At 38.3% G+C, this 136,798-nt stretch overlaps 1 protein-coding gene across 2 annotated transcripts; it reads left to right on the top strand.

Moving 5' to 3' along the window:
• The first annotated feature begins 7,496 nt into the window (after window positions 1-7,496).
• Window positions 7,497-108,190, top strand: EPAS1 (endothelial PAS domain protein 1). Of its 2 annotated transcripts, none has more exons than XM_034427653.3 (16): window positions 7,497-8,177; window positions 57,934-58,124; window positions 72,516-72,667; window positions 74,013-74,097; window positions 76,071-76,189; window positions 76,290-76,492; window positions 87,755-87,861; window positions 93,854-94,001; window positions 94,537-94,745; window positions 95,260-95,447; window positions 96,213-96,323; window positions 97,138-97,625; window positions 99,522-99,645; window positions 99,753-99,876; window positions 101,370-101,552; window positions 103,542-108,190. In XM_034427653.3, exons 1-16 carry the CDS (start codon window positions 8,152-8,154, stop codon window positions 103,691-103,693), a joined length of 2,610 nt encoding a protein of 869 aa, XP_034283544.2. In that variant the 5' UTR covers window positions 7,497-8,151; the 3' UTR covers window positions 103,694-108,190. The 2 variants fall into 2 exon arrangements, with proteins under 2 accessions (XP_034283544.2, XP_034283543.2); XM_034427652.3 differs by lacking the exon at window positions 7,497-8,177 and adding an exon at window positions 28,872-29,036.
• Window positions 108,191-136,798: the final 28,608 nt, after the last annotated feature.

Raw genomic sequence — 136,798 nt, forward strand, 5'->3', positions numbered from 1 at the left:
GGGCATTCTAGTCCAACCCTGGGCTCAAGCAGGAAATTTCAGACAAATTCTTCTTAAGAATCCAATCTCTTCTTAAAAACCTCCAGTGTTGAAGCACCCACAACTTCTGGAGGCAAGTTGTTTCACTGATTAATTGTTCTAACTGTGATGAAATTTCTCCTTAGTTCTAAATTGCTTCTCTCCTTGATTAGTTTCTATCCATTGCCTTCAGGTGCTTTGGAGAATAGCTTGACTCACTCTTCTTTGTAGCAACCCGAGATATTGGAACACTGCTATCATGTCATCCATAGTCCTTCTTTTCATTAATCTAGACATACCCAATTCCTGCAACCATTCTTCATATGTTTTAGCTTCTAGTTCCTTAATCATCTTTGTTGCTCTTCTCTGCACTCTTCCTAGAGTCTCAACATCTTTTTTATATTGTGACAACCAAAACTGGATGCAATATTCCAAGTGTGGTTTATCAAGACATTATAAAGTGGTATAAAAATAAATAAAAAATATTTCTAAAAGCATATTTATTTTTTCCAGCAAAATAGTAGGGGGGGGGAAAGGTCAAACAATGGAAGCAAAAATGGGTTTAAAATTATAATTGTGTTCATAATTATATACATTCTAGATGCAGTTACTTTAGCCTTAAAGGCTTGTAATTGAGAAAGAGGGCTTTTTTAGTAAGCACCAACTTAGAGAAAATTCTACTACAGAATCACTGAGTTATAAGATATTTTGGAGGCAAACTACTCCAATTCCTTGCAAGTTCTGCAGTGCTAGGAGTAGGATGTTAGAAATATCCCAAGAGCAGGCCACTTGGCTTCTGTTTCAATATTTCCAGTGGAAGGGAGTCCTCCATCTGTCCAGAGGTAAGCAGCTTTTATCATTAGGAAGCTTCTTCCAATATACTCTTAAATGCATTTCAGATATTTTTCTACATTTTCTGCCATCTGAGCAGTGATATATGAACTTCAAATCCTAGAATTCCCCCTTCCACCAGCCCACAGCCTGATAGTTGGCAAATTCTGGGAGTTGAAGTCCAAACATCTTAAAGTGCTAAGGTTGAGAAAAAGTTTCTCTGGAGTTCACAAAAATCAAAGTTATTTGTCAACATATGTAGAAAAATGATATATTATATCAGATATAACATTAAAATCTCATCAAACAATTGTGAAAACTGGAAGGGCAGTGAATGCATCAATTTTAATGTTTAATATACTAAATATTGATAAATATAATTCATACAAACAAAAGCTCTTTTAAGGTCCTCCATAATTTTTAAAGATGGGAAGGATCCCAAAAGGAAAATGTTTATGAAACACTGCTGTAGAAGAACAGGGGGTGGGGAAGCCTATTCTTTCTTCTTTGTGACAGTCTTTTGGAGATTTGTAGATTTGGGCTCACCAAGTCTGCCTGCTTCCCTTAGATGGGAAGATGATTGGGGCCTTTTTATTTTAGTACTTTGGGAAAACTGTTTATTTTGGATAGTGTTATTTTGTTTTACTGTTGATAATATTACATCTGTTCTTTAGCCTTTGAATATTTAAAGTATATTTTTAACTGTTGTATTTAGGGTTTTTTTTAATACTACCTTATGGGCCTATTTAAGGTAAAGAAATTTCAGCATACAGTATGAGTCGAACTCATAATGATTTTATGTTGCTAAGAGGAATATTGTTTACAAAAAGGACGTTATGTTTAGGCATCCTGGACCCCCATATTTAGGATCAAACATTCTCTTAGCCAGAAGGAAGATGGGAATGGGGTGAAGGGATTTAGCCAGCTTTGCATGAAAATAAATTAAGACAAACCTCAAGTGTTCCAGTGGGGGAGAAGAGGGGAAGTAGTTAAGCACACAAACAGGACTGATAGAAAAGGGAGATATAAGCCAATGTTTAGGGTAACTGTAATATTATTTATTTCCAACCAAACAGCATCAACAGGTGTTTGGTGCCTCTTTCAACTGTAAGGGATGCAATGCCTTGACAGAGCTGGAGCTCTAGCTAAAATGTGGAAAATCTAAGATATGGAAGAATAATGGGAAGACAAGACTGACTTAAACAAGGAGACACAATCTCATTAGCAAAGCATGGCTGATTAATAAATTCAACCAGCCAGGAAACTGTCAAGCCAGTAAAGGATAGTGGGAACAGGGAGCCATTATTTAGTGGCTGAGTGAGGGAAATTCCCCTCCCATCTCACCCTCTCATCAATAAATCACTGTCCTGCATTAATGCAGGCTCGCCTATGGGCTGGTATATTCTGACAAGAAGAAACTAAATGTAAAAAAGATGCAGAGGATGCAAAGGATGATACGGGCATAGGAAAATTGGTCAAAAACATATGCATAAAATATATGTAGTTATGTACAATAAGAGTTGACAAGATTTTACTTGCTAAGTAAATACATGGAAGATGCATTTGATTATTGAATCTGTACATTACCTTTCTGTCAAAGATTGGTATCCAAAGCAACTAATAAACACAAACTCAAGAAGACATTGTTAAAACAACACATAAACCAATTTACATACCAAGTTATATCTGAAGAAAGATTTAATGATTCATAATAGCTATTTCTTTATGAATATGTAAACTGTTAATAGAGGGACAAACAAGGAAAGAGCAATAGATGCATGGATGAAATAGTTTCATTCCCTGAATATATTGAGAAAACATTCTATCAAGTGAAAATATTTATGTTTATTGATAAAAATTGATGGGCAACTTTCCTGCTATCCAAGCAATCTAAAATGTCCTCTAAGTTATCTGTTTCAACTATCCTAAAATGTAAACTTTAATTTAATGAGCAATAGCTGTTTTAAGGGATAATCTGATAATCCTTATTGATCTGCCTACATATCTCAATCAGAAGCCCATCTTCCCCTGGGTAAAATATTATTTGAAATGCATGGAAATCATAATGTGTGAATCATAATCATAATCACAGTGCTTTTTTCTATGCTTTTAATAGGTTCTGCCATGCTGCTTCTGAACATTCTTCTCTTAACAATTGGATGGAATATATAAGAAATAGTATTATTACTTTTATTTATTGATTTATCAGATTTGTATTCTGTCTTTCCTTTAGGAGTTCTGCATCATATGCAGTACCTTCTCTTCCATGTTTCTCCATAACAAAAACCCTGTGTGAGAGGTTGGGCTGAAAGAACATAACTGAAGGTTATGCAATTAGCTCCACAAGGGTTTCCAGTTCCAACATGTTAACCATGACCCAAACCATAAAATACATGCTGCAAAAATAATATATGTTATTATGAGAATATTATTAACAGTGTAATTGTAAAGGAACCTCTGATGAGTTTAGCTGAGGTGCCATTCAATACTTTGGCCCTTATAGTAGCACAGGTTGCACAGTTATTTGGTGACTAGACACTCTTTATTTAAAAAAAAACAAACACCACTCCTTTATTTCAGAAAGCTCTCCTTAAAATTTATTTATTTTCCAAAACCTTACTTTTGTCCTTTATTTTGGTCATTTAACTTTTACCATCCAGGTGATATCACTTAATACAGTCTTTTACATTCACATGAAAAATACAATTTTTAAAAAGTAAATTGAATATACTTCTGATCTTAGATATTTTTATTCAAATATGCATTTTTGTCAAGTTTTTCTTAGTTTTGCTCTTGAATTTTCCTTTGCATAACAAAGTTAGAAACATAAACAATTGCCTATTTTTTATCCTTATGAACTTATTTCGGATTTCCCCTTTTTCTGGTTGTCTGAAAATATGGTAACTATATACACAGTTGGCACTTAGTTACCTTTTATACTCTGAGAACAGTACTTCTGAAAAGACAGCGTAAGGAAGTGGTGGGACAGACAGTATTTCACCATTAATCCCCAACCCCTGTCCTCAGAAAGTTCTAGACCAGTGGTTCTCAACCTTCCTAATGCCGCGACCCTTTAATACAGTTCCTCATGTTGTGGTGACCCCCAACCATGAAATTATTCCTAAAACCATTGAAAATATGTGTTTTCCGATGGTCTTAGGTGACCTCTGTGAAAGGGTCATTCGACCCCCAAAGGGGTTGCGACCCACAGGTTGAGAACCACTGTTCTAGACTACCCATCATTTTAACCCCCAAGAAGACACCCCCAGGATAAATTTGATTCCAGTTGGCTGCCTCCATGCAGTTTTCCTGGAAAAGTTATGAAGATATTTTCCTACTGCCACCTTTTTTTCCCCCTTCCCCATTCATTCAGTTCCCTTAGATTTCCCAAGGGTCTCTCAAACCAGAGCTGATCTTGCTTAGCTTGTAAAATCAGCCAAGGGTGACTAGGTGCTATCACCAGCTGAGGAGACAAGGCCTAGCTGCTCCATTATAGGGTATATAAAGTATACAAAGTAGCCAGAACTAATGTTGCATACTTAGGTAGGTTCAGGAACACAGGTAGTCCTCCACTTACAACAGTTTGCTCAGTGACCGTTCAAAGTTACGGCACTGAAAAAAGTGACTTTTGACCATTTTTCACAGTTATGACATTTCCAGAATCCCCATGATCATGTGATCAAAATTAAGATGCTTGGCCACTGATTCATATTTATGACTGTTGCTGTATCCCAAGATCATGTGATCCCCTTTTGCGATCTTCTGACAAGTAAAGCCAATGAGGAAACTAGATTCACTTAACAACCGGTTACTAACTTATCAACTGCCATGATTCACTTAACAACTGTGGGAAGAAAGGTCGTAAAATGGGGCAAAACAACAAATGTCTCACTTAACAACAGACATTTGGTGCTCAATTGCAGTCATAATTCAAGGACTACCTATATAGAGATTTTGAAATGATGTAAGTGTGTTTTACTGTCTCCCTTCCATGGAAGACTTCAGTACAGTTTTTGGCTTTCTGTTGATCAAAACATTAGGATACTGATCTGAAACGTTTTAGGCAACTACAGTATATTGTTGAAATTTGGCTGTATGGGGGTAACAAAAAGTGTTTTGCATGATCCAATCTGGGTCGGTCACTGGGACCAGAGGTTCTGTCTTCTGAGCTTTCGGTCTGGAGCAACATTATCTTGGGACATGCCTATTTGCCTTCATTTGTGAAAAACAGTTTTACTGATCTTGATCTTAACCTTCATTTAGCCAGGCCTATAGCAGATGGCAAGGAGAAGGAAAGGGGCAAGACATCCCCTCTACAGTCTGATTAAAGTGAGGCAACATGGCTTTGGATTTTCAGGTAGACACATTAATGCAGGGATCCTCAAAACTATGGCCTGCTGGCCAGATACTGCCCACCAAAGCAATTAATCTGGCCTGTGCCGCATCACAAGGCTTCCCCGTCCACATCGCCCCGCCTACCCACTGAACCCCTCCCTTTGGCCGACCACAGGCCTTACTTTCACAGACAGCCACAGTGAACAGAGCAGTGTGAGCCCCGCGGACTGGAACTGGAAGTTAAGGCCAACAGCGGGGGAGAGAAATCCATCCCCCGCACTAGGACCTGTTATGCTAGGCTGAAGGGCTGTGGACGGCGAGTCTTAGCTGCCTTTTGCACCTCTGTCTCGGCTTCTGTGGGGCCTCTGGGTGCCTGCTACATGCTCACCCTCCCCTCTGCCTTGGGCCCTGCATCCAGCCCATGACTGGGGGATGCGTCATCCAATGCAGCGCTCTTCCCTGAGGGCCGCCTGCTGGACTGGCGTGGAAACGGTGTCTCACCTTGCTCCCGTCCTTGGCCTCCTCCTACCTTGTGACCTGCTGTCAGAAGCTGCTGACTTCTTGATGCAAGCAAAGACTGCTGGTTGGAGCGAATGCTGGGCTCCTGCAGCTGTGAGTGCCAAGGCATAGCTAGAATTGGAAGAAAAGGATGTGCAGCTGTGGTGGAAAGAACTGGAGCAACACCCGGCAGCTTGGATGAGAAAGCGCAAGCAAGGTGACAGCTGCTCTCACTGGTAACTGAGCCCACCGCACCAATTGGGGTAAGGCGTCCCCAGGTGGAGCTCCAGGCAGAAGGGTTTGCTTTGGCCCTAAGCTGGAGTGGCAAGGAGGCAACAGTGACTGCATGAAGGGAAGCCGCGTGACCGGAGACGTGGCTGCCACAGCCTGCAAGAAAATCACCATCTTCGGCGCCACCAGCATGATGGGCCTGGCCACCCTGGTGCAAGCCCTGGAGGCGGATGAGGCAGGGGAGGGGGCATCGGCCTGGAGGGCAGAACAAGTGGAGAACACGTGAAGAGGCTGCAAATGGATGTGCTTGGGACACAGCTGTTTCTCTGGAGAAAGCGGCGCAGCTGCTGACAATTGGGGGGGGGAGGCGAGTACCAAAGGAGCAGCTCCTCGCATTGTGGCTGCTGCAATGAATATGAGAGCCAATGTTTTGAGCACGGTTAACATCTCCAGCCCAATGAGTTCTCCATTAACACTCAGCACACCTGTCAATTTACCAGTTACTGCACCAGTGAACATCACACATCCAGTCACTATCACCTCACCAATGAATCGCCCAACACCAATGACATTAAATGGCCCTTTAAATATAGCCATGAGACCCGTGGAAAGCATGCCTTTTCTTCCCCAGGCATTGCCAACCTCTCTCCCCTAGTAAAAACAAAAAAACAAAAAACCTAGAGCAAAAACTTCATGCACTATTAAAAAGAAGACTAGAAAAGGGGGCTGCTGTGTATTGTTTAATGGACTGCTAAATTGGCCACGCCTACCCAGTCACATGATGGCCTGGCCACACCCACCCAGCCAGTCTGGCCCCCCAACAGTCTGAGGGACCATGAATTGGCCCCCTGTTTAAAAAGTTTGAGGACCCCTGCAGGCCGCCCTGAGTCTTCGGAGAGGGGCGGCATACAAATTGAATTAATAAATAAATTATTGTGTAACAACCAAAGGAAAATATCCGAGTATATAGGACTCGTGCTGATGCCCATCTTCAGGGAACTTCTCTCTAGCCAAGCTCTATGGCTATGGATTTTCAGGAAGACACATTAATGTGTTAACAATAAAAGGAAAACACCCGAGCTTTCCTGATGCCCACCTTCAAGGAACTTGTCTCTGGCTAGCCTGGCTTGAGAGAAGTTCCCTGAAGGTGGGCTCCAGCACGAGTCCGAAAGGTCGGAAGACAAAACCTCTGGTCCCGGTGACCGACCCACATCGGATCCTGCCACATTATCCTGGGACACTTATATTCGCCTTCACTGGGAAAATATCCTTCCACCGTTAAAGTGGGGGCGGGGGGGGGCGGTCAGATACTGTCACATACAAGCAAAAACCCCTCGAGAGAAAACGGGATAAGAAGAGTAATCCTTGTATCCGGAATACATGAGAGTCAATCGGTGCCTTGGGGCTTTCATAAACGGAGGGCCACCTGTGGCCCTTCGCCTCATCGCCAAGCGCGGGTTCGCTTGTCCGCGGCCGCCGCCGCCTCAGAGTCACTCCGTTGACCTCCTCTCAACAAGTCCTGGAAAGTTGCAGGACAGGCGGGGGAGGAGGGGAAAAGAGGCGGGCCTAGAGCCGAGCGCCTCGTTTGCCCATTGGAGGACACTCGGGTCGGCCGCTCCAGCTGGAGCCGAAGTCCGGGGCTCAGGAGTCTGAGACAGCCTCCCCCCCCCCTCCGCCCGGAGCACCCAGCCAAGGCTTGACGTTTTAAAGGGAGCCCTGAACGCGTCGCTGCTTCCTCAGATTTTACGGAGCCCGAGAAAGGGAGAAGCGGCCAAGAGTCGCGGCGGGCTCTCGCTGCCCCCTTTTTCTTCCCTGAGCGGGCTGTACAATCCTCGGCAGTGTCCTGAGACTGTATGGTCAGCTCAGGGACGGCTCGGTTCGGAGAGCAGCCTGCTTCGGCCACCTTCGTCTTTCTCCTCCGCGTCTGAATTGCGCGGAGAGACGCCTATCCCCGGGGGCCCTTGGGCGGCAAGGAATCTTAAGCGCGGGGAAGACAGAAGCGGCGAAAGGGGCGAGCGAAAAACCACCCAAAGCCCGGCGCCTATCAAAGGCCTTCAGGGACTTTCCCACCCACTGAAGCCAGCCTCCCACCCCGCCGCCTGAATCTCGGTGAGCCCGGGCTGCCCTTAGCCCAGTGGGACGCCCACGGGAGCCCTGCGTCTTCCTCTCCTGGCGGTTTGGGTTAGAGCCGGGAAAAGCGCGAAGGGGGCAGCAGCGGGAGCGGCAGAGGCGTCCAGGATGACAGCTGAGAAGGAAAAAAAGAGGTAAGAGGAGGGGACGAGGAGGAGGAGGACGGCAAGGATGGAGGCACCGGCACAGAAGGGTAGCTTCTCTCGCCCGCCCAGTAAAGTGCCCTACTAGATTAAAAACAGCAGTTGTAGCACGGTAACAACAGCAACAATAAAGCCGCTCTCTGGAGTGCAGTCGATTGGAAGGGCAAGGTCCCAGGGACGATCATCTTACGCAGTAACGGGCATCTGCCTTCGGGAAGGCGGCCCCTTTAAAATATTTTTGGCTAGGAGTTGCCTTGCGCGCCGGAGGTTTCGAAATTGAAAATACTACCCTGATTGGAAAGATACGCGCTTCGCTGGTTAACTTTTAAACGTTTCGGTCGGTCCTCTAAGCAGGCGACAAGCTCCGGAAGTTTTAGGAGCCTTTGCTTGAAGGCGAGGAAGGTTAAGCGGGTGTTGAATGTACAGAACTGAGCGGACCGAAAGCTGGATCTTAACATGCTCGCTTCGTGGTTTGATTTAGGGAGGCGGTTTCGGAAATCCCATCGATGTCAAAGAATGGAAGCGAGGGGCCTGCTTGGTTAAGTCTTCCATTGAGATCGATGGGGTTTCTAGGAGCTCCGCGCTGGCTGTGCCTGAACACCGCTTCAAATTTCGTTTAATCGCCGAGTCCGAAGCATAAATGGCGTCGAATTCAATTCAAATCTTTATTGTTGGTGTACAACATATGTACAATGAGAAGAGGGGGGGGAGAAGGGGGTTTGCCCCCTGCGAGGTGCGGGATCTCGTCCTCCAGTGACTGGGCTAAGATTGGCAGAGGCGTAGAAGATGCTTCCAGCCTTACCTGCCCGCCTGCCTGCCTGCCGCGAAAGTTCAGGGACGGCTCCGATCCACAATTGCGGACCGCGCGCGGAAAGTATTTGCATTTTCGAAGCGGAAGGAGATTGCCAGGATGCGCGCCTTTGGAAACAAAACCGCTTTTAAGGAGGGAGCCACGATTATCTAACAGTCCCTCCGGAGATGAGGGGGAGAGAACAGCAAGCCCCCAGTGTTCTCAATCGGTGCTTTATTCTGAGATGTTAATTCGAGTCTCGCAGGGTCTGGGAAAGGTCTCTAAAAGAGCATCTGGTCCACCCCTTCCCTTGAGTCGTGAGTGATTTAATTTGTTCGGTACTTGAAAAAGCAGAGATGATTTTATTGGGAGGAGAGGTACATTCCTGGTGATGGCAGGAGAATGCAAAATTATTTTATTCTCCTTACAAGGAGCCACTGCTGCTCTGGAAATTACCATCAATTTTTAAATGGTGCCCAATCTGAGAGAAGCTAGATAGACATCAAAAGGTACTGAAGTTAGGATCTATTCCTTCATAAATCCATTACTCAGTGCACCACCCCCAATTTCCTAGTTTCGTGCTACACTACCTGACAGGAGGAAAAACATGATGTCTTTATATTACCTTGCTTGTCTATTCATCCATACTGGGCCTGCCATCAATGGTTATGACTTGCCCTAGACTAGAGTAAAAAGGTTGTTTCAAAATTTTCACGGTTGATATTGTATAGATTACTTGGCTAAAAAAGGTTTCTGGACTGGTTTCATTGGAAGAGTATTGGCCTTTCAAAGGTCTTGCTTTGAGCAAAAATCTTTCTTAATATCTCCAAACTGCACCGAGATAGTTCAGCAGGACAAGGAGAGTTCAAGGAAAGTTGGGTTGGGTAAAGGTCCAACATGTCACCCGTTGCTTTGTGTTTTATGTGGATTGGTGTTTGGATCAGCTGACAGCCATTTAGGGTCTGCATGGCAGGCAATAGGATATTTCATGCCCATCAAAGTCTGACAGCCCCGCATTGAAGGCACCTTTCTCCAACTTGGTGTCTTCTACTCTATTGGATTACAACTCTCAGAACTCTGAGCTAGTATGATCAACACAACCTGGAGGTTCTAGCTTGCATAAGGCAACCTCAAAATGCTACAGTTTGTTTCTTGGTGCAACAAATTAAGCCAGTTCTGAAAATCAGATGGGTTTGGGGTAAAGGCACATAGCTTCCTGAAAGGGTTACAATTAAAGGGTTTGCAATTAGGATTATGCAACATTCCTCCTTCCCAAATTCCATGTACATCGGATTATCTCCCATTCTCCCAGATTCCATTTATGTCCTTCATCTTCATTGCAAGATATTGACTATGCAAAGGAGGGATTTCAACAGTTTGTCTTCTTTAAAAAGCACTGTCTGTGAATATACTCTTCTACACTACCATGGATTTTATTTCCAAACTCTCCAAAGCAGTTTTGAGTTGGTTTAAAGTTGCCTTTCCCTTGCTAATCTCAAAACACAGAGAATGCATGAAGCAAGCCATTAATTGATTAATAGGAAGAACCACCCTTCAATCAGTGTTCCTCCCGATTGGTGGCCTGGTTTGTCCTGTATAACATGTAAACATTCAAAATCAGAAGCTGTGAAACCACCAAGGTACAAGCTACTATTCTTCTGATTGTTTTAGTAACAATGCAGAAAAATGACAGCATGAAGCCACAGTGGCTTAATTTGTGTGAGGAGGAAGAATAGCTGAGGAACCAGGTGGCAGAGTAAGGACCTTTCCTCATAGCTGTTTTGTGCCATCCATACTTGTTGAGTTGGCTGAAAACTCAGACAGTTACCAGACAGTTCTGCCACTGTGAAATCTGCTACCCCATTTCTGATCTTTTTCCTGCCTCTGTTCTGACTAACTATGGAATAAGGCTGTCCTGATTTTTTGCATGCACCAGATAGGATTGGCTTCTGCATACAACCTAGGTGGTGGGGGAAAGTCACTCCAGGGAAAACAGGCAGGGTCTGAGCTGAATAAAGTGTAATTGTTTGAAGTTAGAAAAGGAACTGAATCACAAGCAATATGATAAATAAAGATTTAAATAAAATCTTTGGTGTTTTTTTTACGCTTTGCTCAAAAAGTAAGGGAGGACTATCCTATCATTTCAGTGTTATGCTGTGTTAGCCTGTTATGTTATTTCTGTGCAGTGTTACACCATTTTGCTATTTCACTGCTGCTCTGTTTCAAAACCCAACAAGTAGTTTTGTTTACACTTCATGGCCACTATATCTGACTCGTTTTAGAGATGGAGCAATAGAGGTCCAGCAGATAACCCTAATCAGGAACCAAAAGGTGAAGGGCTGGCCTGCATGTTTCTGTATCTGCCTGCCCTTCTGATCCCATTTGTAACTGCCTATGACTTCATGTATGACATAATGGATGTTGAAGTGGAGCAGATTCTGTACACATTGTAGCTGTGACTGAATGTTGCTGGTTTATGGAACAAAACACTGAACATTGGGTCACCTAAGTAAGATTTAAATCTGCCTATTTTGTGAACTGGGGAAGAGGTGAAAGCATTAGCACAGAATCATTACAGAAAAACAACAACAAATTATGTTGTTTGGCAGTTTTCTGCTTGGGTAGATATAAGTGGAGAGGGGGGGGCAGCCCTGAGAGGTGATTCTTAACCAGCTAGAAAAATTAACTCACTCCAGTATTTCTGGAAAACTGGACTCAGCTTGTTTCATGTGGAATTATAGTTGATTTAGAAGTAAGTTAGCTAAGCTGAAAACTACACAAAATATCAGTGAATCGTCTGTTTAATAGAGCCAATCCTGGAGCATAGCTAATGTGCCATGCATGGGGATCAATTGTCCAAACACAGTCCAAGTATTGGCTTCTTTTAAACATATTCTATTTTCTGCCACTTTGAAATATTGAATTAAAGAGGAGTATATTTTTCTTCCCACTTCATTTCCAAAGTCTGCATTGAAATATCTTTATATTAAATTTTCAGATTTTAGGTTTTTGTTTTTTTATACAGGTACTTATTTTTGGTGGCCCTTTCTATATTTCTGACTTGTTTGGGATATTGTTGTCCAGATTTTACAGATGAGAACGCATAGTACATTAGTGGCAGAGGTAGATATGAACCATGGTTCACTGTTTAACCTAGATCATCCACACTGAATGGAGATAGATTTAATATATTTTAACCGAAGACATGCTTAACTCCACATCAACCACTGCGTCAAGGATTTTTTATTTTATCATAGTGTATTTTCATTTTTCTTTTTCATTTTATTTCAGGGTATGATCTCTTGAAAGATAAGCACTTTGTAAATCTGCTGACAGATTGTACTCTAATGACAAAGTTAAGTTTGTGCAGGGCAGTCATAATTATCATTTAAGTGCAAATAAATATTGCTGCTTTTAGTGGTACTTATTCCCATCTAAATGTGAAGAGGGTAATAACATTATCTCCTCAGTCCTGAAAAACAGATTCCCCCCCCCCACACCTTTAGCTTTAGTAAAAGCTTGTTCTTTTTGAATTTTACTCAGTTTGATACTATTATATTATCTTACACCAATATACCAAGATATATATTTTTCCATTCATTCATGTCCCAATACTCAGAGACTGCATGGACTAGTCCCGGCTGTTTTCTTGGCAAGATTTTTTAGAAGTGGTTTGCCATTGCCTCCTTCCTAGGGCTGAGAGAAAGTGACTGGCCTAAGATCACCCAGCTGCTATGGCTTGGATTTGGATTACATTACAGTTGATGTAAATTGATTGAAAGTAGTCATATATTTCAGTGTGCCTCTACTCTATCATTATTTTTATTTTTAAACATTTCACTGAAACAAAATTTACTTAATTTTAATATATTATTTTGAATAGAACTCTATTTTAAATAGTCTGTAGTATCTTATATTGCAACAATTTTAAGACAATAACATGCAAAAGAAAACATTGAAAGTAAAAGCAATACAATGTATAAAGTAAAAAGTGTTTTAATTTATGTCAATGGGTTGCCTGTCAATGTTGATATCCTGAGAGAATGGACTCTGAGATTCTCTGGCTCACATTCACTTCTAGTCATTCTGATTGTTATTCTTACAAGATCTGGGAGGTGGTGGGTTGGAATGAACCAGCTTCAATGTATTTACCAGCACATTACATCAAATAAAGAAAAAGAAACATGTGGCTCCTTCTTTAGAAAGGAAGTTGGCTAAATGAATATATCATCATTGCCTAATAAATATATAATTAATACTTTTGAGAAGAGGGAAATTTCCCCCAGATAATTGCTAATGGATACGATAAGTCAAGACAAAGCACTTTTATGTTACACTAACTCCAAAAAGAGGCTTAAAATGGATACATATTCTTTCTTTTTGAAATTAAGATAGATATGCTTGTGCTGGACTAGGAACAATTGTTTTAACAATAATTTCACATTATAAGCAAAATTGAAATTGCAAATGATCTCTGTTTTGATCTCCCTCCCTCCCTCCCTCCCTCTCACTCATATGTCACTCATCAGTATATGTCTATTGAAGTATATAGGATACAATTTTTATATATATATATATATATATATATATATATATATATATATATATATATATATATATATATATATATATATATATATAAATATATTATAGAAAGGAATGAAAAAAGAAAAAGGTTCATCTACATATAGAGATAGAGAATGAGGGAAACCCATGTCTCATATATTAAATCAAGTATCAAACAGATTTCTAAATCTACATTAGGGTTAAGATAATTAATGATTGGCAGGGTACTTATATGAATAAGTTAAAAAGATAAATCAAACATAAGCATCAGTGGCCCAAGACTGCTGCACTCCTTAATCTACACATGAAAACTTGCCTCTTGCAGGTTGGGATTGTTGGGGTGCCTGATTAAAAAAATTAAAAAGTGAAGGGATTGTAGTTGTGTCGCTCTATGGAAACCGTTCCTTCGCAATCTTCAGGGGTTTCTGAAATAATGGCTTTTGTTTCTGATTAAATTGTACCAGGGTAGAATAAAGAGTTTGCTATTCTACAACCATCTAGAAATGGAAAGCAAATTAAAACCATTAAAGCTTCAAACTCTATACAGGCTTACTCAGGAGTAAATCCCATCCAGCACAATGGGAGTTAATTCCACTTACGCATGAGATTTGTAATATTTAGTGCTGTCTCTGTTGCTGTGCCTCAGATTAGAATGACCAGATGTCCACTTCTTGTTGGGGCAGATTTCCTGTTTTCTTTTTTAAACGCAATGTTCCAGTGTTCTGAGAACATTTCAAGCTGAATTCTTGAAAGGTCTTGGTTGTTGGTTTTTTTTTTCTTTTAATCAGAGTCCCTGCATTCTCCTGAAAATGTAATTAAACATTTATTGTTGCTGTTGCCGAAAGGATTTACAAGGCCAAGTAGATCTTGTTGTTTTGTCTACAAGAAGCAAGTGTTAATTTGGATTACCAAATGCAAAATGTAGCAAATGGTGGCTGGAGTGAAAAGTTCAGTGACCTTCCATATTATCACCGCTACTCATTTTTGTATTTTGTTGTTTTTTTCCTATATTCATGGAGGTTGACAATGCTTCATCAGTAAGACAAATATCAGAGCCTAATTGTAGCACCAAATCACAATGATATTACTTTCCTCTGAGATCCTAAATCTAGTTAGACAATCCAATAAATACTCAGATGTAAAAACAAAATCAGATAATTTGAATAAGAACTATGAATTAAACTGACTATATACAGTTTGGATAAAAGAGTTTATATGAAGGTCTTGAACTTTTGTGAGTGATATGGGAATGGGAAAAAACTAAAAACAATCCACATTTGTAGATCACTAATCAAATACGTTGCTCTTCCCTCCAATTTCTTTATTATAATAGCAAAAGAAAATAATCAGCTTCCATAAATAGCAAATACTGCAAAATAACCTGATGAATACAAGCACTACAATATTTACCATTTGGTGGAATGACTTAAACAAAAGCCTTGGGTCTTTTTCTCAAGACATTGTCTCAATACTGGAAATGTAAGGGAAATGTCAGGGTGAAGTTATGACACATTCCCAAAATTTGGGAAGAAAGTTATGCGTAACCAACTCCAAAGATACTCCTGAGGACAGGAGGCTTGAAAATGAGGTACCTTGGTGATAGAACATGCCTTTTTCATGCAGATGATTCCAGATTTAGTTGCTGATATCTCCAGTCAAAAAGATATTTGGAAGAATGTGTGAAAAACATCATTGCAAGATCTTGAACCATTATCACTAGTAGAGTAGACATTTTAGATTAGATCAATTAATAGTCTGAAATGGTATAAAATAAACTTCTTTAACACTGAACCGCTGAACTTAATTCCCATTATCCCCAACTAATATGTGATCTGGATGGGGATTCCAGGAGTTGTACTGTAGTCCCAATATACTTGGAAATCAATGTAACATAACCATTTTAATATGTGAGAGTTGAAGTATGCAAATCATTATCCTAGGAAAATAAATCCTTATACCTTGGCAAAGTATAGGTTTACCAAAGCTTTATTATTATACTTGTAGTATTGTACTGTGCAGTTCAATTTGTTTAAAGTTTGCAGAAATTAGGGTAGAATAAAAATAGTTTCTGTTCTCTATCGCATTTCCTTAGCTGAAGCAACAAATTCATTATTGTATTCCATTTAGGACATGATTTTTCTCAAATTCTTCCAGCTTTAACAATCTGGTTTTTTTAATGGACATTTCTTAAAGAGAAGAGATTATGTTAATTATTTTACTACTTTTTCAGACCATGAATTTCTTTGATTGGCATCTAATAATCTGGCATCTAATAATGTTTAGGGTCAGTTCATGTTATATCTTTTTCTGAGTAGGCCCAACATGGCTGCATACACACCAATATGTTTCTCAACTGTTGTTTCTTGTTACCCAAATGGGTAACCCTATACTACCAGATTATGTTAGTGAAACCATCTTCCTATATCTTATTAGAGGCTATAGTATAATAAGAACCTTCTGGTAAAGGCTTTCATTAGAGCAGGGGTCCTCAATCCCCAGTCCATGGGCTGGCACCAGGCCATGGCATGCCTGAAACTGGGCCAGGCAAACAAGTGAAGCGCCATTTGCGGGATGCAGGCAGCATGTGAAACCTCCCTCCCCCCTCTGGTCCATGGAAAAACCTCTCTCCATGGAACCGGTCCCTGGTGCCCAAAAGGTTGGGGGCCACTGCATTAGAGGTTATGCTTACTTCAGTTCCACTCTGTGACATTGCTGTGAGCCTTCTGCAAGATCCAGGTCACTTGGAACCAAGGAAGCCTTATTCACTTCTCCACAGGGCATTAAGTTGGGGAAGACTGCAGCAGGAAACATGTTTCTGTTAATCCATCTGCATTACTTACAAGTGTTCTCATGTCACTATAAGCTGCAATATGGTTCATTTGGTTGGTTACATGCCATAATTTTTAAATATACAATACTATAACCCCCTAAACAGATGAATTAGTGTGAAATCCCTCCACTTCATTTAGTATAACAAATAAAACAATAAACCACTTTGAACTCTTGAATTTTAATCTATTTATCACAGGGTCCCTGAAACTGGTACCACAAGTGGTCATAGTGGTCTTGCATAGGCACAATGGGAAACAAAGCTCCAAGAGTTTTGACACACTTTCACTATGCTCGCAAAGCATGGACTTTTTTTTTTTTTTAAGTTGACATTCTCTAACTTGCCCGCAATTCCTTGAGGGATCACTGTTCATGATTTGACAACCCTTGGTTTAATGAGTTTTGTGAATTAAACCTGGTGGTTTTTGTGAACTCAGTTACCTTTGGCTTGTTCAGCAAACCATGACTTAGGCCGGTGATGGTGAACCTATGGCATGTGTGCCTAAAGTGGCATGCGAAGCCATGTTGCCTGGCACGCGCGGCCTTGCCTGTTTGTCTTCCAGGTTTCTGGCACGCATGCACGTGTGATGATCAGCTGTCCTTCGCATGCACAGCAGTGCCGAAAACTGGCATGCACATGTGTGCCGGCCATCTGATTGTCGGGCGTGCATGTGTGCTAGAACCTGGGATTTCAGCTTTTCCAGAGCACATCCCTGATGAGCACACGCATGGCGTTTCCCTGCGGCCTTTTCGGCACTCGGTGCCGAAAAGGTTCGTCATCACTGACTTAGGCCAAATAAATTCTCAGGGCTATGCCAATATTCTCCCTCTCCCTATTTTGACTGGGATTGTTTTAACATGTTATTGTTTATCTGAGGGCCATAGTAGATTATGCAAGCATATGAACTGCATTCTTTTAAGTGAATTAAGTCAGACAATGATTCTTTTTACCTGCTTATAATATTTACTATGGCTCTCCATTGTACAGTAATTGGATTTATATTGCTAATCTCTTCTTGGATTTTAAGGAATTAATGTGTATTGTTTGAATAAGAAGTTTGGATTCCAGAAGGTTTTTGTTTGTTGTATATCATGAAATTTAGCCAGTGCATGACTCACCTGGGTGTGGCTTAAGGTATTCCAGACCTGGCATGCTGAAATGTGTGGTAATACTGCTAAACAAAAGTCTTTTGGAAATTCCTGTAGCCAGTAAACTCCGAGCATTAACTGGAACACAGCATAACCCTATGCATAACAAGCTATTTCTAAGCTGAGAAAAGGACAGCCATGTGATATGGTCTGCTCCAAAACCATTTGCAGGACAGGTAACCCAGAAATTTTAGGGCAATGGTTTTCATCCACATTGTGCAATAGGGTAACAATAGAGAAATAGGGAAAGAAACCATGTTCAAGGTGGCCATAGCTTACTAGTAAAGGGGACAAAACTGATGCTAATAGCTTTGAAAACTGCAGTCAGTGAAGTACAAAATGTTGCTAAAAGCTATTCCCAGCCACTTTGTGGGAAAAGACTGTAATAGGAGTGGACAGAATGTTTGTCTTGACTGAGCCACTTGGTCACTATTAATTCAAAAGATCTTTGCTCTGCTCATTCCATCTTTTAGCTTGACCTAATTCACAGCATTTTTGGAGTGGATAAAAAAAGAAAATTCTGAATATGATGGCCAGAGTTGGTTGGCAAGGACACAGATTTTTAAAATAGAAAGGAAAGGAGACACAATTTTAGTTTGCTGAGGGTTGGGGGGAAAGCATTTGGCTCAGATCATGTTTGAATGTCTTTCATTGCTACTCTGTTCCATTTTCTGATTTCCTGCAAGGCAATTTAGACAGCTAGTGCTGGCCACTGGGCAAATGGAGGGAAAGACTAAGTGCCTTAAAACGGAGTGGCTTAAAACAGTGCCTTAGAAACGTTCATAGGTAGGACATCCAAGGCAAGAATATGGGCTTCATCTGTAAAACATGATTTAAAATTCTGAGTTGTTTTGGAGCCAATTTTCATAATCTCCAAATTGGACAATTACTTCCCTGCTTTATTTAGACATGATTAAAAGAAGGCAGTTTGTTACAAATTAAGTAATGGTTATTCAAAACCATACAAACCATACTTTGACCAAACCATATTTTAAGAAACTACATGAAACCTTATTCAGACATCATATTAAACCATGTATTTTCTTTGTGCATTGAGTAGAGTTTGACATTGTTTGTGTGAACTCAACCAAACTGTGGATTACTTAATAAATAATCAAGGATACAGTAGGTGAATCCCACATTGCTGTTACTTTCTCTTTTTTCTTCTCCTTGTAATTGTAAATGCATTCTTTTCTCTATAATATATAAAGTTTCTCAGGACCTTAGCTTCAAATAGTCCTCTGCTTACAACAGTTCATTTAGTGACTTCAAAGTTATAATGGCACTGAAACAAGTGACTTATAACAATTTTTTATACTTATGACCATTGCAATACCCCCATATTAACTTAACAACTGCAGTGAATCACTTAACAACTGTGGCAAGCAAGGTCGTAAATAGGTCAAAATTCACTTAACAACTATCTCGCTTAGCAACAGAAATTTTGGGCTTAATCGTGGTCATAAGTCAAGGTCTACCTGAAGTTGGATCCAAACCAGATGACCAATTACAGTTATACAGATTGCTGCTTGAAAACCAACTTTAAAGCTATGGTTTCAGCCTCTGAAGTGTGAACCCCGATCTACAGAAATCATGGTTTGTGTGTATTTTGATACATAAGCTCCTCATCACTTTTTGTGAACGTAGACATAAAAGACCACTTTTATGTCTAAAAAAGAATACTTTTTTAGATTTAACAACACTTCATCCATTTTAAATGTTTCAGAATGTTTAGTTTGGGCACTTGGAAGATTCAGCAAATACTTGTTACTGGGGTCAATAGGAAGTCTGAAGGCTATATTTTGAAGCAGCTTCTAAAAGTGTAATTTTGTGACCAGTTGAACAAGAAATTGATTGTATTTGATTTTGCCACTGATTATGTTAGCCATACATAATGACAACAACAAGTGGTGTGCAATCATTATACTTTTAATTTTAGAATAACAAACTGGTTATTCTCATTTTGGTCTTTTCATGGAAAGTTACAGCCTGATGCTTGAAAAATCCCAGACGTTCACAATTAAATTACCCTCCATATAAATAAACACCTGATGCCACTAATTAGTTTTTGCAGTGTTCTGAAGATATTGGGGATAGGGTATACATAAATAAAACTATTATTTGTTTATACTCTCTTTAAAATAGTAAAAAGCTGTTTTTAGTGAGAAAAATCCCGTATTTCTGTTTTTGCTGCCATGAAAAATGCCAGAATATAGGTATTGTACATAAGGCCTGAATGGGAACAAAAAAAGAAGGAAGTTTTCCTGTTATAGTATATACTCACAAAGAGGAATGGAAAACTAAGGAATACATTATGGAAATAGTAATCCATGCCATAAAAGTTAAGACTTATATTTGTACAATCTGATTGATCAATGATATAATAATAGAAAACTCAAATAAAAACCTATTAAATCCATGTAACTAATTAAATAGTTAAATACAAATGCATGTTTAAAGATATGCGCAAATGTATCTAGTTAAAAACATTATGTTTAGGAAATAAAATCTAAATATTAGCAATACTGTATAGTGCCTAGATATCAAGAGTCAAAGACTGAGTTTGGTACACTGTATAGCCACAATGTAATATCCTTGGCTCTAGGTTGATCCTGTCCCCTAAGTAGAAAACCAAGATCTAAATTCCAGAAGTGTAAAAGATTTGGTCCCTTTTGCAATATTCATATACAGGTAGCCTTCAATTTATGACCACAATTGGCACTGGAACTTCCATCTCTAAGCAATACAGTCTTTAAGTGAGTCAAGCCTGATTTTATTTTACGCCAACCTGGCTTCCCCCATTGGCTTTTCCAGGAAGCCCCCTGGGAAGTTTGTAAATGGTGAACCCGTGACCCCAGAATGCTGCAACTGTCATAAATACATATCAGTTGCCAAGTGTCCAAAGTTAGATCATGTGATCACAGGGATCCTGTGACGATCATAAATTCAAGGCATGGTCATAAGTCACTTTTTTCAGCACCATTGTGACTTCGAATAGTTATAAAATGGTCATAAGTCAAGGACCACCTGTACTAATTCATTTATTGTAGTTTTATTAGTTGATCCAAGAAGTGATCAGACTGAGTAAGAAAAGCAGAGAAATAAAAGTAGTGGGGAAGCTGTTTTGGAAGGATTGAGGAAATCATAAAAAAAAAAATGTGGGGATGGTACAATAATAGAGAAATCCAGAGTCATACAGGGGTGACTGTTGGGCACTTTATGTTTGCTTGCAATATGACCTTTATAATTGCATAATACCTCCTTGTAGATTAAATGCCATTGGGAGGATTTGGCTCAAGGCTAACTCAGCCTTCCAACCTTCTGAGGTGGTAAAATGAGGACCCAGATTGTTGGGGGCAAAATGCTGACTCTGTCAACCGCTTAGAGAGGGCTGTTAAGCACTGTGAAATGGCATATAAGTCTTAAGTGTTATTGCTTTTGCTATTTGGCTTGGTAAATAATAAGTATGACCTTGGACAGAAAAGGTGTATTTTAGTGACTGTAGACATTTGTAGACTGATATGTTGAATGTATAAAATCTATTAAGTATGGTGTACAGAATAGATAAAATTATATTGTATCTTACTTCACCTGAGCATTTTGCACTTACAGGACAGTAACTTTTTTCTGATTTGTTTTAACAGATACTGAATGCACTTGGACTCTTGAAAGTCACCTAGTCATGAAGGAAAATAGTACAAAAAAGGCTAAAAATAAAGCTTCATAATTTCTAAAAAATAGAGTAGTCTAAGATTTAACAGATTAACAGAGTTGGAAGATGACTTTGTAGGTCATCTAGTCCAACCCCCCGCCCAAGCAGGAGACCCTACACCGTTTCTGACAAATGGCAATCCAATCTCTTCTTGAAAGCTTCCAATGATGAAGCTCCCACAACTTCTGAAGGCAAGCTGTTCCACTGATTGATTGCTCTCACTGTCTCCTTATTTCCTCTCCTAGTCTCCTTATTTCCAGATTGAATCTCTCCTTGATCAGTTTCCATCCATTATTCTTTGTCTGGCCTTCAAGTGCTTTGGAAAATAGCTTGACCCCTCCTCTCTGTGACAACCCTCAAATATTGGAACACTGCTATCATGTCCCCCTTGGTCCTTCTCTTCACTAGACTAGCCATGCCCAGAGATGCACCCTGCTTAAGTGCAGCTGTGTTACAGAATTGAATATCTTTATTTTTGTGCAATTTGCCTACTTTCTGTTGATGAAATCACTTAACAAATGTTGTTTAGATAGATTTTTATTGAATCTTAGAGAAGACAAAGTAATTATTCCATTTCTTGTTTTGAAAATGGAAAGTGTGAAAGCCAGTAACATAATAATATCGAAACAGTTGTTTGAACCTCACGTACTACATCCTGTTCTTTAAAGGTATTTAGGAAATTGGGGAAATTGGGGAAAAAATATTGTCTCCTTTAATCAATCACAAGTTAAATGTTTTTATGAATTCATGTCTGGGGTGAAATGCTACCGGTTTGCACGGTTCAGGCGAACCGGTAGGGATAAAAGCTACAGGATTGTGCGAACCGGAAGTAAAAAAAAAAGCTACCGATTCATCCAAACCGGTATTTCTGACTATCAGCTGTGCCGCACAATTTATCCTGCTTTCTAGAAAATCTAAATCGCATGGCACAGCTGTTCCCCTCCTCGCTGTTCTACTTACCTTGTTAAGCCTCCTTTTTCCACATGACGCGCGCGTTTGGCACACACTGCGCACCCGTGCTTGCACAGCGTGTGTTTGGTGTGCACTGTGCATGCACAGGCAGTGAACTGGTGACAATCCGCAGAAGATTTCACTACTGATTTATGTGCTTTCTTCAACTTAAAGTAAAATATAACATGTTCTGTGAACTATGCTTCTTTTTATAAGCAGCACCTGGAAGCCATCTTATAACTTATATGCAACCTGCCAAATTCTTCTAGATTTTTCCTCCCTGGCAAACATTTTATTCTCACTAGAATCCTATGAAGAATGTTTGGCCAAGATTTAGGTTGCATTCACATATGTATCATGTTAAGCCAGTGGTGGGATTCAGCCAGTTCACACCACTTCGGGAGAACCAGTTGTTAACTTTCTGAGCTGTTTGGTGAACTGGCTTTTGGAAGAAACCATTAGGGCAGAGAACCTGTTGTTAAATTACTTGAATCCCACCACTGTGTTAAGCCATATTTTGTTTTATCTTTTTAGAATAGAAACTTTACTATCTTGCTTCATACTGCATGCCAAAAAGAAACAGCCCAGACTGTATCTTACAATGCAATGTACAGTATAATCCCGTTTCCACATAATGCCAAACTAGGAATCTTTTTTCCTGTGCTTGTTTAAATAAGCTATAGGAGCCTAGATCATTACATAGCTTTGAAGTGTGATAAATGGGCTTAAATGTGTAATAAATCAACATCTAGAAAATCATGTTATTGCCCAGATTCATGATTCTTAAGAGTTTATTTTAAACTATATCTAATGTTTACATTAGTTTAATAAATGCCTGTTAGCAATGCTTCTGCTCAGTAACATGAGAATTGTACCCATATTAAACACAATAAATACAGAACAATGCATAATTCTATACATGCCTACTGTTAGAAGACCTGAAGGACCAGGATACACTATCCTAGAGAAAATCTATCTATGTTCAATCATCCACATGAAAAGGAATAAACCATAGTGAAAACCAAATAATGATGTGAGAACAAAATCAAAGCAAATTTATTCACACTCTTAGTTAGAGGAATCTTGATTCTGAAAAGAGGATTCAGGTCCACACTGCAACTTCTCATTGTCAGGCATCAGAGGCATTGCATTTCTGTAATCATCATAGTTCTTCTTATCTACTGCTTTACTTGTTTCCCCCCACAAGATGGGGTACCATTAGAAATTAGAAAGCATAGATGGAGATGCATTAGAAATGAATATCATAGTTCTTTCCCCCACAAGCAATGATGCTAAGAAATCAGACATTTGAAACTTGCATGTACCAAAGCCTGCAACAATATGTGATGTATCTCCTATTAAGCTGGCAAAAAATAGAGTACTCTGTTTCCCCAAAAATAGAACCCAACCGGAAAATAAGTCCTAGCATTTTTCAGGATGCTCATAATATAAGCCCTACCTCCAAAATAAGCCCCAGTTAAGATTGTCAGTCAGATGGATGCATTTAGTACCGTATTTCCCCCAAAATAAGACCTAACCATAAAACAAGCCTTAATGAATCTTTTGGAGCAAAAATTAATATAAGACCCGGTCTTATTTTTGGGGAAACACGGTATTATCTTTTGCATGAATCCAGAACCAAAGCTTCTGTGTCAAGGTTAGATTGTTTTTCTCTCTTCTTCCTCTTAAAGTATATTTTATGTAGCATGTGTATCTTTCCCTAACAATGAAAGATATAGTAGAACCAATAGGACTCCATAAATGTTTTTAATATAAGGTTATATAGGAAATTTGCTCACATAATCAAGAACAGAAACTGAGTCAAATTCAGGTTTCTTTTGAAGAGCAAATGCTAACTTCAGAGGCTGGTTCTCTTCATTTATAGAATCCAAAAATGTGTTTAGTTTGGCTTTGGCTTAGCCTGAAGCTGACATCAGCCATTGTGGGTTATAAACACTAATCGATAATAAAGTGTTGTATATAAATGCTGTAACTGTGACTTACTCAACAAGTCATGTTATTGTAAATGATGGTGTAGCACAATGCTGTAAATCTAACTAATTACTACAAAGGAGAATGTGTCTCTGTGCAACTAGGTTTTGGCAGCAGTCTTCTCGGTGTGGTTCTCTAAAGAAACCAGGTATTGACTTGTGGGTCTCTAGAGAACAATACATGTGTGCAAGCAATCCTGGCCTAGAAATATCCCAAATATTCCTGCAATTGCCAAGAAATAAAAAAGCACCATGTTTATAGAATGGGTTTGCTTTAGCAGAAAATTTGGTAGAACAGTGGAACAAAGGTTCATTGAAAGAAAGGATAAACTGCCAAAAATGGCTTATTTATTTTCTGTTTTGTAAAATTATTAACCACCATTAAAGAGGGAAGTCTTAATTAGAAATACATTATTAGTGCAATGAATTTGTAAAGACCCATGGGTGAGTCTTTACTTCTATAACTGCATAGATACATCTCTGCAGGGGTTTTTTTGGCAACAGGAAGAAGTGCTTTGCTATTTCCTTTTCTAGCTTGTAGATCTGGGGTTTCCTGTTGGTCTCCCATCCAACCTCTAATGAGGCCTAATGAATCTTAATTTTGTTGAGGTTGACCTAATCTAGCTAAGTGCTGCTACCTAGTGGGATGACAAATAAATTTGTCCATTCTTACAAAAACTAAATGAATTACTTGCACTTTCTTCCTCTCCTTCCTTCCCAGCTGGGAGTGAGAGAAATTGAAAAGAGACCTGAGCATATCTGATTTTTGTCAGGTACACAGCGTTTTGGAGCACAGCCCACTGGCAAAAAACATGTGGTGTTTTATCCACAGCAGCATTAGAAATGTTCTCTGCTCAGTTTGGCGCCAATGATCGAAGTCTGTTGTTAGCTGGAGTTCACACAGACGTCTTGCCAGGTCTGCCCAGAATACTGTCTCCTGTGACTTCCTGTGGTCTTGCATAATATTTCCTTGCTGTTTGTTATAACTTTGTGCATTTGCTGGAGCTGCCTGTGATGCTAACAGAGCACATTAAGGGCTCAGGCTCTCAACCAAAAGGTCTGATCCCTTGTGGAGCTGCCATGGGTCACTTCAGGTAACATAATTAAGTTGCACTGCTCACGTAGGTGACTGCTGTTCAAACTTCTGAGGCTGATGAAGTCTTCCCCACCCTGGTACCCTTCTGATATATCCGACTTTGGTCCCATAAATAACAGTGAGCCTGTTACCTTTTGAATTGGTAGATGGAGACCATAACCTAAAGGTACCAGTTTAAAGAAAGTCGATCTGGGTCATAGAAGTAGCTGTAGAACCACGCTTTTCAAGCAGAGTTGAATTCATCAGCTTTCAGATGCTAACCAGAAAAGACGTCAGATGTACATAATCTATGACAGAGCTAACCTCTCACGTAGACACTCTCAGTATCTAAGATGAGAAACTGACAGCTATTTCTAGGAAATACTACAGCACTATCAAACCAGAATTGATCCATATATCACACCAGCACCCTTTTTGTGTCTCTTAGTATGGGGCCAATTGCTTTGGCCTTTTTCTATTGGGAATATGTGGGATGGATTGAAGGAGCAAAATGGGTGCCATAAGAACTCCAAATGGGTTGCAAATATTTAAAACATTGATTTTACCACTTAACACTCCTGACACTCCCTTAAAATGAGTTCAACTAGGGAGGATAGCCACAACATGCCATGCAAAGCAAAAAAGAGTCTACAGCAGTGGTTCCCAATGTGGGGCCTACGCCCCACAGGGGGGGCAACTTAATTTTTAATGGGGGCAATTTGAAACCTTGTTTAAATCAAGTTAATGGCCTTTTAGGCTTCTTCTGCGTGAGTAGGAGTTCAATTTTTGAATAGTAAGAATTATATGTCACGGGGGGGGGGGGCATGGCAAAAAAAGGTTGGGAACCACTGGTCTACAGTAAGTTCTCTACTTACAACCACAATTGGGATCAGAATTTCTATTGTAATTTTGTGTGGCTATAATGTGAATCACCATGTGACTGGACACAATTTTAGGACTATTTTTACTGTGGTCATTAAATCGATCACCATGGTCATTACTCAAGTTGCATGTTTGTTAAGTGAATCACATGGTCATTAAGCAAATCCAGCTTAAGTGAAGCCAGCTGTGGAGGTCACAAATTACCTCCTGTGACTGCAACATGCTGCAACCATCATAAATACAAGCCAGTTACCTTGGGTCTGAATTGCAATCCAGTGACTACAGGGGTGGTGATCTTGAGGACGGGTTGTAAGTCTGAGGATGCTGTAATTTTGAACCATTGTTAAACACGCTATTGTAATTGTAAATCAAGGACCATAACTGTAGGTACTGTGATGGGATTCATAGTTAATTGAATGATTTTTAAATTAAATAAACTAGAGCAAATTGGGTTCACACCAAAAAAGAAGAAGAAAAAAAGAATCACGATTTACAAATATTAAAGGTTCAGTTCACATAATACAAGAAGCAAAAGCTACATAATGAATGGTCTACCAAAATGAATCAATAAACATCCCGTTGAAAAATAAATACAGGATGAATCAAACCAATGCATTTTATTTGGGGGTGGGGGTGGGGTGGATGTTTTTTTGTGAGAAATAGATGCATTTGTATGACATATAGTCTGGAGAGAAGACTTTGCCAAAAGTTATGGCACTTCTTGAACTATTTCTACTTTAGTCCAATCTGAGACAATTGCAGAATATTATAAATATAATAAGGAGAAGAGGAAATAACATGATAAAATAACAATTTAAATATATATTCTGTGAACTTAAACTTGGGGACCACACAGCAATGGCAAAACTAACAGTATGTGTATACTTGTGTATGTGAGACACAAAAAGTCTCACTAATTTTAAGCAAGAATGATTCCCATATATACAATATATCATGCAACACAGTAAAGCATTTAGTCCCCCTTTAGTAAATTTAGTAAATTTAATCATATATTGTTTGATTTTAAGGGGGCCTAAATGCTTATAAATATTGCAAATTAGCAGATGTATAAAAAAAGGGAAGTCAAGAACTTAATAGCTTTCTAAAAAGCTATTTTTTATTCCTTGCTTTTTTATTGTTTTAATTTGTTGACCTTGTTTTGTTCATCTACATTTTCTTCTACTAACATGTGCACATACACACAGGCATATATTTATACACAAACACACAGAAGAAAATATACCAAGCAACAATACATAGAAAATTAAGAATTAAGTGTGTTATATAAATATCATGGTAGCAAAATAACAATGTTTAGAGATTTGTACTATCATAATAAAAAGGAAACAGGAAAAAATAGATATATTCTATGTACAAAATTCTGTTGAACTCAGCTGTATGGCCATGACAGATACCAAGCAACTCAATACAGTAATGCATCTCCGTACTTTGGTTTTCTGTTAGGTGATAGGAAGGCAGTCCCATCTCTTAGAAATTGCTACATGTTACAATAATTTGCTAGTTATATTCCTCTGAAGGTTCCATGAAGCATCTTGTACATCAAGTCCTTTTTTTATTGATTGATTGATTCATTGCATTTTTGAACCGCCCATCTCCCTCAAAGAGTTACATTTCATATATTTATATATTGAGTGTTCTTGGATAGTTACTTCTACAAGCTACCATATTTGCATCGCAAAATTCAGATAACCACTGGATGGCAGCAAGTATGCCTTCTTTGTTGCCATCCAGTTATCATCTGAATTTTTGAAATCTCAGTTCTGGTGGCATTTATTAATTTATAAATTTTTACATGGGCACCCAACTCAGACATTGATTCTAGGAGATGTACAATGAATCAAAAGCAGAGGATAAAACAATTCAGTTAAAATTCAATCAAACGTTAATAGATGACCAGGAACTGACATCCATGCCATACTCTGGATAGGGATTCCAATATTCACAGCCCCCTACCCCCAAACCCCATCCCCCCAGATTTTAACAGCTATTGGCAGGCAGTTCCCAGTTCCAGAATTTGGTATGCTATTTCATTTTCAATACATTTGTTTGTAATTTTGAGGTGCCAGCTTTCCTAGACTGAGAGCTTCCATGATCTTGAACGGCCTTCTGCAAAGAACTAACTGGTTCTTTGGCCTGGTGGCTCAGCAGAGTAATAGCATTGTGATTAACACCAGCTTTCTGCAATTACTGTAAGTTCGAATCTCACCAGGCTCAAGGTTGACTCAGCCTTCCATCCTTTCTAAGGTAGGTAAAATGAGGACCCAGTTTGTGGGGGCAATAAGCTGACTTGGTATAAATGTACAAAAGTATGAAGGCTATTGCTTAACACATTGTAAGCTGCCCTGAGTCTCCGGAGAAGGGCAGCATATAAATCAAATTAAAAAAAAAAAAACTGTAGCAGCTGCTGTTCTGCAGGATTGTGCTGGCAAAGTAGAGGAGAAGGTGATGTCACATTGATATTACAGAAATCACTAGGGTTGTTTCCACGTGTTTAATTAGTTTCATGTTTCTGTGGATGATACATAGTCTAAACATGCAATGGAGGGGTGGGGGTAAGATCCATCTATTTATTTAGGTTGAGGGCTGGGGCTGCTTTTACTTCTCATCACTTTTGCCACTCATCTGCTTTTTGGAGCCAACGGCAGAGATGAGAGGCTGCTGCTGGCCCATATCGCCCTCTGAGTACCCATGGCCTGGAGCCAAGCTTTAGTCTGATCCCAGATAAAGTCAAGAAGGAGAGGGGAGTGAGTTAGCAAGCAGCCATGGCTTCTGCCAGTCTTCCTTAACATTGTTGAAGTTTCCTCATCAAGTCTGGCCAGAGGGAGAAGATGGCTGAGCAACTGGGTAGGAAGAAGAAAGAAAAACAATTGAGACTGGGGCACAGGTGAGATCCTCAAGCCTATTCTTTTCAAAATCCACCTCTTCCACAAGGCCTTTAATCTCCCCTTGTAATTCTCTTGTAAAGTAAATATTTATATAGCTGGAGTTGTGCATGTTCTTCCCATGTTTCCTCCCTTCCTCCCTTTACACCATGGTTTTCCCTGCTTGAAAAATTCATACTGCAGCGTAAAGTATTTTGCAGCTACTTGCAAAGTAGCGAAGTTCACAATGCTGAACAAACACTAATAGTGGTGATAGTGGTCCTTTTTTTTAAGAAAAGAAAAAAGAAAGACAAATTTTAAGAAAAGACAGGTGTATAAAACAGAAATCCCAATAAAATATATCTAGGTTTGATTTTTTTACTAAAAGCTTATGTGAAATTTGATATTCCATTAGGTATATGTGCTGGCAAATTCAGCTTTTTTCTTTACTTTCCCAAATTCTAAAGTCATAATTGAATCTATTGCTTTAAGCTAGTAGTTGAGTCAATTATATATCAAATAGATAATTGAATATAGTACTTTAATCCTTTAATGTTTGGGGAGGAATTCTGCTGTGAATACAGGAGGCATTTTAAATTCTATGGAATTATTACCGTGTACTGTATTGTATTAGATTGTATTACTGTACTGTAACCAATGGTTAACTGGTTTAATAGGAAGAACGAGTGACTATTTTTAAACTTCTGACAAAATGCTCAGGTTTGTACTATGAGAAAGGCTGGGGGTTTTTTTGTTTTTGTTTTTTTAGTTACATGTGATCTGTCTTTAGATTAATGCATAGCTATTCAAAGTAATCAGCTCTCAGGGGTGGAGAAACACCCATTCTTCTTATGTAACAGTAGTATTGCACTTTATGCCACTTCCAGTTAGTGCAAGTGTCAGGTCTCAGAAGCAAGAGGCATTGGGAGGGATATCTTGCTTGGAGCTTCATATCTCCATCCTTCTGCTGCAGCCAGGTCACAAAGATACCCCCTTCCACCAAAGGCAGGCTGATAAGTCTGTCAGAACCTGTCTGAGTTGAAAGATAAAAGGGGTTGGGCTGTTAAATGCTGGATGTTTCCTACTTTGTGGGCTGCTGTCTTCTCAGTGTTTAAATTCTTTATATCTCCAGTGTGGCTTTCAGAAACAAAGCTTAAAACAACTAACAGGTTTTTGTTGGTATAACAGAGCTAAACTTTGATTGAAATCACCCTGGGGTTTAGCCACATTCTCCTCTATTTGGAGTCTAGGCATTGAACAACTGACATTATATTAATGGCAAGTAGACTTCTGAAGTTGAGTATAATACTGGCTAACTTTGATTACATATAAAGGTCACAAGAAGGGTTTTCAGGCAAAAGGATATAGTATGACAGGCAGAACAGCTCTTGGTTTATGTATTTATTAGAATCACCTGTACTTTCTATATAATTCTTAGAGTTGTTGCTTAGGCCACTATGATATGATGCTCCTTTTATCTATGGTACACAAAGCTATTTTTGTTGGGAAATTGTTTTTGCATTGTTCAAAAGAAAAACAGCTGCCTTCTCACAAGTAAACATGTTTTCTGTTGGTAGGATAAAAGATTTTTCCAACTGCAGTAAGACAATTGCCACCATAATTTTTATAGCAGTTCTCTTTCATATAAAAGGTTAGAGAGGTTAAGATATCACCTAGAAAAAAGATCACTCCATGATAAATAATGAGTGATTTATGGATTGAAGGATGGGGCTTCACACATACAGGCATATGCCCATCATGCAATTCTCTGTTGGGGAAGGCCATGTCATTAAATAAATTAAAGACATGAGATTAAAAATATACCAGGAGTTTTCATAAAGAGCTTCCAGCAGTGGCAGCTATTCTATGAAATACCCTTATCAGACAAATGTGCGAGATGTCTTCACTGCATTCATTAGACTCTAGATAAAACTCTGGGTTTTGTGGTAGCTTTTAGTTGTCTTGTCACTTTCTTCTTAAGTAGGACCTCTTAAGCAGTACCATTTGTACTGTATTTTTAAAATTATAATGAGGACTCAATAAGGGTCCTCATTATAAATAGATAAAAATGCCAAATCCAAACTAAACATCTGGCTGACTATGCTGCCAATCATAATAGTAATAATTTCCTCCCGATGGAGCACTACCTTGATGTGTTTGTGGGGTGTTCAAGCTCTGACAAAGATGAGAGTTATACCAGAGAACCAACAAAACTGGACAGGTCCCATCAGAGGAACTGGACAGAGTGTCTCTCCCATAAACAATATAGTGAAACATAACTTACAAAAACCTATATCAGAGCAGTTGTCACCCAGGTTAACAAAGGCTGCATCAGAGGTTGGAATTTTTGGATATCTAGTGGCAAGTGGGCTATAGGACTCTGGCTGAATAACCAGGGCCAACTGCTGTGGAATTAAAGTACTGGAAGAAAAGTTAATTACTAATCACAAATGTACAAAGATTGAAAACAAAGGAATAATGATTTGCTATTATAAATCAAGTCCAATGTGAAGAGGATGTCTGAAAAGAATGCAACAGTTCTGGAAAGAACAACATCCAGAATCAGAAATAACAAAATCTAGCCAGGGGTGAGCTGCTGGGGGTTCGCAGGGGTTTGGGAAAACCTCTAGCTAAGATTCTGTGCAGTTCAGAGAACCCCCAAATCCCACTCCTGGATGGCCCCACCCCACCTACCCACCCCTCCCAGGAGTCCCCACGCAGCCGATTTTGGATGCAGGTAAGTGCAGGATACGCACAGCGGCTCAGGGAGGGTGAAAACTGGCCTATTGGAAGTTCAGGAAGGCCAGAAACGGACCCATTTCCGGCCTCCAGAGGGCCTCTGGAGCCTGGGGAGGCCATTTTTTCCCTGCTGGAGGCTCAAGGAAAGCCTCCGGCACACGGGGAGGGCAAAAATACCCTCCCCCCACTATGGTGCAGGTGCCGACTAGGCCACACCTACCATGGCCATGCCCGCCCAGCAACTGGGCATAGAACCCCTTCCTAAAATTTTTGAAGCCCACCCCTGAAACTAGCAGATCAGTATTGATTTATAATACAAAATATTTACAACTGGTTACATACCTTTTATTTGAACAGCTTGTGAAAGTGTCGTGACATTTTTTTCAAAAGTCCAAGTATAACACATTTGCTCAGAAACATTGGGGATTCCTGGGCTAGGAAGCCTTTTATGTTTCATACCAGTTCTGTTTCTCAGTATTGGGCAGGAGCCCATGTGCATGGCTTTTGTGTCTCTATTTAAAAGGACCCATATTATTTTTTCTTACAGCTTTATATTGAGCTAGGGCTATTTCCCAAACTACTAGCAAGTACAGTAAATTAGCAAGTACTGTTGCTCTTAATTTTGTACATTGTGAGGTATATCTTTAATATATACCGTTTATTTTAGGAAATTTCAATTCTTTTCCAGAATTTTTTAAAAAAATTGTGAGGTGTTTTTTTTTTTTAATTTTCATAACACCTTGTTTGTTTGTTTGTTTGTTTTTTTAAGACCAGTTTTCTAGATCTGGGAGTTTCTGACCCTGAATGTCTTTGCATGGTACAAATGTATGTCAGGGTGACTTTATTACTAGAGGTGATATGAAGTCATCATCATTAGTCACCATAAGGTATTTTCTATTAATTAACCAATTAACCACATGGTCTTCTGGAAGAATTCATCCTTCTCAAATCCCACTCTAAACCCTAATGTTCAAGTAAGTATGTTATATAAAGGTAAAAGTAATGGCCTCCCCTGTCCAGTCATTTTCTGACTGTAGCGGGCAGAGCTCATGTCTATTTCTTAGCTGAGGGGATGTCCAAGGATGTTTCTGTGGATATGTGGCTGGCATGACTATACTTTCAGACACAGAGAATGCTGTTACTTTCTCACCAAAGTGGTACCTATTTATCTACACACATTTGCATGCTTTTGAACTGCTAGGTTAGCAGGACCTGGGGGAAGAATGGGAGCTCACCCATCACATGGTGCTTGGATCTCAAATTGCCAATCTTCCAGTTGACAAGCCCAGCTTAACCGCTAGGCCACCATGCCCCCTAAATATATTATATAACTCACCTTCAACAGAACTGTCCTCATCTTCTCTTTCCGGTGTTTTATTTTTTATTACACTATGTAGTTTTTTATTACCTGCCACTCCTTTTTCTAATCTGTATATAGATCATAACAGAAACATTTCCCTTTGCCTTATAGCACAGGGAAGAAGTAGAAGTCTTCCAAAGTTATGGTCTTTTTACTGGTCTTGCAGTTCAACAGGATTCATTAAAAAGAAATGTTAAAGACAAATGTTGCAGTCACTTTATCTAAGTTCTTCTGTCAGATTCAAAGAACACTGTTTTACCTAGCATGTGCTTAAATGCTAAATGAATAATACCAGAGGTGGGTTTCAGCAGGTTCTGACCAGTTCTGGAGAACCGGTAGCGGAAATTTTGAGTAGTTTGGAGAACCGGCAAATACTACCTCTGACTGGCCCCGCCCCCATCTATTCTCTGCCTCTCGAGTCCCAGCTGATCAGGATGGGGATTTTGCAGTAACCTTCCCTTGGATTGGGGAGGGAATGGAGATTTTACAGTATCCTTCCCCTGGAGTGGGGTGGTAATGGAGACTTTACAGTATCCTTCCCTGCCACATCCACCAAGCCATGCCATGCCCACCAAGCCACACCCACAGAGCCGGTAGTGAAAAATTTTGAAACCCACCACTGAATAATACATGTGATATTCAATAGCAGAATTTAGGGGCATACACAGGATAATGTTGAAATACTTCTGCCTAGTAGTTTGAGTCTCAGTTATGGCATATGGATTACATCCGTTTTATTGAGAGGGCTTTGGTCTACCACTTTTCCCTTCTTTTTCTTGACGTATTTGTCTCTCCTCTAGATTTGTTCTACAGCAGTTGTTCTTTAAACCAGGAGTAATTTGGGCGTAGCCTGAGTATAATGGAACAATTTGTAATATTGCTTGTTTGTGAGTCAAGGATCAAGTTTGGGAGTGTTGTTGCTGAGACGCTTGTGTAAAACAATAGACTTAGTTATTTTGTTGGGGTAATGACATTATTTCAGACTGGTAAAAGGGATAGCTGGTCCCTTTAGTTTAAAAATGACTTCTAGAGGGCCTCTCCTCTCTGGATCAATTTATGTGGGGTGCTCAGAGGGTTGCAAAAGGGATGAAGAATTTTTTTCCTGGTAGAACCTTCTGTTGGTAGAATGTCACATTTAGACTTTATCTTGTGCATTTTATCACAATAGCACAATTTCCTCATATATGCTTTTCTATTGACACCAAAATAGTAACATAGTAAAGCCCCATATGTTTACAGAAAAATACTTTCAATTTTTGTAATTTTATTTGTAATTTTATTATTCTTAATAATTGGCTTGAAACTACCTAGGCAGTTCAGTGACAATAGTTCTCATAATCCCTATTCCTGACTGGAAACTCTAGAAGTTATAATCCCAACACTTTGGAGGGTCTAAATGATACTGCATGGTTTAAACAATAATATCATTGTTTGAAATTGGGTAGTTGATCATCACTTTTTCAAAACCTGGCAACTTATGCAACTGAGAAAACCAGTTTTAGAGAAGAATTTGCTGATCCCCCCCCCCGCTTTTAAGAATCTAAGACCTAGAACTAGGGGATTAAAGTAAAACTAGAGGTTTTATTTTCCTCACTCACTCCCCCAGTTATATTTATGAGCCTCACATATTTTTATAGCTCCTGACATGGTTTAATTGTCTATTACTATTAGACAATAGACAATACTATTAGCATTGTATCTTGACAAACCAGAAAATAGACTAGGCAGGGCTTTTCATGCTGCTAATAACACAGCACCATTGGATCTTGTTTTCTACCAACTGAATGCTAAGGAAACTCTGACTAATTTTTCTACCCATCATGCAGCCATCAGTATATGGATTATTAATTTGACAATTCCATGCAGCAAAATGAGAGAAAAGCCGAGAACAGGCATGCCTGGAATGTCTATCTGGCATGAACTGTGTGCTTATCTTCCTCTTATAGACATTGGTAATGCCTGTACTTCAGATGGATTATGCTGTACATATCCACAGCTAAATTGAAATAATGTTTTTTGGATTTTTGAGATTTGTTTAGTTCTCATATCCTACACCCAGAAAAGAGGACCATATTGCTGAATTTTATAAAATATTATCTACCATTTTTTGTGGGAGATGTATGTCACCTCCCATGATACTGTAGAATAGGGATGTCAAACTCAAGTCCCATGGGCCACAGCCAGCCCAGGATATGGTTGGATCCAGCCCATGCGGCCGTCCTGGAAACTGTAAGGGGCCGCCCTGCATCGCTTCAACCAAGCCCGTGCGATCCTGCAGGATGAGCCTCCCGCCCCCTGCCCCTCCCATTGGAGACCCTGGATTCCCTCCCCAACCCTGCCCGCCCCGCCCCCACAGGCACCACCCACGCGAGCGATGTAAAGCTGGCTACGCCCCCAGGCCAAGCCCAGTCAGCCGCAACCATTTTGGCCATGCGCCACCTCCCCACTCAGCCCCTGGAGGATAATCACAATGATGATCCAGTCCTCAATGAAATCGAGTTTGACACCCCTGCTGTAAAACAAAGTTTCTAACCATGGCAACTTTAATATCTGGGATTTCAACTCCCAGAATATTCCTCAGTTGCCAAGGTTGAGAAATTCTCTTGTGGAGGATGCAAAAGTACTAAGATATTGCTTCTGCTAAAAAATAGTTCTGGGTTGTCAAGCAATCTAATAAAGAAAAGTGAGTTACTGCCATTCTGAGGCATACTTGAACGATGAGCCTAAAACAGCTGGACAACTGTGACAATTTTCTACACCAAAAAAACTGTTGAAAAATTTCTTTCACTGAGAAATTTCATGAAAACTTCCAAATTCATTGTTCTTGTATATAATACACTAATACTTTGCAAGTACGGTTGTGCCTAGATCTACCCTTTGGGAAATGTAGTCCCAAGAGATCATGAAAACATCATATCTGAACAGGAATGTTTTATCTTTATTATCTAATCTGAAGAATTCTGAAGAACGTAGTGCTTATATGTTGCTTTGCAACTATTAAATTAGCCTAAATTAAAGTATTTTACTGAAATGAATTTTACATATTTTCTTATGGCTAGCTCAGTAGAAAACAACTTATTTTCTGAAAAGTTTTATTCCTATTTAACAAGTCAGGCAAAAATTAATATATTAAAGTCTTTGTTAAGAGAAATTCTAATTTTGAATGTGGTTTGAATCAATATTATAGTTGATGAATGGCTTCCAAATTGAAATAGAATTCTGTACCAGACTTATAGTACTTTTTAAATACAATTGAAATCAGTGACATAGATGCATATTTCCACAGTTCAATTTGCTATTCTTTTAAAGAAGAAATTATGTGATTTGCAATAAAAGCATAAGGTATTCTGACTGCTATTATCATACACAGAGACAATGCCTACAATTCTTGTAGGAATTGTAATATTCATTAATGATGAACAGAAAAACAGCTGGTAGAAAAGAGAATTTAGAAGATGATTTTATCTACCTAAATACCAATACAGTTGGGATTAAATTTTCTGAATGGTTTTTTCCCTAAGAGTTGCTACATTTTGATAGCTAAGATTTGTATATTCTTTCTAAAGACTTTATGAAGAACTCAGTTTTGGCTCCTATTTATAAAAATATATTTGTTCATCTAACAAAATGGTCCATTTATTTCTATCAAGAATCTTGTGCGGCTTACCTGAAGATGGAACTTCTGAGTAACATCTAGATCAGGGGTGTCAAACTCAATTTCATTGAGGGCTGCATCAGGGTTGTGTTTGATCTCGGGGCTGGGTGGGCGTGGCCAGGGTGAGTGTGGCCAGCATGACATCACTTGTGTTGGGGGGCGTCTGTGGTGGCCTGACCTCTCTGACAGAGAAAATGAGCTCCCGAGTTCTGTTTTCGGCTGCAACGGCCTCCTGCAAACTTCTGCCAGTGAAAATGGAGCTCAAGAGGGCCGCTTGATGTCACTCATGTCGGGGATTCCTGTGGTGGCCCGAGCACTCTGCCAGCAAAAACGGAGTTGAGGAGGGCTGTGTGTGGCCCTCCTGAGCTCTGTTTTTGCTGACACAGGATTGCAGGAGGCCATCGCAGTCGAAAGTGGAGTTTGGGAGGGCCCTGCACGGCCCTACCAAGTTCCGTTTTTGCTGGCAGAGGCACTATGGGTGGGTCCTTCGCTATTTCCAGGGCAGCCCCATGGACTAGATCTAAGCACCCTGAGGGCTGGCCTTGAGTTTAATACTCCGATCTAGATTTTATGCATTTAAATGCAAAGAATGAACCATTTTTTTGTTTCATCCCAACAATTCTTGAATTGTTGCCCTGTAACTGTCACCTGAAAGCAGATCATAAAATGGTGTAGGACTTTGTTTGAAAATCTATAGTCTCCTTTGAAAATCCATAGTCTCCTTCCACATTTCATCAGATTGCAACTAGAAGTAGAGTCCATTATTTCAGCTCCAGCACTCGTTTTTCTTCTCTGTTTCTTCTTTATTTACTTCCTTTCTTGATGAAGTGTCGAGAACATGAAACTTTATCTGGTATTATGATTTTTTTAAAGTGAGACAAATCTTAAAAATATATGCCTTAAATAGGAGCTTTGGGTATAAAATAATTAAATCACAAGGGCAAAATATTTCAACATTTCAATGTGTTATTGGCTTTTTGTGGTGTTGTATTGAATCACAGTTTAACCGTAGGAAATTTAGGGAACAACTTCATAGATTCATAACTATAATACTATAATTAATAGTACTATGTTAAGTAGTCACTGTTTACTTTCCCTTTACATTGTGACATGCATAGGGGTATGTGTGTGATATTGGCCCACTTGTTTTCATGATCAGCAAAGTAATATCTCTGTTCCTTGGCAGGGCGAAAAATTGAAAAAAAAATGCTCTCAGTGAGGTTGTGTTATTTGATGTAATGGGAGAACATAACAGACTTTCCCCTTTTCTGGATTTTACATCAGTTCTTATATTGTGTCTTAATCTGAAATAAGAGCACTCTGCATTCTTTAAAACCAGTGAGACTTTTGTGATAGTGGGAGGTCATATAACAGATTGGTTTTCTAGGCCCTCTACAGTGACAGTGAACTCACAAGGGCTTGATCTCATGGGATTGTCAGAAAGGAAGAGAGTTTGTTCTGTTCTATACGGCTACATGATGGGATCTCCGAAGGGACAACATGTACGCCAGGCATCCTGACTCTTTGGGAAAGCTTTGACTTTTGATCTCAATGGATAATGAAAAGGATGGGGAGAAGAGGAACTTAATTTAGATCCAACTACAACTTGCAATGCCAGCTATAAGCAGTGCAGTTTCTCTTTCTTCTTCATCCAAGCTTTTTGAGTTACGGTAATCATATTTTTAGTTACTTTTGCTGGTTTTTTATTGTTTATAATTTATTTATTTTATTGTCAGCTACTATCTGCGCCCCATTGGTAAAATGGGTAAAATGGAGAGATATCCACTGAAACTACTCTTTCTTAAACAGAGCTTTTTAATATTTTATTGATTTTCCACCTTTATTATTTTTTATAAACAATTCAAGGTGACAAACATGCATAATACTCCTTCCATCTCCTATTTTTCCCAACAACAACAACACTATGAAGTGGATTGGTCTGAGAGAAGAGCGACTGGCCTAAGATCACCTAGCGTACTATAACTCAGTCTGTTGCTTTCTGGACTGGAATCTTAAGTACTAGACCAAACTAGCTTTCTTAAAAGAACAAGGAGTAAGTCTGGATGCAAAGTGCGAAAGATGATTCAGAGAGTATGGATGCATATGGAATGCTGGTCAGGAACACCTTAAAGTGATTTCATATTGACAATGGGTAAGGAAGGAAAAACCAATATAATTATCTGTCCTCTTTCAACTGCAAGTGTGTGTGTGTGTTTTCATTTTAATAGCTCTTCGTTTATCAGACTGGGAGCAGAGTAGAACTGGATTAACAATGAGGATTAATATAGCTCTTTTAAAACTGCATAATATTGAATATGGGCTCTTTGAAAGAATTGATTTGGAATTGAAGTGAGCAATGGGGTTAGTGAGGAATGGGGTTAAAGTGAAAGTAGGGCTGTATGAAATTCAGGTCCTTTTCCCCAGAAGTGAGTAATATACATTGTCATTTGTATCATTAAATGTAATAATAGGAAAGTGGTGCAATGTGCGTCACAATGTAAGGTCTATACTTGTTTTCATCCCAATGTCTCATGAAAGAATGTACCAGTAACAAGTAGGGTTTGCATCACAATGTCATAGAGCATGTTTGCATGCCTCCTTGAATACTATATTGTTAAAAATATGTGTATCTTACATCACCCTAGTAACTATGAAATAAATCTATTTAGAATAGAATGGCATGCATATATGTGTCCAGAAGTAAAAATCACATCAATCAATATAACTTCTACTTATTAAAAACATTTCCATATTAGGCTTCTGCCCCATTTTTAAAGCAGCTACAGTCCTCAGGGTTCACGATAACATCACCATGTTCAAGACCTGGGCGCATTGATTCCTATCTTACCATTGGTGCATTTGAAACTATAGTAAAGCTAGTCATATTAAATTTATAGGATATTTCCTCATTTTCAAGGTCTCTTGTTTTACTCCAGCTTGTTGTTGTTGTTGTTATTATTGTTGTTGCTGTTTATCTAAACAGATTCACTGAACAAAACATAGAGACTAAGGGGTACATATTCTTTTTAAAGTAAAATCTTTTGTGCACAATGAGGCAAGGGAAATTTAAACTGATATGCTTGCTCTTTGTTCCTGATAATGTGATGTCAACAAAAGTTAAGATGATTGTGAATCATCTTCAGATTGCTTTTGAGGGAATGTAGAAGTAGAAATGTTGATGGCATCAAGATATGTAGGACCGTAGGCAAAGTTTTTTGACACATCTTGTTATTTCTACCAGTATCAAAGACACATTTTCCTTTCAAAATCAGCCTGGAAATATTGCCTGCTTCGTGCTATGAAGTCTAGCAGATGGAAGACATATATTGCATATATGTCATATCTACAATATATATCAGCCCACAGCAGCCTGCTAGCACCAGACCTCATCGTGGCCTTTTTAAGACTCTAAAGCGGGGGTATCAAACTCGATTTCATTGAGGGCCACACAGTGGTGTAATGTAAAATTTGTTACTACTGGTTCTGTGGGCGTGGCTTGGTGGTGGGGTAATATGACTGAGTGGGCGTGGCCAACTTTTTTTTTTTTTTACTTTTAAAACCATTTTTTCGGCCGAAGACGTTGTAGAAAAAATGCTTTTGAAAATAAAATAAAAAGCCGCTGATGATCGTGTGGCTCAGCAGGGCATGGGGGTGGGGAAGGATTTTTGCTACCGGTTCTCCGAACCACCCACCGCCATTGCTACTGGATCGGGTGATCCGGTCCGAACCGGGAGCATTTCACCCCTGGGGCCACATCAGGGTTATGTTTGACCTCGGGGGGCTGGGTGTGTGTGGCCAGGGTGGGTGTGGCCAGCATGACATCATTCAGGCCTGTGGTGGCCCAAGCTCTCTGACAGCGAAAATTGGCTCCCGAGCTCCGTTTCAGTTGCAACGGCCTCCTACAACCTTCTGCCAGTGAAAACAGAGCCCTCACAAGTTCCATTTTTGCTGGCAGAGGCACCACAGGCCAGTCCTTCGCTGTTTCCATGACGGCCCCGCAGGCCAGATCTAAGCAACCTGTGGGCCAGATTCAGCCCCCGGGCCTTGAGTTTGACACGCCTGCTCTAAAGTCAAAGATTTTTCTCTAGAATTTCTGAGATTTTCTTCTTGTAAGAGAAATAAAAACTGCTGCATTAGACTTGAACTGCATATATCTCACTGGTTTTATGTTTAATGTAACCTTTCTGTTCAAGAGCCACATTTTCTGCCTTCATTCTCATATGCGAGTCTTTCATATTCCTTTAATGTATGTGGTGTATTATAGATGCAAATTTTGTGTACAACCTAGGGACACAACACCTATACTAATAGTTTATGCAAAACATTAAGGCTGAAGGACTTCTTACAACAAGTTGAAAAGGCATTTTAGTTAGTAAAAAAAATAGAGTGAAGCTCTTCCTAGTTGGCAAGTTATGTGTACATGTACAGAGTATGATGTTTTGGCAATACATTTGCACACTAGCAGTCAGTAATATTCTACTGTACAATATTTATTGTACTGCCAAGTTTGAAAAACCACAGAAAGTTTATTTTGCCCAGCATCCCCACTCACCAAGTAGTCAATTATATATATCTCAGGGAAACCTATAAGCAAACTCAATTACCTTTAAGTTTGGATTTAAAAACTAAATCTATAGATCCATTCTTAAGTAACATTTATTGATGGATATTTATTGTAAGAATAAACAAAGAAACAAACTGACTTTTCTAGGAAAAACTTGGACTGATGCAGCATTCTGATTTTTTTTTCTTTTTTAACTTTGCATTTTAAGATGCTATGTAACAGATAATATGCTAATAAGTTCTAGTAAACTACCTAGAGTTGAATGACACTTGAATATTTACGAAGATGCATTTTTATAATATAGAAATATGAATATGCATAAATCCCATATATTAAATCCCACTGCTTTCAAACCTAATTAGGGCCAATATAATACAGCTGGTGATATTACTCAAAAAATTTTAGTTGGAAGTATACCACATATATTAAACATAATTGCAAATAAAACAAATGGTACATTTCTCTCTGTGCATGGGGGATGGGGTGTTACTTACAATATATTCTAGGTTTTTTCAATGTCAGCAAGTTGCATGTATGGGATTGTGGCTATGTTACTGGCTATGTTCATATAACACTGCAAGCTGAATCTCACCTAAATGTGCTTTGTTGTTTGGGATGAATCCACTAAATTTGCTTAGTTTCCTCAAAGTTGCTATATCTAAGTTTTTCGCCTTGGACAATTTCCAATGAAGTTGAGGAAATTATTAAAAATCCAAAGGTAGTCTTCCCCATTTATATAATAAGGCATCCTAAGTCCAATCAAATAGGTCCTTTGCAGAGAAGACATCTAGACTTTGGAATATTTTCCACAAAGAGGCTGCCCAAACTGTTTTGAACTTCTCATAAACTGAGAAATTATGTTCTGCTATTTTTAATCAGGTGTATTAACTCTGACATTTTGCATGCTTTTTCTTATATGCCATTCCAAAATTTTATGATTTTTGGATTCATTATTTGTATGAACAAGTTGTTTTGATCAACGATCATCTTTAAATACAAGATTAAATCAATTCATGAACTAATTATTCATCTTCCCTTGAGCAAAATTGGTTAGAATTTGTAGTCTTCTAACTGGGGCCTATAATTTACAATCCAGAGTTACTCCCAATATTTATTTTAGCCACTAACGAAAAGGCAATTTTTGTTGTCTTGATACTGGCATCATAGGGTTTGTATTTTACTACTCATCAAAAATAAAGCCTATCTCACAGAGAGTTTTGTTTTCTCATAAATTCCATGGAAACCTAAATACCTTTGAATTTGCATCTGCAGGACCACAGCAGATGTATAAATTCCACTTTCTTATGAGTAGCCATAAAAGGTTTGTCTTGTAGTGGGCTCTTAAAACTATGGCATAACATTCATTCCAAGGGCTTTTCCCAGAGAATTTGTTAGACTGTGGTGTATGTAGCCCAACCTCCTTGCCTGCCTACAAGAAGTTCCTATAAATCAGTTGTGTGGTTTAAAACTCCGTTGCCTAAGGAGATGATTCATACTTAAGGTATATTGGATGAAAACAGAGGACATGGGCACTGTAAGCAGTGGTAGCAAATCTTAATTTGTCTTCATAAAAAATAACTACAGCTATTTTAGACAATGGGGAAAGAATTTAGAAAAAACATGAATGTATTTTAAAAGTTATAATAAAATTTTTATCTAGAATACCTACATTTTTTCCTTTTTTGTCACCAGTTTATTGTACAGCAAAAGTTAATAAGCATTATGAAAGATGGACATATATCTGGAGAATACCAATCAGGAAAATTCAAAGGCCCTCTCCCTCTCTCCCTCTCACACAAACACACACAGAGAGAGAGAGAGAGGGAGGGAGGGAGGGAGAGAGAGAGAGAGAGAGAGAATGGATCTCTAACACCTAAGTTAAGATTTTGTTGCTATAGTTTTTATAGCAACCTTAATGCACCATTATGGGCTCAATGGTGGTGTTGAGAAGTCTTCAAAGCCATTCTTTCATATATCTGTGTTATAATTATCACCCTCAAAATTTCCTGGGTATGGTGCACAATGAACACCATTCTGTCCAGAAGATTATTTATGCTTGCAGTTACTTTAAAGCGACATGCTTTATATAGTCAATCTGAATATTTTCCACATATAAAACTTTGTAATTTTAGTGTTACTGCCTAAAATTTGTGTTCATACCGGACTGAGCAAACACAAGGGCGACTTATTGCTCTAGGGACAAATATGGTACTTAAGTGTGTTGTGCCAGCCTGCATTTCTCAGAGTACGAATATAAAAGGCACATAAAACATAATTCCATTAATTACAAAATTGCAAAAACACATAAGAGCCATAATTTGTCTGGTACCTTAACATAATGTTTTTTTTAAAAAAGACCTTCTGAAAACCAACAAGCAGAAGGAAAAAGCTCCCACTAACTCACCTACTTAGTGACCTTCCCACTATGGTCACTAAGCTCTCCCAAAATAGTGAAGAGGAGAAACCTGCAGCCGCAAGAAAACTCTCCACTCAAGCTGGGTAGTGCTGCAAAAATACATAAACTTTCCCAAACTTGAGAAGATGCACAAGACTTTAGCAACTTTGAACATACTGTGTGCTGCTCAGAAAACACTTTGAAACACTATATTTTGAAAATGTGACAAAAGCTTTAATTGGCTTTGATTTGTCTGTGTTAATGGACAGCACAAGTGCTGGAGCCCATGTAAAACAAATTTGTTGTCCCTTTTGTCTGCTGTGCTAGATAATGAAATAAAAAACTAAATTATTTCCAATTAAATATAATTGGCAGATGAGCAATGGTAAAATATAACAGAGCCTACCATTAGCAACTAAAATTGATCATCCCTTCTGTGTCTGTAGTTAACTCTTATCCACTGCCTCTTTTTTCTTTGTCTTACTCTTTTTTTTTTTATCAAGACCATTTTTTCCAGCACAAGTTTGATGCAGTAAAGCATTTTTGTCTTCTCTTTTTTTTAAGCCCTGAACAAACTTCCTGTGTTTCTAGTCTATTCTTAGCCTTTTGTTATCTTATCTTTTCCATCGGTTTATATTGAGTTTGCCTTATCAAGTGATCAATTTAAGGTAATGAAATATGTTCATAATTAGTCTTAAGATATCATTATGCCTAATACGTAATACGTAATATGTATGTATTAATGATGCAAATATTACTTATTGGGGAGGGGAGGGGAGGGTTTACGAGTAAAAGAATTATTTATTTTTTCTAGCGTTTTGATGCTGCTTCTCTCATTTTTGATAACAGATAATGCTTTCATTAACAAAAGTTTTTAAAAATTAACAGCTTCATTGAAATATAAACATTGTGTATTTTAATTCACAGCTATAAAAGTTAAGCATGAAGATTTCTTTTGTACTCTCTGGTTTGCTTTGAGCTGGGATAGCCTGCCAACTAACATCCTGTGCTTGCCAGTTTCCAAATGTCAAGGGCAGTTTGTGTTGCATTTTATTGAGGTCTGCAGAGGAAGAATCATTGTGCTTTGCTACTTTCCCAGCTCCTGTTTGCCTCCCCCACCCCCAGTACAATTCCATAATATACTTGTATGCAGATATCAGGGTATCCAATCACAATCACTGCTGACCAATCTAATGGTGTTAATACTTAGCACCTTTCCTGGTAGTGCCTCTGTAAATCCAGTTACTTTCTTTTATTGGAGTAAATGGCTGCCATTCACTTTGGTAGGTAACATGAATGAATAAGGTACCACTACTCTGTTGCAAATTGCCAAGAGAATTAAAGATCACACTAGCTTCCTGGGGGACTGAGGTACAACGTTCGACCTCTGATGCCTGAATGTATTCATTTTTTAAAAAGATCCTTTAAAGTTTTTAAAATGTCAGAAGATAAAAGGCTGTAGTATAAATAATCTATATTTCTACTTATTCCATCACATCCCTGCACTGCTTTGTCTGGAACTTTAACTATTTTCCTAGAAAAAAAAAATAGAGTAGTATTCTTAGGTGCTGGCTGGGAATGAATCCAGTAAATAACTAGGGTGCAGTAAGATTAAGTTTTAAACCTGGACCACCATCTCAGCCATGAAAACTCAGGTGACTTGAAGCAGTAACTGTATCTCAGCCCAACATTCCCCAAAGCATTATTGTTTTTAGAAAAAAGTATGGAAAGGAGGAGGTGCAGTTTATTCTGCAAGATTTAAATCCAACAAATAATAAATCATTTTACCAGTGTAAATGTGTGATAACTAGCCAAAGGTAGACAAACAAAAATAAAAAACTGTAAATCTTTTAGTAGAGATTTTAAAAAAATGTGTGTGGCATCTTTTGACTTAAGAAGACACAAGTTATACAAGTCTAGCCTGAACCATCTATTCAGCTGGACTGATTTAGGAACTCGTGTCATAATAGAGATATAAATTACTACAAAGTTTAGAAAGTGACATACATTTTTATTCCCGCCCCCCCAAATATGTCCCTGCCACCTCTAGTTTCTCTACTAAAGTTAAAACAGTAATTAGTTATAGTTGGCTTTTGGGGAAAAAACCCTCCATTATAGTGTTCTCCATTCAATTGTCCTCTAGTTTCCTCAGTCCACATGTCTTTGAATATCTGAAGTTCAGCATAGCTGGAGGACACCAAAGTGGAGAAGGCTGTCACAATGTACTGTACCCCTAGAGATAAAGAAAGCCTGTCAAACAGCCTACAAAGAGGGTGTGAGAAATCTAGTTGTCAACATACAGTACTCCAGCTTCTAATAATAAACAGACTGAAGTTGTTTGTAAGCTGATTATTAAAGGACAAATACAAGCATGCCCTTATACACAACAGCAAATTGTTTTGGTTCCCAACTTGAAGAACTGAGCTAAGGACTTTTCTTTTTAAATTAAATTTTTGTCATAATGTAAAAAAATGTGTGTTGGGAGAAGGGGAAACTATAACAGTAAACTTTAAAAAAATATGAAAAAATATGCATACCTATTTATATGTCTAAATATTGTATATGTCTTAAATATTAAAATAGGATAGGGAGCAATACATTAAGCAGAAAATCTGAATAGATATCTTAAAGCAGAAAAACAGCCAAGAACAAAATTGTGTTGTTAAATAACAAAAAAAGTCAGAAGTGACTCAATAAATAAGACTCAAAATTACTGTAAGGGAATGAAGCAAGATTTTAAAAAAAACAAAAATCAGAGAATGAGATGCTTTCAGCAGGTGTGAAAGATCACCTGAGTGGTGCAATGGGTGTGCTGCCTTCTTGGAATTGTTGAAGGGATTGTGTTGTAGACTGGAGATAGGTGTTGTGAAGAGTCGAGAAGAAGAGCTGAGGTGGCGCAGTGGTTAGAGTGCAGTACTGCAGCTACTTCAGCTGACTGCTAGTTCAGCAGATCAGCGGATCAAATCTCACCGGCTCAAGGTTGACTCAGCCTTCCATCCTTCTGAGGTGCGTAAAATGAGGACCCAGATAGTTGGGGGCAATATGCTATTTAGTATACTGTCTTTGGTGTAAGCCGCCCAGAGTCCTCAGAGAGTGGGCGGCATAGAAATATGACTAATAAAATAATAAATAAAAATGTTATATCCCTCCCCCTCTGTTGAGAGAGGGCTGTTCAAAATTGAACACTTAGGTGACCCTGATAAAACTCCAAATGGCCTTAATGACTGCTAAAAGAATGCAAATGACCAGCTGTCTGGAAGGAATATAAATCCTTCCATTCCCCACCATCCAGTCAGAGCTGAAGAAGCTAAACGTCTTCAAAGAAAAAGCAGAAAGTCCAGTTGCCTCTTGAAAAAACACCTTTGGGACAACCATGACCTGGATGGCTGAGAATCTTCATAGAGCAATGTTACGATGTTTTGTTATTTTGTGTCCCAGTATTAACTGACAACAAGAACACACTGATATTTTCTTTCCCTTCTTCTTAGAATCTTTAGTCCCCTCATGGGTCCAGTTTCTAAAATCAAAAAGTCACTTATTTTTATGAAATTAAGATAGCCAAAAATAAATCTAGTTCCCAGAGGAGCTATTTTTATAGTTAATTCCAAAATATTACAGCAAAAGATGGTGCAGTGGCTCAGCAGTTAAGACGCTGGATTTGTTGGCTAGAAAGCCAGCAGCCCAGGTTCAAGACCCAAGCTCCATGCAGCAGGGTGAGCTCCTGTCCTCGCCCCAGCTCCTACCAGACTAGAAGTTCAGAAGCATACAAATGCAAGTAGATAAATAGGTACCACTTCAATGGGAAGGTAACAGTGCTCTGTGACATCATGCTGGCCACATGATCATGGATTTGTCTTTGGACAGTGCTGGCTCAATGGCTCCTGTCCCTATAGTAGACAACGACTAGCAGAGTAAAATCCACAGGGACTCCTTTATCTTTTTACCGTTTTTTATTACAGTAAAACTCAATATTCCAAATTTGACCAGTTAACCATTTATAACTTTCTTAGATCAAACCTTGTTTAGCTTTTTTCTGTTTAGTTCAAATCCTTTAAGTTCTTAAGTTTATAATTAATTTTTATTTTGTTCAGTGTGAAGCTAAACTCACCGGAAACTTTTCAAACCTGCTGTTCTGAAGGTCTCTAATAATTGCCTAAACTAATAGGCAATTTTTAAAAGTGATAAGAAAGTGAGTCTTACAAATTTAGTGTACTTTGAAAGTTTCTGCTGGGATTGCAAGCAAAATGGATAATCCCTTTGTCTCCTGATGCTCAAACCCATGGATGATTGCTATCCTGGAGTCTTTTTGTGAGGAGTAGCTGTCCAAAGCACATGTGGGCAATCTCCTATCCTGTCCTTATCTGGAGTAGTTCCAAATAACTGGTCTGCTCACTAGTTCTTTGGTCTTTGCCATTGCCATTGGCTCTGCTTTCATGGAGGAAATGTCTTCAGTTCACCATGCCTCCCCTGAAGTTAAGGTAATACATTTCAAAAACTCTGGATAGTTCTGAGGACAATTGTAGTTTCTATATTAATAATCCTAGCTTTTGACATTACAACTTATAGAGCTAGGAAAAACTGCTATTTGATTGATAGAATTGAAAGAAAAGGAGTGAGAATTTCCATGATAAAACAAGGTGTTTATATTCTCTCTCTCAGTCTAGAAACAAATGTAAAATATCTGAGTGTCTCAGAGAAATTAATCAGTTATTACCACTGTGACCATTCTGCCAAAATTAAGTTTTCAGTTTGTGTTAATTTGAATTGGAGTTCAGTAACAAGGGTCTAATAGGGTTAAACAGATTGCTGCCTGTTTTTCAAAGCTCAGTACAGTTCAGCTAATGATTGCAATTATCTCATGGCTGATTTTATTTTTGGAAGCAATCCTGATAAACTACTCTGGGCAATATTTTTTCATCTACTGTGTAAAAAAAGCATTCTTGCAGGATGCACTTCTGTTCACATACTCCAAATATATCACTTTTACTATAAATTGCTTGTTTGTAGCAAATTGAAGCAGATTTGGATATAGTATGGAACTCTTACATTAATAGAACACTTTTTTTCACCTTGCTGAATATTTAATGCTTACTCTGGAAATTGAGGACTTAACAAAATAATTACATCTCTAAAATTTCTTATCCGTTGCCATTTATAATAAATTTAATGTGAATGAGGTCATAGATAGACATGTCTGGACAGCCAGTTAGGTGTAGTAGTTAAAAGCATCAGGCTAAAAGACACCATGACTTCTAGTCTTCCTTTAGGCATAAAGCCAGCTGGGTGACTTTAGGCTAGGCACTTTCTCTCAGCCTTGGGAAGAAGGCAATAGCAAAGATTGGCTCAAAGGCATAAAAGAAAGTATGAGTGAAAAAAGAAGGGGCTAATATAATGATCTGCAAAAACCTGGAGCTGGATTTACAAGACGTATTCTTGAGAAAATTCAGAATTTTAGATTGATAGGCCCTGGACATCCTCATCTGTCATCTGGTTCATAGACTAGAGTTTCCTCATCCTTAGTTGAGCTTCCCAAAAATTAAAACCACACAAAGGATAACCTTCATTCATTTTTGAGTCAGCTGTGTTGAAACCATAGTACAATCTTCCCAACCACACTTTCTGGGAATTCTGAGAGATTGTTAGCTTGGGAAAGGCTGTCATAAGTATGTGTGCTAATTTATACTGATGAGATACAAGGTTTATTATTCCAAGCAAAGTTTTCCAATTTTGGGCATTACCTAGCTACTTCTGCTTGAAAAGTAAAGAGATTTGCCAAAGACTTGTGAAGGAAAATGTTGCACTATAGAAAAATAGATATGACAGTATTTTGAAGATCTTGAAAATACTTTGAAATTATTTATCAGAAAATGAATGAACAGTTTTCTTGTCATTTCTTAATTGGAAAGTAAAGAGATTCATCAACAACTTAAGAAGGAAAATGTTTATTTATTTATTTAGTTTGTCAAGCATGTATGATAAAACAAGTCTTTGAAGACTTACCAGAAAATGAATGAAATTGTGAACAGGTCCTAAATGGAGTCTTAGCTTCCTGAAAGCCAACATTGTTGGGTTATAATACCTGTACAAATGTCTTCCACCATTTTATCTATCTCAACATTGCAAGATTCAGTAACTCTGACACTGCTATAATAGATTCCATAATAGGATGCAGTTAAGGTTATCTGAATAGACAAAGGAAGATACAGACAATTGGGAAAAAAAGGACAAATTGACTGTGGGGCATATATTGTTTAACTTTCTTATTAGAAATTGCAGTGAAAAAGTGAAAAATAGCTTAGGCAAACATGTATATGAAATTAGGTTTTCCAAACGGATGTGATAGGGTTAGGAGGCAAAAGCCTTTTGTGTGTAACTGATTACGGTCTTCTCAATTTCAGGCAGCAGCAAAAACCCTGGGAGGGTCTTGTAAGCCCCCCCCCCCCCGAGTTAAATTTTATAAATAAATAAATAGAGATCACAGACCTGAGCTTTTAACTTGTCATTAGCACACCGCCCAGAAAAACTGTTCAGGAAGGGATATTCAAAAAGCCTGACAATATTTGATTTTAAGGCTATGCCTGGCAGAAGTAGGAATTGAGGACAAAAAAGATGACATTTTACTGAGGGTCTGATAACCCTAGATGGAATAGATTGGGGGGAAGAATGTTGTTGTGATGTATGAGAAGAGGAAGGGTAAACCTAGCAATGAGAATAAGGGGAAGTTCATTGGTGATGTAGGCTCTGATTAAGACTTTAATACTTTGATCTTTTTATGAGTCCCAGAGTAGATGACCTACAGTATTTGATATTTCCTGTTTCTTATAAGTACTTCATACTCAAACAGCTATTTTAGTTTCTAGAAACCATCTGTACCATACACTTGCATATTATAGTCTAATAACACCCTAAGCCTAATCCAGCCTCAGAAAAAATTAATTACAACCTGTATTTACACTTATGGCCATTGCAAATTGCACAAACATGGTTGTGTGATTGCAATTCAAGTGTTTGGCAAGAAGCTCACATTTACAACCGGTTTGCAGTCATGTGATCACAATGTGCAATTTTTTTTTGCTAGTTTTCCCATTGGAAAGCTGGATTTGCTTAATGGTTTGCTGTAGTGACTTGCTTTGTGACCATTGTAAAAATAGTTATAAAATCAGGTCAGGTCATGTAGCAACTCACTTAAGCACCACCTTAACTTACTACCAAAATTCTAATTTCAATTGTGTGAGGACTAGCTTGTATAGGGAGTCTTTCACTCTTAGCGTGTGATGTTCCTTTTCATATCAGTCTTCTTGCAATGATGTTTAAGATGATACCAATCTATGCTAAATAGCTGTTTGAAAGCATAGATTCCTGATTCATAATGTGTACAGCAATCATAAGAGTTCATTGAAATGGCAGTTTCAAGAGGTACGTTAATGGAAAATGAGCCTGATCTATAGTTACAGTATATTTTCTTATTTCAGAGTGAAGCATGATCAGTTACAAATGGGAAAGCTCAAGCTGTGAGTAAGGAGTACTTTTTTTGAATAAATGTACAGAGGTTCATATTAATATCTTTCTGATAGTGATTGAGGGAGATGCACATTAAAACTTCAGCTAAGAGACCTTTGTACTACACTTTGGCCACCATAACATTATTTTTTGCAGAAAAGATAAAACTTAGCTTTTGGTATGCAGTTTTTAGATTATGTAAATAGTTGAGTTATCTACAGGCAGATCTCAGCAATGCAGGTTTAGCTTCTGGGTAATCATGTTTTTGCAAACCTGTAGATAACCTGTCAAAAATAAACGACTGATGAATACAGTGAAAGACTGGTCTAAGATTAGAATCTTGAAGTTTTCCATACGCAAATGTATGATAAAGACCCTCTGTACACTATATTATTTGTACTTCTTTGGCATCATTGTGACTCACATTTTAATTCTATACATACATTAATGCAGAAAAATGCAAGGAAACATGGAAGGAAATGTGCAAGTGTGCATTCTGACAATTGAATTGACAACATGGCTGAGGAGGGATTCATTCCTTCAATGGTAACATGACAAAAGTCATTAATAGACATTACAACCTACTTCAGAATAGATAGTTATAAGAAAGAAATGGTATTTGTTTATTCATTTGTAGATTGCCATTCAGGATTTTCTTTTTCTTTAAAACTTGTGTGCATGTCTGCGTGCACGCGTGATTGATTGTTTATGTGGCATCAAGTTGGTGTCAACTCTTAGCAATCACAGGAGATGTGCTGTAGATATAATCTATTGTTGAGCTGTATCCTGTCTGATGGACAAATTAGCATATATTTTCTTGAATGTGCACTTGGTGTCAAATTTGAAATAACCTGAGTTAAATTTTTGAAATAGCCTGGTACAAAACTAATTACAAAATGAAGTGTATCCTAGAAGAAGAAATGTGTTACACAAAAAGAGAATAGATTTGGAGTCTGCTTTCCATAAAATTTGCATATATCAATGTAACAATGTTGGTTGTCATTTAGCAATATTGACTATTTAAATTAAAAAATAAACAACACTCTTCCTTGGTAGATGAAATTGTGACCAGATAACTTAAGTGCCACCTCAGTGTTAAATATTGATGAGTCATTAGAAGTTTTCAGAAATTCAGAGTTCTCTCTAGCTCTCTTAAATATGAGTAAATTTTGCAATTGACAAAAGAAAATGGATTTCATCATAATGTTGAAAATATATTTAAGTGTTCACTTTCTCAACTTGTCCACTCAGTTCGGTCAGCAGTTTCCGTGTGTACAGTACATAAAGCCAAACAAACATACTTACCTTTATCTTTTGGTAGCATTAAAACATGCTATTCTTGTTCTGCAAGTTAACATTGGAAGCTGTACCAGCAAGCCTTTTGACAGCAGCACTTATTTTTGACAGCTTAATTAACTGTGGATTCTTGACCTTTGAGATGTGGGAATCCAGTAGTGAATTTATACATAAAGGGTGAAGATATGCATTAATATATAGGAAGCTATAAAAGCTGAGAAACATTGCCTTGAAATAATACAAAGGGGTCTCTACATTAAATGATGGAAGACACTGTATAGGGAAAAGGAGATGTTTCTTCTCGTAGAACATTGGTAAATACTGTACAGTAATCAAATACCACATTGCCAAAATATGGCAATGGTCATCATTAGGCTTTAAAATGGTGCTCAACAAATCCACATGTTTACCATATTCAACTGAAGTTAACTTTCTTGTAACTTTAACCCATCTGATCTAATCTTGCTCTCTAGGGAAGAGATTTTTAACTGGCTCTTTAGGTATTTGAGGAGTGCTTTCATGTCTCTGCTCAATCTTTTCTTCTCCAGGCTAAATATGTACCATAATTCACCGGGGATTTGCATATACAAACAATTCCCAGGAGCAACAGCAACAATGGTGATCAAAGGTGCTTTCTCAGACATTGAAGCAGTTCCAGCGCATGTATCACTAGTACAGCTATCAAATATTGGCTTTAAAAATATAGATGACCACTAAATAACAGTAAAGCATTATTATTATTATTTTGTGAATCTCGTTGCTACTATGTAATGATTAACCAAGCCACTACACATTGAGGCCGACAGTCACATCCGATTGCCACTCCATATCTATCCATCATGCTTCCCTAAACAAATGCCTAGTTTTTGTGGGCACTTGCCAGCCCTGCAGAAGATTACAACCTGGTTTCTGAAGGTCCAGCCAGTCATCTCAATGCATGTAGGGCCTCTAAGGTGATTGCTGCTGCAACGTTTACAATATTCATGCCACAGGCTGGAAATTGTAGTTTAACAATATCCCAAAGGCTGCAGATTCTTCCCCACTTATTTACTGATTAACAGCTAACTAAAGCCGAACTATAGAACTTGAGGCTTCCAGATGTCTGTGCCTAAAATCCCCCTTACCTATAGTTAACACAATGTGTGCTCACAGATTTTGAGAATTAACTATTCCATAAAGATTTGGAAGTTCTAAACTAAGATGATAGCATAAATCATGTCCTTTACATTTCATTTTCTTACTTCAAGATACTTCTCTTGCTTTTATTCTGCTTTCAAAATGGCTCAGACATATTGGACGTCCAAACAATTGCTTTTATAGTAACCCCATTTTGCTTTTTCAGACCCCTCCCTCATGGTCATCTGAGTGGTGTTTCTATTAATAGTGTTTATCTTCAGCATCTGTCTGATTTCAGAACAAGTTTTTGAAACAAGCAATTTCATTTCATTAAATAACTTAGTAATTAAGGTGTTTTACATAGAGTTAGAGTTTACACATCCTGTACATGTGATGTATGGCTGAATTAAGGTTAAACTTTTGTGGTGTGTGTCAGGGGTGGGTTCTAAATTTTTTTACTACTGGTGATACAATTTTCCATGGTTTTTTGATTGTTATCTATAAAAACCTGGAAAAGGCCAAATGTTGGCCCTGTCCCTTCTGCCAAAATGTCAAAATATAATGGAATAAAATCCCCACATCTGCACAAAATTTTGGGAGACTTTCAAAGGTTGCTCATCTCCATTTTAGGTCATGTGTTTTTGTACATTAGAGATTTCTGTATCACAACAAGGATTAGTAGATCAAAGGTAAGGAATACATATAGTCCTCAACTTACAACAGTTCATTTAGTGACCGTTCAAAGTTACAACAGCCCTAACAAGTTAACTAACAGCCCTAAAAAAGTGACTTATGACCATTTTTCACACTTACGACCATTGCAGCATCCCCATTGTCACATGATCAAAATTTAGATGCTTGACAACTGTTTCATATTTATGATGGCTTCAATGCCCTAGGGTCATGTGATCAGTTTCTGCGACCTTCTAACAAGCAAAATCAATGGGAAATCCAGATTCACTTAACAACCATGTTACTAACTTAACAAATGCAATGATTTGCTTAACAACTGCAGCAAGAAAAGTTATAAAATGGCACAAACTCATTTAACAAATGTTTCACTTAGCAATATAAATTTTGGGCTCAGACTACCTGTACTCTGATTTTTATGTTGTCCAACACAAGCTATAATATGAATGAGCCTTCTAAAGGTTCAAGGAGCCATATCACTTTCCCTTTGTGAAGGGATCAGGTAAATATAAAGTTGAAAATATTTTCCTATTTCATCCTCATGGGAAGCTTTATTTACAAGTTTCCAATAAGACAGAATATTAAACAGTTTCAAATCATGATTATATAATCTAATTTGAATGGGAAATTATAGTTAAGAAGGTTTCTAATGAAATTTTCCACCTTGAAAGAGGAAGGAAAAGTACTACATGCAAATAGATTATTCATATGAAGCTAAGATACAATAGTTTAAATACAATCTGTTTATATGAAAGTCATTATTTCTATTATTTAGAAATAGAAAGTGTTTATCCATCCTAGAAATTTCTTATATTATATTTCTTATGTCTTATGCAACACATAAGAATACATTTGGGCTTTTCCAGTAGTTTAACAGTTGTAAACAAATATATATGCTATGTGAGTTTGTGTAATTCAAGAAACTTGCTGGCTTCCAATTATATACCAGTAGGGGTATGTTTTACATATAAAAATTGTATTCATCTCAAGCATAATTAATTTAACTTGGAAAAGTGGGACTTTCAGAATATACCTTTGCACTGGGAAACATTTGTATTGTCTGAGATGACGAAAGTTGCATTTCTGGTTCTTCAGCTTTTTTTGGAATGTTCAAATTTAAAGACAGTTTTAGGCGTGTCTCCACTGAGCCATATGCTTTCCTTCCTGGGTCAGCATGGCAGGCTCCAGCCTAGTACTGTACTCCAGTGGTGGGTTACTACCAGTTCACCCCGGTTCAGGCGAACTGGTGGTAGTGGTGGGGGAGGCTCCGTCCACCTGCCCAGATGTCATCACAGAAGTTCTGCACATGTGCAGAAGGTTCTGCGCATGCGCAGAAGTGTGGTGCACACGTGCGCGTGAGTGCTCTCGATTCTGAACCGGTAGCGAAGGTAAGTGGAACCCACTACTGCTGTACTTACAAATTTATAATACTCAGCACAGACACCTACAGTAGGTGCATCTCATGGACCATTAGCCACATGTCCATGGTGGTGCATGGTGGTTAGAATACAGTATTGCAGGCTAATTCTGCTGACTGCCAGCAATTCGATACTCAAGGTTGAGTCAGCCTTCCATCCTTCCAAGGTTTATAAAATGAGGAGCCAGAGTGTTGGGGACAATATGCTGACTTTGTAAACCACTTAAGAGATGGCTGTAATGCACTGTGAAGCAGTATGTAAGTCTAAGTGCTATTGCTAGAGCTATTGCTATTTGAAATTTTTTAAAAAAACTATTGATACATATATTGGAGGTCTTATCAATTTCTGTTGCAGGAGTGCATGGAACTACAGGCAAATGTTCACTAACTATTGCAGCAAAATTTGTGAATACTAGTACACAATACTGCTATTTCTGGTTCCCGTGGCCAATTAAATCATTTCACTGTTTGCAAAGTTTTAATTCCCTAGAAGCATCTTAACTGTAATATAGTTATGAGATTCTTTTTGAGCAAAGAAAAATGTGAATGACTTTGCTGTAAAATGGCCTGGATTTGTGGTCTAAACACAAATAATAATAATAAACAGAGTGATTTGCAGTGATGATATGTGGCCTTTCTAATTAAGCAAAAAAATTAGTTGAGATAACTGCAAAACATTATTGCTTAAAATATCTCCTTAGCAGCCAATGTTTTCTTTGTGTTGTTATCTATCATGTTTGTAAGTTCAAGCACACATTCATACCTTAAGCCTTCTTTGAATCATTGAAAAGAAGAAATTTTTTTAAAAAAAAATATTTGTGAGTAAAGACAGAATATTAATGTACCAATGCCTCACTTACTTGGTTGCATTGAGAGTTGTATAACTTGATGACACAGAACATAGAATGTTTTGTTCAGAAGACTTCCCATAAGGTTCCCAGTATTATCAGTTGTCAAGGGTAGATATTCAGCTGTTTATTTCAACCCCCATCCAACTGAGTGATGCTGCCAAAGTGTTGTTCCTGCACTTGGAAGCCATTTGGGTTTGGATGGTCAAGAACAAACTTAAGCTCAGCCCTAGCAAGACCAAGTGGTTATAAGTATGAGGACTTTTCATATTAAGGAACATTCATTTCTAGTTCTACGCAGGATGGCAGTTCCCCAGCTAGAACTAGTGTACAAGATTTAGACTGTCAACCTATGTTTCAAGAGGGGGTGGGAGCTGGGACGAGAAAGGGATTTGCACAGATTCACCAATTACATCCAGTCAGTGGTGGGATTCAGCCAGTTCGCACCACTTTGGGAGAACAGGTTGTTAACTTTCTGAGCAGTTTGCCAAACTGGTGTTGAAAGAAATCATTAGGGCAGAGAATCGGTTGTTAAATTACTTGAATCCCATCATTGCATCCAGTCCTTGAAAGGAAGACCCTTCTCACAGTGACTTATGCTATTGTCACATCATATGTGGATCACTGCTTTATTCTCTATTTGTTTAATAACCATGTGTCTCACTTAATAATTTACATAATAATATGTAAAAATAAGTGTAAAATTGAATCCAGTCACAGGTTGTCTTGACTTTCAACTGCAATGACTTAATCACCAAAATTCTGGGTTCAATTGTGGTTGTACTTCATTTCATTCATTTCATTTTCATTTTATTAAATTTGTATACCGCCCTACTCCCAAGTCATTAACTCAGGGCGGTGAACAGCCATAAAATAAAACATATAAATACAAAATTTAAAATAGAGATAAAACAGATTAAATAAATTTGGCTGAACCATATTTAAAACCCCAATAATTTAAAACCAAATTTAAAATTCCCATTTAAAAGAGGAAAAGTTTAGGTCAGGCCGGCTTGCTGGAATAGGAACGTCTTAAGCGTGCGACGGAAGGTACGCAGATCCGGAATCCTCCGTATCTCGGGGGGGGAGCTCATTCCAGATAGTAGGTGCCCCCACAGAGAAGGCTCTCCCCCTGGGGGCCGCCAGTCGACATTGTTTGGCCGACGGCACCCGGAGGAGCCCCTCTCTATGGGAGCGTACTGGTCGGTGGGAAGCTATTGGTGGTAGCAGGCGGTCCCGTAAATAACCAGGTCCTAAGCCACTTCAAAGAATACCTGTATGTAAATATGAATATAACGTGCTTCTTGGGTTGAAATTTCTTTTTTCCTTCATTGTCACAGGAGCAGTTCTGAAAGAAGGAAAGAGAAATCAAGGGATGCAGCAAGATGTAGAAGAAGCAAAGAAACTGAAGTATTCTATGAGTTGGCCCATGAGCTACCATTGCCTCACAACATTAGCTCACATCTGGACAAAGCATCTATTATGAGGCTTGCAATCAGTTTCTTACGGACACACAAGCTGTTGTCTTCAGGTAAGGACAAAATGTTTCAACCGTGGTCAATTCCATTGTATTAACTGATGACCCAGCAGCTCAACTTGTTTTCCCATTTAAGAGGATAGCCTAATCCTATGAAATTCCAATTTATTAAACTTAATTCATTTTCTCCTACATGAGCTGAAGATCATCAAAGACTTGTGATCCTTTTGACAGAAGCTTCTGATAGGTGGCTTTACTTTTTAGTCTGCTAAGAAATATAAAATGCTCCCTTCTATTGTGAACAACAGAAGATGTCCAATAGCATGATTGCCGAGATACATTTTGTGGTGGAAACATTTTGCCCAACCTAGTTTTCCTCCTAAAAGCCCTCTGTCTGTGCCTCTACTTAGTAGAACATTGTAGGAAGAGAGATGTGTTGGTTTATAGTAGCCAAAAATAAGGGGTCTGATGACATCTTTTCAGACTAATGTATTTTATTAAAAGGCTTAATAAAAAAAAGTAGTCTGAAAAGCTGCCACCAGGTTTCTGCTGATTTTTGTCATGCACCAGTGAAGTTAGATTTCCTTGATCCAGTTTTCCAGATGTTTTACACCAAAATATTAATTGAGTCATATTGGCTTGGAATTTGGGTGTTGTAACCCAATGCATCTAAAATCAACTAAGCTGTAAAATAAATAAAGCGAGTTGCTCACCAATGTAGTGCCAGTGCTATTATAGGAATTGCCCCTATTGCAAATTAGCTGCTGAGTATATTAATACCGGTATTAAAAAATACTGTTTTCCCCCAGACAGTAAGAGATATATTGTGGAAAAATACAAATTATAGTCAAGTTCAGAACTTTATGTTATGGTGATTCATGGGGCTCATACAACAAATTGTGGAGACGAGCTTTATGTTGCAACACCCATCATCCCTTGGTGTTGGACATGTTCAATAGTACCAGGGAGGGGGGAGGGGCACAATTACCTTTTGTCTTTAAAGAAAAGACAAGCAGGAGTGATATAAGATAAATTTGATGTATGTATAGCATGTGAATTTGCCTTGAATTCAAATTTTCATTTAGTCATTAATTTGGTTGGATAGATTTTGACAAATATTCCTATTCAGATCAATTTAGATCTCATTTTAAATATATTTTTGAATCCATACTTTTCTCCCTTTCATCAAACAAGCTGGCAGAAAAACCTTGGTTACGTAGGAAAAACCTGGCTAGAGGAAAAAAAAAACACACACACACACACACACACACACACATATATATATATATATTCATAGAAAATTTTATTTTAACAATTGAGTTTTGAAATTTAATGCCCACATTCTGTTTAAATAATGGTTTTATACGTACCGGTATTTGTCATAGTTATATATTTATCATTTATTTATTTGCTTGTCTCAAACTATATCATTCAATATGGCCTCAGTGCTCTGTGCCATAATATCTAGCCTAACTGCCTTAAATATAATGGATTTAAGATGAAAAAATAATTAAACAGGGGGACCAATTACAAGGAGAGATGAATATATTTAGCAAAGCTAGTTACAATCTGTTCAGGATAATTTAATTTGAATTCTTGCTCTGAATAGACATTGTACTTCACAATGTGGATAACTCCTTCCAACACTGAAAATGCTTGAAACAGCAAAGTAGACCTTAATAAGTCAGATTCTTTGCAAATAACGGTATTGTTATAAGTAGCATCCTTTCACTGGAACAATTTTCTGTATCTCACAACTACCCATGTGTAATAGAAATCTAGTTGTGTGCTTGCTTTTCCCAGGAGTCATTCCTTAAAGGTAAGAGTCCTTACTTTTGCGTAGAAGATCCTAGGAAATTCATCAGGCACTGAAATCTTTAATAGGAAAAGGCCCTTGTTTAAAGACTTGGTGAGCTACTCCAAGTTAGTGAATATAACATTTTAAGCTACAGTATATGAGCCAAAGGGACACGGTGGCTCAGTGGCTAAGACGCTGAGCTTGTCGATTGAAAGGACAGCAGTTCAGCTGTTCGAATCCCTAGTGCCGCATAATGGGGTGAGCTCCCATTACTTGTCCCAGCTTCTGCCAACCTAGCAGTTCGAAAGCATGTAAAAAATGCAAGTAGAAAAATAGGGACCACCTTTGGTGGGAAGGTAACAGTGCTCTGTGCATCTTTGGCATTTAGTCATGTTGGCCACATGACCACAGAGATGTCTTTGGACAGCGCTGGCTCTTCAGCTTTGAAACGGAGATGAGCACCGCCCCCTAGAGTCAGGAATGACTAGCACATATGGGCAAAGGGAACGTTACCATATATGAGTGAAATTATAAAACAAATGTCTATTTCTTCCTGGCTATCTAGGAAGGAAATAGAGCCCAGGGTAATTATTTTGTTTTTGAACTGTTGCTTTGATAATGCTGGTCAGAGGAGGAAATCACACTGGAACTAGGCTAATCTTCCTCAGCCTGGATCACTCTAGCTCTTTTGGGTTTCAGCTCCCAAAATTCCTAGCTATAACTATTGCCCATACTGGCTGAGAATTCTAGGGGCTGAAGGCTTGGAGAATGTAGCTTTAGACTGCAAATGTAAAAGACTCCATGTTGGAGTTGCCCCAGATATAATTCAAAAATCAAAATCCATGAGCTACCCATTATACATAAGACACTTTGTGGAACAGAGTGCGAAAAATAGGCTTGTAATTAAATCTTCTTGAATTCATCCTTGCTGTTGATGTGCTCTGCAGAGATACCTGTGTTGCATATTTGGAGTTAGAATTCTGTGATTTCTATTGAATGCCAGAATATAGCAAACATGGTTGACTTCTATATTTTCCATTTCCTCCTTTCTTGAAAGAATCTGTTATGCCAGGTACTTAAAAGGAAAACTCCAATTGTTGGAAGTAGTGTTCTTTGCCTTGAATTTAAATGGGATAACATTTTGAATCAAAGGATTGCATCATTCTTTTGGCTAAGTGCTCTCATATATCAAGTGGGGAGGAGGAGTTAAACAGTTTGGATTACAACTGTAACAAAATGAGTGCTGCATACTTTCCTTTTCTTCTGGGGCATGTTCTTTTTCAAAGTTTATCCTTTGCTCATTCTCAGTTAAGTGTCTCAGTTATTTTTTCCAGCACAAACTGTGTTTACAACTTGGATAATACCACTCCAGAATTTGTAATCTTATTTTTAAAGAAAAAATAGGTACAAAAGATAGTTCCCCTATCAATGGAACATAATGTTCCTATCAGTGGAACATAATATTTTATTCATTAAAGAGGTGAAGGCCATTACTATGTCTAGAGTATAATTTCTCTTTAAGAATCACATATTATGACCACTTATCTAAATCAGAGATTGGTAATCCAGGATCCTCTATATGCTTAACATTCAAAGAAATATAGACCTAAACACGTATCACTTGATGTGATGTTTTATGGACATAAAGATTTATTCATTAACTAATGAAGAATATCAACTGTTAATGGGAAAAACAGCTGCCTAAAACAGCTGGCTTAAAATTTTAATGGGCTATTTTATGAGTAAGGGGTTTTAAAATTTGGGGAAGCCAAACTAATTTAATTCTGTTTTAATTTATTTTAATTTTTATATTGTATGTATTTTAATTTTGGCTGTTCACCGCCCTGAGTCCTTCGGGAGAAGGGCGGTATACAAATTTAATAAACCTAAACCTAAACCTAAACCTATATGCTATTGTGAAAGAGTATTGTTAAACGCTAATTGAAGGTACTGAAATTTACTGAACCTATTAAAATAAATGAGATGCATCAGTCTTGTCTTAGATTTCATTGTTTTCATTAGTAAGTAAATCTTTGATTTTAAAAAAAATCCCAAATTTTAAGAAATAAAAAAGGTCTTCCAGCTAAAGAAGTGAATAAAATTATCTTAAATGGTTGAATAATACCAGGACATTATTTTAGTGTTTAGAGAAGATACGGTTAGAATACTTGTGTTTGGGTGTGTGGAGAGTTAGCAACATAGAGCAATGAAGGTGATTTGGCATTTATAATTGTTTAAGGGATTATGAGCCCCCATGCTAGCAATTTGCTACAAATTAATTTAAAGAAATTATGCTTTTTTTCAAAATGAAGGAATTGAAAGCAATAATGTTTTCTTTCAAAATGAAAAAATTGAAATGAAAGAATTGAAAAATTATAAACTCTGGCTTGCCTTCTCCTCAAGAAGATTAGTATACAGTAGCATACTAAATTGCTCTTAAATTGATCAGGACGATTCTTTGATTGTAATTAAAAATACTGTGAAATCCAGAAATGTTGTAGTTGGTATGGAGCTGGATTGCTATTATTCTGCTCATCCCATTATCTGGCATTTTTGATGCCAGATAGCTTGTTGATTTTGATTTCCTGTTGAAATGCTCTTTCTGCTTCGTTTTTTTCTCCCGATAACTTTCAGCACTATTTATTTAATAACACCATGAACACCATGAGTTTGTCATTTGAAGAATATGAAGCATGTATAGATCAAAATGAATGGTTAAGGTTTCCTCCCTCCCTCCCTCCCTCAAGACAAAAAATACAAAACTACAGAAGTTGCAGAAACTGGAAAAAATTAGAAATAGATCAAATTCATTTCTGTAATGGATCAAATCAAGGGAAATTTGTTTCTCAGACTTTTTTAATGTGAATCCCAGCATGTGAAATGTGAATATGATAGTAGCAATCTCTGACTCCACTTTACTGTGGGTAAACTTAACAAAAACGTGGATGTCAAATTATGAAAAGAAGCTGATTGCAAAGCTGTAAACCCTAACCTTCAAAATTATGGAAACAGTGATTCACATACATATTGGCCTTTTGCACAAAGGCCTCTATCCTAGTTGTAATAAAAAAAACCTCATTTACTAAGTAATTAAAATGGCATAATCCCTGTTCAGTAGCAGACAGGAGAGAAGAGGAAATTTAAATGCATCATCTTGTAAAAGATCTTTGCTCACTGGAATGTGGGACATAATGTTCCTTCATAATGGGATATTTTGTAGTAGGTTCTTCTTTTTCAAATGAGCAAGCTTTCTTGATTTGTTTTGTTTTGTTTTGTTTTTGCCTTTCTTTTGAAGATGTTTCGCTTCTCATCCAAGAAGCTTCTTCAGCTCTGACAGGACAGCGGAAGATGGAAGGGGAATGGAAGGATTTATATTCCTTGCAGACAGCTGGTAATCTGCATCCTTTTAGAGGGTCATTGAAGCACTTGGAGGTTTATCTGTGTCTTCAGGGTCTCCTGGTTTCTGTAGACCCGCTAAAAGGATGCAGATTACCAGCTGTCTGCAAGGAATATAAATTTTTCCATTCCCCTTCCATCTTCCGCTGTCCTGAAGAAGCTTCTTGGATGAGAAGCGAAACGTCTTCAAAAGAAAAAACAAGAAAGTCCAGTTGCCTCCTGAAAAAGCACCTTTGGGACAACCATGACCTGGATGACTGAGAATCTCTATAGACTTTGAGCTAACTAATGGGTAGATGTAAAACAAGACAGAGGAGGAAGACAAAAAACAAATGGAGTAAAGCAAAGCATCTGTTGTAAATACAATCCTCTATAAAAGGTAAAAAAATCAGGAATATCTGCTTAGGTGACATTTAAAAAAATTGAGAAAACATTAAGACAGGCTTCTTAACCTGGTGCCTTCATTCTCTTGCCTGGAGTATAATGGGAGTTATCAAAATAAAATAATCAAAATATTTCCATTATTTGGTCTATATTTTATGCCAATAATGGACTTTTTAATGCTTTGTCACATTTTTGTAGCATTCCCTTATTATTTAAGTTAAATCTTTTACTTGAAACAAGGAGGAGTTTTCAAGCTTAAACCTTAGCTGGTAATAAAGATGTGTAGGTTTAGAAGTATAACTATATTATTCATAGAACTTTATTTCAGGAAAAGAAAAAAGGTAAGATTATAGAAAATATTTTGGAAAATCTGCTCTATCAGATCTTAGTTCCTTATAACAAAATTATATTACAGAAGACGGTTTGCTTCTTATCTGATCAAAATGAGCAGCGAGAAGTCATTTCATATATATTGATGATGATGATGATGATGATGATGATGATGATGATGATGATAACAACAATTACAATTCAGCAATCCTCCTGTTTTTTAGAATATTATACAGGCTAAAATGTAAGCTTCGCTAAAGCCACCTAAAGATCTGGATATGATGTTTTGTATCATTTCATAATAGGAAATGTTATTCCCATGTCTTGGAGTTCAAAAGAGTGCAGTATACCAAACCTTGCTTTATTCTGGTTCCTTCTTTACTTAGTAACCCATTTCCCTTTGATTTTTCACAGTAGGCGGCTGAACAAGAATGCTGGGAAGGAAACCTTCAGCGTGGGGGTCTGGTGCCCTGGCTGAGATTACTATTGCAGGAAGCTAACTGAACAATAGCTGTAGAATATTGTTCCTATTTTCTTCTTGGTGTTCTTGGCTTGACTGGTATTCCTCCCTGAAATATATTACAGAGGTATAGCTCATTTAATAATAGAGTAACTGCCAATGGGACACTTAAGCAGAGAAGGAATATTATAGTCTGATGTACCATATTTTTGTTTATATTGTAATTATGTCTTCTTTTAAACAGCCATGCCTTTTAGTCTGTTGCTTTAATTATCAATTTGCTCTATTATGGATGGTTGGTTAGTAGCCATCTAAAGTAGCATGAACGTCTGGAGTTACGGGCAAGGGTTTGTTCTTTGATGTATGAAGACAGAAAATCCCAGTTGTAGAAAGACTAACTAGCAACTTTGATGTGTTGAAATCTGAATAGTTTTGTTCAGATATTCTTTTGGGAAGAAATGCATGTGTCCCTGAAGACCTTCTCCTTAGTACCCAATTTCCCTGCAAGTCTAATGAAAGGTTAAACTTCTAAAATTTGTTCAACCAAGCAAATATATAGGACAAAATGAAATTCAAGTGATTTCTGACATTTTAGCCTTGGGCAATGCATATCAACATAGATAAGGCCCATGTTCATATGGCTTTGAGTTTAAAAACCCTGTTCTGTAAGAGGCAATAGTAAACCTGAAAAGTCATATGGAGACTTCTTCAAGTTGGGCTGAACTCCTGTTGACTTAATGGAAACATTCATGAAGCTTTATTGGTATGATATAGAAGTGGTTTACTTGTGTTCTCTTTCAGGATGATTTTCCAGTTTGCCTATCTAAAACCATAGCATGGATTTTCTGAAGTGTTCTTCCATTTAAAAAAATAATCCTACTCTGCATTTTAGATTGCCCCAAATAAACCAGATGATTAACTTGAGATAGTCTAGGACAGAAGAAAATGGTCTTTTTGGTTACTGACTAGAGTTTTGAGAATATAGTATAGAACAACAATATAAAAGCAAGGAAACTTTGCTGTTGATAAAATAGCTGCCACTATGGGTCACGAAACATCTTTTAATTAGAAAGCAAACTAGTGAGATTGCTGCCTGCTATATTCCATAGCAACTCCCCAGGATGGTGTCTACATTTTTTTCTGGGCAGGTGTGTGTATTTCTTGTGGCTGACTCTCCCATTTTTATTTTCTAAGAATGTATATTGTCCCATGTGAAGCCTTGAGACATTCTTAAATAAATATGGTATTTTGTTTTGCAGCATATTTCCTTCCTTTTATATTTTTAACTTAAAAGCATCAAAGGAAATAAGTGAAGTCATGTTGCGTGGGGAACTTCCTAGGCCTCAAGGGAGGTATGCACTGGCTCATTAGGGGCAGTGGGTACCACATTGCCTGTCCCTAATAGGGATAGTCCCAGAGAATGTTCTTCTTTTCAGTTTAGGCTAAGTAGGCAAAAGGTTATATTGATCATTTTTTATTTATCAAACTTCTATGCTGCCCATTTTGCCAAATTTGTTTCTTTTTCTTTCCCGTTTGTGCGCTCTCTCGTTCTCTCTCTCACTCTCACTCTCTCTCTTCCCCCTCCCTCCCTCCGTCTCAGCAGCTGGAGGAAACTCCCTCTGCCCTGTGGCTATTTGTGGTAAAAGTAATGGGGGGGGGGGGGCGAAATAGGAAACAGATAGAAAGCCATTCCAGAAAAGTGAGTTAGGAGGGAAGATGTCTGAATTGTAGTTAGCAGAGCCAAAAAGTTAGCATGGGCTACAGCTGATCATGTTTATCATTAATACAAATTCCTGTCAGATATTGCATCAACTGGCATACAGTATTTCTAAGATAATGCACAAGATTTTCTAAATTATATAAATGAACAAATTTACCTGACCACTGCAGGTAAATGTGGATTTACTGTGGCAGTAAATCCACAAATGAACTGTGGGTTAATTCTGAATAAAGATAATTGAGGTTATATGACAATTGAGGTTGTATGTCGATGAATGAGAATGTGGATCAAAAGACTGAGAGGCCAGGTTTGTATATTCTCTTGTCCTCTTTCTGCTTTTCTCATTCTTTTTCTTCTCAATATTTCATGCATCTAATACCAGGGTATAAAAACTCCACAAACTATTACTTGCAAACTTAATATCAGATGCTGTATAAGGTAAGTACTATTCTATATTGTCTAATTTCCCAGCAAATTATAAAAAGGAAAAACACCTTGGAAAATCTGTCTTTTTCATCATACAGATTTTATTTTTATTTATTTATTAGATTTATTTGCCATCCATCTTGCCTCGAGGCAACTCTGGGGCAGTTTACACCATTAAAAGCTATAAAACTGTAAAACATAAATACTTCTAAAACAATAAAATGGAATTACTATCAAAAGTAAAATTGCAGTTAAAAGATGGGGGGGAGGGAGCAGGATGCACAAGGGTGAGGTAGGTTTTTCTCTTGTCTGAAGTGGTATAGCATCTCCTGCTTGAGCAGAGGACCGGGCTAGATGACATCCAAGCTCCCTTCCAGCTCTATTCTGATTCTGATTCTTAATCCATCAACCACTTCCAGCATGATATTTCCCTATTGGGGCTCCAAGCCAACTGGCAAAGCGAGGTCTTTGGGTTCTTATGGAGGTCAGAAGGGTGGGAGCAGATGTCACCGGAGGGAGGGAAGGGGGTACGACATACCAAAGGGCAGAAGCCAGAGAAGAGAAGGCTTTTCTCCTGGACCCTGCCAGGAGTCCCTTGACACATGGGATCCCGCCCATAGGAATGGAACTACTTTTGGTGCCATGCAAAAATTGTTTGTGGAAATACCTTAGATCTTAACACACATTTTTCCTTGTAACATTCTGATGATTTTTACATTACTTCCCCATATTTCCAGCATTTTTATGAACTTTTCAGTCAAGAAGGATAGATTGATATCATCCATGATACAGCTTTATATTTAGCATGGTGCCATTTAAATTAAAAAAAAATGCACACAAATAAATGTAGACAACTTTTCTAAATCTGTGTTTCAGATTTGGATCTCATTTGAATCATTTACTTTTGGACAGAAAATCTGATTATTAACTCTTAGCTACATTCTAAAAAGTTGGAGTACAGGAAATGAACAAGCATCTGTGGAAACATGTTCTTCTCCTTTAGAACCCTGTACATCCTGACAGTAAGAATCAATCAAAACTTGTTTACAAAGGTTATTTTTAGCATGAAAGAATATCTTCTTTGAATATTACAGTAGACTAAGAAGACAAGGCATTGTTATATATTGATTATTAACATTTTACTAATTTGCCATAACTGATAATTTTCCTTGTCAACAAAGCTTTCATTTTCAAATATAGCACAACCTTCCAGTATTAAGTCAAGTGATTTGTGTATTCCTACCCAAATATTATCTTCAACACTGCAGAAATGCTATGCCTCACAGACATATACTGCAAATTTTTTGTTCTCTGTATGATGGAAATAAAAATTTCTGTCCATTCCAATAGATCCATGGACTTATTTATTCCTACTTTATCATATGCTTTAATGTACTGTAAAAAATAAAATGAACAGTTAACACAGTGCAATAAAAGCTTATTATATTTAATTTAGAATATGAATGTCACTCAGCCCAGGTTTTGGCTGGCAGTGTTGCAGGAGGCCTTCCAGGCAAAAAAATGAGGCGCGGGGGGCTGCACGTGGCACCCCCATGCCCTGTTTTGTCTGGCAGGGTATTGCTGGAGACCATCCAGGCCAAAAACCCCATTTTGGCCGGCAGGGTGCTGCCCCCCCCCCCAGGGCTGGTCCATGGACAACTACAATGCCAATCCAGCCCCGAAGAAATCTAGTTTAACATCTCTGCCTTAATGACTACCCCAAAGTGGATCTCTCTGTGGATAGTACACTGCCCAGTGTCCCAAAGGCCCTTATGGCTCTGAATGTGTTGTCCTTCAGGGAAAAGTTTAAGATAAGGCTGTTCTAGCAGACTCTGAGTTACCTTTCTGAATGGTCCCACAGAGTAACAAGTGTGATATAATATATCTGATTTGTTCTTCCCAACATGTTTGTTTTATTTTTTATTGTTTCAGTCACTAATGAAGGTAAAGGTTCCCATTGCACATATGTGCTAATTGTTCCCGATTCTAGGGGGCAGTGCTTATCTCCGTTTCAAAGCTGAAGAGCCAGTACTGTCCAAAGATGTCTTGGTGGTCATGTGGCTGGCATGACTAAATGCCAAAGGCGCACGGAACGCTGTTACCTTCCCATCAAAGGTGGTCCCTATTTTTCTACTTGCATTTTTTATGTGCTTTAGAACTGCTAGGTTAGCAGAAGCTGGGACAAATAATGGGAGCTTACCCTGTTATGCAACACTAGGAATTCGAACTGCTGAACTGCTGACTTATCGATTGACAAACTCAGCATCTTAGTCATTGAGCCACCGCATCCCTTCAGTAATGAATGGGCAGTCTTAAAAGTGGATTGACTGGCAATTCTGAAAAGGACATCTGCCTGATTCAATCGCCTGACTTACTTTAAAGTAAATTCCTGTGGTTCCCATTCACAGCTCTGTTTTATAAGAACTTCTATATGCAAAGCTTGGAGTTTTCCTGCAACTTCCATTTTCGATTGTTTGGAACACATATATTCTTACATCTCTAATACCTGACTGCAAACAGCAGACAAAAACTCTTAATTTAGAAAATACTTTCCTCAGAAAAAGAGCCTATATTTGGCACCTGTTACAAAATGTCATTAGAAAATTATTTAAATACAGCATAAGACAATATTCATTTCACAGCCACAGCCAAGCAAGATGGGCGGGTGAGCTAAACTGTTTCCTTCTCTGCTGAAGTGTATTGAGGTTCAAGACAATGGTTCCAATAGCTGCTTCAAATTCTCAGTCTATTTCGTCATTTTTCCTGCTTCCCAAGTCTTCACATTTCTTTCCTTTTTGTTCTCATAGGGCTGGCCGTAATAGTAGGCAGAGGGAAGTAGCTGCCATATATGGCAGGTACAGAGGAGAATCAGATTCACTTTTTTGACTCCTGCTTTGTGGAGCTAGATTCCAAAAGATCCTTCCAGGATATGAGCAGGTTGTTTTGCATCCCTAATTACCTTCAGAACCATACTTTAGAACTTCGTTGGTGACCTATCCTTCTTTGTATTTCCTAAAAATGTTCATTTTTTTGTTCAGATTTTGTTTTCAGATTTCAGATTTTCACTAGCATAACTACACAGATTTTTTTATTTTTTTATTTTTTTAATTTGATTTTTATGCCGCCCTTCTCCGGAGACTCAGGGCGGCTTACAATGTGTTAAGCAATAGCCTTCATACTTTTGTAAATTTATACAAAGTCAGCTTATTGCCCCCACAAACTGGGTCCTCAATTTACCTACCTTAGAAAGGATGGAAGGCTGAGTCAACCTTAAGAATTGTTTGGTATTCCATTTTTTCCTCATTGAAACTGTTTGCAGTTGCACTTTTAGCATCGCTTTAGACTAAGCCCACCTTCCGTGAGCTAATTTTCCCATGAATATCTCTTGCCATATTATCTTATTATGCCTTTGATGATTAAAATATCTTTTTTAAAGTCCAAGATACATATTTGACTACATTCATCTGCAATATTATTTTTTAAAATCTCAAATTTTATTTTTCTTACATTTTAAATTGTATCCCTTTGAAAGGAGAAAAATTGCACATGTTATTTTTAAACTAAATTGAAAAAATGTATCCCAGTGTTTTGTTGGGTAATATTTCTATACTACCAAAAGCGGTTGCTTCCATAAAGGGCATTTTAAAGGTCATGAATCGGTTAGAATATATATTATGCATAAACTTATTTCCTGCCCATTCTGAGATAATTGCTGAAATCATAACCATTTGTAGTTTTTTAACTCTGCACTTTTTTAAAAAGTACATATATCTATATCTGTTAACAGTCCTTTCTGTTAAATATCCATCTATCTTTCACCAACATCTAATGAAAGTAATTTCCTAGAGATGGAAATTTATGTCCTATACTAGATAATGTCATTAATCAACCAAGACTGTAGTCAAGAGAATACATAAACCTATAAAAGTGTCTAGCACTTTTTCCCAATTTGATTGACCCTTCCCAAACCTCCCTAACAAACATGAATATTGGCTTTGGTGGAACCAAGATGAGGGATGGTATCCTAACAAACTTTAGCTTTACCTTCTATGAATAGACCCTCTACATGATATGCATGTTTGATCCTGAAATTTAGTTATGTTTCAAATGTTATTTGGGATGGAGAGGAGGAGATGATGATTCTTAATTTTGAAGCAATTAAAGGAGTTTTCTGTGGCCAGTGATGCTAGCAAGCTTTTCTGATTTTACCAAAATGTAGGAAATATTTACTTGTAAAACATTATATAAGTTAGTAATTGTGTGAAAATATAATTCTCAATAACTCTTACACGTACCCTGCTGTTACCCTGCCCACGTTGGTATCTCCATGTTGCAAAATAAGAGGATAGGGCTAAAGATCAAAAAACAGTGGTGACCTTTAAGACCCCTATTAAATTTGTCACTAGTTATTATTTGTAACACAGTCTTCCTAGCTCATAATACTTGTTCTTCTGCATTTCTAGAGTGTACTAAAACAGAATCAGTTTGTTTGCTGCTATAGCTAGTAGGTATGTGTCAACAAGAAAAGGCAAAGTTAAGAAAAATAAAAGACAAATATAAAAGAAAAGAAAGAAATAATAGCTGGCAAAATGAAAAAGGAATGAAAATAATAATTAAAACTTTTCTCTTGGGTTTAATGGAAAAAGACTGCGGGGGGGATGGAATTTTGATGTTATATTTGTTGATGGGAGCAAGATTGCTTTATGCACAAAAATGGAAGGACACTTTAATCCCCACAATGGATGAATGGTTGCAAAAGCTGACGGAGTTAGCAGAGAAGGCTAAATTCATTGCTTTGATAAAAGAAAAAAACACAAGTACTTTCGTTTCTACTTGGAAACCGTTTCTGAACTTTGAGCTTGAGGTGGAAAAAAATGAAACTTTGATTTTGGGTTTTACATAGATTTGCTGTTACAGAAATGGCTAGTTTATACTATTATGTAAAAGTAAAAAATTGAGGTTCGATGTTACTTCTTATTCTACTGTAGCAAAGTGAGTCAGAAGTCAATGTCTTTTCTTTCTTTTTCGCTTCTTCTCTGCACTTTTCTCTTCCCGTTTTCCTCCCCTACTTTTCCTATTATTTACTTTTGTATTTTATATTATAAACTAATAAAAAGGTAAAGATGGTAAGCTAAAAATGGGGAGTCATGGATGGCTAGGTCCAGAACCTCTATTTTTCTTTTCTGTAATGATTCTGTGTTGGGGTTACTATGGCTTAACATCTGGTTTACATATATAGTATTGAAACATGCTACAATTGTGTTTATTTAGTCCTGGCAAAATAGTAAATAATTGCATCAACATTGGGGAGGATTACATGGGGAAACTATCCCATTTTCCCCCTCAATGGATAATGTTACTGATAATGTTCCTACTATGGATGTATTTTCCCAACAACTATAACAGGCAAGATGTTTGCTTGAAGAAGGAGATCAAAAGAGTTACTGTTCCCTGACATTAACAGTTAGCATCTGAACAGTCAATCTGTTAAAAATCTGAGATTTACAATATATTGAAATTTATTTATCAATGAATTTATAGGAATTACTTCCAAATTTATATCCTACTATAGTATATTAATTATCACATGTAATTTCTATAGAAATACCTTTGAATGCTATTTTGGTGATGTTCCTTCCTATGCAATAGGTAGACAATATCCTATTTTTAGTGCTATTTTATATGTATATTTAATCGAATATACATTACATTCCACTGTCCTCTGTATGACTTAATACTAACTGGGCATAAGATTCAACATCCCACTGTCTAATTTACCATTACTTTAAAATGACTGTATTATTTAACTTTCTAGTTAAATTATATATTTATTACATATAGGGATTTTCAGTAGGATTTCGTTGTTAATTGCTTACTATCTTTCCCGTTTCACTTCCTTTCACCTCTGTTTCCCACAACCCATGCTTGCAGTCTGCACCCACAATGAGAGAGAAACTGAGAAAGATCAACAGCTGGATAACTTGTACCTGAAAGCTTTAGAGGGTTTTATCACTGTCATCACACAGGATGGAGACATGATCTTTTTGTCTGAAAACATCAGCAAATATATGGGCTTAACACAGGTAAGCATATTATCTACTCATTTCTCATACAAGCTGGATATGACTCTCTGCTCCTTCTCTCATTCTGCTCTTGGTAAATAATTTTTTTAAAAAATAAGATTGAATAAAATATTTTCTATATATCTCAGAGAGGCAAAAGATACCTGTTCTGGTGTCTCTGCAGCATTGTTCCATGAAGAGACCAATGCATTTGTGTAGGATTAGAGACACAAGAAGATGCTCTGAAGCCATAAAAGTTCTATGTATATAGCTGTGTAGTGTAGAAGAATAGAGATTTGTATGCATATATCTGCCCAATAAAACATACCATCAGTTTGGACAGAGGATGTGAGATATTTTGTACAGGTAGGACTCAGCCATGCATCCTCCTTTTGGCTTCCTGTCTTTTTCATTTCACATTGAAGGTTTGTTTTGATTTTCATTATTGTCTAGAGTTCAACTCAGGGGTGGGTTTCAAAACCCGTCGCTACTGGTTTGCTCCTGTGTGTGTGCGCGCACTCGCACATGCGCAGAAGCATCCGGATCGGTGGGCAGAGCCTCCCGCTGCTGCCGCTACTGGTTCGCCCGACTTGGGGCGAACCGGTAGCAACCCACCACTGGTTCAACTAAAGATATGGATGAGTTTGAAAGTATTATTAATAAGGACAAGTCTGTACAACATAGTTCACAAGATGGTCTACAGATGGTGCTGTTAAAAAGCCAGGCTGATGCATCCTCAAACTGGGAATTCTGCAAGGATTTGATCCCTTATCGTCTATTTCCTCCCACATCTGCTCCTGCTGAGTCAGCCTCAAGTGGTTGATTATTTAACTTGGTGGATCAGAATCCTTAGCACTGATTTCTCCAAGTCAGATGAAACAGTAATAGTTACCTGCAAAGTTTTTGATCCTGTGACTCCTAAGGAAATCGATAGTATCCTCATAACTGTCAGTCTGTTTACCTGCTTATTAGAACCATCTCCCTCCTGGTTTATTAAAGCCTGCCAAGAAATGATATGAGGTTGGCTCTATGCAGTGGTAAATGTTTCCTATCCTAGGAATCCCTTCTCTTGGTCATCTATACTTTTATCATTGCACATGTGGATTACTGCAATATGTTCTACATCGGGCTGTCCATCTTTATCATGTTGCTTTTGTCACATTCTCTCATGTGGTTTTTATATGTTTGAGGATAGATGAAATTTTCATCCATCTGTCTGTCTGTCTATCTATTTCACTCATTGTACAGGTAAATTCATTTTGTAATTTGTTTATCTCTTCGCTTCTTCTCAATTGATTTTATTGTCTTTTCTGCCAATAAGATAGAAATGCCATTCTTGGTTTGTTCCCACCTTTTTTTTTTCTAGGTGGAATTGACTGGGCACAGCATTTTTGATTTCACTCACCCATGTGATCATGAAGAAATTCGGGAAAATCTAAGCTTGAAAAATGGTAAATATTTTTTTAAAATGTACTTGATCCCCTGGAAGATTTATTATAACCTGAGAATGAGTGTTCAAAGTTGCATTATATGTACATATTATTTATGGGCAAACAATCCCTGGTGGATGGTTCAGTCAGGGACTCCTAATTGTTACTTTGTATTAGTGTGGGCATATCCTCATCCTTGTATCCTCCTAGTTCTTTCCTCTAGGTTGATACAGGAGTATCAGGAGAATCCAGCCTTTTTAAACTGGGATGTCTCCCCTTTACCTACCAGGTTTCTGGACTGATCTCTGGCTTGGGGAACCTGGCTTGGAAAGATGGACCAACTCAAACAGCAGTTGACTATATTGAGAAGAACCCTGAATTATAGCACCTAAATTGTGTAGAGTTGTGTCTGTCTGTGTTGTGAAGCAACAGAGATATCTTGGTGATGGTACACCAGCCCCATTACCAGTCAGGATTCTTCTGAAAGCATTTTGAAAGCCATGTTCCTGGCAAAAATGAATAGGATAGCCAGTAACAGCTATACTGAAAAGGAGATATGGGTTATCCAGTGCCCCTTCCTAACAATTGTTGCTCAGACCCAAGATGTATGGACAGAGGTGGAGAAGGACTATACAGTCCTCCCCACCACCACTGCTCTTCTTCATTGCTACCAACCATTGCCTGTTATTCGGTCTCCTAGTGAGCATAGATTTAGCACCATCAGAATACTCCTTCCTTCCCTGTTTCCCATACCTCCTTAGCTGTTAGTCACTTCTTTTAGATTCACCCATGGAAAACACTTGTGCAAAGTCTTGAGTATATTTTGATGGACATACTCACAGACATGCTAGATTAAACCCACCAGACTAGCCGTCTATCAAACTTGTCTTTTATCCTATATTAAGGATAATAGATGAAAGATGTTTTCATGCCAGTTGTGATGTTTGATGGAAGGATAGGGAGCCAAAGTCAGCGCAATCTACCCATCCCTTTCTTTAATTCTGTCTGTACATAGATTGGTCAGAAAGGACTGATACTCTTGATCTGAAGGAAACTTCTCTTCCCTATGTTACCTAGTGCCTATTCAAATGTTACCTGACTCTATCTCTAGGAGAAATTGAGGGAGGGGGGAAGCTAGATTGACCTTTTCATTCCCCACTTCTCCTTAGTATATGAGGACAAAAGCAGCATCTATGTTACATTATGAAGCTGGGAAGTCGGAAATTGGATGGAAAGGGAGATATTTTGCTAAAATCTGTCAGAACAAACCTAGTTAAATAATTAAATCAGTTTATAGGCAATAATACATTTGTGGATTTTTTTTTTGTTTTAACCATATCTATTGAAACATTGCATGTACAATTATACACCATATTAAATTTGTTAGTTTTTAAGATGTCACATGGTGTTTTTTTTTTCCTGATTAAAGTTGTTAGTTCCTTCTGCAGAAAATAGTATTGGGTGAGGGAGCTTATTATAACATCCACTACCCAGCCCAAAGGGAATCTAGAGCAGTGTTTCTCAATCTAGACTAGAATTCCCCAACTAGCTATAGTGGCTGGGGAATTTTGGGAGTCAATGTTCACACATCTTAAAGTTATCCAGGTTGAGAAACTATGATCTAGAGAGTCAGGAAACTATTGATCTTTGTGAGTAATAAAAGCTTTAGAATGTAACCAACAGAACATAAAACTGTTCTGAGAAAATGGTAACCTTATTTAGTTAATAATCACTCAGAAATGTAGCAGGTTTACAGTAACAAAATAGTGAAGCTAACATTTTTTTATATAACAAAAGTGACGATTTCCTCAAACCTGAGCTGTTTGCTCATTGAAATCTGATTATTAGTAAAGCAATAACTAGTTTATCTTGCAACATTTCAATCCCCTTGTAAGGTGACATCCAAAGTAAAGATTTAAACCTTGGAAATTCTGACAGAAAGTGAGTTTATATATATTTCCAGGGCTAATATGATTAGGTTTTTTTTTCCTTAGGTCCAGGTTGTGGGAAAAAAGGTAAAGAGATGTTCCTGGAACGTGACTTCTTCATGAGAATGAAATGCACTGTTACCAACAGGGGCAGAACTGTAAATCTCAAATCTGCCACATGGAAGGTAACTTTAGTGACAATGGTTGAAAAAATTCAGTCTGATTTTCTTCCCTATTGTTCTATATTATAATAATATAATTATACAAACAACTTTTACATTTCAGGTTTTGCACTGCACAGGACAAATTAAGGTCTATAATACCTGTCCTCCTCATGCTCTGTGTGGCTTTAAAGAGCCACTCTTATCCTGCCTTGTTCTGATGTGTGAGCCCATTCAGCATCCTTCCAATACTGATATTCCACTGGACAGCAAGACTTTCCTGAGCCGTCATAGCATGGACATGAAATTTACTTACTGTGATGACAGGTGAAATGATAATCTCTTTTTTGTTGGGAAACATAAGCAGCCTTGTCTATTTCTAATATGACTGTAGAATTGTTAAAATTCTTAAAATACACATAGACACAGCACAAAGAGAACATGGCAGAGTTCTAGTACATTATACTAGCTCATCCAGAGCTTTTTGGTGGGAGAATTATATCCTTGCAAATTGAAAATACTACTGTGGAGGTTGATCTGTACTAAAACTTTTCTTCTCGTCATGTTATTATTTTTTTTTACTTTGAATATATCCAAAGGGAAAACTTTCAAAATTGTTATCTTCCTCCTGTAAGCTGAACTGGTACAGCCAACTATATTTTCATTCTATTTCTGAAGGCCTGAAGTTTGGTTTATCCATATAGGGGCAAAGGATCACACCTCTTCATTTTACAGAGAAGGATGTTGTTCATTAAATATCTAAAATGCTAAAATCAAAAACAAGAACTTGTTCTCTAATAAAGAAGATTATTTTTTTTAGTGGAAGGATATCATCAACAGTATCTTCTCATCAGCGGTGGGTTCTACTTACATTTACCACCGGTTCGAAATGGGATCGCGCATGCGCAGATCGCTGATGATGACATCCGGGGTGGTGGGCGGGGCCTCCAACCGGTTTTAATACCGGTTCTTGCGAACTGATCCAAACCGGGGGCAACCCACCATTGCTTCTCATATAGAATCATAAATAGAAAAATGCATTTTATTATACCTCATTTGGCCTAATATTCAGATTAGGATCATATATATTTTTTATTTATTTTATTTATTTATAAATTTTATTTGCCGCCCATCGAGTGACCACCTGTCATCCAACGAGATATAGGAGTTGTATCCCATCAGTATTTTGACTATCTCGGAACATCAGTGGCGGGCTGGCTATCCTCAGCTACTTTTCCTCAAAAATCTGAGCAATGGCTTTATAATGGTTCTTCAAGTAAGTATAGCTTCCACATATAGCATAGTGCCAAATGTCACAAAGCCTTAGTACAAAATTTTGCAGGGTCTCCTTTTGCAGTGTGAATCATTTTGGAGAATTAAATACTACTGATACATGCAGGTAAAATTAAGCCAGGCAGTTTTATAGGCATCTTAAAACTGCCTGCTTGCCTATAATATCCATTTGTAAAATAGATTGGTGATGGGGAAACTTGCCAAGGAGAAGAAGGGAGAGTGGGATGTCCACTTTCTCTAAGGGATTAGAAGGAAAGGATTGATTACCTTTGATCAAATACTAAGTCACAAACAAACAAAAAAGATGAACCAAACTTATACATATTGAAAGCCAGATAGCTGGACTAACCTCTCATGGCACCCAAAATATAATGGAAGTCTGTAGGTTCTGTGCCTGTTGTAATTATTAATTGCCAAAACCTGACGTCCTTTAGTTATCTAGTGCATTTGTGTTATACAGGGTTTTTTAATATTCCTATTGAACAGAAATTGTATTTTGGAAACAACTGCCAGGATATTACTCATTCAGGAAAGAGAATTCATTGTATGTCCCAGCTACATTAGTATTAGAGGGCATTTGACGATAGCTATATATTTTCTGTTTTCAAAACATTAAATATTGTTCTTTTTATACCATCAACACCTTGTTCCCACAGACAATTCTCACATAGGGGCTACATAAGAAATTGAAGGGCATGACAAAGAGAACAAACGGCTCTGAAAAGAAAAACATTTACCACCAAAACTGGGATTAAAATAACCAACTGAGGCTGTTCAGAAAATGGTACTCATATATAAGAAGTTAAATATCCTGTTTACCTGAAAATAAGACCTATCCTGAAAATAAGCCTTAGTTTTTTACGCGTGTGCCTACCGTGTTTCCCCGAAAATAAGGCCCTGTCTTATATTTTTTTGAATCCCGAAATAAGCGCTTGGCCTTATTTTTGGGGAGATCTTATTATTTTGGGTGTGTTGAGCAAGATGGGGCTCCTCTTGCCGTCTTACCTGATTTCCAGCTCTGTCTTCCTAACCATAACCAGAGGAAATGGTGGGGACCAGCTGCGCATGCACTTAAATATTTTTGGGGAGGGCTTATTTTCAGGGAGGGTTTACTTTGGGGGGGGTTATTTTAGCACATGCGCTCAAAAGCCCAATTGGGCTTATTATCAGGAGATGTCTTATTTTCAGGGAAACAGGGTAATATAAGCCCTACTCCCAAAATAAGCTCTACTTAAGAGCCTGCGCAGCTGGCCGGCTACTCATTCCGTCTGGTTGCTCACAGTGCCGCAGCCACGAGGTGAGCGGGGTGGAGCTGCCCCACGCACCACACACTGCCCTACCTCAGGACCCCCGCAGCCAGGCCATCCACGCCCCAACACCTGCCTCACGACGGCAGCATCAGCAGCCATGTGCAACAGGAGCCCACATGGCTACTGGGCTGGCCCACTTCTTGTCCTTGCTCGCAGCCACAACGGAACAGAAGGCCAAGTAGTGTGTTGGTGCTGCAGCCGCAAGGTGAGGCTGATGTCGGGGCGTGACTGGCCTGGCTGCAGGGATCTTAAGGTAAGCCAGTGTGGGCCATGTGATGCAACTTCACCCCCCTGCCTCACGGCAGCGGCACTGGTATACCACACAGCCTCCTGCCCCACTGCAAGGAAGCAGAAAAGTGGGCCTCCCATGTACTCTTAAAGTATATGGGGAAAAAATAAGACATTCCCCAAAAATAGTACTTATTTTCACTAGTGCCATAGTGCTTATTTTGTGGCTCAAAAGAAAATAAGACCCGGTCTTATTTTCGGGGAAACACAGAGATATCCTGTGTATAAAATTATGATAATTTTAAGCATAGTAAATTAGCTGTTGGGAATTAGGCATACTTTCCCACCTGTGGACTCTACAGTACAAATATGGTACCATTTCCCCACTTTGAGATTTCAGTCTATCTACATAGATAACTTTTTAGGACATTTCAAGTTGGTTGATATCCATTCATTCATTTTGCACCTTTCTTATTTTTACAAATAAGGTAGTGAATGTATCCAACACACCTTCCTCCTCCTATTTCCCTACAACAACAACCCTGTGGCGGGAGTTAGGCTGAGAGAGAAAAGAATAGGCCATTAATTGCTTCATAGGTGAGCCGCCTAAATAAGACTCTAAAAAGCAGATTTTACGATATGTGAGAATTATAATAATGAAATTCAAGTAAAGTGATGAAAATTGTGGCCCAATGATAGAAAAAAAGATTTGAAACACAATATCACAATTTTCAATAATCTTGTTTGGTTCTTGCAGATTACATAGCCATTATGTTACAGTCAGCTTGATAGACCTGAAGTCTATCTGAATCAAAGGCATAAAAATAAGCAATGTTCTAAGATCTTTTAATAAGGAAACAACCATTTAGCTTACAAAAGCAATTAGGTTGAGTTGACATTGCTTATGCCCCAACAAAATAAAACAGAGGAGAATCCATGTCTCAGTGCTAAAGCATCTGCTTTGCATGAAGAAGGTCCCAAATTCAGCCCTTGGTTTTAAAAGAATCAGGTGATAGATGATGAGGAGTTTCCCCCGTGACTGACAGTATGACTGTCAACCAACATAGACCTGCCTTCCTAATAATTTAGGAAGCCCATTTTTAATAATTTAATAATTGACCTAATAATTTAATAAATTGTTGAATAAATTTATGTATTTAAATAAACTATTAAATATATTTAATAATTAACAATAATTTAGAGAAGTCTATTTTTCCAGACTTCCTCTAAGGACTGTTTCAGCACCTGGATTGGAGAATTTCCTCCACCTTCTTGTTTTTCATGCTAACTGAGATATATGGGTGGGAAGTTAATTTAGCCTGAAACAGTTTTTGGGTTATTTGGGACTAAAGTTAAAGTTTTAAGACTCTACTTAAAATATCTACTGTCTACAACCCACAGCAGTGACCGGTTTTGAATGACACATTAATTCCATCTACTTTGACCCAATTAAGCATCTCACATAAACATGATTACTTAGTTGTTGATCTTTCTCTCAAGACTGTAACTTCCAATATGTCAGGAAATATTTTCATAAAATGTGTACGTTTTGTGTAATTAAAGCCAAATGGAGAAAGAATATCATGTCATCATGGTTAAGATTAGTAATGGCTAAGAAGATGGTTTCTTCATCCTTGAAACTAAATTGGGTAACTGCATGCTATCACCTCTCTAGCTCATTTACTCTGCCGCCAGCTCTACTAAATCTGTATTGGTTGCAACCAGTAAGAATTAAATAACAGCAAACCTACAAAAAAGAAGGCAGTGATCTAAAATATCTTTTACTATACAGTGTCAACAAGATTTGTCAATCTAGGGCTTCAGACAGGACTTTCTGAGTCCTAAAGCTCTTTACACACAGTCACTTGAGGTCAGGCAGGATATATAAATTTATATTATTATTACTATTACTATTACTACTACTACTATTATTATTATTATTATTATTATTATTATTATTATTATTATTATTATTATGGTTGGTTGCCTAGTCAGCCAGATGTTTAGACTGGATTGGCTATTTTTGTTCACTAAATGAATCTTTCCCAAGGTCCCAGAATAAGCGGATGTTGATTTTTAATAATATATCTGGCTGCTTCCATGCTGTCATTCCTTCTTCCTGTTGGTTCTCTTCTATTAAGAATCCCAGGTCTTGTTTGCCACAATGGAAGGAAAATGGCTTAGAAGAAGGTAATTTCAGCAGAACCCTTGGTTTTTAGTTACTGACTTTAACCCATGGGCTGGAGTCCTTCCAGAACAGTCTTTCTCAACCTCAGTAACATTCATGCTGACTGGGAAATTCTGTGAGTTGAAGTCCACACATCTTAAAAAGTCTGAGCAAGTCAGATACCCTCCTACTGATCTGTATTTTGTTTTCCCATACAGAGATATGGACATCATCCTCTCTTTGGTCCCAGGCCTGGGATTAATGTATTGGAGAGTTGCAACCATCATGCTAGGTTTTAATAGAGATAGTCCTTGACTTATGACTAGTCATTCAATGACCGTTTAAGGTATAACAGACCACCCAGAGCTATTTACGATCCAGTTTTGAAGCTCCACTGGCCACCACCTTCCCACAATCACGTGATCACATTTTGGATACAGCAATCAGGCTGCATTTACAGCTGTTTGCAGAATCACATAGTAATGTGAGTGCAATCTTTGGCATTTTTTGCTGGAAACTGGCATTTATTTCTAGTTTTTGGAGAAAAATGCCCATTGGGTATTATGGGTTTACCTGATGATTGCCACATTCACTTAATGTCAGTCACAAAAAAGCTCATAAAATTGGATAGAGTCATGTGATGATCCATTTAAGGACCTCCATGACTTACAACTGCGATTCTGGGCTCAATTACCATTGTAAATTGAGGACTGCCTGTAGTTGTTTTAGTCGGGACTGTATTGTTTCATTTTGTTTGTTTTTAAGTGTTTTAATTAATATTATATTTTTTAAGCTGCCCAGAATCCACTAAAGTAGATGGCTATATTAAATCATCATCATCATCATCATCATCATCATCATCATCATCATCATTTGTTGGTTTTTGAAAGAAGTGCTGGTTTCCTTTCAATTCTGACATTACTGTCTATAAATAATGGTTTATATCCCTTTTTGACATTTAAACACAAACCATGAGTGCATTTTTTCTGTTTCATGAAAAATGTTTACAGTCCAGTCAACCATGAATATAGATACTGATTTTTTTTCTAATCAAGAAAGTTGGTTTAGCCATCTCTGCAAGCTCCATCATTTTCACCAGTCATTTCTCCAATGTGGGTGGTTTGAGCCTTTCCATTTTTGAGCATGTAATATTCTGGCTGAAGTTATCATATATAAAAACAAAGTTCCATGATTATTTTTCTAGTTGTCTGTCCATTAGTTTCAGCAAAAAAAAAAAAAAGTTTCTGATTCTAATTGTACTTTAATTTGGGGGATGGTTTTTGAAATCTTTTTATTCGGCAACAACTTTGAACAGTCATTGAACACGTGGTTGTAGGTTGAGGACTACCTAATGCCTTGCCATTTTTTATAGTTTCTGCTAGCAGTATAGTTAAACTCTGACAACTTCTTACCCATTACCAAAAAAGGCAAGGATAAAGACTTCCACATAAACTAGGCAAGGATAAAGACTTCCACATGAAGCTAGGATAAATGAAAAGTAGGGGTTTCATTTCTTTTTATTAATCGGGCCTGTCACAGAAACCAACAACTCTTTTACAATATTTTCCTTTCTGTTTCTACTGATATCACACACTGTTGCAACTCCAAACTCTTAATGGCAGTGAATGATGTTTGGGGGGTGGGGGTTAAAAAATATAATACCCCCCCAAAAAAAACATACAAAATGTAGATGAGAGGTCAGTGTCAATTTGACTATATCTTCTGGAGATAGAGGAGATAAATTTGGGGCAGAACTGTCATTTTGCGCAGTACAGATAGAGACTCCTAGACACGGAGCCACACATGCAGTAGCTTAGGAGTCTGAATACTTTCTTTCAGGTCTGTTGCTGCATCTCTTATCTGTTCGTGAACCATGTGCCACTTGAAAGGGATGAAGTAAATGATATGAGATTGACAGGCCATTTATCATCACATCTGGTGCTTTGTGCCACATGGACCAAGCTAATGTGATTTCCATGCCTGCAGTCTGTATGCATTAAGTCTTTAAAAAGCATTGATTCTGAATGTTCTGTAGGTTTCAGAAATAAGCAAAGCTCTACTAGTACCTCTTTGTTAGGCTACTTCAGTAGAGTAGCCTAACAGCCTAGAGTAGCCCAGGTGGCTCAAAGGGCTGAAGAAGAAACACTTGTAGTGCATCATGTTTTATGGGGAGTAGAATAAAATTAACCAATTACAATATTTATTTCTAAAAATTAGACAAGGCCAGGTTTGTAATTAAAGGGGTAGTGCCTCAAGGTTAATGCTGCTTAAAGATGAGCTGAATATTAACAAGAGCATATGGATAGTTTATCCAATTATCAGAAGTCATAATCCTTGGATAATATTTCAGTATAATATAAGTCAGGGGTAGAATTTTCCTATTTTCCGCTTTGCCTGTTCTTTGAGAACATACCCATTGTCCTCTGACATTTAGGATCTAAACAGCTATTTGCCATCTTGCAGACATGGTCTTAGTGAGAATGGGTGAAAAGGCAATGAAATAACACCTCCTTTGTCCAAAAGATCTTCTATTCCAATAATACATATGATCCCGTTGACGTGACATTTCCACAGGATATATGTACTATAAGAAGTGCTTTAAAGGTGTATGTATTTCAGAGGCTAATGCCACGTGAAGGAGGTTTGATGCAGGTTGAAAAGATAAGATTAAAATAAAGTGGTATATGAAATGACTAAAATGTGTAATGTTGTCTTTCAGCACTAGAAAAAGTTCCTGAATGGTACTTATTCTAACATTTTAAAAGACAGTCACATTAAATGGTAATACCCCAGCTACCCTGAAATAGGCTGATTTGGAAAATATACACCCTGTTGAATGTATGTCATAGCCCTGAGAGTTGCTCATATAAAAGTGCACATATTTGGGAAATCGGTAATTGCCTTAATTCTGCATTGATGTGACTTGGCATTTCCCAAAAAGGAAGTTAGGATGACCAATGTCAAAGTTAGGCAAAGAGACAAGATACTAACAGCGCCATATAAAAATGAAATTGGCTTACAGCAGTAAAACTGCACCTTAAGCAATATTACTGGATCTTACTCCTGCATTAACTGAATTGAAATGAGAAACTTACATGTTTCATAACCATTGTTGTTATTATTATGGTTTGTTGTGTGGTCACCAAGATGTTCAGACTGAATTGGCATTTTTAACTGTCTATCAAGTCCTTCCCGATGACCTGGGATAGGGAGATGTTGCTGTTTGATGGTATTAAAGGTATCATCACAGTGTGTAAGCTGTTCCGAATAAAGCTGTCTTTTGCAATTGCCTGATGGTGACTTTGTCAAGGCCAAAGATGTTCAAATGGTGCTCTGTTTATTTTGGGATTGCACCCAAGGCACCTATTACTTTTTTTTTTTTTAATATAAACTTTATTGTTTAAAAGAAAGAACATTAAAAAAAAAAACACGTACAAGTTTCTCACAATTGAGAGACAAATTTACATATACAGTACATAAACGTCACCTATTAACTAATTTCCATTATTCTATATAAATATATATATTATATGTACATATATATAAACGTACAATAAAGTATTCCATATTCTATACCTCTGACAGTGCTGTTTTTTGTTATATTGATTTCTTCTAAATTTCATCTCTAGCCATTTCCTTTCCTCTGGTTTATCCATTGGTACCATCTATTCCATGTTTCATAATATTTAGAGTCTTCCTTATCCTGTAACTCTAAGGTTAGTCTATCCATCTCTGCGCATGTATATATTTTTTGTATTAATTCCTGATCTGTTGGCAATCGATCGCTTTTCCAGAATTGTGCTAATACTAATCTTGCCGCTGTGATTATATGAAGTATTAGGTATTTTATGCCATTTCGGATGTTCTTTTTGATCATGATCCAAGGCACCTATTACTATTGCTTTCTTCTGCTACATTCATTCTATTTCTATTTGCAGGTATTTGTATTTTGTTATCTTCCCCAGTTCTTTCTATTCTATTCTGCTGTCTCCAGATACTGCCACATCCACTGTTTATTATATATATTAGTATTGTTGCAGTTCAAGTCATTTCACACATTATACCATGGCAATTTATGCATTATTACATGGCAAAAGCAGGCTACTCTACTGTAACCACCAAATGAACAAATAACAATAAATTGTAACCCATCTTTGTTCTTTAACATGTTCTTGCAATCTTCTGTTTGTCATTGACCAAAAACCAGTATCTTTCTGTTTCATTGACTCTTTGTTGGAGATAATTGCCATGAGAGCATTGCATTGCAACCAGCAACCCATACCTTATGAAGCAAGACAACTAAACAATATGCTTATACTGAATTCTTAATGCTGACGTTGCAGAGTTTCCTATGGAGTTGCAGGGTTTATAGTTGTCTATTGGTTCCTGGCTTCTGAACCAGAGGTGGGTTTCAGCAAGTTCTGACCAGTTCTGGAGAACCGGTAGCGGAAATTTTGAGTAGTAGTAAAAAAATCTGACTGGCCCCGCCCCCATCTATTCTCTGCCTCCCAAGTCCCAGCTAATTGGGAGGAAATGGGGATTTTGCCTTCCCCTGGATTGGGGAGGAAATAGAGATTTTACAGTATCGTTCCCCTGCCATGCCCACCAATCCATGCCACGCCCACAGAACTGGTAGTAAAATTTTTTGAAACCCACCACTGTTCTGAACCCCAGCTCTGAATCTTCCCTGCTCTCTGTTTGAAGCAAGCATTATAGCACCTACCACCATTCCCCATGCTTTAATTACAGTAGGGAAGTCTTCTTTGCACAGTCCCCGGCATATTTTTCTAATTCTGAAAAGCAAATGTAGTGAGCAAACACTTGGGCAAAATGATGACTCTTCTTCTGTGGGTCGGCTGGATGGACTTTCTATTTTCTTCCTTCCTCAGTTACCAACCACAATTCACAAGATCAGCAGTAAAAACACTCTTACAGGTTGAAAACTGCTGTGGGGGGTAGGAGGGCAAAACTAGTGGCTGAATGAAAGCGCCCTTTAATTGCATGAAAAGAGGGAAAAGAGGAAGAAAAATAAAAGCCAGACTCCTTCAGGGCAGCACAAAAATCACAATCCTTATGAGAATAATGACAGTGTTACCGTCATTAGGGATAATGGCAACTACGTGCTTTCAGGCAGAGGAGACGCCGTATTTGTTCTAAGGTTTTATTTCCTGGCTTTGTAAGTTTAACGTCAACTAGGAGTGATGCAGTTCAAAGGGGAGGGAGTAACCTTATTGTAGTCTTTTCATTTCACAGTTTTTTAAAGAGTTTATCCAATTATACTATACAGATAATAGGATTCATGTGCCTGACTTAGATATGATCAAAACTATACACAATGTTAACAAGGTTATCCTGATATGTTGAGGAGGAGGAGAAAAAGGCCTTGTTTTTAATGACGGCAATTATTTTAATATAGGATACGTGTTATATTTAATAAAAGATAATCCTATGTATGTGATTTTTGAACAAATCTTCACAGCACCACTGATTTAGTCTAGTACTGATTTCTACATTGATGATGCAAGGATCAGAGTCACTGTGTGAAAATCTTTGTGGAATTTATGTTAGGAAGCATTATTGCATAAAATACAGCAGATGATTCTCGTGGAGATCTGGGACAATCTCAGTGTTAGTAGCTTGCCTAGTATTTGTTTGTTTAATTTTTGCTTTAGTAAAGGAAATACCAAAAACAATGAGCTAATTCCTAGCTATAAATTCCAACTGAAAACGTCAACACTGTGTAAATTATGACCTCAAACAGGAATAAAAGTCAAACGTTCAATTTTTAATTCAGTATTTATTAAATTCCACCTCACCCCATGGCTTTCTTCCAGTCAGTTGTTTCAAGAGTAATCAGAGCTGTAGTTATTATCCCGAGACATGAATGTTGCTTCATTTCTTACCTAGGACTAAGAGATAATCAAAATATGAATCAAATATGATCCTCCTTAATTTGCAAATTTCATTATTCTATATCTCTTTGAAGTCCTCCATAGAGTCCCATTATGTAGGTTTTATTGATAATGTAATATAATTGACTTGCAATAGTTTGGAAACTTTGGTTAAAGCTTATCATAGGTAACTGTAATGTAGGTGCAATGTTTGCACCATGTTCAAGTAAAAAATGATATTATGTGAGAGGGAAAGAGAAGTATAACCATGGCCAAAAGTTATGAGCAATGTGTCTGATGATAGCTTGGAGTCTGGATTTGAATTCCTAATCATAAATACTCTGGAGACTTACACCTTTTGTCACCTAGAAGTCCTTAGACTAGAAGATAGGAGATGCAGTGCAAATCTATAAAACATTATCTAACCCAGTCACAGGAATTATCCTGCTCATTCAGGAACCCTTATTAATGCTAGGCTAAGACTACAGATCTGACCAATATGTAAGATAGTGCATTAAACAGCTCTTGTTTTAAATGAAATGTGTGTTACATGCAGTTACCTGGATTATTCAGCACTTGATTACCACTTCTGTAGATTTGACAAGAACAGACTACGGGTATAATGTATTCAATAATTTCTTCTTGTAGGGTTTTTTCTTTTAAAGTCAGTATGTAATTAATATATGTATATTTTGTAAAGGATAACGGAATTAATTGGATATCATCCTGAGGAGCTGCTGGGCCGTTCTGCATATGAATTCTATCATGCACTGGATTCTGAGAGTATGACCAAAAGTCATCAAAACTGTAAGTCACCCTCAAAAACTATAATTATTAGGTGAAGCATGAGTTGAACATGACTCTAGTCAGCCAGGATAATCATCATCATCATCATCATCATCGTCATCATCTAGATTATGAGCCTTATGTCTCTTTCACAGAAGCTTGCATGTCAGGGACCCCGGCTGGAGTTGTATTTCTACAGACATCTGTATAGAAGGCTACATGTATGTCTCCAATTTCCTGTAAATGGTGTGATTTGGAAAATAATTAATGTTGAGAACCAATCCTTTCAAAAAGTGACCATATTATTTAAGAAAACAAAAAGCTGGAAAGGCCAATTTTTTTTTATAATAACTTGTGCATTACTGTTGTCACTAGGTCAGGAGAGAATGCAGATAGACTTCCTGCACATGGGCGAGATTAAACAAATATCTCTTTCCTTCTTATTTGAGGGGGAGGAGTTTTAGGTGTTAAGCACCTATTTATCAATAAGCAAAAATTGGTAGTGCAATCAGAAGGAACCTCTGGTGTGGGATATCCTTAAATTGATAGGGGAGTTCCATGTGACTCTGAAGCCACATTATCCATTGCTGAATTCAACTGTTTCCTCATTGCGGATAAAGGTGAATACATGCGTCCCAGGATAATGTTGTAAGATTCAGTCTGAGTGGTCACCAGGTCTTCCAGTTTTCCAAACTTTCTTACCAATGACTCAAACTCAGTGATAGCCTCACATTGCAATGAACAAGGACATTGCATTCAATTTTGCAACTGCTATGATTGTTGGCTGAGCAGGGACAAAAACAGCCAGAAAAATGATTGAAGCCTGGGAAACAGGCCCCTTGTCAGTCAATAGGAGTGCTGCCTAACAAGTACTTGGAAGTCGAGGATGCAGTGGCAGAAGGCAACAATTAATGACTTAATAGCCAGCCATCAATACTCTAATTAACAACTAAAAGCTGCACAGAACAGGAACCATATAAATATAACATGTAGAACAGTCCAGTGCACATTCCTGAAAAAAAGAAGTTCCCTGATGATGAACTAAAAGCTTGGAAGAATAAATCTTTGGTCCTGGTGACCGACCAGACTGGATACTTTTTCATCATTCATCACTGATCATTACCTATACAGATGCAAATATGCCACCATCCATGGCATAGGGTCAGGTTATTTCTGTCCACCCAATTAAATTGGGCAGTAGTGCATTTCAGATCTCCTGGGTCAAACAATATCATCTATCAGGGCCAAGAAGCATTCCTTTTCAGTAATTGTGCTGCCCTTTGGAATGAGATACTGTATCCCCAGACATCCATTGGCTACCACTCTAATATTGTTCAGGGAGTCTTTAAAAATTTGACTGTTGTTCCAGGCCCTCCAGTAGGATGCTTGTGGAGACCCTATTGGTTATGTTTTAAGTAACAGGGAATATGTTTATCTGGATATGTAGGATTTTCTCCTTTAAGCCTCTAAGGGTTATTCTGTACTCAGATTTCCTTCAAATATCATAAACAAACAAACAAATAAATAAATACCCTTGCTAACTGTGCAATATATCTGTGAGTTTTTAAAGCACCATAAAAGTTATTACTGCTTTTAGCTTGTAATTGGAAAGTCAGTTTTTCTCAAGCAGAAAATAAATAAACAAAAAACTACCTTGATGTCATTAAAGTAAGAATGGTATTCGATAAATGTTATAAATACTAACAGGAAATGGGTAAAAGGATTTACCCATGTTAGGGATTTGGCAGTTTGGGGGGTGGGGTGGGAGGAGAAAATTAATAATGAAGGGCAAAGGAAAAAGTGGAGGGTTTTATGAAACTATAAATAAACAAATAATTGTGTGAAACATGTTACAGGAAAAACAACCTGAAGAATTCATATATGGGTACCAGTCTGCTGAGTAATACAGTGAGTTGTCAGAAAAAGAAATAAAGGGCTATTTAGGTTACTGAATCCAATCCTCTGCTCAGTGTTTTGGTAGAGGCAGCTCAGTGGCTTAATAGAGATGGCGTCTGCTCCAGAGGTTTGAGTCCTAGCACTGTGTGGTAGGGTGAGCTCCCATCAATCACCTCATCTTCAATCCACCTAATAGTTCGAAAGCATGTTCTGTGTAAGTAGATAAATAGGTACCACTTCAGTGGGGAGACAAATTGGTGCTCCATGCAGGCAGGTAGATTCCTGCCGGCTCTGAACCTTCCCACTTGCAGCGCCTATTTGCAAGACAAGTCCAGAGAAGGGAGGGGACCTTCGATAATGCTGCAGGAAAGCTGCTCGTCTTCCTCTCTGATGCAAAGCCAGCTTGCCTCCTGTGGCGCACCTTGGGAAGCACGTGACATGTCCTACAATGGAGCTGGTAAATGATCAGCCAAACTACTACTTTGTAATAGCATTGTGGTTTCCTGGCTAATGCAATAACACCATATGCTACTAATAATAATAAAAATAGTGCTTTGGTGGAGAAATATTAGAGACCCTTTAAAAGATGTCTATTTGCCAAGGTTCAGAGAGCTGCACAAGGCACCAGAAGGCCAATCTATGGATGGCCATGTTTTAGAAGTCTATAGAGACTCATGCAGCCACGCTGTATAAACTCTTCCTTTCTTAATGCTTGTATATTTAGAACAAAAAAGATTAACAGCACAATCCTATGTATGTCTCAGAAATCAGTATGACTCAGAAGTCATTCTCATCAAGATTTATTAACCCTCAGATAAATGAAAGCAGGATTGCAGCTTGTTCTATTTTTATTGCTGCCCGTTCTCATCTCTCTTAGTCCCTTTCATATTGTTTCTCACTGTAGCTTGTAATATAATATCTAAAAATAAATGCTAATTATAGTTGCCTATACATTGTCATTGCAGAATGGTGTCTCAATTTTCCTATGGCTTTCCCCCCCCCCCTAAGAACAAGCATTAAGTTAAGTAGAGGAAAAGATTATGTACTGAAAACGAGGTATTAACATACATTCATGGGGGAGGGGGCTTTGTGGTCTTACTGGTTTGCTTAAATGGGTGCTTTGTGACTGATCACAAACTTCATGGCAGCCCTTTTAGGAGAATACCCATGATATTTCATAAATTTTAAATATAACGGTATAGAAATTTAATAAAATAAATAAATAAAATAACTCCTGTTACAGGCAAGCATAAACAATTAAGTGCCAATTCTAGATTCTAGGAGATCATGCTGTAATTTGAGCTGTAAAGTTGCAGTTTAATGTCCCTTAACTGCATGTTCACCTGCATAGCTGTATAAAATGTAAACATTCAAATTTATGCAGAAGAAAAATATCTGCTTTTTTAAAAACTATAAAATCACATTCCTTAATCTGAAGTAAAAGAAGAAGTAAAAAGAAGAAGGTGGGGGAGGAAATGTTCCAAAACAATTGCTACAGAGTAGAAAACTATCATGAGTCTTGGAAAAATTGGAATATTGAAGGATATGGCTTAATCTAATGCATGTTCCTGCTTCCTGGTTTATGGTAACCACTTCTGAATTTAACAATAGCATCACAGACTAGACTCCTTCCAGAAATTCAGCTATTTATGACTACAGTTCATTGTGAAAACTTGAATCAGAGGAGGGGCGGAAAACAGCATTCTAAATTCAGTATGTTAGGGCAGTATCTTTAATAAGCCAACTCACAATGTGCAAGATTTCCAGTTATCAAAACTCTAAGACAAGACTGTACACTAATCAAAAGGCATAGGGGAAGGGGAAAGAGCTTGTATTAAAAACATGAAGTCTGCATTTAACAATAGTTTAAAATGAATTAATGAAGAGAATTGCAAACTTTTCAGCCTTTTTAACAACATCAGGTAGTTGAAAAGGTGTTCCCAGACGCCTGTTTTACAAGAGTCTCCTCACCCCGTTTCAGAGTTCACTACTAATTGCAAATTAATAGCAGTATTTTTTTAGCTTGTTTATAATTTACTAGAAATTGTAAGTGAGCAATGGAAGGCCAAATTTGTTGCTAACACCCAATATATTAAAGGTGGCTATTGCAGATTGTATGGAAAACTGTTCAGTGATGTGTTTCCTTTTTTGTAGGGATCAGCTAGCAGTCACCCTTCAGTTGGCCCAAAATGAAAGAATTATTTATCCACCATTAGATATCATTCTCCACTAACACATCTGTAACAGCAACTTGTTGTATCAGAACATGGTGTGACTTGTTTTCTTTTAAAGATGAAAGCACTAAAACTCCTCTGAGTAATGTTAACAGGCACATCACCTGATGATGCCTTAATGAGTTCTCTATTAAGAATCCCGTGTAATAATGTTTCACAGATACAGAAGCCATTTGCTTAAATGGTTTTCAGACAAAATCTTTGATTTTTTTTTTTTTGGTTTATGCACCTCACTAATCTAATAATCAAAATATAATCTCTTTAAGAGCAAGATTATTCTGAATGCAGAACTTCACCAATAAAGGGATGCAATAAAAACATTAGAGGAGCGCTTTGTAGATTATACATAAACAAAGGATTTAGTATGGCTATTTGTTCACCTTAAAAAGGTTCTATGGCTATCTCAGAAAAGTCCCAGGCTATTGTTTCTATAATAGTCCTGTTTATTAAGCCGTTCCTTAGTAACATCTATTTACACTAAATGGGAGCTCAAGATGGGTTACATACCACTCTATACTTGCATTTTTGCCACAACAAAAACACTGTAAGTAGGCTGAGCTGAGAGAGAGATTGGCCCATAAATATCCAGTCAGTCTCCCTAGCTAAGGGCAGACTCAAACCTGGATTTTGCCAGTTCTAGTCCTAGAATCTCCATCATAACACCACATTGGTATGAATTATAATAATAAAATTTGATGAATATCTACTCAGAAGCAAGTCCCAGATTTAGAGCCTCTCAGACTTTCCATTTGCAAAATTGTGCAAAGTATTTTGAAAGCTAGGATTTAAATCCTGCAAGAATTTTGCAGTCTTTATAATGTCAAGATGGGAGGGAGATATTTCTAATTACTGATGTGGGGCAGGACTTTTGTCCCTCCTCAAAGCAAAATTTGTTTGCTTGGTTATTTTATATATCAGGTTTCTGTTATAATAGTTCCCAATATGATTTAGAATGAACACAAAACTATTTATAATAGCAATAGCAATAACACTTAGACTTATATACTGCTTCTAAGTGCTTTATAGCCCTCTCTAAGCGGTTTACAGTCAGCATAATGCCTCTAACAATCTGGGTCCTCATTTTTACTGACCTCGGAAGGATGGAAGGCTGAGTCAACCTTGAGCCTAGTGAGATTCGACCTGCCAAATTGCAGTTGCAGTTGGCAATCAGCAGCAGTAGCCTGCAGTACTGCACTCTAACCACTGCACCACCGCAGCTCTTTATAATCAAAATAATAAATCAAATCATTATTTACAATATTTACAAACCCATCAAGCAATAATCATTGTACTTCTTGCCTTTGTTGTTGTTCTTTTGAGGTTTACATAGCCTATCATTGGTTGTAACTATGGTAAATACATTATACTTCTACTGGTCCAATAACTGCCTAAATTCTCATCTAAATCAGAATTAAGCCAGCTTCAAAGCTGGGGAAAATGACAACCCAGGGAATCCAATGCTGGAAACTGCCTCTAATCTCAAGAAGGGAATCAAATGAATTCTGTGATCCCTGGGAAACTGCCACAGAGGTCATACAGAATTACCGAAATCCATCAAAGATTTGACTTCTGCCAGAGAGAAATGCCAATGGGAATAATGGAGATGGCTGATTTCTCCCATCAGCCTGGTGCATCTTCTCCTCTTTGAGAAGATGCACCATTAGAAAAGGAAGATCAATTGGAAGCTTGCAAGAGTTGAGAACTGAAGTGGGCCCTTACATTGTCTTGCTGCTCCTTACTTTGTTACAAGTGAATTAATACTTTAATAGATCTGTGGTGCCACAAATTTCTGATGATTTTAGCAAGGTGCCATAATACTGGAAAATGATATTGAAATGCAATTTCTCTTCTTTACACGGTTCCCTTTCCTTCTCTTTCTCCAGTATGTGGAAAAGGTCAAGTGATTACAGGGCAGTATCGCATGCTTGCCAAGCATGGTGGCTATGTGTGGCTTGAGACCCAAGGAACAGTCATCTACAATACTCGGAACTTGCAGCCTCAGTGCATAATTTGTGTTAACTATGTTCTAAGGTAAGGCAGCTAAAATCCCGAAAAATGCTAGCTAAATGAGAATTGTTAAAGAAGTAATATAATCTGAGCAGTTTTGCATGTTTCTGTAGGAGGTCTCAAAGATGCTTTTTCCTCAAGGAAGATGTTTCACTTCTCATCCAAGAAGCTTCTTCAGTTCTGACCGAATGGTGGGAACTGAACTGACCTGAAAGAAGTTTCTTGGATGAGAAGTGTAATGTCTTCCTCAAGAAAAAAAACAAAATCCTGTTGCTTTTTGAGAAAGCATATTTGAGACAGCCATTACCTGGATGACTGGGAATCTCCCTAGACACTTTTTTATGAAGCTATATGCAAATCCCTCAAATAACAGGGCAAGTATGGGGTAGGGAAACTGTGGCCCTGCATATTCTGTTGGAGAATCCCAGAACCAGAGATGGTTGTAAGCCAACAATATCTAGTTGTCCACAGATCTTTGGTTAACTCTTATTGTTATCCTTTGTATTTATATGAGTACTGTCTTCCATAATACAAAATGTCTAACACTTTATCTTGTTAGTGAAATAGAGAACAACGACATTGTATTCTCCTTGGATCAGACAGAATCACTTTTTAAGCCTCATATGATGGCCATGAACTCTTTATATGACCATGGAATTCCAGTGGCTGATAAGAGTGACTTCTTATTCACCAAGCTGAAGGAAGAACCAGAAGAACTTGCTCAGTTGGCACCAACACCAGGCGATGCAATTATTTCTCTTGACTTTGGTTAGTAATATTTTGGGAAGAATAAGTGGTGAAAATCATCTTGTGTTTGTATAGTAGTTAACCACAAGAGAGCTAGTAGATTGTAGCATCTCCCACAAAGTATCAGATAAACACAGTGATAGATGATAAATGATGGATGGATGGATGGATGGATAATTATTATGTTTCATACTGATTATTACTCTAACTGTGGATATTTTAATCAGTACAAACAGCCAAGAGTTATTTTGATTGTGGCAGAGTGGAAGTATGGTTAATTGCCTGATTGGTATTGATTGATTAAAGAAAGTCATTTATTGGCATATCAGTAACTTCAAATTTATAAAAGAAGCATTAGTGACCACTGAATGAGGCTTAATATCTCCCACTAAATTAAAATTTAGCTATCCGCTATTTGGGGAGTAAAGTAAGCTTCCCCATCTGAATATATTTCTCAATTTGTTTTCTTTTTCTTAAAAAAGTACTAGGATTGCTAGTACCAAGGATGAGCTGACCTTGCTTGCCTCAATTTCAGGAACGCAAAAGTTTGAGGAAATTCCTGCCTACAACAAAGCTGTGATGACTCCAAACACTCAGTGGGCTCCAGAAGGGAAGAACCAGGCATCCCAGACTGAAAAGCTGACCGTGCCATCATTTACCTTGCCTCAAGCGGCACCTGGCAGCAGTACACCCAGTGCAAGCAGCAACAGCAGCTGTTCCACCGTAAGAAAGAACTTTGCATTGAAATCTGGCAACATTGCCAGCTTTGAAGTGTGGGGTATTTTTTTTCACCAGCACTAACTGGAATTATAGTAGAAATTGTTTTTTTAAAAAGGAATTACTTCCAGTTGCCTTTATCCACTGAACCCAAAACCAATATCAAAGGCTGATGGTGGATGAGATTAGTTTGGTGTAATTCTACTTCATTCAGAACATAAAAATGAGAGAAAAGGAATGATATTTTCAGAGAATGTATTAGTAACACACACACACACACACACACACACACACACACACACACACACCGGTAGCTTCAAAGGGGAGCAGTCATTCCCAGACCTTAAGAGGTTAATATGGAAAGTCATCAGTAAATACAAAAGCAAGATCGGGAAAGAAGTGCTCCCATACAGAAATGCAAATATTTCCTATTATCTCATCTGATTATATATCAACCTTTAAGGCCAGAAAGCAGTGGGACCCAGTTTACAATTCTCTCACTCACTGGAGTTTTGGCTAAATCAGCTCTGATCCCTGAATCAGCAGAAGGAGAAAAAGAAGCACAATCCAGTGTTCTCTGTTTCTGTCATCATTTTTGCATCATATTTTGAATGTGAAGCAAGACACAGCTTTGCATCTCCAAGCTAAAAAATGGGAGCATCAGGAGAGTTGGCCATGTCTTTTCGTTCTGACGTTTCATTCTATGCAGCTAACTGCATTACGGCCATTTGTGTACTTGCTGATAGTCTGTTTTCTCATTTCATCCTAAAGCCAAGTAGCCCAGGAGATTATTACACTTCTTTAGATGAAGACCTGAAGATAGAGATGATTGAGAAGCTTTTTGCCATGGACACAGATGCCAAGAATCAATGCAGCTCACAGGTATGAGAAACCATGAATAAATTAGCATCAAACCAAAACTCAAAAGAATATGTTGTTTCAGTTCCTTCCATGCAGAGTTAAGAGTCAGTGGCTACTGCTCTTATTCATTAAAATGGGGAGCAGTTATAGTGCAGGGGTTCAGCATTAATGGGAGAGATATAATGGAAAAATTATCTCCATTTACCTAGACTGGGATTTTCAACCTGGCAATGTTAGGCTAGGGGCTCTTTATATAACATATATATATATATATAACTTATCTGACAGATCAGAGGTGGTATTCAGCAAGTTCTGACCAGTTCTGGAGAACTGGTAGTAGAAATTTTGAGTAGTTTGGAGAACCAGTAAATACCACCTCCGACTGGCCCCGCCCCCATCTATTCTTTGTCTCCCGAGTCCCAGCTGATCGGGGGGAAATGGGGATTTTGCAGTAACCTTCCCCTGGAGTGGGGAGGGAATGGAGATTTTACAGTATCCTTCCCCTGGCACGCCCAGTAAGCCACGCCCAGTAAGCCACGCCCACAGAACCGGTAATAAAAAATTTGAATTCCACCAGTGACAGATGCTGCAACTTCCATCATTCTTGGTCATTGTGCTATAGTACTGTAGTCTAAAACATCTAGATGGCTGGAGAATTTGGTTTAAATTTGGGAAATTGGGAAATTGCAAAGCCATATCCTACATGGAGTAAGGCATATTGTGCCATAGACATTGTTCTGGGACATGAGAGAAGAGAGGGATTCTAGTTTTCTACTTTTAAATTGTAAATTTGTTTTTCTTTACTGCCCCATCCCTTTTAATTTTCATTGGACAGACTGACTTCAATGAACTGGATCTTGAAACTTTGGCTCCTTATATTCCCATGGATGGAGAAGATTTCCAGCTGAGCCCTATCTGTCAAGAGGAGCGTCCTCTGTGTGAAAGTGTCCCTCTTCCCCAGCACAGCTTAAGTAACATGAATAGTCTCTTCCAACCACTTGCTCCCTCTTCCCAAAGCGACTTCCTGCCAGAGAAATATTGCCAGTCAGGATCTGACAAAAGCATGCCACCAGGCCAAGGGACTATGCCGCTGGCATTCTTCAACCATGGGAGTCAGTCATCTTCATTCTTGCTGCCCTACTATGCACAAGCCAACACTCCACTATCTTCAATGGGTGGGAGACCAAATACACAGTGGCCACCTGACCCACCATTACAGTATGTGCCAACAAAATGGAGAGGAATCAGCCATAAATCTTTAACAAGCTCTGCATCAGACTCTCCATCACTGCATTTGCCCAACATAAGCACAGATAGGAAAAGGTAATTCAACACAGAAAAGGATTTTGAAGATAATAAACAAAAGCAGTTTAAATACAGCAAAATGATAGCTAGATTTTTCATTTTCCACATTCTGTACATTCATGCTTGTGGAGGCAAGTGGTTGAATCAAAAAGAAGAAATGAAAAACACAATATGTGTTAACGATAAAACAGAAACATCAGAGCAAAGCTTGTTATCATATAAAAATAGAAAGTTCCCAGCAAAACCATTTGTCAAAGGGTCAGAGAAAGGTCATGGTTTTGTATGCCTATTTTTAAAGAAGTTATCAGAGCTACAATTAAAGAGATTATGTGCTAGGAGTTGAAAATGACTTCATGGCACATAATCATATCTCTTCATTAAAAAAAACTTCAAAATATGCTCACATACTGTGAGAATATTTGCACAGTGCATGTGTACAACAACTCTTTTTCTAATCACTGCAGCTGAGCAAGGATTCCACTTATTTCATTAGAGTCATCCTTTCATCCAAAATAGAAAAGGGGAAAACTTGAGGAAACAATGAGTGTTGCTTGACTCGCTGGGTGGAGTTCTGAGTGATCCACAATTTTTAATCAATTTTATTCTATTTTGAAATTTCCCTGAAAGTCACGAGCTGCACCAAGCATTTAACTATCTTTTAACAAACCCACATACTTTTAAAGGAGGATGAGGACTGTACATTCCCTGGAAATTATGCCAGGTGATAATCTAGTGTGAGTATCAAGGGCATTGTAGGGAGGGAGAAAATGAGGCTGTATCCCAAAGTGTTTATCCACCCATCCATCTGAAGCCTCTCTTGGGTTGAGAGGAGCTTAGCATACATTCCTATCTTTAAACCATCTGAAATGTTAAGTTCTTTCCCCTCAGCATACCATAATGAAGGGGAGGAGTACAAAAAATATAATTCTTGTTCCCAGCATCCCTCTGTGCCTCCCAGGAACCTTGCAGACTATACACTTTATAGGGAATCTGCTCCAGTTGCACCTGAGAAAATTAAAGGGCAAGAATTCCAAATCCACTTGTGTTTTATAATCTTGGAACAAGGCACTCAAGACACAAGGAAACTCAGTATCCTCGATAGTGGTTAAGGAGTTGGAGAAAGACTGAGGAGACTTAGATTACCAATAGTACTGGGTTACTTTGGGCTGGTCATTTTTTCTTAGTTTAACCAGCTCCACAATATTGTAGAAAAAAAATGGTAAGAAATTTTATGTATGTTGCCTTGAGTTTCTGACCAAGAACAATATATAAATCTGACAAATAAAATTATAATTAAAATAATAAATGGTTGGTACAGCCAATAGGGAAGGGATCCATATGATTGGCTTTATCCATGAGGGGGTGGTTTTCAAGCAACTCCCAGACCACCATTTATCTTTGCATAATTTATTAACTTTAGAGATAAACAAACTGCTAATGTTGACTTCGGGTATCAACGAGTGAATGTCTATGGCGCAAGCTAGTGATTTGCCCACACCAGAGAGTCAACAGTACTTAGGCAATAGAAACTAACTGCAGAAAACAGTTGTTGAGCAATGGTTAAATAAAGTGCTATTATCAATTTGCACAGCTCATTCTGTTCTTTCCATTTCAGCTTTCTGATAGGACATTTTACAGAAATAATGTTTCAATTTTTATTAACATTGACACACCTTATTAATGTTTATCATTTGTTAATGTTTATCATTGTGCCAGTTATGAATCTCATACTACTGTTCTAAACTACTAGCCACTTTTGTCTTAGTAAAAATATTTTTGCAAGCTTCTGTTTTAACCATTGATATAGGAGCATATCTGAAAAAGAAAAGATTTCTCAGACCAACATGTCACATTTCTCTAAATTAAAATAAAGCTTGTTTCAACTTAATTTTAAAAAATTGTTTGTTTTGATAGATCACTGGAAAGTTTTGGGCAGCGTGGCATAGATATAAATCCAGCCCAAATAGCTCTTGCCAACAGTCTGAAGTTGAAGCGGCAGTTAGATTATGAGGACCAAATGTTTCAACATCTGAATGGGGTAAATTTATTATGACTGTTCACTATATTTTACCTTTCATGGTTTTAAATATAAGGCTGTACAAGTTTCATTCTTTGAGTCTTTGTGTTTTACCTTGCCTACCATAGACACAAGATGACATATCCGGCCTTAATCCAACCCACTTAATGTTGAAAAGAATGAAAATTCTCAGAAGTGAAAACTGTGCATTGCTTTCAGAAAAGAAGTCACTCAGCACAAGTGTCCTTAATGGTAAGAATTTTTATAAATTGATAATATAGCAATAGCATTTAAACTTAAATGCATTTAAACTTATATACCACCCCATAGTACTTTACAGTTTACAAATGTCGGCATATTGCCCCCAACTATCTGGGTCCTCATTTTACTGACCTCAGAAAGATGGAAGCTGAATCAACTGTGGACTGGTCAGAATCGAACTCCTGGCAGTAGAATGCAGTGTCAGCCTGCAATACTGCATTCTAACCACTGTGCCACCAGGGTTCATATATGACCAAAAGAAAACACACATAGTGGGATAGGTCACTGTTTGGTGGCTGTGAACAGAATACCAAAAATTATGTAACAGAGGTATGTACATGCTTTGTCTTTCATATTTACCAAATTCTATGTTACCTTATCTACACTCTGCTTCATCATTCTTAAAAGTAAAAGTTCTGCTGAATTACAGCAGTGGACCATCTTATCTAGTGTTATTTCACACAGTGAAAATTCAGATACTTCTGAGAACTCTACAGGCAGGTCAAATGATAATATCCAGCAGTGGTTTCTGTAATTCAGAACCAGGAGTCATCCAGCAAATCTAACTGGCATAAAATTCTGGATGGATAGTAGAAAAATACTTTTCACAAAACACATGATTAGAAATACATTGTCAATTACCATGAGATATGATGTTGATTCATAATTTAAATGTCTTAAAAAGAAGCTTAGACAAATGCGTAATGGCCACTAGCCATATGTTGGCTATTTATCTCCTCTAGGATTAGAAGAAATATGTCATCATAAAAAACAACAACATAATAATAACAATAATAATAATAATTGCTGGAAGCAACCCGTAAATGCTGGCAGCAACCCATATCAACCATCAGTGCCAGTCAATAATATTTGTGATACATTTTTAAATGTTCAGTTAACTAGGTTTCATGTTTAATGAATAACAGTATATAACAACAACAACAACAACAATAATCCAAAACTGTCCTACCTACTTTTCAGTATCATATATTCACAAGGTCGATACCCAACTGTCAAAATACCTTTAGGTTTTTCAGCTATCTTTCAATGACTTTTGCCAAGAGTAAGAATATCTCTGTATTATATATTAATGAAAACTGGGTGCATGAATTCATTGTTAATATCTAATCTAGTCATGCTTATACATAGCTCCATCTTCCATTACTGCCTATTATATGTATACATAAACTAGTTCTAACCTTGAAAAATCTTTGTAACTTAAGATATTATGAACTGATGCTCACCATTAAATTGATTCTATTGGCTGCTTAATTTCCTTCTGCAGATGTTTGCAATCTGAAAAGTATCCATAGAGAATAATTCATCATTCCTGAAATTGCTTTACAAAAACATGGGACTTCTATCTGCCCCACCACCATCACCACACACAAATACTTTCCCAGGCAAAATATAAATTTGACTATGTGAAGCATTCTGTTTCTAATAGTATTTTTAAAGCCAATTTTTTAATGTTGTAATTGTAGATAAGTTTCTTTATAACCTACAAAGAGGCCCAGGCCAGCCAGCACATGTGATGCAGCAACAACAGCAAGATATACCCCTGTCCTCTGGCAACTCTGCAAATAATTCCAAAGCTGTGTACTCTCCACCTTTTTACAAAACCCCTTATCAGGACTTCAGTGTATTGCAAGCTCATAGGATGTCAGGTAAGTGTCATGTCAAATTTAGAAAAATTACATACAGTAATTAAAATTTCGCTTTTTAAGAAAGATACGCGTGCTTTAAATCATTTCCTATAGTAGGTGGGGTGGGCTCTTACTCTGAGATGTTGAAAGTAATCTAACCTCTAACTGAGGAGGTACCATGATCAATCTGCTCAACAAATAAATTGAAGTTTTTTCCATAGTCTCATAAATAAAGCTCAGTTGCTAGGGTTCCCTTGGATCTTGTGCTGTTTTGGGCTGAAATATGGAAGTGGTTTGCCATTACTACCTTCTGGAATATTTTTTTTTCTTCCCAGTTCCCATTAATTGAGATAGCTATTCTTCATTTCTCTTCTCTTCTCTTCTCTTCTCTTCTCTTCTCTTCTCTTCTCTTCTCTTCTCTTCTCTTCTCTTCTCTCCTCTCCTCTCCTCTCCTCTCCTCTTCCCTTCTCTTCCTCTTCCCTTCTTTTCCCTCCTCTTCCTCTTCCTCTTCCTATCCCCCCTTTATTATTTTTACAAATAACTCAAGACGACAAGCTCATCTAATCCTCCTCCCTCCTCCTATTATTCCTCATAACAATCCTGTGAGGTGAGGTGAGTTGGGCTGAGAGAGAATGATTGGCTCAAGTTCACTCAGCTGGCTTTCAAAGCTAAGATGAGACTTGAGCTCACAGCCTTTGGCTTTCTAGCTAAATCCACTAGACCAGACTGTCTCTTTTAATTTGATTAATCTCTCTTAGTTAATAAACTGGCTATAGAAATCTATATGATGGTTGATATAAGTCAAAAGCAGCATTGTTTTGTAAATAACCAGAGGTGCTAGAAAACTGGAGAAGAACAAATAAATATTTCAGAAATGGGAACAGGGATAATTATTGATCAGTGGGCCTAATATCTCAAAGGTGCTTTTTCAAAAAACAACTGGACTTACTTTGGAGATTTTTTTCCTTGAAGATGTTTCACTTCTCATCCAAGAAACTTGTTCAGTTCTGATTGAATGATAGAAATGGAAGGATTTATATTCCTTGCATAGATCATTTATATACCTGAATTCCCATCATTCCGTTAAATCCTTCCGTTCCCACCATTCAGTCAGAATTGAAGAAGCTTCTTGGATGAGAAGCAAAACATCTTCAAGGGGAAAAAAAGTGCCTTTTGAAAAAAACAACTTTGGGAAAACATGACCTGGATGACTGAGAATCTCCATAGACAGTGAGCCTAATATTAACTGGAGAAATGTTAGCATAGGTCAGTGATGGCTAACCTTTTTGCCATCGCGTGCCAAAAGCAACACCCATAATTCCATGTGCTCCGCCCACCCCCGCGCATGCGTGCGTGACCCTACACTCCCCCCGCTTTTGGCACGCGATGGCACGGTGGGCCCAGTAGGCCTGTTTTTTTGCTCTCCCCAGACTCCAGAGGCTTTCTAGGAGCCTGGGGAGGGTGAAAACAGCCTTCCACACCCCCGCAGGCCCTCCGGAGGCAGGAAACAGCCTGTTTCCCTACTTCCGGTGGGCCCAGAAAGCCCAAAATATCAGCTGGCCAGTGCGCGCATGTGTGCCAGTGCTGAGCTCGCGTGCCCACCAATATGGCTCCATGTGCCACCTGTGGCACGCGTGCCATAGGTTCACCATCACAGGCATAGGTAGTAAACCATTCACCTAGCATTTGAGTCTAAAAACAGTTTCCAGATCCTTAATAGTTGTAACTTTTACAATACTTTTAACTTTGTGCCTCTGACTTCTTTGCTCACTTATTATGTCCTTTAATCCTTGTTTAATTAACTATAAGGATATAACTTCACATTTAGAGGTAGAAATGTGTTTTTGGGTTTTTTAAAATAGTTTTGATAGCTTTTTTTTTTTTTACTTCTATTGTACTAATGTGACATTTTTTTAAATTCAATCCTGCTGCTAAGACCCCTTGGGTATGAAATATATTGCAAAGCTTTTGCATTATTATTTTTGTTGTTGTTGTTTTTTCCCCCCTCAGGAGTTGCAAGTCGTCTGCTCGGGCCTTCTTTTGAACCTTATTTGTTGCCAGAATTAACCCGATATGACTGTGAGGTTAACGTCCCGGTGATGGGCAGTTCGACGCTTCTGCAGGGAGGTGACTTGCTTCAAGCTCTTGACCAAGCCACTTGAGCAAATCTGGGTGCCCCCCCCCCCGGGCTGATATTGTTCCAAGCAGCTGCAGTTTTAAAATATATTTTTGCAAGTAGACAATTTCTAATACCAATTTACATTTTTACAAGATTTTACTTACTTGTTGAACTTGTCCACTTTACCAAATAGTGGCCTTTCTGAAACGTTAACTCACTTTCTTATTTGCTTTAAAAGAAGTATGCATCTACTGTATTTTTCCTTTTATTCCAATAAAGTGTTCCTTAGAAAATTTATATTATATTATTCCCCTTTGCTGTGTGTAATTTATATGTTCTGAAATTTCCTCAATATTCATGCTAATTAAAAAAAAAAGGCTTTGCGTGTGCTAATGCCTGTATGTAATACTTTGGCTCAATTTATTGTAACTGTGTCATTATTATTATTTTTTGCCAAAGATTAAGTGAAATAAATCTTTTCCCTGATGGTAGTCAGCACTGCCTTATTCAAACAGAGGATCTATATGGCCATTCCCCAAACTGTTTCTTAAATTTTCTACTGTGCAAAAGAATTCAAGCTTCAATCTTTTCACGAATCCAAAACTAAGAGAAAAAACTGTGTTAATTCTAAGAGTTAACTGCTGTGTTGCCTAATCCCTGTGAAAATAACAAATTGTATTCTAATTTAACATATGGGTCAGTGTCCTTGTTTAAAACTGAATGTTCTGGTAACGCAAACAGTAGTTTGCAATAGTATTCAAAGGCTATGCATATCAAGAACAGAAAATGAAGTAAATGTGAGAATGGATCATTTAGTTCCTGCTTCCTCTGTAACATTACATATTACCTTAAAGTGCACTCACAGATCATGCAACTTAGAGAATCGGCTTCAGTGCTTATCCTGATTTAGCTTTAAAGAGGGATGCTTTTTGCTGTTGTGTATTGAAGAGCCAAAGCTATCTGTCCAATCCCTGCCATGGATTTAAACAATATGAAAGTGCCTTCCTCACCTGATCTTAAGAGAACTCCCACAATTCAATGTTTTCCTAAATTGAAATAGGTGGGAAAGTTGCTGACTTTTTAGGTTTTAACCATGTATTTTGGAAAAGAATCCAAATCAATGGAACTCATTTAGATGATAATTAATTCTGCGGAATCTGTCTAATTAAATCAAGAATTTAAAAGAGAATTGGGGATAGTCATAAAAAATACTAATCACCTATATTATTGTATATGTTTTAATTCCCTGATGTTTTGACCCAACCACCATACTGATTTGATAATTTTGCCTGGGTTAAATATTTATCACAAACTGGTACTTTATAATATCTTTTAAAATAGAGGCTGAATTATGAATGCTTCTTTGGGATTCTTTTCTCCAGTTCCATCATTTTGTTATGCCATGACAGGAATTGTCTGAAGGTTATCATGAACACTGCTAATTGTAGTTTAGGCTTTTGTTTTTCCCCCCTCAGCTAGCCAGCCACATCCTTCACGCTACCAATTTGTGTTCAGAAATAAATACATTTGCTTGTTTGCTTACTATGCTATAGAAAGAATTCTAGACTCTGGTGCAATTGAGATTTTTGTCACTTTTTTTTTTAGTATACCTTAATGTTGATAATCTTTCCATGCAAATAATCTTTTAGTAGGTTTTCAAAAGACCATTCTGAACTTTCAGAAACACTATAAGAAAATATGTTGGTGCTCAGGAATTTATTTAAATAGAAGGAGTCCATTTCATTCCATGTAGTTCTGTTTGCCTTTACTGAGTAAACAGGAACAGCTGTATATTCAATTCAGTAATAATATAAGCTCAAGGAATTTAGCAGATTTAAATTATTTATTAAAACCATAGAACAGATGTGTACAACCTGAGGCCCTAAGGTCTTATCTGGCCCCCAAAAGCTTTGGACCCAACCCTTAGAGACCTCTCAAAGTTGTTACCAAACAGTTGTTACCGGTGTGTTGGGGCTGACACAATATTTAATAAGACAAACAAAGTAAAGTTATTAAATGTGCAAGTAGAGATCAGTTGTGTTTATTACTTTAATTTGAATTCAGTTTAGATGTTAATGAAATGACATCATATTGGAGAGCTGCTGCCAGCTTGCCCAAGGTTCAGTGTGATGCTTGACACAGAAACAATTGCGCACCCTTTAAATTTTAGAACAAGCTTTAGAAGGCCAAGGTAGAGTCAGGAAATCAGGAAATGTTACCTGATGCTGAAGTTTCACCTGGTTAGATGATTATCTGGTGCAAATTAGCACCAATTGAAAATTTAAAAAACAGAGACTTCTCTTAGAGTAAAACTGGTTTCATTGGAGAATGGGGTTATGGGGAAACACTCCAGAGCAGGTTGTGGGAAGGAGTGATGACTCTTTGCCCCTGGGAAAAATCAGAGAGAGAAAAAATCCTGTTGTATAAGTGGAAGTGTACTTACATGGGATTCAATTCCACTCTTAGAAATTAAAACAGTTTTACTATATTTCTCCTTGTGCTCATTGCCCTCATAAAGACAAATGTGTTAATATTTAAGGCTCATTGAAGACAGTGGGTTCAAGATGTAGCCAAGCTTTCCTCAAAGTCCTATTTATTATCTTGACTATCATTACCTTTCGAAGGGGGAAAGGAGAGTTTCAGGGCTATATTTATTTGTGGTTTACTGCTGAAGTGCCTTAAACCGCTTAGTCCATATTTGCTACAAATATGGCTCCCATTCTTCTCTACATGAGAAATATAAAACTCTGCTAGAACTTTGCATGTTCTTCACTGAAGGTATTAATGGAATCCTTGTAAACCCCAAGCAGTTGCCTGTCTGCCTTACATAGAAGTTGAAGTTTTAACAAACATCAATGCTCCATCTAGCCAAAGCTAAGTTAATAGAAAAGGGAAAAACAGATTAAATGTGATGTAAATAAGATTTTGCTTGCATTTTTGGAAAAGAGTTCTTCAAGCTAAACTCATGAAAGAAGTTGTTTGCAGAAAGATTTTAAAGTGAAAAGTGTTCAGGAATGAGGTCTGCTCAGGGATCTTTTTTAAAAAAAAAAAAACATTACACTTTTGTTTATTGATTCCATAATGAATGGAAAAAAAGACTCAGAAATGCTGTAAAGGTGCCCTGGTTATTTTTGTTCCAGGACATAATCTCTCCATTTTGAAATACTCATACTCGGGAGGCTATTCTGGTCCCCAAATTAGGATTTTCATCATTTCTCAACAGCTCACTACATTGTACCAAGGGCAAGCACTTGTGAAAGAAAAGTCTGGAGTGTGTCTTCCACTCAAGATGTTAGCCTTAACATTCTGCCACTTGATGATTAGCATCTACAGGTGGGATTATATAAGGCAGAGGAAAAATCAGGGCCAGTCAAAGCAATCTTTACAGCAAAGGATAAAGAGGTATAGAACTCCTCCAATTCCAGAAATTGTTCAGACTGAGAATTGAATCTTCTTCAGAATTGATGACAGGAATATCCTCTGTCTCATCTAAAAGTAGTGAACTAAATTAGAAATTATTAAGCAAGCAGTCCAGAGACAAAATGTGGCCCATGCCTCTGAAAAATGCATATTCTAGGTTCACATGAAGTACAAACCCAGCCATCAAATATAATTCTATACCTATATGATAGTAAGCCCTGCTGAAAGAGAAAGGACATAATTTTGGAAAGACATGTATAAATTTTCATTTCCAAGTGTTTGCCTAAAGCCATGCAAATTTCAGGAAGAATTTCTCAAAGGATAGCCATCATAATATACCCTTTTTCAACTTGGTGCTCTCCAATGTTGATTGCAACTTTAAAAAATACAGAACCCACAATATATATCAGGAGGATATCATGTGGAGGAAGACTGTGATAATAGTTTCACAACTAATTAAGTATATGGCATAATTTCAGATCTGCAGGAAGAGTGTTTTATCAGAATATTGTATTTAAAAATTAGGACTTATGAAGCATTAAAGTATTGTTTATATATATATATAGTTTGTCATAATGCATATGTTCAAAGAAATGCAATGTATTACAGCTTCAACTAAAATATATTTAGCGGCAAATTTGATTTGCTTAATGTGATTCTCATATGAGTTTTGATTGGATCAGATTTTCAATTATTATCATAATAAAGTTTTAATTTTGGAAGAAACATTAAAAATATCCACATTAAGCTGCTAATCTCAAATAGTTCACTTTAAATGATCCATTGATTTACAGTGACATCTCTGGAGCTAAAGTGGTTGAAGCAAAAAAGATCTGTTTGTGATAAAGAGCTGTGTGCCTGAATGGCACTCATATATTGCTATTTTATTTTTATTTGTAGTTTCAGCATTCAAGTGTTTACCCCTAACCTTTTACTAAAAATACACTGAGGAAGAGGGAGACCATGCTTATAATATTAACCATAACTATTGTCATAATTATTTCATGTTCTCTCTATTGTTGAATTTCTTACTGATAATCTTGTAACTGTATGGCAACTTTTAATTCAATAAAGAAATGTATTTTGACACTGATACTTTATTAAAGATTACTGATCCTTCCATGTCTTGTGACTCTTGATTCTGGCAAAACAAAACATCAGTGGAAAGTATCTTTGTGAAGTGCAAGTATTTATTAAATTGTATATAAGAATTAAGGTTTGCAATTATCTTTAAACACATAGACCAAAAAATATTATTTTGACAGCTAATCAAAAAGGTACACTCAGAGAAGTCTAAAATGAATCTTGTTTCATGTCGTATTTATTTATTCTCTATAAAATTTATAAATTTTATGTTAGGATAGAATTATGCTTTTTTAAGTGGCTTGAAATTTTCCATTAAACAATATCCATACAAACAACATATAACTGTTTACATTCCTTGATCTGCTCTTCCAAGTTAAAAATATATTCCCCAGGAAATTCCTCCTGCTGTTCCTCCTAATCTCTTCCGCCTCCCTCCCCCTTCACTGATAAGGACCATAATTTGTTAATCAATGTAGTATAACGTTCAGATTTTCAAGTACATATTTTACAGATAGCTGTATGAAATTATTAAAATTTCACAGTATTACAAATTAATCTCAAATTCATTTCAATTTTCTTTTTATTTAATAAAACATTCTAATATTTTCTAAAACTATTAAGAATTGGCTATTGCACCAACAACCACATATATTGTCTACTTTTATTATTAGATATTTTCAACTGATCATGCCATTTGTACCAGATTCAGTGTTAAAGTGTAGTTAGTTATTTCTCTATCATGTTTCTATCCTGCTGCTCATCAAAAAAGCCCAAGGTGCTGCATACACAGGCATGTAAAGACAAGTGTCTTATACGGCTGAAAGGTTTTTCATAATACTGAGGTAAGTTACCTGATTTCACCTTTGAACTTGTATAGCAACCATAATGGAAGATTTAGCACCTTTCTTTGACAGCTACTGATGTTCTGAATCATATTTCATCTCCACTGTTTTTCATTTTTGTTTTTAATTATAGAAAGAAAGAGAGGGTTTGACTTTTTCTAATAGGTACTCCATAAAAGCATAGATCAGCCACCATGGCTACTCATGAGTGCTAATGGGGGTTGGAAGAGACACTCATTCTCCAGTCCAGATACACACTGCTGGACTGCATGATTTTGAAGACCATATTAAGTCTTGATTCTATGAGCATAAACTAGAAAATTTATTGGGGGGGAGTGTTCATTTCTGTTGACTCTTCTCCAAGTTACCCCCCTCCTGATACAAATGCAGGTTCCCTCCAAATTGAATACATTTTAAAGTAACATAAGAAGCTGTAACAGGGCAAAAGAGATAAACAATAAATCTGTCTCCACTTTTTTGAATAAAAGCTATGAATGTAAAGAATGGAATCCTATTAAAATGTTTCTTAAATGATAGATAGAATCAGTGGTGGGATTCAAGTAATTTAACAACCGGTTCTCTGCCCTAATGATGTCTTCCAACAACCAGTTTACCAAACTGCTCAGAAAGTTAACAACCGGTTCTCCCGAAGTGGTGCGAACTGGCTGAATCCCACCACTGGATAGAATGTTCTGCTTCTCTAAAGTTTATGTATATTTTCTATGGTGGCCCCTTAGATATCTTCATCTTCAAAAGCTAAATAGTTTCAATAACTGAAAAAAAAAAAGATGTAGAGCCACATGGTGGTCTTGTGGTGAAGTGGTTGTGTTGTGAACTCCATGCAGGCATCAGGATGGGCATCTGGCCAGTAAATATTCAATTCCATTCAGTTGCCCTGACTCTACCTTGAATTAAGGGATTACGAGTTGTAAAAAGAAAAAAGAAAAAGGAGATGTAATGATTATTATATTTAGATGTAATTTAGGGCCTATTGATTATAATTTTAAAAAATTACAGGAAAACCTCAATTAATAGTTCACTTGGGAGAAATCTACATGATTTGCCCCACTTTACATAGTTTGAATAATTACATATTTGATTTGGTGTTATTTGCAGTATTTGCAGTAAAACTATTTAAGTGTATTAAATGGAGGGTCTATTAAATGAGAGATTAATCCAAGCAAAACATGGGTTCACTACAGCCAAAATTAGCTAAACCAAGAATCATTAAATTTACTGCACATTTCAGCATAGCACAGAAGGCTTTATCTCAGGCCTTATCACATGCTGCTGATGGGCACCTTTTGGATCATTCGTAGTCTAAAATGTGCCCATCAGCAGCATGTGATAAACCTGAGATACCTTTATACCCCGTGTCTTTACACCAAACTGAACTCGATGCTTCTCTTCAGCTGAGGAGTATCTTCTGATGGCTCTTAAAACTAAGGATTGTGACTCACTAAGTCTTTTAATGGAGGATTATCTGCTATAAACCTTGGGACCTTATGCTTTATCCTATGAGCATCTTTAGAAGCAAAAAGCAAGAGGGGGGGGAAAGTTTTCCAGTGGGAAACCAGAAGGTTGTTTGATTCTTGGTTGTTTTTTTTTTATTGTACTACACCTAAGATATCATGCAAATAAATCCAAATAGATAAAATGTTTAGCTAGGAATCTGGGCTAGGTTTAATTTGTTTTCTGCATGGTACAAAGTCAATTCTCATTGGCTCATATTTCTATTTCTTTGTACAGCAAGTAAATTATGGATGATTTTAGCCCTTACCTTTCTTCAGGTTGAGCATAACAATATCAATTCTCCTATAGTTTTCTTGTATAAGTTGAATCCTATTCCAAATCCTTTATAAATTCTATTCCAATCTCTTTAAAAAAAATTTGCAGCTGACTAGTACCATCTTCTGGTCAATCCAGAGCTTTATATTATCTTTTGGAATTCATTTGAGAGGGGGAAAAACTCTTTCAGAATGATCTGGAGAGCTCTATATTTTTCTACAGCACTGAAAATTCATATTTTCATCTTTAAAATTACTGTCAGCTTGGCGAGGTAGTCCAGACAGGACGCACACCCAGATGAACTAATTACTTCATTGTAGGGCAACATTAACAAAGTCTTGCAATTCTGAAAGTAAATCTCCCTGCAAAGAAATTAGGGAAGGTCCCTTCTGAAATGTTTCCCATGCCCATATTTCTTTCTTGGCCTAAACTGCCTCTTATCTGACTGTTCCCTAGCTGTGGCTCTTCCCCCTATCTCCCAAGGTCATTCTCACACACCATTACAATTACTCATAAAAGTACTTCTACACTTTATCTTTAAAACAAAAAGTTTCATGTTTCTTATGATATTGGGGGATGAATCCTCTGCTCACATATCTCTATACGGCAAGGCCAGGAGGTTGCATTAAAGGAATTACTTCAATTACTTCCAACTCCCCAAGGGACCATGCTGACTGGAAATTTTGAGAGTTACACTGCAATATAACTGTGCTGGGAAAAGCTATTTTATGGGGATTTTATGAAATTGTTAAGCAACTACAGAGTATCACTTTGAACACGGAGCAGGATTGCACTCCCATATCCCATGTGCCCCAGAGGGCTGCATCATAGGAGTCACAGAATTTTCTTGGCTGATTTCTGTAGCTTCAGGAAAGAAGACCTCTGAAGAAGAAGAAAAAGGACATCTCTGGGCCTGAGAACTTAAAAGAGGATCCAGCTAATTAACCATCCACCCCTCCCCATCTGGCTCTGTGCTTTTCTATTTGTTGATTGAAGCCATTCGTTTTATTCTTTCAACTGCACACCTGCTCCCTTTTCTGTGTGTTGCATTATAGATCTCCTTCCACAGAAAAACAAACTATTTCTAGAGCAGGAAAACAACCATCTTTGTCCTTTCTGACAGAAAAATAAAACTGATGGTATTCACTTCTTTCTTCTATCCATTGTCCTCACCGCTCCTTCCCAGCATCTGCTGTCTGCCTTCCTTTTGTGTTTGTATTCAAGTGTTTTTCCATTGTTCGTTGCCAGGAGGAATTTTTTATTCACCATAATCCTAAACCCTCATTGTACTTTCTCCACTTGATCTCTATGGTTTACTGCCTGAAAACCTTCACCATAAGACACAATGTGACATCTTTCCAAATGGCACATGCCCGGTTATGAACCAACAGAAATGTCTTTACAAGTAACTTTTTTGAGAAAAATTAAGATCTTTCTCATTCAAATGAACAAACAGAAGCCTTCCACTTATATAGAACTCTATCAAATTGTCTGCGATCATATCAGGAATGAATTGTATGGCAATCCATCAAACCAAATCAAATTCCTCATCAGTCATATAGTGGGGCAATAGGAAAGGGCAACTATACTGACTTCTCTCAGTTTGATGTCCCAGATGTGCTGCATTAGAAGAGCCATCTTCTAGACAGAAGAGCACCAGTTTAGGCATACAGTAGTAGCCAAAATTGCTGAAACCTTTTAGGAAAAGTGTATTTTTGAGGTTTGATGATTAATAACACCACTTTTTTTTTTTTTTTTTGAGTTTCAAGATAATCATATTCCACTGCTGGAATGGTCTGGGAATAGCCCAGACTTTAACCCAATTGAAAATCTATGGAGCCGACTAAAGAAACTTGTTAGTCAGAAGCGACCCAGCAATAAAACCCAGTTAATAGAAGTAATAATTCAATCTTGGTTTCACATTATAACATCTGCAGAACTAAAAGACTTGGTTCACTCCATGGGAAAACATTGTAAGGACGTAATTCATACTAAAGGTTACCCAACAAAGTATTAACTGACGTGATAATTTTTGTATATCTTGTTTTTTTCTATATTTTTCACTTTTCTTCTTTACACTGTAACTGCTATTCTAATAGCAAATCCTTCATAAAAGTTATTGCATTACGTTCTTGATTAAATTATCTTTCCATTGATATATAATTTTATGGTACTACTCCCCAAAAAAGTGATGTTATTAGCTAATTTTAGAAAATATACTTTTCCCAAAAGGTTTCCACAATTTTGGCCACTACTGTATGTGAACTAACAATAGTAAATTGTACCTCTTATTAATACATTCAATTGTCTAGAAATTAGGGTCTCGGTATGTTGCTTTGACTATTTTCAGCTTGCAAAATGTAGCAGAAATTATACTTGGCAGTTGATTCCTGGAGGACTAATAAGAACACTGTTACTGGATAGGAAAGTTTTGAGTTAGGTGATAGCTCAGCCACTTCAACATCATGTTGCATCTTTCATGCTTCACTTTACTAACAATTTCCTAGACTAATGAGATCTGAAGTGAAACAATCCCTTTGTTTTCTGATAAAATAGTCCCACATTCTTGATTTCTAACCATATTCATTCAAGCCATTAGAGAATTACAAATGTCCAAAAACAAAAACAAAGCACCCTGTTCTATATTTTCTTTCCGTACTGGATTGCATTTGCAAATAAGCTGTATGTACCAAAGCAACAAGTTGATGCAACAGTCCATTGTTGTGATTAACATTCCAAAAAGCAGTATTTGACAACAAATGGAAGCACCAAGCACAAATGAAAAAAGACAAACAAGTAAACTGAATTATTATAAGGCAGCCTATTTTAAACAAAGAGATTTCCAGTCAATGAAATGGGATTTGGATATGTGCCAGCCGGCGTTTCTAACCTTCCCCAATTTCCATAGAAGAGCATCAAGCATGTGCTGTTGAATAATATGAGAACTAGGAATTACATTTGAAAGATTGCTCTGGCCTAGTTTAAGTTAGACCCAACTAAAATTGATTGGGGGGTTTAAAACATCTTGATTTGTTGCAATTTTTTTTTAACATGGTGGGAACCCTCTCTTTCACAGTTGCTAAAGATGTGATGGCTATTTAAAAAAACAGCTCTTTGTGCATGTACTGCAGCTTTCCCCAATAGGTCAGGGTTTTAGTGGTTAAATAATTAGTGTTTGTTACAAATTTGTAGGAGAATGAATTTAACATTTTATTGGCAGACTCTCTTCTCCCTCAGGCGCTCGCTGCCAATGGGGTTTAAAATTTCACCGCTCACTGCCATTGAGATTTAAAATTTTGGCCTCAGTTCCAAAGCAGCCAATTGTGGCTTATCCATCAAGCCTTGCTTCTAGCCAATTGAGTACAAGGACCAAAAGGGGGGGGGAAATGGACTAATAGTCAGAGTCTGTAGGTATTTACACTTTTGCTTTTCTTTTTCTGCCAATCTAGTCCAGAGGTATTACTTCAGAATGTGGATGCTGCTGGACTACACCTCCCATCATCTTTTAACACTGGTTACAAAGTTGGAGTTCAGTAATATCATCTCAGTTCTGTACTGCATGAGATGATTTGACATATACACTCTGACAGAAGCCAGAAATCCTACTTTGCTTCTTTATTCATTGTTAATTTCACATCTTTTTTGCCTGCTTTTAAGGCAAAAACTATCTCAGGGCAGTTTATATATAGTAAAGGGGTGGACATTAATAAAAGGAAAGATTAAAATCAACAGGCATTAAAGACCTCCTACAAATTGCAAAAATCAATCTCTCTTCCAAGACAAATCCCAGATAGAGCAATAAAATGTATGGAGATAAGCTACAAGTAAATAAAGCAAAAAAGGGTTGATACAGAACAGGGGTAGCCTCCTGTTTTTTTCTCCTGAGAAGGTTGGTCCCTGCCTGGAGAAGGTTGGTCCCTTCCCACTCAGCACTTCTGAGCTGAGTGGGAAGCCCCTTTCTTCCCCAACCTCCCAATCAAGCAGAGCATGGATGAATTCCAAGTGCCCAAAAGATGGAGAGGACAAACAGAACTCCCAGTGAAGTTCTATGAGAATTGAGATTTTATGTTTTATATGTAAAATGCATCTTACATGTAAAAGCCAGTGTTGGGGTGGGTGGGTTGGAAAGCTCCACCCTCCTAGTCCTAGTGCTTAATGTTTGCCCTGAGTGATACCCACAATTAGGATTACTATAGAGGATTATAGGATCACTACCAGATCTATGAATCCATATACTTCCAATTATCAATCTATCGCCTTTGTTCAACTATGTTCTTCATCAATATCTCCCTTTCCATTGCCAGTAACTTATATGGCCATTTCTTTCTAAAGTGGGCATAAATCTTCTTTAAAAATTTGTTTTTTAAAAAAAAATGGGCAGGTAGATTTGTTAAATTGTTAGAATGATTGTTTCTACTCCATTTTTTTAAAAAAGCTAACTTTCTTTTTCTTTACACATCTTTATGATGATTCTAGCTGACATCGTCCTAGGTATGTGATTTTGATTAAATCGGATATTTGCTTCTGATTGTGATCTTGAGAAATATGCATTTCCTTTTCTTGTTTTATTGCAGTATTCATTTATTTTTGATCAGTCCTGTTTAGTGAATCTATAAGTGGGTTGCATATGTGTATAGATGAGTGTGTGGTCTAGATCTACACACACACATATGTACATAAATTGGTATAGGTATATATGTATTTACATTTTACATTTTTATATATTTATAATTTTCAGAAGGTAGAAAAAAACTACTCTGGAGAATGGTTGTGTGACAGAAAAGACAGGCACTTCTCTCTGAGCATGAGTGGGAAGGGGGTCATATTGCTTCATGTCTGCCTATCTTTAGTTTCAGCCAGCACCATGCACCAGATATTCTGCTCAAAATCCAGCAAAGCAGGCTGCCCCTGATCTTGGTCCAGATAAGATTTCACAGAAATATTTGAGCACACCTCTACAGGAAGACCCTCACTGAAAATACGTGTGTTGGCAGGTCATTTTAATCTTTGTCCTAAATTCCACTGAAACATCTGAGAGATCCTACCATCTCTGTCTGCATAATCCAGAACCCATGTTGAGAAAACACCAATTCTGGTCTTTGCTAAATCATTATTCTAAAGATTTATTCCAGAAGCTTTCAAGAACTATAGTGGGATATTAAATATGATAGTTAATGTACATTTTAAAACATACAGATCAACAGTATTTCTGACAGCATTCAACGAATTCCACCATACGGAGGAGGATGGTCAATTTGTTTAAGAAAACCAGAGCTTTGAATTCTATCCATAAGCCTGATAAAACCAGGGTATTTATTTACACAGCCCCATTGGTGTTTGCAGTAGTTTCCAGAGTCTTAGATAGATTTCTGTTTCAAGAAGCTTTGACACGTGGCAGACCACAGGATGGGGGAAGGGAATGGATCATGAACAATTCTGGAGCAACTAGTTTGGAGGAGGATCAAAAGGGTGGCAGAGCCTGTTCTTAAAGAATCTTGCTATACAATAAATACTTAGATATATGATAACTTTTGTTGACAGTTTATTAATGAAGCAAAATGCACCAGACTTCTTGCTCAGAGACAAGTTAAATTGTACTTGATCTTCTTTAAATCAAGAGACTCAAAGATTTGATGCATAATTCTGTTAATCAGTCATTTCTTATACCACCCAGCACTCTCTGAGTTGTTTGTAAAGAAAAGATCAGTGTTCTTACACTCAGGTAATTCTAACATTCTTGGGAATCTTTCAGACCTAATTGTTTTATTAACAAGATAACACTAGGCCTGCAACTCTTCTTCTCCTTTGGCTCCTTTCTCTCCTATAAATCTTAACACTCCAAATTGCAACATATTCTCTTACTGATTTTTCCAACTGACGGAATATAGAGAGCATGTTGGTTTGAATCCTGGAGTATTTGCTTTTCTTTTATGAAAAGCCCTTTAAACTGCTAGTCATTGCTTGCTTCATAGTTTCAATTCTTCAGAAAGGGAACAAAATCTTGGCATCTATCAAATGGATGCAAACAACTTGTGTTGAAGGGGAAGGGGGGCTATATTTTTTTAAAAAAGAAATTTATCAGAATTGCACAGGCAAAGTAGGATCCAGGAGTCAAAATTCATCCTGGATTTTTCCCAAAGATGCTTTGGGACAACCATGACCTGGATGACTGAGAATCTCCATAGAGGCATCCTGTGCTTTATTCCTCATTTTGCTTGCGAAGCCCCAGCGCACCATTGCTTTACCACAGTGTTGGAAAACTTCTTTGGTATGTAAGTTAAAATTCAACTATTCAAAGTGTCATGCTTATTTCTTGCCAAGTCTCAACACAAAAATGGCTACTTTTATTCATACGGAGAATGCAAATGTTATAAATGAATACAAATTCATTTATTATTTTAGGGGATCATGATGTCACAAAATGTGGGAACCAAATGGATTAGGCAAATACTTCTGTCTCATTTTCAAGCTAGTTTTCTCTTCCTGCCCAAGTCCACATGAAGGAGTAGAGTCAAAACAGTCAAGATGGCAGCCACAATCATGCAATTCACTGTGCAATCAAAGCCCCACCCCTTTGTTACCAGCCCTAGAGGTTCCCTTTACATGAACTCCTGGCTAAGTTTCAAGTGCCTCCTTGCTTCTGTTCCTCAAACCATGTTTACTAGCTTTGACTAGCTGGCAACAGGAGAGCACATCTAACCATGACACAAATATGCCCTAACAGACCCTTTTTCTCACACGACATTGCCTGTGTTTGATCCTTATCCCATCCTGAGATAGTCTTCAATTATAGTCCCACTATTAGAGTAGTGCTTTCTTAAACTAACACATTGTTTGTCATGAGTATAATAGGATTGGCTTTACCATCCACTTTTTCAGGGGCAGCATCACATTATTCCTACAAATGGGATTGGCCCAGTTCTTATTGATTGGTTAAGACTGGTGTGGGCATTCCAGTCTGTTCCCTGAAAGGTCTCCTCCAGGATTATTCTGTGCTATCCTTGATGGTCTCTGAATCTGGTCCTTTTCTTGCAGACATTTTCATAACTCAACTAGGTAACATGATCAGTGTCCTGGGTAATGAACATCTAAAAGAAAACAATCAAGTTCAGAGAGCACTGAGGACCCCATAGCTCAACCCTGAGCTACAAATTTTCTGTTCTATAGGTCTGTTCTGTTTTGGATAATGAGAGAATCCTTCCAAACTGCATTTCTCCCCAGACTTGTCAGTTTCAGCTGAGCTGGCTAAGCTGTTTGGTTCTCACCAAACCAGTGACTGCAGGGGAGACTCCTAACACACCTCACAATGGGCAGGACAATAGACAATGGGCAGGAAGTTTTCTAGTTCAGTTATGAGATTCTGTTACTATCACTGTTACAATCAAAGCTGCACTGAACTACATGGTTTGCGTTTCTGGTCTACTTTGTAAGGCTGGCTTCAATCTTTGAAGTCTGAATGTGTTTGTCCTTCACTCCCTGTATTTTCATGTGAATTAGGGAGGCATTTACCCAAGACATCTTCTCAAATTATTTTCCTCACGCTGGCCCAGGCCCCTTTTATCTGACTATTGTCTTGTTAATAGCTCTTCCTTCTGTCCTTCAAGAGTGTTCCCTCAGCCCTCTATATAAGGGGTTCAAGCCCAAAAGAGGGATCATCCTTCATCTTTTTTTTCTTTTTTCTTTTTTTTTGCTTTAATTTATATGCCGCCCTTCTCCGGAGACTCAAGGCGGCTTACAATGCGTTAAGCAATAGCCTTCATACTTTTGTATATTTATACAAAGTCAGCTTATTGCCCTCACAATCTGGGTCCTCATTTTATCTACCTTTGAAAGGATGGAAGGCTATGTCAACCTTGAGCCTGGTGAGATTTGAACTTGCAGTAATTGCAAGCAGCTGATGTTAATAACAGTGCTTTAGTCCACTGTACTACAGGCTTTCACAGGCTCTTACAGAAGAGCAAGTCCAGGATTGATGGGTTACTAAAGCTGTTTACTGGGCCTTGAGTTGAGTTGCAACTAGTGTTTAGATGAATTATACTTTCTGTTCTTTGTATTTTATCTAATACAGAATGCAACCTGCATCTGCACACTGCCAGGAAAGATCAGCTAGAATGGACGAGCTGCCTTTCAGCCAAGTTTCTCTTCTATTACTCATCATGGGGACTAATCTTGTGATCAGATATCAGCCAGACTCTGAGATCAGTCCTAGCATGTACTTAGCAAAGTAGAAAGTTCATAAAGGTCAGGGGCAGAATATGACTCCAAAGCTAAAATATTCAAAAAAGCAAGTTGCCAAGATCTAGAAGAATGCATGTACGCGCACAAACATACCCCCCCATACACACACACACACACAGCTTCCTGTTTCTTCTCTTCTTTTAAATTTAAATGTTTGTGCAAAAATGAAGACCTAAGTTAGATACGGTGACTTTTTATATCTCTGTTGGCCTTTCAGACCATCTGACCATTCAGGTTCTCCAACTGGATAACTGTGTTCAGGTTGGAATTGTATATAATCTATGTTAAAGTAGGCAGGCCTGTTGAAAGGCATCTTGTATTTGAAGGGATGATCTATTTGGTTTAAAAACAAAGAAAATTAAACAGGAAAATTCCAGGGTACCATGAAGTTTTTGTTGTTAGTTGTGAAGTCTTGTCTGACCCATCGCGACCCCATGGACCACATTCCTCCAGGCCTTCCTGAGCTAACAACAAATAGCATCTGTCCCCAGACTAAGGAAACATACAGGTCACTTTTTCACTCCAACACATTCTTAGAAGAGAAAAAAAATGCACAATCTGAAGTTACACATGGCATCCAAAGGTTGCTACCAAGTTATCCTTTTTAATACAGCAGAAAGGGGAAGTTTTTAAATATATGACTATTAACTTATTTGAATTAAATTATTAAATTACATAACGTTTTGTTTTGTTATGTTTTGTTTTTGAAGTGCAACCTTTGGGCTGCCACTCAAAAACCACATGCAGACCTCAGCCCATGAAAAATCATGCAAAGCAATCAAAATTATAACAGGTTTTGTCGCTCATTTGCTTGCAAGCATTTTCCCTGCCTCTGAATTGACAGAGCTGTAATAACTTTCAGTTTTGCCCAAATAAACACCTGCATATTTTTAAAAAATCCATCCCTTTTTTGCTCTTCTTTGATAACTTTTTGATACTGATTAGCTGGCTGTTTTAAGGCAGACTTGAACAACGAACCAGAGGGAATGACTCTACTACACGGTCACCTCTGCCTAGGTTGCCATGGAACCAGAATGAAAACTAACTGTTGATTTGAAACATCTTCATCACCAGTGGTGGGATTCAAAAATTTTTACTACCAGTTCTGTGGGTGTGGCTTGGTGGGCATGACATGGCTTGGTGGGCGTGGCTTGGTGGGCATGGTAGGGGAAAGATACTGTAAAATCTCCATTTCCTCCCGATCAGCTGGGACTCGGGAGGCAGAGAATAGATGGGAGCGGGGCCAGTCAGAGGTGATATTTACCGGTTCTCCGAACTACTCAAAATTTTGCTACCAGTTCTCCAGAACTGGTCAGAACCTGCTGAATACCACCTCTGTTCACCACCCCTCAGCATCTTACATTGACAAACAAGATACCATATTTTGCAGCTTCTAAAATCTATAGATGTTCTTTCATGATAATTCCTTACAACAACCAAGTCCAAGATTGATGGGTTACTAAAGCTGTTTACTGAGTCTTGAGTTGAGTTGCAACTAGTCTTTAGATGAATTATACTTTCTGTTCTTTGTAACACAAAGATATCCAGCCTAATTGAATTTACTTTGGTTTCAACAGCTTTTCTTACAATAGGTAGTCCTCTTCAAGCTCAGGAGAAGCTTCTTGTTCAAATTATTCCCCTCCATTTGCTCAAGGGCCAACAATCTTGTAAATTAATTGCTTCTTCTTGATAATTTTGTCACTTTGTCCCCAGATCCAGGAAAATAATAATAACTAGTAAAGCAGCTTTGCCCTTTATATCTAGAGCAAAAGTATGAAGTAGTGATTACCCTATTTTCCTTTTTACAGGAAAGCATTCTTTATTTAAAATCCTCTGTTTCAGGCCTGTTCCATGTCTGGTTTAAAACAAGAGTGAAAAAGAAGAAAAGCAATGGATAGCAACTTGCTACTAAGCATTATCTGAGACAACAAATGTACCGAATACACAGGACTTTTGTTGAGTTTCCCTCCATTCAGTTAGAACAATTCTTTGTGTTTCATTTAAAGACATTATTTCTCAATTTAAATCTATACACATACCGGTAGATCAGCAAATATAGATTTTATTCAGATCTATATCTGTCTTTGTTCTCTTTGCTTAATGATAAGTGAATGCTTACCACAGGGCAGATAAAATTAATGCTTTAAATTTAAAGAACAAAATCTTATCATCTGTCATACCATTAGTCCTCATAAACAGCCTAAAAATCAATATAGATCCAATTTTTTTTCAACCCACAATGCAGAGGTGCAGATTGCTTATTTAAAAGTGGGGCTTCATCAAAATTTTCCTGCAGTTGGAAATATCACGTTATAGGGCTTGTAACTATAACTTTCTTTCTTTTTTTAATTTTATTTAGTTTATTCTACCACTGACTACCAAGATCGCTTGCAGTTTACAATAAACTAGGAAATCAGAATTAAAATCAGTTATATTAAAACACTTAAAATCAGTAGTTAGTCCACTGTTTTAAAAATATTTTAGAACTTTTTTGTCTCTATGGGGAGAGCATTCTAAAAATTTGGGGCAACTGTAGAAACCATTCAACCTGGAATTCAACCCCAAGTCAAACCAAACCCAGCAGCAGAATTGTGAATGAAATTTTTTGGATGGTGTTACTGAGGTTGGCGAGGGAATCTTGCAGAATCATTCATTCAAATAACTTGGGCTTGACCCACACAGGAGTTTAAAGGAATTTAAAGATAAACACTTCCATGTTATTTGAGTCAAAAGTAAACTGACAGTCTTCCATGCTTTTAGCACAAGGATATTGTGGTCTTCTTCAACTCTTCTAGAGTTAAACCTGGCCACTGAGATCTCAAGCAAGAGACACACCTGGTATATTAACCCCAAATGATAATCATTGATGTTTGTCAAAATTGATGATCATTGTTTCCCAGGTTGTGTATATATTGATTCAATGACTCTGTTTAAATAGATACATCTCCCTGGATATGTGATTTCTCAGAATGATTATTGGTATTTATTGGGTTCATCCAACCAATTACAAGCATTCAGGGGAATAATATTAATAATAAGACACATTGTAAGCCACCCTGAGTCTCCGGAGAAGGGCAGCATATAAATCAAAATATAATAATAAATATAATATAATAATATTTGACAATGATGCCAAGATATAGATTTGGGCATCACTGGTATACTGAGAGCACACAGTTCCGGTCTGCTCAGTATCTTCATGTAGATATTGAAAAGCATTAGAGATATAATGGAACTCTGAAAGGCAACATATAAATTACATGTTCCATTATGAGTAGTAAGAGAATCCCTGCTTTTGCATTTAATATCTGGAAAGAAATGTTAGAAAAGAAAAGAAAAAGACAGAAAGGAAAAGACAAGCTCAGACTGAGACATCCGTTAACAAGACTGCATGTGAAATTCCCTTCATAGATCACTATAGATCAAAACTTAGAAAAACAATAGACAGAAGTGAGTTCTTACTAGCAGCTTACGAACTTAGTTCAATTTGCATATGAGTGCTTATTTGAAAACTTTGGAACAGTATAACAGTATGATTCATGGTTCATTATGTCATATGAATCCCCAAAATTGAGTTGGGAAACCATAGTTCAATTAATCAGGAGTATGGCTATCATGTGAACGCAACCAATAAAAAGCAATATTGACATAATTAAGCTTGCCTCTGAAAGTGGAAGGAGTTCTGTTCAAAGATTTGTTAACCCTCCTCCACCACTTTTTTGATATAAGATGTAGTTAAATATCTAAAATACAGCAGATACTATTGTCTGTATTACCTATCTATAATCTGAATAAAATAGTTTGCAAGGGTTTCCCATTGGGCATCACAAGATGTTCTAAGATCCCCCCCAAAAGAAAAACCACTACTTCATCTTAATTTAGCCAACTTCCTCAAACAACCGCAAAGTGAGAGGTTCTCATGGGAAAAAAGAAACCAACAATGCCTTTGCTTTTTATTTTTGATGATGCTAAGAAAATGTTCTACTGTGTAATGCCAGAAGAAAACAAACAGTGAAAGCCAGAGAAGAGGGGAGGGGAAAATGTTTATCAGAAATATGCTAGTCTAGCTTGGCTTTCCTTGGCTACTTTCCACTCTAGTTCTAATATATCCAGCTAATGTGAATGGGGATAGGAGGAACTATAGTCCATAAAATAGGATCACCCAAATGGGAAAGGATGGGTAGCTCTTTTGAGGTGTACATTAAGAAGCGTCCATTAATTACTATCCTAAACTATCCTTACTAGCCTAAGAGCTGTGGTGGCTCAGTGATTAGAATGCAGTACTGCAGAAAATTGAATCTAGATATACAAAATGATACATGCAAAGTCTTCCATCCCTTTTATAGCACAATTAATCCACCTCCCTGATTTGTCCCTAGATATTTATTTAACATTTTATATGCTCCACATAACAGACTATTTACTTTGGATTGAATTGGGACACTACGTATTAGAGCAATAACCAATATATACAGAAGCCTCCAATATGAAAGCTTAAATATCACTTAAATATGAGCCAGCAGTGTGCTGCAGCTGCGAAAAAGCCAATACAGTCCTTGGCTGCATTAACAGTACATTAACACTCTGTAATGCTTTGGTAAGATCACACTTGGAATACTGCATCGTTTTGATCGTCACAACATAAAAAAGATATTGAATCTCTAGAACACAGGTCCCCAAACTCTGGGGCATGGCCCATTACCAAGCCACCGTCTGTTTGAAACCGGGCCATGGGAGAAATGGGCAAGTGTTCAAGCTCCATTCATGCAAATGGAGGGCACTTGTGTTCATGTACGAAGCTCCATTCATGCAAATGGAGGGCACTTGTGTTCATGCACGAAGCTCCATTCATGCAAATGGAGCTTTGTATGCGAGCACCCTCTGCTTACACGAGTGGAACTTTGCATACAAGTGCAAGCAACCTCTGTTCACACATGAAGCTCAATTCATGCAAGTGGAGGGCATGTGCACATACTGCTCACTACAATGGAGCTGTGCACACACACGTGCATCTGCCACTCACATGCCCCCCCCAGCCGGACCTCCAAGCTAGAAAAGTTGGGGAATGCTGCTCTAGAAAGAGGGCAGAGAAGGGCGACAAAGCTGATTAGGGGACTGGAAGTCAAAATGTATGAAGAACGGTTGTGGGAATTGGATATTTCTAGTTTAATGAAAATGAGGAGTAGGGGTGACATTGTAGCAGTGTTCCAATATTTGAGCGGCTGCCACAAAGAAGAAGGGTCAACCTATTCTCCAAAGCACCTGAAGGCACGACAAGCAGTGAATGGAAACTAATCAAGGAAAGATCCAACCTGAAACTAAGGAGAAATTTCCTGGCAGTTAAACAATTAATCAATGGAACGACTTGCCTCTGGAAGTTGTGGGTGCTTCAACACTGGAGGTTTTTAAGAAGAGATTGGGCAACCATTTATCTGAAATGGTATAGGATTTGCTGCCTGAACAGTGAGATATATTAGAAGACCTCCAAGGTCCCTTCCAGTTCCTTTTTATTTGTTATTCTGAACTTGTTTCTGTTCAGATTCAGAATCTGTCTCCTATGTGCTATTAAAATGTGCATTGAACACCGAATGATGTTTAATACTTCTCATTGTTAATAACTCTATTTGCCATTATGACTGATAACCTTTTCCTGGGTGATCAGAAATCTCTAAGAAGGTGGCAGAATTCTTATCTGTAACTATTGCAAATAGTCTGTTTCCTCCCTCATACTATTAACACTTAATTGTTATTTTTTTAGGATTTTCTTACAGTTTTAAGTTTTCTTTTTAAAGTTATCATACTTGCATGCCAGTCTTTTATTGGGCTTGGTCTTAGATCGTAAATAAATTTTGATTGATTGATTAAGTTATTCAGAGATTTATAGGTTGCCACTTTCTATAGATCAACCCTGTAATTACAAAAACATCTGGTGCTTGTTATACAAGATAAAATTATGGGAGATAAAAGCATGCCACAGGCACAGTATTATCTTTCTCTTAGATCAAACTACATTTTTTTTCCTATGAAACTTTGAGTCTGGAATTTTTGCAGGAGCTGAAAGAAAACAGTTTGTAGCTAAAGCTAATTTTGAGATAGTTGAAAGGAAATTGAAAAGAAAGTAGAAAGGTCCCCATGGTTTTACTATGTGATTTTGTTCTAAACAAGCCTGTATAGTCCAGGCAACAGAACTAGAGTCCCTGAACCATAAGATAGGCAGCAAACTGAATGAATGAATGAATGAATGAATGAATGAATGAATGAATGAATGAATGACGAACTGGAGGTCAGAGCAAGTAACTAGAAGACTTTTAGAAGCCCATCAGCAGGATCTTCCCAAAACTAGAATAGGGAGACCTGTTTTTTCTAATGCTGAAAAGGAGCAGGTAGAAGTCAGTATCTTCAAATAGATTCCTGGTCTGACATTGTATTAGGCAATCCTTGGTTTTGATTGGGAATCTAAGCATTGGAATCCAAATTCTGTCAGCAGGTGAAATTTCATATCACCCATGGTGTGAAAAGATAAATGTTTAATGCAAAATGTAATTTAGTTCATCTAGACCAGGGGTGGGGAACCATGCCCTTTTATGACTTGCACATTTCAACTCCCAGAATTCCTGAGTCAGCAGGAATTCCTGAGCTAGCAGGAATTCTGGGAGTTGAAGTCCAGAAGTCATAAAAGGGCCCTGGTTCCCCACTCCTGATCTAGACCAATGTTTTTCAAATTTGGCAATTTTAAATTGTGTACAAGTCCTAGAATTGTAGTATTGCTGGCTGGGGAATTCTGGGAGGTTAAGTCCACGTAGCTTAAAGTTGCCAAGTTTGAAAAGCACCGATTTAAACATTGAAATATAATATATAACCTGGGGATAGAATGGTTTTGGAATACCTCAGGAGCTATTTAAATGTTCTCTCTCTCTCTCTCTCTCTCTCTCTCTCTCTCTCTCTCTCTCTCTCTCTCTCTCTCTCTCTCTCTCTCTCTCTCTCTGGCTCAGTGTAAAATGTTTTGAAACAGGTTCTGACATTCAATATTAATTAAAATAGAAATATTAAGCTGTATTTTCCAGCCATACAAAAGTGTGTCTCTATTTTAAATTCATTTTAATAGTTATATCTTTTCCTGAGTGAAGACTAATTTTTATGATCTGCCTTCTTCTGTGTGACATTGTGGTAAGAATATTTATTTATTTATTATTTATTTATTTGTTTAAATTTCTATACCACCCTTCTCCAATATAGGACTCAGGGCGGTGAACAGCCAAAGTAAAAACAAGACATACATACAAAACATACAAAATCTAAAAACTGATTAAAATAATTAAATATTTTGGCCGTAATTAAAACAATTCCAATTTAAAATCAGTTTAAAATTTGACTCAAGCCAGCCCAGCTAGTTGAAATAAATGGGTTTTCAGGGCCCGACGAAAAATCCGGAGGTCTGTTATTGTACGTAACTCTGGGGGGAGGTTGTTCCAGAGGGTGGGCGCCACCACAGAGAAGGCTCTCCCCCTGGGGGTCGCCAGCCGACATTGTCTGGCGGACGGCACCCTGAGGAGGCCCACTCTGTGTGAGCGTACTGGCCGGTGGGAGGCTATTGGTGGCAGAAGGCGGTCTCGTAAGTACCCCGGCCCTAAGCCATGGAGCGCTTTAAAGGTGGTCACCAACATCTTGAAGCGCACCCGGAAGACCACCGGGAGCCAGTGCAGCTCGCGCAGGAGAGGTGTCACATGGGAGCACCTCGTCGCCCCCATAATCCCCCGCGCGGCCGCGTTCTGGACCAGCTGGAGCCTCCGGGTGCACCCCAGGGGGAGCCCCATGTAGAGAGCGTTGCAGTAGTCCAGGCGGGAAGTGACGAGTGCCTGAGTGACTGTGCGTAGGGAGTCCCGATCTAGAAATGGGCGCAACTGGCGTATCAGGCGAACCTGATAGAAAGCCCCCCTGGCCACGGCCGTCAAATGATCTTCTAAAGACAGCCGTGCGTCCAGGAGGATGCCCAAGTTACGAGCCCTCTCCGTGGGGGCGAGTGATTCACCCCCAATAGCCAGCAATGGCATCAGCTGGCTATATCGGGACGCCGGAAGCCACAGCCACTCGGTCTTGGAGGGGTTGAGTCGGAGCCTGTTTCTCCCCATCCAGGCCCGCACGGCCTCCAGGCACTGGGACATCACTTCAAGGGCATCATTGGGGTGGCCTGGGGTGGAGATGTATAGCTGGGTGTCATCAGCGTACTGATGGAACTCCACCCCGAAGCCACGGATGATCTCACCCAGTGGCTTTACATAAATGTTGAACAGAAGGGGCGAGAGGACCGACCCTTGTGGCACCCCACAAGCAAGGTGCCTCGGGGTCGACCGCTGCCCCCCTGTCAACACAGATTGCGACCGGTCAGAGAGGTAGGAGGAGAACCACCGCAAAACGGTGCCTCCCACCCCCAACCCCGCCAACCGGTGCAACATGATACCATGGTCGATGGTATCAAAAGCCGCTGAGAGGTCTAACAGGACCAGGATAGAGGAGCAACCCCTATCCCGGGCCCTCCAGAGATCATCCACCAATGCGACCAATGCCATTTCCATGCTGTGCCCAGGCCGGAAGCCGGACTGGAGCGGGTCTAGATAGACAGCTTCATCCAGGTACCGGGGAAGCTGTTGCGCCACCACACTCTCAACAACCTTCGCAACGAAGCGAAGGTTGGAGACTGGACGATAGTTAGCCAAAACAGCCGGATACAGAGAGGGCTTCTTGAGGAGGGGCCTCACAACCGCTTCTTTCAAAGCGGCCGGCAGGACCCCCTCACTCAAAGAAGCGTTAACAATCTTCTGGAGCCAGCCTCGTGTCACCTCCCGGGAAGCCAGTACCAACCAGGAGGGACACGGGTCCAATAAACATGTGGTCGCGTTCAGCCATCCCAGGACCCTGTCCATGTCCTCGGGAGCCACAGGATCGAATTCCCCCAGATAACGCTCTCAAGACCTGCCTCAGTCATCCCGTCCGGACATACCCAGTCAGAGGCCAGCCCTTCCCGAATCTGAGCGATTTTGTCATACAGATACTGCACAAAATCCTCAGCTCGACCCTGCAAGGGGTCATCCCGCACTTCCAGATGGAGGAGGGAGCGGGTCACCCTAAACAGGGCAGCCGGGCGATTATCTGATGACGCGATAAGAGCGGCAAAATAGCTAGTTTTCGCCGCTTTTATCGCCACTAGGTAGGTCTTAATATGAGACCTCACCAGTGTTTGGTCAGATTCGGAGCGGCTGGTCCTCCATCTACTCTCCAGGCGTCTTTTCCGGTGCTTCATCTCCCTAAGCTCCTCGGAGAACCAAGGAGCTAGGTGAGTTCGGTGCCGGGTCAGAGGCCGCAAAGGCACGACTCGGTCCAAGGCCCCGGCAGCCGCACTATCCCAGGCGGCCACCAGGTCCTCAGCCGAGTCATGAGCCAGAATCTCAGGAAATGGCCCAAGCTCCATCTGGAACCTATCAGGGCCCATCAGGCGCCTGGGGCGGAACCACCTGGTCGGTCCCGCCTCCCTGCGGCGGGGTGCAGCGGTTAGAAAGTCCAGTCAAAGGAGCGAGTGGTCAGTCCATGACAAGGGTTCGATGGCTATATCCCCTATATCAAGGCCACTCAACCACTGACCAGAGACAAAAACTAAGTCCAGAGTGTGTCCCCCTGTGTGAGTGGGGTCATGAATTAACTGAGTAAGGTCCATGGCCGTCATGGAAGCCATGAACTCTCGAGCCACCTCAGACGTTTCACCGATAGATGGCAGGTTGAAATCCCCCATGATGACAAGTCTGGGGGTGTCCACCGCCACCTCGGCTATAACGTTAAGCAGCTCGGGCAGGGCCGTTGCCACGTGGCAGGGAGTCAGGTACGTGACCAACAAGCCCATCTGTACTCCACGACCCCACTTCACAAAGAGGGACTCACATCCGGCTGTCTGTGGAACAGTGGTCTCCCTAGGATCCAGACCTTCCTTTATAATAACCGCCACCCCCCCCCCGCCCCTGCCCTGAGCCCTCGGCTGATGAAATGCATGGAAGCCTGGTGGGCATATATCCATGAGGGGGACTCCCCCCTCCTGGCCCAACCAGGTCTCCGTAATGCCCGCCAGGTCCGCCTCCCCCTCCTGAATAAGATCGTGAATGAGGGGGGCTTTATTAACAACGGACCTGGCATTGCATAACATCAGCTGGAGGCTCTGGCCCTGAGAATCTGGACAACCTGGGGAACAAGAAAAGCATTGGGGACCAGAGTGTGCAATCGCTCTAAGATAGCGAGTGCGCATTCCCCGAACATGATATGGTCCCCAGCTTCCGCCATATCTGCCCCTCCCACTCACTGTGTTGATGGAACAGCCCTCTTCAAATCGAACTCCAACCCCCTCCCCGACCTCCGGTTCTACGTCCCTAATGTCGCAGCCCTTCGCTAAGGCTGGTCTTGAACCCGGTGGATTTCCCCCAGAACCCACCCTAATCCCCCCCGAACCCCTTAAAATTTTTGTTAAAAACCCACTAAAAAACCCACTTAAAAACCCCTCAAACTCTTCTTTGCCGCATGCCATTTCTCGGGGCTCCAACGCCCGTCATCAAGATAGGCCCTCGATAACGAAGAGGGCCAGACCTGCGAGAGGGGGGAATCTCGCAGGGCACGAAGGTCATTCACCAAGTACATCTGAACATCAAAGGGAGGTGATAGTCCATGGCCAATAGCCAGGGGCCAATTTGATGTTATCACAGTCAGAAGGAGTGAAATGCTGGATTTCAATAGAATTCCAATGGAGCATGTGGGACCTCATTGCCCTCTCACGGCAATGGCGGGAGTAAAATGCTGTTTCGATCCGGAAGAGGGTGACCCAGCCCCCCTCTCACGGCGGCTGGTCAACCACGATCGTCCAAAAAGCCGGAATTGAGACAGCAGCTATAGACCCACTCCGCCAGGACTTGAATCCCCAGATGTAACCTCCATTCAACGGAGGGAAAGAATGGGATCAGGTCAGTCCACATAGTCCAGACAGGCTCAAACAGTGGAGATCATAACCGTCATTACCTCCGGGGAGGTCAAGATGGCACCTAGACCCGGAGATGATTGTTCAGCAGGCATACGCAGCATGGCATCACCACATTCAGGGGGATGGGGGTGAAAAAGGAGAGCAGAGGCAACAAACGCCTCAGGGGGAGAACCCCTCAGTCATAGTCCAGCTCTCCCCAACCCCTCCCAGATCTTCCTTGCAACCATGTTGCTTGCCTCGCCCAGCCTCGCCCAGCCTCCATAAATCCTCATGGAGGTCTCTGGGACGACCAAGGGGCCAAACAGCGCCCCACGGTCACCCAGGAGATCCAGCACAGCAAGCGAGCAACTGCCAACCTCTCCGACGCTCCCACGCACCAAACTGTGGCGGCTTCTTCCTTGTCCCGGCGGCTGCCATTTCCACGCTGCCAGCATCGCCGCCGCCGCTGCTGCCAGCCTCCCTGCCCTCACCTCGCCCCCCCCCTCCGCCCCTAGTACATGTCCAGGGCGGATTGGGCTGGTGAGGATCCCGGCGAGGGTGCCGCATCGCTGCCACTGCCGCGGCGCTGACGCCGTCGTCCTGGCTCTGCTGCCTTCGCATGGAGAGTCTGCCGCCGCCCCTCCTCCTTCGGGCCGCTCTCGCCGTCCTACGGTCTCCGCGAGCCTCAAGGACACTCTAAGAAGCCGGAGACCCCTCAACAGAGAGCCCCGACACTCCTCCAGCTGGGCCAGGGCTGCAACGATCAAAATTCAGCCCTCCAAAGGCCCCCTGGAGCCATAATCGCCCCCCCAGGATCACCAGGATCACAGGGAAGTCGCCATCTTGCGCATGCGCAGAAGAGTTTATATTATATAGAATATCCAACAACAGCAGCCAAATAAATAAATTGAACTTCTGATTAGCCATTCTGGCTGTTTTATGCTCAAACAAATTCTAGTTTAGTATTATACAGAGTAACCACTGTCCTTGGGATTTCAGATAAGAACCTTTCCCAGGGGTTACTGGCGATGCTGAGGATTAAATCTAGGATCTTGCATGCAAATTACGGTTTTACCATTAAACAAGTTCTTTATAGTGATTAAACTGGATGGTCAGATTGAATTTACACCTATCTTGTCTCAAAAAATGTCAATAACAATAATGGTAATCATGATCATCAATACCACCAAAAGTCTGGCTCAAAGTTATCCGATCCATTTTGGATCAAAGACGGAGGTGGTATTCATTTGATTTCTCTACCAGTTTGCAAATGTGAGCGTGCTCGCTTTGCTCACATGCGCCACTTTAGCGCATGCGCCCAGCCTCAAAAACTTGCCTAAATAGGACAGCATAGAGCAGGAGTGGGTGGGCAGGCCCACCCACGATTTTCGCTACTGGTCTGAACCAGCTGAATACCACCTTTGATCAAAGACCTTGCATTACTTTTAATAAGCTAGGGAAAGCATGCAAAGCATAGCTTCTAGGATTCTTTCCAACTTTTTCACTTATATAGGAAGCACCTGTGTTTTCTTGTATGTGGCAAAGCAGTGTATTGTGTATGTATGCGAGTGAGAGGGACTAATTGGAACGGATGCGTGTGTGCTTCCTATATATGTTTTATGGATCAGCATGTGTTGGGAAACCTAGTGTGAGAGTAATTAAAGCTATTACAACTAAAGCTATTGTGAATGTGTTTGATTTGTGGAAAAGACCATCCCCTTGTGGTGAACTGGTTATTTACTAGTTTTCCTCAAAAGTCCTGCATTCTGAAGAAGCTTATTGGAAACTGTGAGTTAGAGTTAGTTTGGAAGCTGTCTCTTTGGATAGTTGGTTCACACACGCCACTTGACTGCTTGCATGTAAGACAACCTCTTAGACAGACCCTAAGTCTGGTGGTTCAATTGGTCTTGGATTTGATTTGGAGGCTCATTGAAGCATGCACATCAACTCCTTATTCTTTGTATTACTTATTCGATAACTAAGAAGTGGTGGTAAAATGTTGATGTGATGGATACCAAGATAGATTCCCTTTTGAAAAACAACTTTTTCTAAAAGTATTCTCACCCACCCCTAAAAAAATTTTCTGAAAGCTGTTATCACACACAGTTCCTGCTGGCTTTCACATATCAGGAAAGGTCAGTAAAGAGTCCTGAAATGATACTAAATTCTTATTTGCACTCATCTTTGGATAATCAGTACTGGGATGGAAGCATCTTGCCTAATTAAGGACGACATTTGTGCAGCACAGTCAAATTGGAGGAAACAAATGCATTTGGTCACTGCATCACACTGCACTTCCACAAAGTTGGAAGCAACGCAGGAGTGAAATTCAAAATTTTTCCCTACTGGTTCTGTGGGCGTGGCTTGGTGGGCATGGCAGGGGAAGGATACTGCAAAATCCCCATTCCCTCCCCACTCCTGGGGGAAGGATATTGCAAAATCTCCATTCCCACCCCACTCTGGGGCCAGCCAGAGGTGGTATTTGCTGGTTCTCTGAATTACTCAAAATTTCCACTAGCGGTGCTCCAATACCTGTTAAAACCTGCTGAATTTCACCCTTGAAGCAACGGAATAAGATGGTGTCGATGTTAAAAAGGAACTAGGAACTAGGTGAAAGTTCATCCCAGCATTAAGCAAGTCTTCCTGTGTCTTTTATGTCAGCGTTGAAAGAGATCACAATTTGGAATGCTGATATGTGTATTTTTAATTATATGCAAACCATATAATTATTTTCATAGATCAAATATTATAGCAACTCTCTTCAACTTCTCCAAGTGTTTTAGACTACAGGTTCCATCATCCCTAATCAACATCTCAGTGAACAAACCTGTATATATATTTTTAACACACAGTAAAGAAAGCTGTCTTTGAGAACAATTTAATGTGATTCGAAGACATAACATAAAATATTTGATTTTGTCAATTTACATCAGAATAGAAATTAATATTTAAGTATTTCTTAGTTTTCCTCCAAGATTTAATTCCTGAATACCCAGAGAAAGTTCATATTAAAGCATAATGCTAGACATTAAGAAATGAGTCCAAGAACAAGTGGTAGAGAAAATAAGGAATGTTAAATCTTAAACAGGATGAATTGTAGTGCCAAAGTACAGGTGATAGATTTTGAAATTTGTGGATGTACCTTGGCATTCTTTTAATAACAATATGACCCACACCAATTAATAACTAATTATATGTAGTTTCTGACCTTGAAATTTTTCATAAATCAATTTCTTCCTATCAAACTTTTAAAAATCAAAGGAGCATCCGATTGTCATTAAGTTTAGTTGACAATGTTCTCAGATAATTAATTGAAGCAGTGATACTATTTGAGAGCCTAGGAAATTGTACCCTTGACATATATCCAGCATTTCATTTAACATATTTCACTAATATCCAATAATACCTTGAAACAGCTGATCTGTGACTGACTGATCAATTGATCAGCTAATCAATTGCCAGATCTCTTATCTTATCATTTCCTCAAATATATAATCTCCCCCCCCCCACTCCAAATCTGGTGCACTCATGTCTTCTGGGACCTTAGTTCCCAAAATGCCCACTTCACATGGTTGTTGGCTATGTTGGCTGGAAATTTAAGGACTTTTAGATTTAACGTACCTAAAGGGCACTACATTTCCAGTATTGTATTTAAGGAGAGTAGGGAACCATTACCGAAAGAAAGGATGGTCATACTCAGTGATAAAAAACATGGTTTGTGGGCTCAGGATCCCAAGTTCAGTCTTGGATCCCTAGGCAGAGCTGGTGAACTTTGTTCCTGACACTGTTGACAATTCTGAACTAAATTTACTAATGCTCTGATTCTGAGTAAGGCAGCTCCTGATAGTTCTTCTTAACCTGCTCAGATTTTCATGTTATTTAAGAAATGGTACAATTGCCACATATTCACTCAAGACTGTCCATTGTATCCAGTGCTACTCTCTCCCTAATACTGCCTGATTGGCTTAATTAATAATACACTAGCCATTTGTTAACAAAGCTTGATTCAAAGCTAACCTTGGCAGTATATAACCACTCAAGTAAAATCATTATACAGTTAGCAAGATGTGTTTTTCAGTAATTGAACTAACAACAATAGTCAATCACAACAAAGTTATGCTGCTTATGTACCTCCAAATATTCCAATTTCCAGAAAAATAATCAAGGCAAGTTTTTCTTTTCTATTTTAAAAAATGATTTACTACAACTGAGGCCAATATTTTCTAACACAGATAGTTATTAAAGGAAGAGGCAAAAAAGATGGGATCTTCTCACACTTTTCTGGCTCAGCTCTACGTCATTTGTTCATGGGTTTATGAAAGTACAATCCAAACCAGGCCGTGGGCAACTATGGCATCTTTACAACCTCTGGACTTCAACTCCCAGAATTCCTGAGCCAACTGCCCAGCCCTGATCTAAACACACGATCTACAGTATATGTTAAAATGGAAATAATACTGGCATCCTCCAGATATTTTTAGGATTAAAACGACCATGCTGATATGGCTGCAATGTGAGAAGTTCAATCTCTTCACACTGGGAGAATGACAGTTTGAGAGGCTGACATAGCTAATTGCCTCAGGCCTAGTGGAGTGTCCATATATATACATATATTGGCTTGGAAGCATGGAAGACAGGTATAGGACAAACAAACATCACTTGTAGTAGCTTTTTACACTTTATTCACATGTTCATTTGCACATTGAAAGACTTCCCCGATGTGTATGTGCTCCTATTGTAATAAACCCTCAGTACCAGAAGAGGTCACACAAAGACAATTCTGCAGCAAAAAGCACTATTTGTCAAATAGTGACAGATTTTTGAGGACAGACCTGCTCTACTTTTACTATATAGAAGACCAACAGGTAAAGTTTTCCCTGTTATTCTACCTGCCTCTTAAGAAAAACCCTTCATTTGCTCACGGTTTGTCTCCTGTTCTGTTATGATGGCCTATTGTTCTAAATACGAAACAAGGAGAAACACTGCTTCCATTAATCAAATAACAGAGAGAGAAATCTAGATTATATATCCTTAGTAATAATAGTGACAAAAAATAGTTCATGAAAAAAGAAGACTTCTTTAACAACTGCTTTCAAAGTGGCTTCATATCTAATGTATCATAACCATTATATTTATTCGAACAATTATTACAGCTGTCTTTGCTATTATAATTTTTTTAATCACAACTGTCCTATAAGGTAAGCCGCTGTAAGTGCCATGTTACATATGGCTATGCTGAGAAAATAGTGCCTCATCCAAGGCAGCTGAATAATTCATGAGAAAAGCAAGATTTGAATTCAGCTCATCTCTTAGCAAAGACACCGCCCTCATTCTATCTTTAAAAAAGGGATGACCAAAGTAGTTTTTCCAAGAATGCTGCCCTCTTACCTTTGCATTTTTCATCCTGAAGATCTCTCTGGAGACTTCAATAAGCTTCCAGCAATAGCTTTTACTTCATTGAATAACAGCTTCTATTCACATCATTGGGCAATGCAACTCGGCCAACAGCCTTTCTTTTTCCTCTTCTTATTCTTTCAACTTGCTGCTGCTCTGCAGCCTTTAACTTGAAAGGGGTGGTTCCTTTAAAAATATGTGAAGCTTCTATCCAATGATACTTCGGCAGGCAGGCTTCCTGTGATGATCATCTTTAAATCCTGTTTCTGTGTGTGCATGTGCATATATCAAAGACATTTATGTATACAAGCATACCTGATCTTGTTTTGCCAGAGTTATCAAAGTCAGTGAGGCATTTGCAAAGAGGCTAAATTTATTGTTACTTTATTAGTCCAGTTGCCTTTGTTGATATAATGCTCTGTATCATCCAACCACACTGGCTGGCTTCACTCAATCCACTGAGCCACGACTGAACCAACTACATTTTAGGCTAGCGTGTTATGAAAACCAGCTAAAGTTTGTTCTATAGAATTAGATTAAATTGCCAAAGGAATTGATAATCCAAAAACTTGTGCCTGTTATTTTTGATCCCGCAAAATAATTTTTCTCTAGAGAAAAATGAACTATCAGCCTAAGTCAGAAAGAACATTCTTCCAAGAAAACATTGAAGAATAACCAGGTATATTATCATAGCCATAGAAGCCTAATGGGAAAATAAAAATGCCATTACAATACCTAAGTCTGATTATAGAACATTTTCCCTTTTTAATGTCTATTTCATCAGTTGTTGTTTTTTGTGGGGGATGTTCCAGTGTTATAAATCTCTTTTTCAAGAGTGATGAATATTCAGAATCTGGAAAATCTTTTGCATAGATACAAAGATATTTTCTGTTATATATTAGATCTAAATATGGGATACCCATTAGGACAATATCTTTAAAACATCAGTTGCAGTTATGAAAAATACATGCAACCTTTAAGGCTTTCAAGATTTCTGCTAATTTGCAAAACACAATCAAGAGAATCTGGCTAACTACATTTTAGTCTCATGTATTATGCACACTCGGTGTTTGCAGTTTAATCTTGTGTGTTGTATGAATGCATACAATTGGCTTCATTGCATAAACCAATTGGTGGTCTGCAAGAGGTCTGCAGGTGGTCCCTGGTGCAAGAAGCATTTTTAAGATTCATATATTAGCATGGGAATTCTAGGAGCTGAAGTCTGCACACCTTAAAGTTGCCAAATTTGAGAAACACTGATCTATACAAAGGAAAAATTGGAAGAATTAAAATAATTTTTAATGTAATCATAGAGGGACGTATCATGAAAACAAAGGCAAGATGATAAAATGATAGGTGAGGTGGGTAAAGGAGGTGGGGATTTGTGGCT

Source organism: Pantherophis guttatus, chromosome 1, assembly GCF_059756535.1.
Source record: "Pantherophis guttatus breed Tessera chromosome 1, ASM5975653v1, whole genome shotgun sequence".
NCBI lineage: Eukaryota > Metazoa > Chordata > Lepidosauria > Squamata > Colubridae > Pantherophis > Pantherophis guttatus.

Coding starts and splice junctions, on each gene's coding strand:
- EPAS1 (XM_034427652.3), top strand. CDS start 28,981: ATGGCTGAGCAACTGGGTAGGAAGAAGAAAGAAAAACAATTGAGACTG. Junction 87,862..93,853: donor GACCAAAAGTCATCAAAACT/GTAAGTCACCCT, acceptor CTCTTTCTCCAG/TATGTGGAAAAGGTCAAGTG. Junction 96,324..97,137: donor AGAATCAATGCAGCTCACAG/GTATGAGAAACC, acceptor TTCATTGGACAG/ACTGACTTCAATGAACTGGA.